Here is a 124,830-nt window from a genome sequence, read left to right as displayed (position 1 = left end):
ATGGGCCAAAGGCCCTCTTTCTGTCCTGTAAAACTGATCTTAACTGAATGTTCAATGTCTTGCAAATCTATGTTGTTCTAAAACAATGAGATGAAAATTTTCTCTCTGGGTGGTTGTACTGGTCCTACATGTGGTCACAATCCAGTTCCCAGTGGGTCTGGTTCACAGCATTAGGTGACCAAATTCAACATTGCAGCTCTTTCTCAGAGGCCAGTATGATGGTGTGGAAAATGGAAACTGTTGCAATGATAGGATGGTGGTCTGCTGCTAGGAAAGATTAGAGGGAGCTCTAATTTGTATCCAACTCATTTTTATTTCTAATCATAGAATCCCTACATTGCAGAAGGTGGCCATTCGGCCATCGCGTCTGTATTGACCACCTTACCTAAGCCCAATCCCCTGCCCTATCCCTCTAACCCTACCTAACCGTTGGACACTAAGGAGCAATTTAGCATAGCCAATCCACCTAACTACATCTTTGGACAGAGGAAACCCACGCAGGCATGGGGAAAATATGCAAACTCCATACTGACAGTAAGCCAAGGCCGGAATCAAACCCGGGTCCCTGGCCCAGTGAGTCAGCAGTGATAACCATTGTGCCACCATGCCGCCCTCTTGATTGGTGCTAGCAGTAAATGAAAAAAAGTGATTGTAATCTGACTTTGTTTTCTTTAGCATTGGGATTACAATTCTTTTGAACTGAACATCTGGGGCTACACAATATTTACAATAAAATCTCACAGCAACACTTACAAAGAGCCAGTTATTGCAGCAAGTGAAACGATCTCTGAAGGCGATGGAACCACTGGTACAATGTGATTTTGTTCCTCTCCGTTCTTCTGCCTAAGGCATAGTGATAGCAAGGTGGCAATTATTTGTCCCAAGTGCATGCTTCACTTCTGATTTTGAAATCAAAGGTGGCCAAGCAAGGGAGACGTTGGATGAATAGATGGGTAGCTAAAGGAAGAGGGGATTGAAATTAGTGAAGTGAGGGCTGGTATTGGGAGGGATAGTTATCATTTTGATATTGCAGTGATGGAGAAATGATAACGACAGGAATGTACAAGCTGAAGTGTGATATGAGAGTGAAGTATTGGCAGTTTTGCAAATTGGAGGAGGGAAGGAGTTTTGGTCCGGTAATTCCCCACATAATTGTTATGCTTGACTTCCGGTGGCGTTCGCGAACGGAGCGGCCGCGTTAAGGAGAAGCTCCCGCCGGTCCGCGATATCGCGGTCTTTTTTGGGGGGGGTTCCCTGCTGGTTTTTTTTTTTTTTTTTTTTTAATTAAACTTCTCCGGGGTCGGCCCTGCCTCCCTCTCCCTGTTAAAGCGTCAAAGCTCCGTTTCACCGAGCAGGAGGGTTGGAACGGCGGGAGACGAGAGACTGGTCCCGGTGGGTTCGGCGGAGCGGGGATCGCGACTTTGTTACCTAAGAAATGAGCTGAAGGGCTCAAAGAGAACGGAGAGAAGAAAAAAAATTCTCTCCTGAAAATTTGAAAGGAGCAGCGAGGGCTGAGCCAAATGGAGGCCCAGGCGGCAGGCCCGAAGCCAGGGCGTGACATGTCTTACATCAGATAGCTCCTGCCTAGAATGTGGTAAGAAGACTGAAGCCTGGTCCCAGGGGAATTCAGGAGGAATACAAAAAAGAAGAGAAAGAAGTTATAAAAAAAATTTGGTACGTATTTTTTCCCCTTTTGAAGGAAGGAAAAAAATCTTTTGTTTTTTTCTATTTAAAAAAAAAAAAGAGAGATTGAAGAAGGAAGGGGATTGAAAAAGGAAAAATAAGCCGTTAAAGGATGCGAAAAGCAGCGTCGAGAAAGGGAGGAAACGCGGGTTCGCCGTTGAATGAGAGGACGAGCAAAAGTGCTGACAAGATGCCGGGCCGCACAACTTACGGTGGAGAAGATGACCGAGGCGATGGCGGTGGAGCTTGAAAAGCAATTTGCGAGGCACATGGAGGTTTTGAGGAAGGAGACGGTGGTCGCATTGAAGTCATTGGTGGAGGAGGCAATTGCCCCGGTGACAGTAGCTGGGGCAAAAACAGCGGCCGAGGTGAGAGAGCAGGGCAAGAAGATGAAGGAAGTAGAGGAGGCCGTGTCGCAACACAGCGACCAGCTCACCTCGATGGGGACGAGCTGCGGGGGGTAGTGGAGGTCAACAGAGGACTCCGAGCAAAGCTCGAGGACTTGGAGAACCGCTCGAGGCGGCACAATCTGAGAATTGTGGGCTTGTCTGAAGGGACAGAGGATCCAAGGCCAACAGAATGCTTTGCTACGTTGGCGGAGCTGATGGGGGAGGGTGAGAACCCCTCCCGGTCCGAGCTGGACCGAGCTCATCGATCATTAAGGCCGAAGCCCAAAGTGAATGAGCCGCCAAGTGCAGTAATTATCTGCTTCCCTAAGTACTGCATGAAGGAGAAGTTGTTAAACTGGGCGAAGCAGAAGCGCGAGGTTCAGTGGGATGGTGCTGGAGTTCGGATCTACCAGGACTTGACGGTGGAGTTGGCAAAAAGACGAGCAGTGTTCGGGTGAGTGAAGGCGGCACTGTGCAAAAAGGGGGTGCGATTTGGTATGGTATACCCAGCGAAGCTGAGGGTGAGGTATGATGCCAAAGACTTTTATTTCAAGACAGCGGAGGCGGCTGAGGCGTTCGTGAGGGCAGAAGGCTTGGGACAGACATGAGGAGCGGAGCTGGAAGAGAGACGACTGTGATTGGAGAGCTGGAAAATGTATAAATGCTATAACTTTCTTTTTACTGACTAGTATTATAATTTACTTCTCTTCACATTGTTAGAGTTCAAGTTATTGGTTGGGTTGATTGGCATTCTGTGTTGCGACGGTTATATCTTAGTTTAGTGAATTGTATGGGTTGGATTGTTTTTGTTTTTTCTTTGGGACTGGGAGGTGGGAGGTGATGGTATATCTTGGCGGGGGGGGGGAGCCACCCGCGCTAGTTAACTAAAGTCGGCTAATGAATGGAGGTGAGGTGAGAGGAGGGCTTCAGATGTTGGAGCCTGGTTAGCAGGTTTTGATGGGCCTATGAGGTGAGCGAGGCGGGGGGGGGGGGGGGGATTGATGCTGGGAGATGTTTTTTCGAGAGAAATGTAGGGGGGGTGGGTTCGATGTTAATAATGGACAGGGGCTTATTTTGGGCTTTGTATGGGCGAATAAAACCCCGCGGGTGAAGAAAATGTTGGAGCGCAGTCGGGGGAGGGTGGGTTGGCGCTGCCGAACTTCTGCAACTACTACTGGGTGGCGAATATAGTGATGATTAGGAAGTGGGTAATGGGGGAGGGGTCATGCAAAGGCACCAGTTTGGGAGCACTGGTAATGGCACCTCTGCCGTTCTCGCTGGCCCGGTACTCCACTAGCCCGGTGGTGGTGGCTACATTGAGGGTCTGGGGGCAATGGAGAAGGTATAAGAAGGTGGAGGGTGCGTCAGTCTGGACCCCGATGTGCAACAACCACAGGTTCGCGCCGGGTACGATAGATGGTGGGTTTCGAAGTTGGCAGAGAGCAGGAATTAGACTGATGGGAGATTTATTCATAGACGCGAGTTTTTCCAGTCTGAAGGCGATGGAGGATAAGTTCAAGCTGCTGCCGGGGAATGGTTTCAGATATTTACAAGTCTGGGACTTTCTGAGGAAACAGGTGTTGGCTTTCCCGTTGATCCTGCCACGGGGGATACAGGACAGAGTAGTATCTGGTACCTGGGTTGGGGAGGGGAAAGTGTTGGATATCTATCAGGAGTTGTTGGACGTGGAGGAGACCTGGTGGAGGAACTGAAGGGCAAGTGGGAGAAGGAGCTAGGTGGGGAGTTAGAGGCCGGTCTGTGGGTGGACGCCTTAAAAGATAGATGTGCAAGGTGTGCGGGAAGCCCAGCAAACCATGTCCATATGTTTTGGGCATGCCCGAAGCTTGGAGGATTCTGGCAGGGGTTTGCCAAGGCAATGTCCAAGGTGCTAGGTACGTGGGTGGTGCCGAGTCCAGAGATAGCGATCTTTGGAGTGTAGAAGACCTGGGAGTGAAAGAGGCCAACGTTTTGGCCTTTGCCTCCCTGGTAGCCCGGAGACGGATCCTTTTAATGTAGAGGAACTCTAAACCCCCGAGTGTGGAGACTTGGGTCAGTGACATGGCTGTGTTTCTCAAGCTGGAGAAAATAAATTTTGCCTTGAGGGGTGCCGGTCAATGCTGGGGTTCTCTCTGGGGTGGCAGCCGTTCGTCAACTTTCTTGGGGAAAATTAAAATGTCAGCAGAAGCAGCATTCTGGAGGGGGGGGCGGGTAGGTGCAATATGGTTAAGGGATGTACTGAAGGGGTTGGGTGGGACATGTCTAGTTTGCCATGTTTGTTATTTTGTTGTTATAAAAGTTTTGCAAATGCTTCAATAAAATGTTTTTAAAAAATAAAATAAAATAATGGATAGGGGCGGGTCAGGCTCATGGGGCAGGGCCCGGTGGTATGATGTTTGTGGATAAGAAGGGTGGGGGGGGGGGGTGTGAGAGACCCCCAGTTAGGATAGACACGTGGAACGTGAGGGGGTTAGGAGGTCTGGTCAAGAGGTCAAGGGTGCTTGTGCATCTTAAAAGTTATAAGCCGATGTAGCAATGCTGCAGGAGACTCACTTGAGGGTGAAGGACAAGGTGAGACTTAAAAAGGGCTGGGTTAGTCAGGTGTTTCACTGGATTTGACGGAAGGGCTCAAGGGGTAGCGGTAATGGTCAGCAAAAGAGTACGCTTCCAGATGCAGAAGGTGGTGGCAGATCAGGGGGGTAGATATGTGATTGTGACAGGGGCGCTGGAAGGTTGGTTAGTGGCACTGTTAAGTGTATACGGCCCCAATTGGGACGATGTGGGATTTGCAAAGAAGGTGTTTGGGGCCATCCCCGGCTTGGACACACACAAACTGATAGTTGGGGGGGGGGGACTGGAACTTGGTGCAGGAGCCACGGTTGGACAGGTCACGGCAGCGCTCGCTGGTCCCATCCGGGGGGGGGGGGGGGGGGGGGGGGGGGGCGAAGGTGTTGGCTGGGCTAATGGTGGAAATGGGAGGGGTGGAGCCTTGGAGGTTTCTGCACCCGAGGGAACGGGAGTACTTGTTTTTCTCAGCAGTCCATAAGGTATATTCGCGGATCGTCTTTTTCGTGGTGGGGAAGGCTTTGCTGGCTGGGGTTAAGGGGTCGGAATACTCGGCAATTGCAGTATCAGATCACGCTCCGCATTGGCTGGATATGGTGCTGGAGAAGGGGGTAGCGCAGAGGCCGGGGTGGAAATTAGATGTGGGACTTTTGGAGGACCAAGTGTTCTGTGACAAAATTGAAAAGGTAATTAAGGAATATGTAGGTTTCAACTGTACAGATGAGGTGTCGAAGGTAGTTGTCGGGAGGCTCTAAAGGGGGTGGTGAGGGGGGAGGTGATTTTGTTTTAAGACCAGGGTGGACAAAGAGGAGAGGTTGGAGCAGCAGAGGGTAATAGATGAGATGTTGGAGGTAGATGGGAGTTATGCAGAAGATGGGGACCCAGCAAAGTTGGAAAAGAGGAAAGAACTACAGGCGAGCTTTGACCGACTACATACAAGGAAGGTGGTGCGCCAACTGAGACGCGCAAGTGATGCAGTTTATGAACATGGAGATATGTTAGCAGGTGAGCTCCGGAGGGAAGCAGCGGCAAGGGAAATTGTGCAGGTGAGGGATAGGGCAGGGAAGTTGGTGGTGGCTCCGAATCTGATGAACAAGGTTTTTGAGGAATTTTATGAGAGGTTGTACAAGTCAGAGCCACCTGAGGGAGACCATGAGATGCAGGAATTTCTAGATGGGTTGGAATACCTGAGGTGGGAGACAGGGCTAGAAGGAGCGATAATGGAGCAGGAGATAAAAGATGTGATTGGGAGGATGCAGTCGGGGGAGGTGGCAGGGCCAGATGGGTTTCCGGTGGAATATTATAAAAAATTCAAGGATAAGCTGGCACCCCTGATGGTGGAGATGTTTGCAGAGGCGAAAGGGAAGGGGCTGTTTCCACAAACTTTGGGGGAGGCATCGATTTCCCTGTTGATAAAAAAAGATAAGGATCCGACGGAGTGTGGGTCGTATAGGCCCATAACGCTTCTGATTGTGGATGCAAAAGTATTGGTGAGGGTACTGGCGGGTAAGCTGTAGGAGTGCCTCCCGAAGGTGATAGGTTCAGACGGGGTTCGTGAGAGGGAGACCGCTCTTTTCAAACATTAGAAGGGTATTGAATGTCGTTATGGCACCGGCAGAGGGGAAGGAAACAGAGGTGGTTGTGGCACTGGACGCTGAGAAGGCGTTTGGCCGGGTAGAATGGGGGTTTTTGATGGCAGTTCTGGAGCGGTTTGGGATTGGACCAAGATTTTTGAACTGGGTAAAGCTACTATATAAGGCGCCGAGGGCGAGTGTCCGCACAAACAATATCAGCTCGAAATACTGTTCTCTCCACCGTGGGACTAGGCAGGGATGTCCTGTGTCCTACCGATTTTCCTGCCAAAGGCTTTTTTCAGAGAGACTGAGGGAAGGATTACGTCGTTCATAGTGGGGGGAAGGTGGGCAGAGTTAGAAAGGTGCTGCTAAGGAGGGGAAGGCCTTTGATCCCTTCCAGTGGTGCCTTCTCCTCTTCCAAAATAGCCCCGTAACCCGCCGACACTACCCCATTCTCCAGTCCCCCTGTCGTCAGCACCTCCTCCAAATGTGGAGGGGGTTTGGATCTTCCGAACCTGATGTATTACTACTGGGCGGCGAAGGTGCGGAGCTGGGTCAGAGGGGTTGATTCCCAGTGGCTCAGAATGGGGGAAGAGTTTGTGCAAGGGGTCAGGATTGAAAGCACGAGCAACAGCGCTGCTCCCGATTGCCCCGGGGAAATACTCAGGGAGTCCGGCAATAATAGCTTCATTGAGAATTTGGAGGCAGTTTCGCCAACACTTCGGGTTGGGGGCAGGGTCAAGGGAAATGCTAATTCAGGGGAACCACAGATTTGAGCCAGGGAGGTGGGATGGAAATTTTCAGAAATGGGAGGATTAAGACACTAAAAGATTTGTTTCTTCGGGGTCGGTTTGCAGGACTGAAGGAACTGGAAGCGAAGTATGGGCTGGAGCAGGGGGAATTGTTTAGATACATGCAGGTTCGAGATTTTGCCAGAAAGGAGATACAGGACTTCTCGGTGGAGCCGGCCTCCACATTGCTGGAGGAGGTGCTGACGACCGGTGGACTGGAGAAGAGGGTAGTGTCATCGGTTTACGGGGCTATTTTGGAAGAGGAGAAGGCACCACTGGAAGGGATCAAAGCAAAGTGGGAGGAAGAGTTGGGAGAGGATATGGAGGAGTGGTTCTGGTGTGAGGTGCTCCGGAGAGTGAATGCCTCCACCTCGTGCACGAGGTTGGAGCTGATACAGCTGAAGGTGATATACAGAGCACACCTCACGAGGGCGAGGATGAGCCGATTCTTTGAAGGAGTAGAAGATGTGTGTCAACTTTGTGGGGGGGACCCCGCTAATCACGTTCATATGTTTTGGTCCTGTCCAAAGCTAGAGGATTACTGGAAGGAGGTTTTTAGGGTAATTTCTAAAGTGATGCACGTGAAATTGGACCCAGGCCCCCAGGAGGCCATATTCGGGGTTTCGGACCAGCCAGGGTTGGAAATGGGTGCGGAGGCAGATGTTGTAGCCTTCGCCTCAATGATCGCCCGAAGGCAGATCCTGATGGTTGGAGAGCAACCTCTCCACCCTGTGCCCTGGTGTGGCGGGGGGGACCTGTTGGAATTCTTGACTCTTGAGAAGGTTAAGTTTGAACTGAGGGGAAGGATGTGGAGGGGTTCTACAATTCATGGGAATTATTCATTAAGCACTTTCAAGAACTGGATAATATCGGACATTAGTTGGGTGGGTGGTTGGGGGAAGGGGGGCGGTGTGTGTTAATGGCGACTATGTGTGATTCCTAATTCCTTTTTGTCATTTGTGTATGTGAACATGCAGGCTAATGTTTGGGGTTTGGTGGGAAGATGGGATCGTTGTTATTGATATGGGGATTGACATATTTGTTACTGATTATTGTTTATTGTTGGTGGGTGTAAATTTGGGAGAAAATGTGAAAAAGGGGGAGAATAAAAAATATTTATTTTAAAAAAAATAATAATTGTTATGCTTGGCTGCCTGCCGGGCTGGGAGTACTCCAGATCTGTTAAGGGAACTGCTACTGTTAGTGGGAGTATGGTGTGTGGAGTGGGGTTGCTGGGGGTGGTCCCATTCCTGACCCTGGATGTTGGGTTGGGGCTCCAATGATAACGAAAGGATAAATTTGTAAGGGGGCCATGAGGAAGCATTCCTGTTTTGGCTGGCCCACACTAGTGCTGTGAAAAGCCCTTCCCCATTTCCCAAAGCTGTTCCTATCTCCCTTCAGTTGCCAGGCCTCCCAAGGTCTGAGAAACCCAGCTGTCAGTTATACCTGTAAAACAGGTTAAATGCGGTGCTCACAGCCTCATATCTCAATTTCCAATCTGCCTCCTGAGAGTAGGTTTGCTCCCTGCCTCTTAAAACCAGGTGAGGGCAGGTTTGCATTGGGTTTGATGATTTTTAAATGTTACACTTCAGCCAAGTCGCACCCGACAGTTTTTAGTGTTGACCCCAACGTGCCTGAACACGCCTCACTACATTGAGAATTTTGATGGATAAAAACTTTGCAATTTTGGGAGGCACACATTTCCATGCTTGGAATTTGAGGGGTCAGATTATGTGAGTATTTATGGTGGCAATATCTTTGCTGGGGAAGAGAGCAAGTTATACGAGTCCATGACTTATTTCTCTTTCAATTGTGTGATCAGTTGTATTGATCAGGTAATCGACCCTGCTGCTTTATGACAGGCTAATATTTTGGAGACTGAACCAGTTGAGAACTGCCGCTGATGTTTTTTTGTCCTTTCCTTTCTTTGGGGAAACACCCAGTCTCGGGTCAGCATTTTTGCCACAGTAGAGAACTGAGAATTGAAACTCATTGCGCAAGGAATTCTCGATCAGTCTCAGGCCACTCAGGTGTGTGGTTAGAAGGTGGCCTATTTTCTAACTGGTTGGGGTAAAGCTGCAATATGGAGGTTTTTCCAATGTGCTCATATTGAAACCGGGTGCATGTGCTGATCCATCAGCTCAATTCGGACTCTATGCTAAGTTGCTCAGCATTTACAAGATCAAACTGGCAGGTCATCAAACCGACTCTTAAAAATTTGCCTACGGCTTTGCTGCTTAACTATAGACATTGCAAAATCAAGTTACCATAGGAACATAACAGAGAATATGGTTTGAAAATGGGGATTGAATTCTATCTGTGCTTGCTGATTTAATTATCCCCTACCCATTAACTCCAGTTCACCTGAAGCCTACATTTGGTCATGAGTCCCTGATTGCAATGTCACGGGACGTGGACTACTTATTATAGCTACTTAAATAGATCGGACAGAATGCAGTTGTCATTTTTAAACAAAATCTCAGCCTGCCCATGGTTTACTTCCGACTGCTCAATGTACTGTTGAAATCTTATGGTGCTGTATTTACCTGCTGTGTGCTATTCTAGCAAGACTTCTGGCCTATTTTTTTTTCTTGACTTCACAATTGCTCACTTACTAACAGACAGATAACAGCTATTTGCATCACGAAATGTGTTATTGTCACACCATTGGAAATGTTGCAGCCAGAAGGTTGTGTGTTATTTTTTTCTTTAAATCACTGTGGAAATCTTGGTCAGTTGATTGTAAGGTGTTATCTTTGATTTCAGAATAAACCATCCAGTTCTTGGTTCAGATTATGTAGAGTTTACAGCACATAAACAGTCCAACCTGCCGAAAAAACAGATAATGCTGGAAAAACCCAGCAGATCTGGCAGCATCTGTGGAGAGAGAACATTTCGAGTCCAACATGATTCTTCCCCAGGGCGTTCTGCCGAACTGACGTATATTAGTATTCATGCTTCACCTAATCCTCATTCATCTCACCCTATCAGCCTTCCTCGTGTGTTTGTTTAGCTTCCCTTGAAAGGCATCTATGGTTAACTACTGTGGCAGTGATTTCCACACTCTGACCACTTTATGGGCAAAGAAAATAGGAACAGGAGTTGGTCATTTAGGCCCTCGTTTATTGCGACCCAACCAAATATATAAAAAATTTTGATTAGCAAAATTCGGTCAAGCACAGATTTTAATTTTACAGCTGATCTAACAGCAAGTGCCATTCGCAGAAGAGTTCCATCCTCTGACCATTTGTGTGGAGATGTTTTTCATCATTTCACTCCTGAAAGATCTGACTAATTTTTTGGTGTTCGACTCCTCGACCAAATAAATAGAGGTTGTTAAAATGATGAAAATGTTTGATTGGGTTGATATGAAGGAAATGTTTCTGCATATGGGGGAGATCAAACTCGACGCTGTAAATAGTTTCCCCTATGTACCTAACTGCTCCTCTTAGCATCATGTAAACATTGATCAAATTACTCCTTGACTGTCTAAATTTCAGGGAATAAAGACATTGTTTGTACTTTAGCGTATGGAGACCAGGTATCATTCTGGTAAGTCTGTGTTGCATTCCATCGAAGACCCTTGCATTCCATCGAAGGCCAAGATATCCTTCCTAAGGCCTGATGCCTAAAACCACTGATCGTATTCTAGGTATGATCTAACCAGGACTTTGTACAGCTGAAGCATGAATTCTATCGCCTTGTTTTTTTTAAATTAATTCATGGGATCACGAGCTAGGCAAGCATTTATTGTCCATTCTTAATTGCTCCCGAGAAAGTGGTGGTGAGCTGCCTCCTTGAGCCACTGCAGTCCATGTGGTGTAGGTATAAGCACAGTTAGGGAGGGAGTTCCAGGATTTTGACCCAGTAGCAATGAATGAACGGCGATATATTTCCAAGTCGGGATGGTGAATGGTTTGGAAGAGAATTTCCAGGTGATGGTGTTCCCATGTGTCTGCTGCCCTTGTGCTTCGCGGTGGTAATGGTCATGGTTTGGAAGGCACTGCCTAAGGAGCCTTGGTGAGTTCCTGCAGTGCTTCTTGTAGATGGTTACACGGCTGCCATTCTATGTTGGTGGTGGAGAGAGTGAATATTTGTGGAAGGGGTAACAATCAAGTGAGCTGCTTTGTCCTGGATGGTGTCAAGCTTTTTGAAAGATATTGGAGCTGCACTTATCCAGGTAAGGGACGAGTATTCCATCACACTCCTGACTTGTGCCTTGTAAATTGTGGACAAACTGGGGAGTCAGGAGGTGAGTTTCTCACCACAGGATTCCTAGCCTCTGACCTGCTCTGGTAGCCACAGTATTTAAGTGCCTACTCCAGTTGAGTTTCTGGCCAATGGTAACCCCCCCAGGATATAGCTAGGGGGGGATTCAGCGATGGTAAACCATTTGAATCTCATGGGGGCGATGGTTAGATTCACTCCTGTTGGAGATGGTCAGTGCCTGGCACTTGTGTGGTGTGAATGTTACTTGCCATCTGTCAGCCAAAGTCTGGATATTGTCCAGATCTTGTTGCATTTGGAATTGGATGATCTCAGTACATGAGCAGTTGCAAATGGTGCTGAATATTGTGCGGTCATCAGAAAACATCCCCATCTGACTACTTATGATGAAGGGAAGGTCATCGATGAAGCAGCTGAAGATGGTTGTACCTAGGACACTACCCTGAGGAATTCCTTCAGTGATGTCCTGGAATTGATTAACTTCCAATAACCACCAGTTTCTAGATATAAAGATCAGAATTCCTTTAGTCTTTTTGCTTATTTCATCTACTTATAAAATCATAGAATCATAAAATTTACAGTGCAGAAGGACGCCATTGGCCCATCGGGTCCTTGGAAAGAGCACCACCCAAGCCCATACATCCACCCTATCCCCGGAACCCAGTAACCCCACCTAACCTTTTGGCCACTAAGTGACAATTTAACATGACCAATCCACCTAACCTGAACATCTTTGGACTGTGGGAGGAAACCGGAGCACCTGGAGGAAACCCACGCAGACAGGGGGAGAAAGTACAAACTCCACACAGACAGTCACCCGAGGCTGGAATTGAACCCAGGACCCTGGAGCTGTGAGGCAGCAGTGCTAACCATTATGCCGCCCTTGTACTTGTCTATGACAATCCAATGACCTATGTACCTGGACTCCCAAGTGCCTTTCAACTTCCAACTTCTCACCATTTAGAAAACATCTGTATTTTGTCCCTTTTTTCCGAAACTCTTTATTGGATTTGTTAGTAATGATCTAATCTATATGGACTCCTATCAGGTGACTCTCTCAATCTATTTTCTGGGGAAAGAGGCCCAGCATGTTCTGTCATCCTGATAGGCACAATCTTTCAGTTCTGATATCAGGCTGGCAGAGCAATGCATTGTTCGCTGGGGTTGGAATTTGATTCAAATAAATTAATGAAGGGCATGATTCAGCCACCGCATTGCATGCGGGTGGTCAGGGACAGGGTGGTACCCTGGCACTCCCCCTGGCACCCAGACATCTTGGCACTGGCACCCTGGCAGAACTCTTCAAATTATTACAGAAATGTTTTTTAAAATACATTAAGGTTATCAAGTGTAATCATATGGAAAGTAACTTCTGTACCTGGATTTGTAAATTTCTGAAGGCAAAATTGCAAGTGAACAAGAGAAATACTAACAGTTGGCGTTTTTGTGGGCCTGTGCTTGGTTCTACGTTCTGTTTGGATGTGTTGGGGGTGGGGGGGGGGGGGGCGGCAGTTGTAGAATAGTTGGTTCACCTCCATAGGTATAATAACTATTTGGAAATGTGAGCAATTTACTTTTGAATTCTGCAATGTGCCCTATGTGGTTTTTTTTTCTTCCTCTCAACTCTTCGAGAATCTGGGGGAATTTGTGCTGGTGTATAATACCTCCATCGCCAAAGAGCCGATCCTGCACATACAAAACTTCATCACAATTTCCAACAGTTACTAGATAATGTTCAGAAACCCAGGTTGGTTTTTCTGTCTTTTTCTTTCATTCCCCACCACATTCCTCCTTCCCCGTGACTGACCCTTTCTCCCCCTACAATTTATGGACACCCTCACAATCGAGGCTGAAATCCAGCTCCTCGGCACAAGCCTCGGCCACAGCTTGTTAGGTATTTAGCCGCCATGGCATCTGAAAAGAAAAAAAGACATTACACTTCTCATGACCTCAGGATTTCCAAAATTGCTTCACAGGTATTAAAGTACTTTTGAAGTAGCAGATTCGCATGTAGCAAGCTCCCAAAAGCCTCAATATGTTAATGATTAGATCAGCCATTTCATGTAATACTGATTGAGGATAAATATTGGCCAGGAATAACTCCCCTGGTTTTCTTCAATAAAGTAGCATGTTTTTTTTTACATCGATATACCCTCAATTCACCGAGAGGCAGAGCGAGCGAGTGAACACTAGGCTTTATTAGTCATAAACTTGCCTAGCCAGAGTCGGTTGTACAGATGAATGCCGCCTACAGGCGGCCGGTCTATATCTGGCCCCGGTGAGGGCGGAGCCAGAGGCTCAGCCCACCGGGGTTACAGTACAGTACCTGGAAGCAGCTTGTATTACCACTTCCAGGTCGTAGGTCATAGGTTACAGTATCATGCATGCATTCGGTGAATAAATTCACCACATTCACCCCTGTTAAAAAATCAAGTCCAGCGGGGGTGACGTGGGGTCATTACATATTCAGTCTATCTGGAGGCTGGATAGTTCGATTCGACCTCCTCAGCTCTGGCGCTGCGGCGGGCATGGTTTTTGCTGGTGGTGACTCCAGGGGCGTTGTGGCTGGAGCTTGAGCCTCAGTCCGGTGTGTCGGAGATGGTTGGGATGTGTGGGTAGGCAGGGGGGTGATGGGTGGCGGCAGTGTCGGCGCGGGACAATACAGGAGACCCAGGGGAGCGTACGGGGCGCTGGGGGTGGCGGCGGGGAGGGGAGCGCGTTGTTGGGGAACCAGCTGCCGCCAGGTCCCGTAGGGCGACCGTATCTTGCCGTCCGCCCTGGTACGCGATGTAGGCGTACTGGGGGTTGGCGTGGAGCAGCTGGACCCTCTCGACCAGGGAGTCGGTCTTATGGCTCCTCATGTGCCTCCGGAGAAGGACAGGCCCCGGAGTTGTTAGCCAAGATGGCAGTGAGACCCCGGAGATGGACTTCCTGGGCAAGATCAACAAACGATCATGAGGGGTCTCATTCGTGGCTGTGCAGAGGAGTGATCTGATGCAGTGGAGGGTATCGGAGAGGACCAGGTGACATATAGTCTAGACCTGAGGGCCAGAAGAACGGCCTTCTATACCGTCGCGTTCTCCCTCTCCATCTGCCCGTTTCCCTACGGGTTATAGCTCGTAGTCCTGCTCGAGGCGATGCCTTTGCTGAGCAGGTACTGACGTAGCTCATCGCTCATGAACTCTGGCTAGACAAGTTCATGATTAATAAATTGATATACCTTCAATTCACCGAGAGGCAGAGAGAGTGAGTGAACATTACGCTTTATTAGTCATAAACTTGCCTAGCCAGAGTCGGTTGTACAGATGAATGCCGCCCACAGACGGCAGGTCTATATATGGCCCCGGTGAGGCCGGAGCCAGAGGCGGAGTCCATCGGGGTTACAGTACAGTACCTGGAAGCAGCTCGTATTACCACTTCCTGGTCGTAGGTCATAGGTTACAGTACCATGCATGCATTAGGTGAATACATTCACCACATACATCTATCTAAGAGAGCAGATTGGGCCTAAGTATGATGTTTCATTTGAGAGATGGCACCTCGAGCAGCATACCCCAGCTTCAGTACTGCACTGGAATGTCTACCGAGATTCAAGTCCTGGAATGGGCCATGAACCCACAACTTCGAACTCAGAGGGAAGAGCACCATTCACTGAGCCATGACTGACACTCTACATTTGGGGGAATGGGGTAACCTGAATCTTGGGTGTCCATGGGACTCCCCTAGCAGCGAGCTGAGGTGAAAGATACTAACTGTCTCACTGATCGTGCTTGTGATTGGTAATTCTTTTAAAAAATTAGAGTACCCAATTCATTTTTTTTCCTTTAAAGGGGCAATTTAGCATGTTCAATCCACCTACCTTGCACATATTTGGGTTGTGGGGGCGAAACCCACGCAAACACGGGGAGAATGTGCAAACTCCACACGGACAGTGACCCAGAGCCGGGATCGAACCTGGGACCTCGGCGCCGTGCGACTGCAGTCTAACCACTGAGCCACCGTGCTGCCCATGTGATTGGTAAATTGGCAAATGGAGAATCATGGTGTTGGAACATGAGGTACATATTGCTCCATCATGCATCTGTAATTCAGTGTGCTGCCCAGTACAATGGTGGAGAGACACAAAGCAGAGAGGAATCAGTCAGTTGGACATTTTATTTGAGGTCAGTGGTGTCTCTACATAACAACAGCTTTATATTTATGTAGCACCTTTGAAAACAAAACGTTTTTTTTGGGTGGCAGTCTCTGCCTGGGAGACAGTGTTGGTGGTGGGGGGGGGCAGTCTCTGTCTGGCAGGCAGTGTTGGGCGGGGGGGGGGGTGGCAGTCTCTGTCTGGGAGGCAGTGTTGGGGGGGCAGTCTCTGTCTGGGAGGCAGTGTTGGGTGGGGGGGGGGCAGTCTCTGTCTGGGAGGCAGTGTTGGGAGGGCAGTCTCTGCCTGGGAGACAGTGTTGGGGGGGGCAGTCTCTGTCTGGGAGACAGTGTTGGGGGGGGCAGTCTCTGTCTGGCAGGCAGTGTTGGGCGGGGGGGGGGTTGCAGTCTCTGTCTGGGAGGCAGTGTTGGGGGGGGCAGTCTCTGTCTGGAAGGCAGTGTTGGGGAGGGGGCAGTCTCTGTCTGGGAGGCAGTGTTGGGGGGGGAGGTGGCAGTCTCTGTCTGGGAGGCAGTGTTTGGGGGGGGCAGTCTCTGTCTGGGAGGCAGTGTTGGGGGGGAGGTGGCAGTCTCTGTCTGGGAGGCAGTGTTGGGGGGGCAGTCTCTGTCTGGGAGGCAGTGTTGGGTGGGGGGGGGGGCAGTCTCTGTCTGGGAGGCAGTGTTGGGAGGGCAGTCTCTGCCTGGGAGACAGTGTTGGGGGGGGCAGTCTCTGTCTGGGAGACAGTGTTGGGGGGGGCAGTCTCTGTCTGGCAGGCAGTGTTGGGCGGGGGGGGGGGTGGCAGTCTCTGTCTGGGAGGCAGTGTTGGGGGGGGCAGTCTCTGTCTGGAAGGCAGTGTTGGGGAGGGGGCAGTCTCTGTCTGGGAGGCAGTGTTGGGGGGGAGGTGGCAGTCTCTGTCTGGGAGGCAGTGTTTGGGGGGGGCAGTCTCTGTCTGGGAGGCAGTGTTGGGGGGGAGGTGGCAGTCTCTGTCTGGGAGGCAGTGTTGGGGGGGCAGTCTCTGTCTGGGAGGCAGTGTTGGGGGGGCGTCTCTGTCTGGGAGGCAGTGTTGGGGGGGCAGTCTCTGTCTGGGAGGCAGTGTTGGGAGGGCAGTCTCTGTCTGGCAGGCAGTGTTGGGGGGGTGGCAGTCTCTGTCTGTGAGACAGTGTTGGGGGGGAGCTGGCAGTCTCTGTCTGGGAGGCAGTGTTGGGGGGGGGTGGCAGTCTCTGTCTGTGAGACAGTGTTGGGGGGGTGGCAGTCTCTGACTGTGAGACAGTGTTGGGGGGGGAGGTGGCAGTCTCGGTCTGGGAGGCAGTGTTGGGGGGGCAGTCTCTGTCTGGGAGGCAGTGTTGGGGGGGGGGCAGTCTCTGTCTGGGAGGCAGTGTTGGGGGGGGCAGTCTCTGTCTGGGAGGCAGTGTTTGGGGTGGTGGCAGTCTCTGTCTGGGAGGCAGTGTTGGGGGGGGCAGTCTCTGTCTGCGAGGCAGTGTTGGGGGGGCAGTCTCTGCCTGGGAGGCAGTGTTGGGGGGTGGCAGTCTCTGTCTGTGAGACAGTGTTGGGGGGGGGAGGTGGCAGTCTCTGCCTGGGAGGCAGTGTTGGGGGGGGGGCGTCTCTGTCTGGGAGGCAGTGTTGGGGGGGCGTCTCTGTCTGGGAGGCAGTGTTGGGGGGGCAGTCTCTGTCTGGGAGGCAGTGTTGGGGGGGGCGTCTCTGTCTGGGAGGCAGTGTTGGAGGGGGGGCAGTCTCTGTCTGGGAGGCAGTGTTTGGGGTGGTGGCAGTCTCTGTCTGGGAGGCAGTGTTGGGGGGGGGGCAGTCTCTGTCTGCGAGGCAGTGTTGGGGGGGGGCAGTCTCTGCCTGGGAGGCAGTGTTGGGGGGGGCAGTCTCTGCCTGGGAGGCAGTGTTGGGGGGGGGGGGGGGGGGCGTCTCTGTCTGGCAGGCAGTGTTGGGGGGGGGGCGTCTCTGTCTGGGAGGCAATGTTGGGGGTGTGGCAGTTTCTGTCTGGGAGGCAGTGTTGAGGGGGCGTCTCTGTCTGGGAGGCAGTGTTGGGGGGGGGGCCGTCTCTGTCTGGGAGGCAATGTTGGGGGGGGGGTGGCAGTCTCTGTCTGGGAGGCAGTGTTGGGGAGGGGCAGTCTCTGTCTGGGAGGCAGTGTTGGGGGGGGGGCGTCTCTGTCTGGGAGGCAGTGTTGGGGGCGTCAGTCTCTGTCTGGGAGGCAGCGTTGGGGAAGGACAGTCTCTGTCTGGGGGGCAGTGTTGGGGGGGGCAGTCTCTGCCTGCGAGGCAGTGTTGTGGGGGGCAGTCTCTGTCTGGGAGGCAGTGTTGGGGGCGAAGTATCTGTCTGGGAGGCAGTGTTGGGGGGCAGTATCTGCCTGGGAGGCAGTGTTGGGGGCGTCAGTCTCTGTCTGGGAGGCAGTGTTGGGGGGGAAGTATCTGTCTGGGAGGCAGCGTTGGGGAAGGGCAGTCTCTGTCTGGGAGGCAGTGTTGGGGGGGCAGTCACTGCCTGCGAGGCAGTGTTGGGGGGGGCAGTCTCTGCCTGCGAGGCAGTGTTGGGGGGTGCGTCTCTGTCTGGGAGGCAGTGTTGGGGGGGTGGCAGTATCTGTCTGGGAGGCAGTGTTGGGGGGTGGCAGTCTCTGTCTGGGAGGCAGTGTTGGGGGGGCAGTCTCTGTCTGGGAGGCAGTGTTGGGGGCGTCAGTCTCTGTCTGGGAGGCAGTGTTGGGGGGCAGTCTCTGTCTGGAGGCAGTGTTGGGGGGGCAGTCTCTGCCTGGGAGGCAGTGTTGGGGGGGGGGGTAGTCTCTGTCTGGGAGGCAGTGTTGGGGGAGGGGGCAGTCTCTGTCTGGAAGGCAGTGTTGGGGAGGGGGCAGTCTCTGTCTGGGAGGCAGTGTTGGGGGGGGTAGTCTCTGTCTGGGAGGCAGTGTTGGGGGGGGGGGGAGTCTCTGCCTGGGAGGCAATGTTGGGGGAGGGGGCAGTCTCTGTCTGGGAGGCTGTGTTGGGGGGGGCAGTCTCTGCCTGGGAGGCAGTGTTGGGGGAGGGGGTAGTCTCTGTCTGGGAGGCAGTGTTGGGGGGGGGGGCAGTCTCTGTCTGGGAGGCAGTGTTGGGGGGGGGCAGTCTCTGCCTGGGAGGCAGTGTTGGGGGGGGGCAGTCTCTGCCTGGGAGGCAGTGTTGGGGGAGGGGGCAGTCTCTATCTGGGAGGCAGTGTTGGGGGGGCAGTCTTTGCCTGGGAGGCAGTGTTGGGGGGGGGGGGGCGCAGTCTCTGCCTGGGAGGCAGTGTTGGGGGGGGCAGTCTCTGCCTGGGAGGCAGTGTTGGGGGCGGGGGTGGTCTCTATCTGGGAGGCAGTGTTGGGGGAGGGGGGCAGTCTCTGTCTGGGAGGCAGTGTTGGGGAGGGGGCAGTCTCTGTCTGGGAGGCAGTGTTGGGGGAGGGGGCAGTCTCTGATGGGGAGGCAGCGTTGGGGGCGGGGGAGCCCAGGACAATTGCAACTGGCAAACCTGTCTCAATGTTCCCAGCCAGCACTCTGAATATCATAGAAAAACTGACCACTGGATAATATATTTCCGTAAAATATATAGGAACATACCTTTAATGGATTGTTGTGACTGAGGCAATTCCAGAGGATGTTCAGACTGTCTCCACTTATTGCATCTCACCATATTTATTGGGCAGCATGGTGGCACAGTGGTTAGCACAGTTGATTCACAGCGCCAGGGTCCCAGGTTGAATTCCCGGCATGGGTCACTGTCTGTGCGGAGTCTGCACGTCCTCCCGTGTCTGCGTGGGTTTCCTCCAGGAGCTCCGGTTTCCTCCCACAGTCCAAAGATGTGCAGGTTAGGTGGATTGGCCATGATAAATTGCCCTTAATGCCCCCAAAAGAGGTGAGTTGGGTTACTGGGTTACGGAGATAAGGTGGGGGTGGGGTGGGGGGGGGGGGGGGGGGGGGCGGTGAGCTTAAGTTGTGTGCTCTTTCTAAGAGCCGGTGCAGACTGGATGGGCTGAATGGCCTCCTTCTGCACAAATTCTATGAATGGATATAGACTTCATCATCCAAGGTCCAATCTTCAGCTTTTTCAACCTCAATCTCCGAGTGTTAAGTATAGCTTGATGTGCCTCATGTTTGATACCGCTAGGGGCAGCACGGGTGGCGCAGTGGGTTAGCACTGCAGCCTCACGGCGCCGAGGTCCCTGGTTCGATCCTGGCTCTGGGTTACTGTCCGTGTGGAGTTTGCACATTCTCCCCGTGTTTGCGTGGGTTTCGCCCCCACAACCCAAAAGATGTGCAGTGTAGGTGGATTGGCCACGCTAAATTGTCCCTTATTTGTAAAAAATTAATTGGGTACTCTAAATTTATTTTTTAAAATGTTTGATACCGCTGGAGGAATAGACAGCATCTTAGCTGAGTAAGTGATAAACTTGAAACCTCAACCTTCTAACTCAGAGGTGAAGCCTGTTACTAACTGATCCACAACTAATAGTATCAGCATACAAACTCTGTCCTACAGCATGGGATTTTCCCAGTTTTTTGTCTTTGTGGAATGTTTAAATGTATGGCGTGGCCACACACAAAAAAGTTAAATCCTCTTTCTCATTCATTTTCCATTTGTCTTAAAGTGCTGGCATTAAAAGGAGTTTGGGATTCTGATTTAGGATGTATCGCCATTTTGCGAAGAGACTTTTGTAAATGTCCATGAACTTTAAATAGGACAAGCTTGAAAATAAGGAGAAAATGTATTCCCAGTGGCAGAAACCAGAGGATACAGATTTAAAATAATTGGCAAAATGAAAGATCTAGGGGGAGATGAGGAGGTTTTTTTAAAAAACGCAGTCAGCTGGTATGATCTGGAATGCACCGCCTGAATGGGCAGTGGAAACGGAATCAGTGATAATTTTCACAAGTCAATTAGATATATTTTTGAAAAGGAGCATTGCAGGGGTCAGGAGGAAAGGAATTGTGACTAATTAGACGGCTCTTTCACAGGTAACATCCTATGTCGTGAGCCTGTTGAATTAAATGCCAATTGGTTTGAAATTACTGTCAATATAAAACATTGGCTTTGGCCGTGCTGGGCGGTGGCTTCTTGCTTGAGTTCACCAACCGTGGATACATAAAGGAACAAAGGAACTCACGATGTAACTTGAAGTACTTTATTTCTATCACCAGAGGGAGCCATTACTCCAACTTTCTGCTGTGTGTTAAATTTGCCTCTGATCTGAGGCAGCATTAGCAATCTACATCTTCTGGTGGTGCATAGATCCAACCAAACACTATCGGTGGGGGAGCGTTATCATAAATAACATCAACTTGAACTTTAGGTCGATATATGTACATCTATCTATACAGGGACAGGCAAGTCTGAAAGCCCACCTCCTCCATTCCGTGCCTGTCCATTATCTTTGGTGATGAGCTCTGATCTCATTCTACCAGTCCTCAGAAGACGAGCATTATTTCCCCTTCACCTAGCATATTGTCTTAACATTGAAATGTTCGCCATACCCAGCAATCTACCTTGGTCAAAATGCTGGAATGGAAAGGGATTTTATTCTCTGTGTGATCGGGGTGTTTTGAAGGTGACAGAGGCAGATCTAATGACAAAATGTGCATAAGGCATCACAGATCCAGCTAAAGGATGGGTCTGTAAGGTCTGGCTCACGTTTTCTTCTATTAGCAAAGCAGCGATGAGCCAAAGTTCTGTCCCCTTTCCAATTCAGCTGCTCCTCGCCATCACTGGCCTTGTCCACTCACAACCACCCTGGCCACTCTCGCTGCTAAATCCAGTCACTGTTCATCCAGTTCCCCGAGATTGCCCGCTCCGTCCCGGTGTGCACGCCCTCCAGGCCCCTCCAACTGCAATGCCTCTCTCTGCCCAGTACACCTTCGTCCCCTCTTTCACTGGGCCATCGAGGACCTCCCACTCCTTCAAAATAGCCCCCCCCTCCCCCCCCCCCCCCCCCCCCCGGCTCTTCAAAATTAACTTTCTCCCTTTCAGGCGCAGCAGTTCATCAATTGACCCCCCGGAGATTCCAGCGAGCTCACTGGGTAAGAACTCTTGCCTGAGCCAGCAGGTTGTACAGGGTGCAAGTTCAGCAGTGTCTTTCGACATGTGTTCCTGACCACAGGACTTCCCAACACGTTTTACAGGCTTTCAGATCGGCAGTGATATGGGAAATGTGACAGTCAGTTTGCCGACAGCAAACTCCCCACACACAAAACAAAAAACCGCAATGTAAAAATGAGCAGAGAACGTGTTGCAGGCACGATGTGAGAGCGCTTTGGGCGCCCTCAGAAAACACGAGCAAATCTCGGAAACTATTACACTTAGCACTGAGCTCGTGGGCTTGAACTGTCGCTGTCAATGGGAGACAAGGTGGACTTCATGGACGGACCTATTTGGAAAAGAATAAGATGTGTGGGGTGGGGTTGATGGAGGTTGGGGGGAGGACACTGCAAAGTGATGAACTTTTAGTACAGGATTGTTTGAGACTGGGCGACGGAGAAGAAATTACACTTTGTATTGGAGTGGGCAGCTTTTGCCCAACCTGATCCAGCATTTCAAAGTTGCCCAATGTACAGGATTTTACCTTTGGAGATATTTGGGGACGTGTGTGTGGAAGGGGGGGGGGGGTATGAGGGTGAGTCCTTCCCTTTCCAACTGATTGAGAAACGCAAGAATTATCCGGAGGGAAGAAGAGAGCCCGGGACACTAGAGAAAGCAAAAATGGCTTATGTTTATTGTGTGGGGTTTTTGTTTTAAAGTTGGCTTTTGTTTTTTGTTATTTTTGCACAATGAGCGCGGTTATCGCCCGCTTTTGTTTTAGAAAGTCACTCATACTGCAGGCTGTCTCCGCCGTTGTCCTGGCGATGGGCAGTGAGGCCACAGGGAGCTCCTTCACTCTGTGCACAGCCGCCCAAGTTCGCAAGAAACTTTTTGTTTTAAAACCTCCCCCTTCTAGTCAATGGCGGTGGAAGGATATTTCTATTGTTTTGTTTAAGTGCCAGACTCCACGCCATTTCTGACCAAAGTCTTGCGGGGTGGAGGGTGAGGCTCCGGAGAAGTGGGTTTAAGGAAAAGCAGCTCGGAGGACACCGCGGAATTGGACTAGACAGCTGGAACTTTGCAAAGGTAAGACGGAGAGAGTCTGCAGACCCGGGTTAAACCTCCTCAGGTCCGGGGGTGGGGGGATGCATCGGGTGGTCTTCATCCCCCCTCCCCCCAGTCACCTCGATCAAAGCCACAGCGTCCGTCCATGGATTTGCATTTGCCCCCACCCCCATCGCCAAGTGAATCTAGCTGCTAATGTTATCCCTCCGCCCTCAAGTCTCCCTCCCTCCCACTGCAGATACCGTGGAGTCGCTTTTAATATTTCACGTTAAGCCGTGCATTCCAACAGCGCATGAATCGTTCATTTTTACACTTTAGATGTCTAAACTTGAACTGTGAGGCTCCCTTGCTGCTGGCAAGAGGGAGACGAAGGGGGTGGGGGGGGCTGCCTGGGATGTGGAAAGATTCACAGACAATTTGCAATAGGGATAACTACAGGGTCTGTGTCCATTTCATGCTTTATGAAATATCTCATTGTTATTCGTTGCAAGGAGGAGCTCAAGACGGGCTTGCAATTGGCCTCAGTTCCCGGGTCCAGGGCTGAGCTGGCACGTGCTGGAGAGGGTATGGGCAGGTCAAACCCGGACAGGGCTGTGCTGCCCCGCTGCTGGAACAGACTAGTCAATGTCCAGTCCCACAGAGGAAAGGGTCAGCGAGAGAAATGCAGAACCATATCCCAACGCCAGGCAGCACCTGCGGGACAAGAGGCCACATTTGTGGACTGAGCCGAGATTCTCTGGGATTTAGCAGAATGAGAGGCGATCTCGGTGAATTCGCGACCGCAGAAGGCTGTGGAAGCTCAATCGTTGGGATTGTTCAAGGCAGAAATAGGTAGACTGTTGGCGATTCATGACATCAAGGGATAATGGGGCAGCAAGGTGGCACAGTGGACCTAGGTAGGGTGTTCTTTCGGGGTGTTGGTGCAGACTCGATGGGCTGAATGGCCTCTTTTGGAACTAGGATTTCTATGGTGTACAGAAAGATGATCAGCCATGATCTGTCTGAATGAGCTTGAAGGGCCGAATGTCCTACTCCTGCACCTAGTTCCTATGAAATGTGGAAGCTCAACAGGGTAGATGTAGAGCAGGGTGGCATGGTGGTGCAGTGGGTTAGCACTGCGGCCTCATGGTTTGATCCCGGCTCTGGGTCACTGTCCATGTGGAGTTTGCACATTCACCCCGTGCCTGCGTGGGTTTCGCCCCCACAATCCAAAGATGTGCAGGTTAGGGCAGCACGGTGGCGCAGTGGGTTAGCACTGCGGCCTCACGGCGCAGAGGTCCCAGATTTGATCCCGGCTCTGGGTCACTGTCCGTGTGGAGTTTGCACATTCTCCCCGTGTTTGCGAGAGTTTCGCCCTCGCAACCCAAAAATGTGCAAGCTAGGTGGATTGGCCATGCTAAATTGCCCCTTAATTGGAAAAAAATAATTGGGTACTCTTAAAAAAAAAATTTAAAGAATAAAACAGGGGTTGATGTTGAGAGGTTTGTGCCCCTGGCTGAAGGTCCAGAATTAGGGGTCATAGTCTCAGGGCAGATTTTTTTATGGGTTGCTAGGTCAACATTTTTATTGTCCCTCGAGACCATCGGTTGACCATTTAAGTCTGAGATGAGAAGAAATGCTTTCACTCAGAGCGTTGGGAATCTTTGCAGTTCTCCAGTCCAGGGCTATGGAGTATATTCCAAACTGAGATTTTGGAATCAGATAATATGGGGACAAGACAGGGACGTCAACCTCAATCCTGCTGAACTTGAGGGGCGGTGTGATCCTGCTCCTATTTCTTATGTTTTTTAGTAAGAGAAGCTCCCTGATGCCATTGCTACAGTATTAAGGTGATGTTGGTCATGCTTTAACCCCATGCTGTTCTTGTCTCCACACATTGCTGCCTTTTTCAGACACTGGATACAAAGATCAGCAGTCAGAGTGCATCACAGGGTAGCATTGATTTTTGACATCATATCACTTTAATTGACCTGTGGCTCTTGCTTACATAAGCCTCTGCCTGTTATCGAGTATTTTTACTAGTGCTCTCTGAGAGATTAAAAAAAGGGCTCCTTCCCATTGAGTTGAAGGGGTGGAGTTTAAGCTTCAATTGTTGCCTTGTGGAAGAACCTTAGGGCAGCACGGTAGCATTTTGGATAGCACAATTGCTTCACAGCTCCAGGGTCCCAGGTTCGATTCCGGCTTGGGTCACTGTCTGTGCGGAGTCTGCACATCCTCCCCGTGTGTGAGTGGGTTTCCTCCGGGTGCTCCGGTTTCCTCCCACAGTCCAAAGATGTGCAGGTTAGGTGTATTGGCCATGATAAATTGCCCTTCGTGTCCAAAATTGCCCTTCGTGTTGGGTGGGGTTACTGGGTTATGGGGATAGGGTGGAGGTGTTGACCTTGGGTGGGGTGCTCTTTCCAAGAGCCGGTGCAGACTCGATGGGCCGAATAGCCTTCTTCTGCACTGTAAATTCTACGATAATCTATGTAGAAAGCTGAGTTCAGATTCCATCTGCTGTACTATGTTCAGTTCTGGGCAACCCACCTCAGGAAATATATATTGATCTTGGAGGGAATGCAGTGCAGATTCACCAGAATGATAGCAGAGGGTTTAATTATGGGGGCAAGTTGCACAGACAGGCATGTGTTCCCTTAAATTTCGAAGATTAAAGGGTGATCTAATTAACATGATTAAATGAGATGACAGGTAGATAGGGAGAAGCTATTTCACCTCAGTCAGAAAATCGGGAGCAAGTGGCCATAACCTTGAAATTAACTAGGCTGTTCAGGGGTGATGTCAGGAAGAACTTATACATAGGAAAGATAGTAGAAATTTGGAACATTCTCCCTGTGAAAAAAAACCCTTGAGGCTAGAGATCAGTTTAAAATTTCAAAACTGGAATTGATGACTTTTTGTTAAAGAAAAAAATTACTGAGGCAAGGCAAGATGGAGTTACGGTCAGCCATGGCTGGGTGGCTGAGCAGGTTTAGCGGACTGAATGGCCTCCTCACATTCCTATTGTCTATGTTAGCTCATCTCATCCAGGACATTGCTGGGTAAGGCTGGGTGCAAACTCTTCGAGGTCACTTGCGTCTAATTGCGTAGCGAAATCATTGAAGAAGTTTGCCTTGTCTATCTGTGGAACTTTACCCCAACAAAGCTCAACACCCTTCAAGGAAAGAAAGGGAAAATGATAAGGTGAAGGAAAACGATCAAAGGACATCAGTAATGAGTCATCTGCTCCCAGTTTCAATGCAAATAGATTGTAATTTTCTTTATGTTCTTGGTGAGTCCAATTTAGAGTAACCTTTTTAAAAATTCATTTGCTGGATGTGCGCATCGCTGTCTACTAACATTTATTGCTCATCCCTAGTTGCCCTTGAGAAGGTGGTGGTGAGCTGCCTTTTTGAACAGTTGCAATCCCTGAGGTGTAGGTACACCCACAGTGTTAATCACTTGCAGGATTATATATAGTAAGAAGTCTTACAACACCAGGTTAAAGTCCAACAGGTTTGTTTCAAACACTAGCTTTCGGAGTGAGGAAGGAGCAGCGCTCCGAAAGCTAGTGTTTGAAACAAACCTGTTGGACTTTAACCTGGTGTTGTAAGACTTCTTACTGTGCTCACCCCAGTCCAACGCCGGCATCTCCACATCAGGATTATATATGTTTTGCCTTTTTGGGACTGGTATTTGCACTTAACTTGATATCCGTATGAAATAATTTGGTTTACATAGAATGCACAACAGAAAAAGAGACAGTTTGGTTCAACTGGTTCATGCTTGTATTCACCCTCCATACTTGCATCTCCCTGCAATTGCATAATATTGGCAACTAGTCATCGAGTGTGTCTCTATCGGTCCAATGGAATGCCGCTTAAGTAGTAATATCAGGTTGTCACTCACTTATGCTTCCATTGATTCCTGATACAGTTGTGTTCCAATACAGGGCATCTTCCCAAACTCAGGCCTTGCACAACCAATACATAAGCAACATAGATGCACGTTAAATTACAAGATGCAACCTGAGTTTTTATTAGTCTCTCTTATAGTGCATAGTTTATGAGGTTCTTGCAAGCTTTTGACTTCTGAAGTCACAGTTTAAACCTGGCCTGGACTGATGATATGCATATCCTTCCTGTCACAAAGACTGTCTTGTTACATAATATCACCCACCTTTGACTCTAACCCAGTCTATCCGCTGTTGGAAGTTTTTTATTCATCCATTTGCCACCTGAAATGAGAAGTGCCTTAACTCGCTGTACAAATAAGGTCAGATCCAATCTGGAGTATTCTGGGCACCAATTTTTAGGAAGGACGTCATGGCCTTGGACGTTTACCAGAATGATACCACTGAAGAAGGAGTTCATTAGATGGAGAGGTCAGAGAAGCTGGAATTGTTCTCGTCAAAGCAGAAAAGATTAAATGGATACTTAATAGAGATATTCAAAACCATGAAGGCTTCGAATAGTGCAAGTGGAGAGCCAATTTCCTTGAGCAAATCGGTTAGTAACCAGAGATCATAGATTTTTGCCAGAAGAAGTAGAGGGGAAAATGAGGAGAAACATCTTCACACAGAGGAGTCTAACAATCTGGAATGCACTTCCTGAAAGTGTATTGGGGAAGCAGAGTCCACAACAACCTTCAGTTGAAGGGAGCTCATTTTCAGGGTTTGGTGGAAAAGTTGAGGAATGGGACTAATTGCTCAGCTCTATCAAAGAGCTAGAATAGAATAGAATAGATTTCATAGAATTTACCTGGACCAGGTTTGGTGAGCAAAACAAACTGTTCAATAATAATACATTTTAATAAATGTTATCGGTAGTGCACTTGTTCAATGTTGATTTCTAGCTTCTGTTCCATTGGTTGTTGAAGTATATATCGATATAAAAGAAAAAAGGGCTTGCATTTATATTATGTCTTTTCTGACTTCAGGGTATCCCAAAGTGCATCACAGCCAATTAACTAATTTTGAAGTGCTGTCCTGATGCACCTCGGAAACTTGCAGGCTATTTTCATTCAGCAAGCTCCCAGAAAGCTGTTAATGATCTGTTAATCTGTTTCAGTGATGTTAGTTGAGAGACAACTATTTGGTTCCAGTAGACAGTACCTTGTTGCTGCATGATGTTAAATAAATGTCAATCTCTTTAACTTTATTGCATGATTAATTTTGCCTTTGTCTTGTTGTATTACAGATTCCGCCTGCTCTGCGCATGGAGAGAAAGTGCACAAGTGTAACCGATGGGACAAGAGTAGGTCTATTTATTTGTGTTATTGCAAAATGTGTTTGGTTTACAATATTTTGAAAATAATTGGAATAATACCTAATGTATAGTCTCTGACCATGGAGCAAGTTCTATTTTATTTGGATTGTGGTGTGTAAATGCCCAATCCTTGTAATGATATTTCATTCGCCTGTGGGGAGTATTGATATAAATGCAAGTGTTGCACTCACCTGTTAACATGGTTGAAGTGTTTCCATTAGCTGCCATGGTCCAGCAGGCTCAACTATGTTTCTATGTTTCCAAAATGATCCATTACAGAATGAGTATCATTTCCCTTGTAGAGACAACAGGTTCATCATCAACATTCAGGAGAGAAAGAGTGGTCCCATCAATACTCTATAGTATAGCTCTCAATAGTCTGTAAACAGAAAGTGCCTCCTCAGTAGCCTGTAACCAACAAGTGTCCCTTCACCCTATGTGACAACAAATGTCCTCCTTCAATGCCCTGTTAGCAGCAAATGCCCCCTCAGAACCAAATGAAAAGAATATCTTGTCCATCATTGCTCCTTAACAAGTGGTTAGCGCTGCTGTCTCACAGTACCAGGGAACTGGGTTCAATTCCGGCCTTGGGTGACTGTGTGGAGTTTGCACTTCCTCCATATGTCTGCGTGAAATTCCTCCGGGAGTTCCGGTTTCCTCCCACAGTCCAACGATGTGCAGGTTAGGTGGATTGGCCTTGACAAAATTGCCCCTTAGTGTCCAGGGACATGCAGACTAGGTTTCTGGAATAGGGAAGGATTGGCTGGGGAGTTGGCCTAGGTAGAGTATTCGTTCGGAGAGTCGGTGCAGAGTGATGCAGCATTTCCACTCCTGATGCAATCAATCCTCTCCCTGGCCCCACAATAAGTGTCTACGTGACAGGTGGGAATAGGACTGAGCTTGCCAAAGATGTTCTCTATGTGCGAATAGCATCCAAGTTTAAGACGGACACCAACAGCATAATTTCAAGCAAGGAGGGTGACTGATTTGAGTGAGGTCCAAAGAGCCCTTGTACCCATAGAACCAGAGTGCAGAATGAATCGGCACCTTCAGGAAAGAAGAGGCAGTGGGAGAATTGCAGAGAACAATTGTCAATGATAACTCCCCTTTAAACCCTCTTGTTACACATTGGTTGAAAAAAGTAAAAGGAACAAGAAAAAATCAAAATAAAAGTGGAAATTGCTGGAACATATCTGCCAGCAACTGAAACTGAAAAGAGAAGCTGATGTTTCTCATCAGAACTCATGAAGATTTTTTTTTAAAGTAATGCCTGACTCATTCAATCCCGACTATGGGTCACTGTCTGTGTGGAGTTTACACATTCTCCCCATGTCGTCATGGATTTCACCCTCACAGCTCAAAAATGTGCAGTGTAGGTGGATTGGCCATGCTAAATTGCCCTTAATTGGAAAAAATTAACTGGGTACTCTAAATTGATTTTTTTTAAGTGTTCAGTTTTTTGAATACTTTGGGCATCGCTGGCAAGGTCAAAATGTATTGTCCGTTGCTAGTTGCTCTTTTGAAGGTGCTGGCAGGGCCTTCAACCAATGCAGTCTGTGTGGGGAGGGTGTGTGAGGGGGCTGGGGGGAGGGTGCGTGGGGAGTGTGTTACTAGACTAAGGGCGACACGGTGACACAATGGTTAGCACTGCTACCTCACAGCGCCAGGGACCTGGGGTTCGATTGCGACCTTGGATGGCTGTCTCTGTGGAGTTCACACTTTCTCCCTGTGTCTGCGTGTGTTTCCTCCGGGTGCTCTGGTTTCCTCTCACAGTCCAAAGATGTGCAGGTTATTTTGGGTTGCGGAGATAGGGCGGGGGAGTGGTCCTAGGTAAGATGCTCTGTCGGAGGATCGGTACAGATTTGATGGGCCAATGTCCTTCTCCTGCACTCTGGAGGGTAGTGTGGATTCTATGGCAATCATATTGTATTTCAGATTAGAGTCACATTTGGTCGGAATGGTTAACGTTTCCTTCCCTAAAGGACATTCGTGAACAAATTGGATTTTATTGCAATTTGATTACCACCTCATGGCCACTCTTACTGAAACTAGATTTTATTTTAACTTACCTTGATTAAAATAAAACAACTCAGGTTCCCAAACTGCCACAGTAGGATTTAAACTCACATTTTCTGGATTATTGGACTGCTGGAATACTTGACTAACCAGATGAAGGTTCCATTACTCTACCCTGTGTCTCTGCTTTCAATTGACTGCAGAGGGACATGAACATGGTAGTGTATCTCAAGCTTGTTCCTTTCCCTTTTAAACCCTTGCCATTTGCCATTTGTGTATTCAGCAGCTGAGGCCCCGAACTGTGAAATCCTCTCGATAAACTTCCTCATTTCTTTACCTCTTTTTCATCCTCAAAGACACTCCTGATACCAATGTCTCTTGACCAAGCTTTTAACCATCAGCGCCAAACTATCTCCTCCCCATTTAGCTCGCTGTTCAAATATCGTTTGATACTGCTCCTGAAAGGTGTCTTGGGGTGTTTTACGACATTAAGGCTCTATGTACATGAAGGTTGTTATTGCCAAGCAGGCACACAACAGGAATGTGGAATGGGAGGCACCAAGGTCCCAGGTTCGATCCCGGCTCTGGGTCACTGCCCGTGTGGAGTTTACACATTCTCCCGTGTTTGCGTGGGTTTTGCCCCCACAACCCAAAGATGTGCAGGGTAAGTAGATTAGCCACACTAAATTGCCACTTAATTGGAAAAAATGAATTGGGTAATTTATATTTATTATAAAAAAAGGAATGTGGAATAATATTGTGATGGGAGAGTGTGATTGGAGTGTAATGAGAGTGAGGTGGGAGTGTAATGAGTGTGGTGGGAGTGTAATGAGTGTGATGGGAGTGTAATGAGTGTAATGGGAGTGTGATGGGAGTGTAATGAGTGTAATGGGAGTGCATTGGGAGTGTGATGGGAGAGTGTGATGAGAGTGTGATGAGAGTGTGTTGGGAGAGTGCAATGGGAGAGTGTGATGGGAGTGTGTTGGTAGTGTGAAGGGAGTGTGTTGGTAGTGTGATGGGAGAGTATGATGGGAGAGTGTAATGGGAGTGTGATGATAGTGTGATGGGAGAGTGTGATGGGAGTGCGATGGGAGAGTGTGATGGGAGTGTATTGGGAGTGTAATGGGAGAGTGCAATGGGAGAGTGTGATGGGAGAGTGATGGGAGTGTGTTGGTAGTGTGATGGGAGAGTGTGATGGGAGTGTATTGGGAGTGTAATGGGAGAGTGCAATGGGAGAGAGTGATGGGAGTGTGTTGGTAGTGTGATGGGTGAGTGTGATGGGAGTGTAATGGGAGTGTGATGGGAGAGTGTGATGGAAGTGTGTTGGGAGAGTGTGATGGGAGTGTAATGAGAGTGTATTGGCAGTGTAATGGGAGAGTGCAATGGGAGAGTGTGATGAGAGTGTGATGAGAGTGTGATGGGAGTGTAATGAGTGTAATGGGAGTGCATTGGGAGTGTGATGGGAGAGTGTGATGAGAGTGTGTTGGGAGAGTGCAATGGGAGAGTGTGATGGGAGTGTGATGGGAGTGTGATGGGAGAGTGTGATGGGAGTGTGATGGGAGTGTGTTGGTAGTGTGATGGGAGTGTGTGATGGGAGAGTGTGATGGGAGTGTGATGATAGTGTGATGGGAGTGTGTGATGGGAGTGCGATGGGAGAGTGTGATGGGAGTGTATTGGGAGTGTAATGGGAGAGTGCAATGGGAGAGTGTGATGGGAGAGTGATGGGAGAGTGATGGGAGTGTGTTGGTAGTGTGATGGGAGTGTATTGGGAGTGTAATGGGAGAGTGCAATGGGAGAGTGCAATGGGAGAGTGTGATGGGAGAGTGATGGGAGTGTGTTGGTAGTGTGATGGGTGAGTGTGATGGGAGTGTAATGGGAGTGTGATGGGAGAGTGTGATGGGAGTGTATTGGGAGTGTAATGGGAGAGTGTGATGGAAGTGTGTTGGGAGAGTGTGATGGGAGTGTAATGAGAGTGTATTGGCAGTGTGATGGGAGTGTGTTGGGAGAGTGTGATGGGAGTATAATGGGAGGGTGATGGGAGAGTGTGATGGGAGTGTAATGGGAGTGTGATGGGAGTGTGTGATGGGAGTGTGTGATGGGAGAGTGTGATGGGAGTGTAATGGGAGTGTGAAGGGAGTGCGTGATGGGAGTGTGTGATGGGAGAGTGTGAGAGTGTGATGGGAGTGTGTGATGGGAGAGTGTGTGGGTGTGATGGGAGTGTGTTGGGAGTGTAATGAGAGTGTATTGGCAGTGTGATGGGAGAGTGTGATGGGAGAGTGTGATGGGAGAGTGTGATGGGAGTGTGATGGGAGCGTGTGATGGGAGAGTGTGATGGGAGAGTGTGATGGGAGTGTGTGATGGGAGTGTGTGATGGGAGTGTGTGATGGGAGAGTGTAAGAGTGTGATGGGAGTGTGTGATGGGAGAGTGTGGGAGTGTGTTGGGAGTGTAATGAGAGTGTATTGGCAGTGTGATGGGAGTGTGTGATGGGAGTGTGTGATGGGAGAGTGTGATGGGAGTGTGTTGGGAGAGTGTGATGGGAGAGTGTGATGGGAGTGTAATGGGAGAGTGCAATGGGAGAGTGTGATGGGAGTGTGTTGGGAGAGTGTGATGGGAGTGTAATGAGAATGTGTTGGCAGTGTGATGGGAGAGTGTGATGGGAGAGTGTGATGGGAGAGTGTGATGGGAGTGTGATGGGAGTGTGTTGGGAGTGTGTTGGGAGAGTGTAATGTGAGTGTGTTGGCAGTGTGATGGGAGAATGTGATGGGAGTGTGTTGGGAGAGTGTAATGTGAGTGTGTTGGCAGTGAGATGGGAGTGTGTGATGGGAGAGTGTAAGAGTGTGATGGGAGTGTGATGGGAGTGTAATGAGAATGTGTTGGCAGTGTGATGGGAGAGTGTGATGGGAGAGTGTGATGGGAGAGTGTGATGGGAGTGTGATGGGAGTGTGTTGGGAGTGTGTTGGGAGAGTGTGATGGGAGTGTGTTGGCAGTGTGATGGGAGAATGTGATGGGAGAGTGTGATGGGAGAGTGTGATGGGAGTGTGATGGGAGTGTGATGGGAGTGTGTTGGGAGAGTGTAATGTGAGTGTGTTGGCAGTGTGATGGGAGAGTGTGATGGGAGAGTATGAGAGTGTGATGGGAGTGTATTGGGAGTGTAATGGGAGAGTGTGATGGAAGTGTGTTGGGAGAGTGTGATGGGAGTGTAATGAGAGTGTATTGGCAGTGTGATGGGAGTGTGTTGGGAGAGTGTGATGGGAGTGTAATGAGAGTGTATTGGCAGTGTGATAGGAGTGTGATGGGAGTGTGTTGGTAGTGTGATGGGAGTTTGTTGGTAGTGTGATGGGAGAGTGTGATGGGAGTGTGTGATGGGAGTGTGATGGGAGTGTGTGATGGGAGAGTGTGATGGGAGTATGATGGGAGAGTGTGATGGGAGAGTGTGATGGGAGCGTGTGATGGGAGAGTGTGATGGGAGAGTGTGATGGGAGAGTGTGATGGGAGAGTGTGATGGGAGAGTGTATTGGGAGTGTAATGGGAGAGTGCAATGGGGGAGTGTGATGGGAGTGTGTGATGGGAGAGTGTGAGAGTGTGATGGGAGTGTGTGATGGGAGAGTGTGATGGGAGTGTGTGATGGGAGAGTGGGAGTGTGTTGGGAGTGTAATGAGTGTGTATTGGTAGTGTGATGGGAGAGTGTGATGGGAGAGTGTGATGGGAGTGTGTGACGAGAGAGTGTGAGAGTGTGATGGGAGTGTGATGGGAGTGTGTTGGCAGTGTGATGGGAGAGTGTGATGGGAGTGTGGTGATAGTGTGATGGGAGAGTGTGATGGGAGTGCGATGGGAGAGTGTGATGGGAGTGTATTGGGAGTGTAATGGGAGAGTGCAATGGGAGAGTGTGTTGGGAGAGTGATGGGAGTGTGTTGGTAGTGTGATGGGAGAGTATGATGGGAGTGTATTGGGAGTGTAATGGGAGAGTGCAATGGGAGAGTGTGATGGGAGAGTGATGGGAGTGTGTTGGTAGTGTGATGGGTGAGTGTGATGGGTGAGTGTGATGGGAGTGTAATGGGAGTGTGATGGGAGAGTGTGATGGGAGTGTATTGGGAGTGTGTGATGGAAGTGTGTTGGGAGAGTGTGATGGGAGTGTAATGAGAGTGTATTGGCAGTGTGATGGGAGTGTGTTGGGAGAGTGTGATGGGAGTGTAATGAGAGTGTATTGGCAGTGTGATGGGAGTGTGATGGGAGTGTGTTGGTAATGTGATGGGAGAGTGTGATGGGAGTATAATGGGAGGGTGATGGGAGAGCGTGATGGGAGAGCGTGATGGGAGAGTGTGATGGGAGTGTAATGGGAGTGTGATGGGAGTGTGTGATGGGAGAGTGTGAGAGTGTGATGGGAGTTTCTGATGGGAGAGTGTGTGGGTGTGATGGGAGTGTGTTGGGAGTGTAATGAGAGTGTATTGGCAGTGTGATGGGAGAGTGTGATGGGAGTGTGTTGGGAGAGTGTGATGGGAGAGTGTGATGGGAGTGTAACGGGAGAGTGCAATGGGAGAGTGTGATGGGAGTGTGTGATGGGAGAGTGTAAGAGTGTGATGGGAGTGTGTGATGGGAGTGTGTGATGGGAGCGTGTGATGGGAGAGTGTGGGAGTGTGATGGGAGTGTGTTGGGAGTGTAATGAGAGTGTATTGGCAGTGTGATGGGAGAGTGTGATGGGAGTGTGTTGGGAGAGTGTGATGGGAGAGTGTGATGGGAGTGTAACGGGAGAGTGCAATGCGAGAGTGTGATGGGAGTGTGTTGGGAGAGTGTGATGGGAGTGTAATGAGAGTGTGTTGGCAGTGTGTTGGGAGAGTGTGATGGGAGTGTGTTGGCAGAGTGTGATGGGAGAATGTGATGGGAGTGTGATGGGAGTGTAATGAGAGTGTATTGGCAGTGTGATGGGAGAGTGTGATATGGGAGTGTGATGGGAGAGTATGAGAGTGTGATGGGAGTGTATTGGGAGTGTAATGGGAGAGTGTGATGGGAGTTTGTTGGGAGAGTGTGATGGGAGTGTAATGAGAGTGTATTGGCAGTGTGATGGGAGTGTGTTGGGAGAGGGTGATGGGAGTGTAATGAGAGTGTATTGGCAATGTGATGGGAGTGTGTTGGTAGTGTGATGGGAGTGTGTTGGTAGTGTGATGGGAGAGTGTGATGGGAGTGTGATGGGAGTGTGATGGGAGTGTGATGGGAGAGTGTGATGGGAGAGTGTGATGGGAGAGTGTGATGGGAGAGTGTGATGGGAGAGTGTGATGGGAGAGTGTGATGGGAGAGCGTGATGGGAAAGTGTGATGGGAGTGTATTGGCAGTGTGATGGGAGAGTGTGATGGGAGCGTGTGATGGGAGAGTGTGATGGGAGTGTATTGGGAGTGTAATGGGAGAGTGTAATGGGAGAGTGCAATGGGGGAGTGTGATGGGAGTGTGATGGGAGTGTGATAGGAGTGTGTGATGGGAGAGTGTGAGAGTGTGATGGGAGCGTGTGATGGGAGAGTGTGGGAGTGTGATGGGAGTGTGTTGGGAGTGTAATGAGAGTGTATTGGCAGTGTGATGGGAGAGTGTGATGGGAGTGTGCAATGGGGGAGTGTGATGGGAGTGTGATGGGAGTGTGATGGGAGTGTGATAGGAGTGTGTGATGGGAGAGTGTGAGAGTGTGATGGGAGCGTGTGATGGGAGAGTGTGGGATTGTGATGGGAGTGTGTTGGGAGTGTAATGAGAGTGTATTGGCAGTGTGATGGGAGAGTGTGATGGGAGTGTGTGACGGGAGAGTGTGAGAGTGTGATGGGTGTGTGTGATGGGAGAGTCGGAGTGTGTTGGTTGTGTAATGAGTGTGTATTGGCAGTGTGATGGGAGAGTGTGATGGGAGTGTGATGGGAGAGTGTGATGGGAGAGTGTGATGGGAGAGTGTGATGGGAGAGTGTGATGGGAGAGTGTGATGGGAGAGTGTGATGGGAGAGCGTGATGGGAAAGTGTGATGGGAGTGTATTGGCAGTGTGATGGGAGAGTGTGATGGGAGCGTGTGATGGGAGCGTGTGATGGGAGAGTGTGATGGGAGTGTATTGGGAGTGTAATGGGAGAGTGTAATGGGAGAGTGCAATGGGGGAGTGTGATGGGAGTGTGATAGGAGTGTGTGATGGGAGAGTGTGAGAGTGTGATGGGAGCGTGTGATGGGAGAGTGTGGGAGTGTGATGGGAGTGTGTTGGGAGTGTAATGAGAGTGTATTGGCAGTGTGATGGGAGAGTGTGATGGGAGTGTGTGACGGGAGAGTGTGAGAGTGTGATGGGTGTGTGTGATGGGAGAGTCGGAGTGTGTTGGTTGTGTAATGAGTGTGTATTGGCAGTGTGATGGGAGAGTGTGATGGGAGTGTGATGGGAGAGTGTGATGGGAGAGTGTGATGGGAGAGTGTGATGGGAGAGCGTGATGGGAGAGTGTGATGGGAGAGTGTGATGGGAGTGTGATGGGAGAGTGTGATGGGAGAGTGTGATGGGAGAGTGTGATGGGAGAGTGTGATGGGAGAGTGTGATGGGAGAGTGTGATGGGAGAGTGTGATGGGAGAGTATGATGGGAGAGTATGATGGGAGAGTGTGATGGGAGAGTGTGATGGGAGCGTGTGATGGGAGAGTGTGATGGGAGCGTGTGATGGGAGAGTGTGATGGGAGAGTGTGATGGGAGTGTGATAGGAGTGTGTGATGGGAGAGTGTGATGGGAGTGTGTGATGGGAAAGTGTGATGGGAGTGTGATGGGAGCGTGTGATGGGAGCGTGTGATGGGAGAGTGTGATGGGAAAGTGTGATGGGAGTGTATTGGGAGTGTAATGGGAGAGTGTAATGGGAGAGTGCAATGGGGGAGTGTGATGGGAGTGTGATAGGAGTGTGTGATGGGAGAGTGTGAGAGTGTGATGGGAGTGTGTGATGGGAGAGTGTGGGAGTGTGATGGGAGTGTGTTGGGAGTGTAATGAGAGTGTATTGGCAGTGTGATGGGAGAGTGTGATGGGAGAGTGTGATGGGAGAGTGTGATGGGATTGTAATGGGAGAGTGTGATGGGAGTGTGTTGGGAGAGTGTGATGGGAGTGTGTGACGGGAGAGTGTGAGAGTGTGATGGGTGTGTGTGATGGGAGAGTCGGAGTGTGTTGGTTGTGTAATGAGTGTGTATTGGCAGTGTGATGGGAGAGTGTGATGGGAGTGTGTGATGGGAGTGTATTGGCAGTGTGATGGGAGAGTGTGAGTGTGATGGGAGAGTGTGATGGGAGTGTATTGGCAGTGTGATGGGAGAGTGTGATGGGAGTGTGTGACGGGAGAGTGTGAGAGTGTGATGGGTGTGTGTGATGGGAGTGTGTGATGGGAGAGTGATGGGAGAGTGTGGGAGTGTGATGGGAGTGTGTTGGGAGTGTATTGGCAGTGTGATGGGAGAGTGTGATGGGAGAGTGTGAGGAGAGTGTGATGGGAGTGTAATGGGAGAGTGTGATGGGAGTGTGTTGGGAGAGTGTGATGGGAGTGTAATGAGAGTGTGTTGGCAGTGTGATGGGAGAGTGTGATGGGAGAGTGTGAAGGGAGAGTGTGATGGGAGTGTAATGGGAGAGTGTGATGGGAGTGTGTTGGGAGAGTGTGATGGGAGTGTAATGAGAGTGTGTTGGCAGTGTGATGGGAGAGTGTGATGGGAGTGTGTGATGGGAGAGTGTGGGAGTGTGTTGGGAGTGTAATGAGAGTGTATTGGCAGTGTGATGGGAGAGTGTGATGGGAGAGTGTGAGGAGAGTGTGATGGCAGTGTAATGGGAGAGTGTGATGGGAGTGTGTTGGGAGAGTGTGATGGGAGTGTAATGAGAGTGTGTTGGCAGTGTGATGGGAGAGTGTGATGGGAGAGTGTGAAGGGAGAGTGTGATGGGAGTGTAATGGGAGAGTGTGATGGGAGTGTGTTGGGAGAGTGTGATGGGAGTGTAATGAGAGTGTGTTGGCAGTGTGATGGGAGAGTGTGATGGGAGTGTGTGATGGGAGTGTGATATGGGAGTGTGATGGGAGAGTGTGATGGGAGAGTGTGAAGGGAGAGTGTGATGGGAGTGTATTGGGAGTGTATTGGCAGTGTGATGGGAGTGTGATGGGAGAGTGTGATATGGGAGTGTGACGGGAGTGGGTGATGGGAGAGTGTGAGAGTGTGATGGGAGAGTGTGATGGGAGTGTGTGATGGGAGTGTATTGGGAGTGTGATGGGAGTGTATTGGCAGTGTGATGGGAGAGTGTGATATGGGAGTGTGTGATGGGAATGTATTGGCAGTGTGATGGGAGTGTATTGGGAGTGTGATGGGAGTGTATTGGCAGTGTGATGGGAGAGTGTGATGGGAGAGTGTGATATGGGAGTGTGTGATGGGAGAGTGTGAGAGTGTGATGGGAGAGTGTGATGGGAGAGTGTGAGAGTGTGATGGGAGAGTGTGATATGGGAGTGTGATGGGAGAGTGTGATGGGAGAGTGTGAGAGTGTGATGGGAGACTGTGATTTGGGAGTGTGTGATGGGAGAGTGTGAGTGTGATGGGAGAGTGTGATGGGAGTGTATTGGCAGTGTGATGAGAGAGTGTGATATGGGAGTGTGTGATGGGAGAGTGTGAGAGTGTGATGGGAGAGTGTGATTTGGGAGTGTGTGATGGGAGAGTGTGAGTGTGATGGGAGAGTGTGATGGGAGTGTATTGGCAGTGTGATGGGAGAGTGTGATGGGAGTGTGTGACGGGAGAGTGTGAGAGTGTGATGGGTGTGTGTGATGGGAGAGTCGGAGTGTGTTGGTTGTGTAATGAGTGTGTATTGGCAGTGTGATGGGAGAGTGTGATGGGAGTGTGATGGGAGAGTGTGATGGGAGAGTGTGATGGGAGTGTGTGACGGGAGAGTGTGAGAGTGTGATGGGTGTGTGTGATGGGAGAGTCGGAGTGTGTTGGTTGTGTAATGAGTGTGTATTGGCAGTGTGATGGGAGAGTGTGATGGGAGTGTGATGGGAGAGTGTGATGGGAGAGTGTGATGGGAGAGTGTGATGGGAGAGTGTGATGGGAGAGTGTGATGGGAAAGTGTGATGGGAGTGTGATGGGAGCGTGTGATGGGAGAGTGTGATGGGAAAGTGTGATGGGAGTGTATTGGGAGTGTAATGGGAGAGTGTAATGGGAGAGTGTAATGGGAGAGTGTGATGGGAGAGTGTGATGGGAGTGTGATGGGAGTGTGATGGGAGAGTGTGATGGGAGAGCGTGATGGGAGAGTGTGATGGGAGAGTGTGATGGGAGAGTGTGATGGGAGAGTGTGATGGGAGTGTGATGGGAGTGTGTGATGGGAGAGTGTGATGGGAGCGTGTGATGGGAGAGTGTGATGGGAGAGTGTGATGGGAGAGTGTGATGGGAGAGTGTGATGGGAGAGTGTGATGGGAGAGTGTGATGGGAAAGTGTGATGGGAGTGTGATGGGAGCGTGTGATGGGAGCGTGTGATGGGAGAGTGTGATGGGAGAGTGTGATGGGAGAGCGTGATGGGAGAGTGTGATGGGAGAGTGTGATGGGAGAGTGTGATGGGAGTGTGATGGGAGAGTGTGATGGGAAAGTGTGATGGGAGTGTGATGGGAGCGTGTGATGGGAGAGTGCAATGGGAGAGTGTAATGGGAGAGTGCAATGGGGGAGTGTGATGGGAGAGTGTGATGGGAAAGTGTGATGGGAGTGTATTGGGAGTGTAATGGGAGAGTGTAATGGGAGAGTGTAATGGGAGAGTGTGATGGGAGAGTGTGATGGGAGTGTGATGGGAGTGTGATGGGAGAGTGTGATGGGAGAGCGTGATGGGAGAGTGTGATGGGAGAGTGTGATGGGAGAGTGTGATGGGAGAGTGTGATGGGAGAGTGTGATGGGAGCGTGTGATGGGAGAGTGTGATGGGAGAGTGTGATGGGAGAGTGTGATGGGAGAGTGTGATGGGAGAGTGTGATGGGAGAGTGTGATGGGAAAGTGTGATGGGAGTGTGATGGGAGCGTCTGATGGGAGCGTGTGATGGGAGAGTGTGATGGGAGAGTGTGATGGGAGAGTGTGATGGGAGAGCGTGATGGGAGAGTGTGATGGGAGAGTGTGATGGGAGAGTGTGATGGGAGTGTGATGGGAGAGTGTGATGGGAAAGTGTGATGGGAGTGTGATGGGAGCGTGTGATGGGAGAGTGCAATGGGAGAGTGTAATGGGAGAGTGCAATGGGGGAGTGTGATGGGAGTGTGATAGGAGTGTGTGATGGGAGAGTGTGAGAGTGTGATGGGAGTGTGTGATGGGAGAGTGTGGGAGTGTGATGGGAGTGTGTTGGGAGTGTAATGAGAGTGTATTGGCAGTGTGATGGGAGAGTGTGATGGGAGAGTGTGAGGAGAGTGTGATGGGAGTGTAATGGGAGAGTGTGATGGGAGTGTGTTGGGAGAGTGTGATGGGAGTGTAATGAGAGTGTGTTGGCAGTGTGATGGGAGAGTGTGATGGGAGAGTGTGAAGGGAGAGTGTGATGGGAGTGTAATGGGAGAGTGTTGGCAGTGTGATGGGAGTGTGATGGGAGAGTGTGATATGGGAGTGTGACGGGAGTGGGTGATGGGAGAGTGTGAGAGTGTGATGGGAGAGTGTGATGGGAGTGTATTGGGAGTGTGATGGGAGTGTATTGGCAGTGTGATGGGAGAGTGTGATGGGAGAGTGTGATATGGGAGTGTGTGATGGGAGAGTGTGAGAGTGTGATGGGAGAGTGTGATGGGAGAGTGTGAGAGTGTGATGGGAGACTGTGATTTGGGAGTGTGTGATGGGAGAGTGTGAGTGTGATGGGAGAGTGTGATGGGAGTGTATTGGCAGTGTGATGAGAGAGTGTGATATGGGAGTGTGTGATGGGAGAGTGTGAGAGTGTGATGGGAGAGTGTGATATGGGAGTGTGTGATGGGAGAGTGTGAGAGTGTGATGGGAGAGTGTGAGGAGAGTGTGATGGGAGTGTGTTGGGAGAGTGTGATGGGAGTGTGATGGGAGAGTGTGATATGGGAGTGTGACGGGAGTGGGTGATGGGAGAGTGTGAGAGTGTGATGGGAGAGTGTGATGGGAGTGTATTGGGAGTGTGATGGGAGTGTATTGGCAGTGTGATGGGAGAGTGTGATATGGGAGTGTGTGATGGGAATGTATTGGCAGTGTGATGGGAGTGTATTGGCAGTGTGATGGGAGTGTATTGGCAGTGTGATGGGAGAGTGTGATGGGAGAGTGTGATATGGGAGTGTGTGATGGGAGAGTGTGAGAGTGTGATGGGAGTGTGATGGGAGTGTGTGATGGGAGAGTGTGAGAGTGTGATGGGAGTGTGATGGGAGAGTGTGAGGAGAGTGTGATGGGAGTGTGTTGGGAGAGTGTGATGGGAGTGTGATGGGAGAGTGTGATATGGGAGTGTGACGGGAGTGGGTGATGGGAGAGTGTGAGAGTGTGATGGGAGAGTGTGATGGGAGTGTATTGGGAGTGTGATGGGAGTGTATTGGCAGTGTGATGGGAGAGTGTGATATGGGAGTGTGTGATGGGAATGTATTGGCAGTGTGATGGGAGTGTATTGGCAGTGTGATGGGAGTGTATTGGCAGTGTGATGGGAGAGTGTGATGGGAGAGTGTGATATGGGAGTGTGTGATGGGAGAGTGTGAGAGTGTGATGGGAGTGTGATGGGAGTGTGTGATGGGAGAGTGTGAGAGTGTGATGGGAGAGTGTGATGGGAGAGTGTGAGAGTGTGATGGGAGACTGTGATTTGGGAGTGTGTGATAGGAGAGTGTGAGTGTGATGGGAGAGTGTGATGGGAGTGTATTGGCAGTGTGATGAGAGAGTGTGATATGGGAGTGTGTGATGGGAGAGTGTGAGAGTGTGATGGGAGAGTGTGATATGGGAGTGTGTGATGGGAGAGTGTGAGAGTGTGATGGGAGAGTGTGATGGGAGAGTGTGAGAGTGTGATGGGAGACTGTGATTTGGGAGTGTGTGATGGGAGAGTGTGAGTGTGATGGGAGAGTGTGATGGGAGTGTATTGGCAGTGTGATGGGAGAGTGTGATATGGGAGTGTGTGATGGGAGAGTGTGAGAGTGTGATGGGAGAGTGTGATTTGGGAGTGTGTGATGGGAGAGTGTGAGTGTGATGGGAGAGTGTGATGGGAGTGTATTGGCAGTGTGATGGGAGAGTGTGATATGGGAGTGTGTGATGGGAGAGTGTGAGAGTGTGATGGGAGAGTGTGATTTGGGAGTGTGTGATGGGAGAGTGTGAGTGTGATGGGAGTGTATTGGCAGTGTGATGAGAGAGTGTGATGGGAGTGTAATGGGAGTGTTGTGCCATAAGGTTCCTGGTCTCAAATAGGGTCCCTTCTTAAGATCACAACATCTGTTTGTTGTAAAAAGACACGGCAAAGCGGGATTAACTGCCACGGGGCTAGCAGCGCTATGATGGGCCGAATGGCTTTCTCCTGTGGTTTTCCGTTCCATAGTTGTCCCCATGATGTCCTTGTGTGACAAGATGAAAACGAATGCAATCAGTTAGTCACTCACACCCTCTAGAGCCCCGCAAGGTGCATAGAAATGGTGCTTTCGCCACAAAACAGGCCAATGTGAAAGGAAGGATTATTGATCACGTATTGTTCATATACTCTGCACGGCGACGGTATATATTTTAATTAACTGCGGCCCAAACGCAGCTGCTTTTGATGCGATTCTGGATTTAACCCGATCCCACGGGACATGCCCCCCACCCGGGGAAGATGAGCAGAAATGCGCTCCATCAAACCCCAGGACACATCCGCCCTTATAAATATGGATCACCCGCCGCGGCGCATGGAGCTTTGAAAGGAAATTGCGAAAACGTCTGGCGTTTCTTGTCTGCACCTGTTTCTGTGTATGCATAAAATAACAGCCATGCTTCACTTTTTTTCTTTGACCTGAATGGTGTCGAATAAAACATGAATCTGGAGGGGAGATATGAGGGCGAAAGAGAGCGGTCCTCCCCCCCCCCCGCCCCCGGATTGATGGATTTGCAAATGTTTCAAAAATAAACCAGTCAGATAGTCTCAATGTGTAAACCCATTTTGACGGCCCGGATTCCTCCGAGAGCCCGCCCTGCCGCTGGCCCCATACATTAGTGCATTTATTCGCCCAGTTCCTGGTGCAAACTCACAGCATGAGAGAAGAGAACTGAAGTGGACACATAGCTCAATTACACGCGCTGCCCTTTTTGGCTTCCGAAGGCCTTTACTAGAAAATTCTTGACTATTCCGTTAATCTGGGCAAAATCAAGTTACTTTACACACCGAGATGTGTCGAATGCACAGAAGCAGCCAGTAAAGGAAAGCAGCAGAATGTATAGAGTGGTTCTCATTGTTTTTTAATTAGCATTTTCTCTGTACATAACATAAATTTCAGTGAAACGCTGTTCGTGGCTGGAGATAATTGGGCCAGCCCCATTCTGAAGTCACACATTTCATCCTAACTTTTATATTTCCCTTTTAAATCTGGCTGCCCTGTTCACTCCTGGAAAGGCGACATTCTGGGATGGTATCATCCCACCAGTGCCTCCACTGGCAGGCACGGGTAATTGCAACGTGACACGTTTCCAGTTCCCATTGTAAATGTCAACATTCGAATTTGCAAACGGTGGGGTGGGGAGCGGGGGTATGGTGGGGGTGGCTGTGTGGTAGGTGTGGGTGTGGTGGGGAGGGGGTGTGGGGGAGGGCGTGGTGGGAATGGGGCAGAGGGTGGTGGGGAGGGGGTGTATTGGGGGTGGGGGAGGGGGTGTGGGGTGTGGTGGGGATATGGTGGGTGTGGGGTGTGGTGGGGGATGGTGGGTGTGGTGGGGGGGTTGATAGGGGTGGGGAAGGTTGTGTTGGGGCTGTGGGAGGGTGTGTTGGGGGTGTGGGGGTTGGTGGGGCTGGGGGAGGGGGTGGGAGGGCTGTGGTGGGGGTGTGGTGGGACTGGGGGAGAGTGTGTGTTGGGGAGGGGGGTGGTGGGGAGGGGGTGGTGTGGTGGGGGAGGGGTGGGGAGGGGGTGGGGGGGATGTTTGGGTGTTGTGGTAGTTGGGGGGACCTCCACGAGCTGTTCAATGTAACACTCGGGTTGATAGATTTCATGCTGAGTTCAGGCTGTGGGGGGTCTGCACTAAGTGGAGTTGGGAGTGGGACCTGCCGTGACCTTCCTTGGTGTGGCTGAACAGGCTTGGGGCCCTGGAGAAACTCTCCCTCTGTCTGTTCCCCAGCTCCTGTGGTTGAACTGAACAGAACTCATCTCTGCTGAAATCCAAAAGCAATTACCCCTCAATAACTTAGTCTAGACCTCTCACCCACCAACCCTCCTCCGCGTAATGATAACAGAAAATGACCACAAGAAAAGCAAACTGTTGCCCCCAGCTCTCGCCTTCCTCCGGCAGCCTGGGTACAAATGGGACTGTGCAGACACACACACAATGTTCTGTGATTAGAATCGAAAACCAGGACCCCACACGAGTTGCTGAATTGATGTTTCCTCCTCCTGCCGCTTGTTTCAATCCCCATTCTGGTTCTATCCCCCCCCCCCTCCCCCCCCCCCCCCCCCCCCCGCTTCGCCCCACTCCCCACATCTGTTCAATCCCCTGTCTGTAAAACCCTGAATAAAGATTATGGGATTCCCGTCGTTTCCAGCTGGGCTGGTGAGCCGAGCAGTTCGGCGTTCGAGGGGTTAGGGTATCTTGTCGATTTGAAGGGTTGTTTGTAAACCCCCTTTTCTGTCTGTCTCTCTCAGGCTGAGCTGGTGGCAGGAACGTTCCCTCCGAGGGGAAGTCTGGATAGGTGGAGAAGGAGAGAGGGGCGCCCCCTGCACCCAGGGTCTCCGCTTGAGGGGCACAAGCGGTGCCAGGCAAGAGAAACAAAAGGCAAAGTTATTGCCCCAAACACACCGGTCAGTAGACAGAGGGAACTGAAATATATACAGCCTGGGGTGGGGGGGGGGGGGAAGGGGGGAACACGGGGGGGGGGCGAGATCCAGATGTGTTTGCAAAATGCTTTGGGGTGCGAATGAATATGGATGGCTCAGAGTCCCGAGAACGACACCAGATCATTTGAAATTCCGCTAACAGAACGACATGGAACTAGCTGCAGAATTCAAACATGACTTTAAATGCAGTAAGGGCCCGTGCGGCCTCCTCTCCTCCCAGGAGAGTCGATTGGCGGAGTGGGTCTACCTGCAAAGGCAGCTCGGATGCGGGCGCACTGGCGTGTCCAACCGGGAGCGTGTGTGAGCGGCGCTGCTTTCGGCGGCAACTCCATTCAGTGAAATGTTTGCAGACGGGGGGGGGGGGGGGGGGGCTACGGCCGGTGCAGTGTTAGTGGGGGCCATAAACATGACAAAGTCAGGAACAAATCCAGCAGGGAATTCAGGAGAGGCGTTTGGTTCTCACTGCCTGACAGGGTGGTGGAGGCGGCACCCTCGCAACTTTGAAGCAGTATTTAGCGAGGCAATTGAGACTCCCATTGCACACCGAGTGGCAAATGGGGATAGAATAATTCGGTGTTGGTCGGCGCGGACGCGATGGGCCGAGGGGCCTCTTTCCCTGCTGTCAAACTCTCAGTCTGTGTGAATGTGAGTGGTTGGGGTGAAGGGCAAGCTGAATAACCAGAAGCGCACAGAGCTCTTTGACCGGGCGAGGAGGCAGCGGGTGGGAGGAGGATTGTGTGGAGCCCAAACACTCGCATGGACCTGTTGGGCCGAATGGCCTGTTTTTATTTTGAAAACGCACCCCCCCCCCCAACCCCCCAACCCGGAAGCAATGAGAATTGAACTTTTAACTCTTCAATTGCCCGATTACACCGCGCTCTGTAAATGGAATTTTACAATGTCGAGTTAGGCCGGCACTGGAGTTAGAGGAATCGAGTTGGTGTTTGGGCTAGCTCAGTGGGCTGGCCGGCTGGTTCGCCATTCAGAGTTGGGGGTAATGGTAGGGTTGGGATTAATGATGCGGCTGAGGATAGTGAATGGGTGGGGGGTTAGTAACGAGAGTAGGGTTAGTGTGAGTGATGGTGCTGGGGGAGGAGATGGGGTTGACGTAATGGTTGGATTTAGGCTATTGGCCCAATGGTTGGATTCAGTTTACTGGTGACAGTAGGGATGTTAACTGGATTGTGAGCGACTGGCCTGTAGTTACTGATGGATTGGGGTTAGGAGGAAACGGAGCCATGAGACCAGGATAAAGAGATAAGGGTTACATTTGAGGTATAATGTTAAAATAATAAAAATCCCAATCAAGGCAAATAACCAATCTCCGAATAGACCCGGGATTATCATAGAATTTACAGTGCAGAAGGAGGCCAATCGGCCCATCGAGTCTGCACCGGCTCTTGGAAAGAGCACCCTACCCAAGGTCAACACCTCCACCCTATCCCCATAACCCAGTAACCCCACCCAATTTGCTTCATTTCCTTATCTGTGTTCCCTTTAGTAAAGCCTCTCTCAATTCAGGTTTATTATTGCAACGAAAAGCGAGGGAAATCCATTGGTTTTGAGTTAAAGCTCCAATTGCGCCGCGGTGTCGAGATTAAAACCCTTCAATCGGATTATTCACGCGCAAAACCTCCGCCTGTAATTTGTCCTTGAAGACACTGCGGAACGATGCTAGCAATCTCGAAAACGATTTACGCCTTGCGCCCGGCGCCTGTCTAAACTTTCTTCAAAACACAATTTAACATTAACAGGGAAACTTTTTATGTACGGGTCAGTCTCCACGTAAATACTTTTTTTTTAAAAATCACATTAAAACCTGGTTCGATGCTAACTTCCGCCTCGTTCTCCAATTCACTCGCTGAAGCGATAACCTGGGCCCGGGACATCCTCATTCGCGGTTGAATTTATCCTGAAGCTGTAAACAGTCCATCCATAAATCGGGATATGGTATGTCTACATTAATCGCACGTACAAACAAAAATATATAAATACATTTAGTGTCATTGAAGTGACAAGGTTTCTGAGGACATGGAACTTCCAGCCCCGCCACCCGTGCCCTCTGCCTGTCCCGGGACATCCTTTCCCGTGTCTGAGCGAAGCGTGGGTCGCTTTGTGCCCGCTGTCCAAAGATTCTCGTTGTGTGTGAGAACACTAGCACCAGGTTTACTTTCAAAACCCACCTATCTCTGTGAGTAAAACACTCACAACTATTTCTGGCCAATCTACAATGGGAGGCGGAAATGGTCCCCATGTTAAATTGTCCATTTTCGTTTCGGTTATTATTTTTCAAAATTAATTTACTGGATGTGGGCGTCGCTGATTAGGCCAACATTTGTTGCCCGTCCCACTGGTCAAGCCAGTGTGCGCGGGGGGTGGGTAACAATAAGTACAAATATCTTTAAAACTCAACGGGCGACCAGGGCTTTGCGCTATCTTATTGGCGTATTATACTTTGCATTGACAACAACTTGTTTTTATTCGGGGGGCCTCTAACTTCATGAACCATTCCAATTAACGACTTCATAGTTAAAACTTAAAATATTATTGCTAATACATTTCAAATAATTTTCCTAATCCACAATGTTGTGATGAGGTAGAGCGAATCTCTCCGTGACCTTGGGCTACGCATGTACCAATTAACCAATAACTGAACTCAGAATGTGAAGTTGTCAGTATTTCAGCAGCCGACTGTGTGTGTACTTGTGTCTGATTGACTGAGCGAGTGTGTGTATGTGTGTATGTATTATTGTGTGACAATGTGTATGCGTGACGGTGTGTGTGATTGACTGAGTGAGTTAGTGTATTTGTGTGTCTGATTGACTGTGCGTGTGTGTATCTGTGTGTGTATGTGTGACTTGTGTATGTGTGACTGATTGAGCGAGTGTGTGTATCTGTGTTTGTGACTGTGTGACTGAGTGTGTGTTTAATTGACTGAGTGAGTGTGTGTACCTGTGTGTATTCGTGAATGTGTGTGTGTCTGATTGACTGTGTGTATATGTGACTGTGTGTCTGACTGAGAGTGTGTGCATCTCTGTGTGTATGTCTGATTGACTTAGTGAGCGTGTGTATCTGTGTGTGCGTGCGTGTAAGACTGTGCCTGGGAGTCTGAATGGCTGAATTAATGTATGTGTATGCTTCACTGAGTGTATAAAGTTGTGGGTGTGCGTGTGAGTAACTGAATACATGTACGTGCGCATGTCTGACTGGGTGTATGTTTGTCGGAGTGACTGTGTGAGATCGTGTGTGTGGCAGTGTATGTGTGTGCGAGATACTGTGTGTGCGAGATACTGTGTGTGACTGTGTGTGCGAGACTGTGTGTGTGAGACTGTGTGAGATACTGTGTGTGACTATGTGTGCGAGACTGTGTGTGAGATACTGTGTGTATGTGCGAGACTGTGTGTGAGATACTGTGTGACTGTGTGTGAGATACTGTGTGTGACTGACTGAGTGACTGAGTTTATATGTGTGTGAGACTGTGTGTGTATTTATATATTACATATGTGTGTGCCATTGATATGCCTCCATCTGTACCCGAACCCTGAATAAATCTCAAACGCAAGGGAACAAAATAATTTTGATGGGACTCAGCTGCCGGATATATTCCTGGTTTAATATATCCAAGACATAAAACCCACAAAACATAATCCGCATACACAAGAACCCGATTTTCAGGTTAATTATCTGTATTGCTGTCCTGTCTAACTAAATCCTCGCTGACCAGGGGAGGAGATTTGGTGTACATTAATAATGATCTCTGAAAATGTATGTAATTCAAATAGAGATGTTACATGGGTAAATGTCTTCTGCTCCTAAAATTCCTGGCCAGATCCCGGTTGGGTCTGGGGGAAGATTTCCCACTACCGGCCTTGTGCCCACCATCCCGGGATCAAAGCATTGCCCGGTTCCCTTCCCAGAAAGCAGCCTGGACACAGTTAGGCACCGACTGTCACACTCTATGTTGTAAATATCACACAGACGAAGGCTAGCACCTGAGCATCGGGGTTCTGTTCCGCGGTGTGCTGCCAGAGGTACATCCTGGTGAGTGTGTTGGGGGGCACTCGACATCAAGATACAAAAAGGTTTGCAAACCATACAGAAACCGCATCAATTAATATGATTACAAGTTCATCGAGGGCACTGGGTATGTATCAACAATGCGTTGCTCTCCGTGCTATACATGTACCACCACATTTAACAGCCCCTCTATTCTAGAAAGATGCAAAATAGATGTGACAAGCAGTATTGTACATAGAATGTTCTTACCAGGCCACGCGGTTTGCAGTTGTTTTAACAGAATAATGCATTATTCCCAGATAGCTTATTTTCGATTCCTCCCTTGGCATTCACCGCGTGCCTTAATTGTATAATATGAAATCAAGGTGCGCTGTGAACACGCAGAGTGTGAACCGAATTCTCCCTTTCTCCTACTCCATCCCCCGGGCACAGCTCTCTTTCCGCCACTTCTTCTGGCTCCGTTTTCATTGCGCCGTTTGTTACCTGTTTTTGTTTTGCGAATAACCTTCCGTCTCACCTCACTGGAAGCGCCTCTGCTACTCTGGGATGGCTCATTGCGGTCCGCTGCTGGCGAGAGGAATTTCGGTCTTTATCATATTTGTTTTTTTGTGGGGGTTATTGCCGCCGCCCCTCCCGGGTGCAGCACTTTTCAGCTCAGGCGGAAGGAGAGCTATATTGTGGTTCCTTGTTCTCCCGTTCGTCTCTGTGTCTCTCTCTTTAAAAGGAGGACGTTGAAAGTAGGACAGTGTCCCAGGTGGCTGCGGGGTCCATCTGGTCTTTTAGAATCCGCAAAATCCTAGAGAGAGAGACAGACAGAGAGACAGAGACAGACGGAGAGACAGACAGAGAGAGAGACACAGACAGACAGACAGAGAGAGACAGTCAGAGAGGCAGGGAGAGAGAGACAGGCAGAGAGACAGACAGAGAGAGAGACAGACAGAGAGAGAGACAGACGGAGAGAGAGACAGACAGACAGATAGAGAGACAGACAGAGAGACAGACAGAGGGACAGACAGAGACAGACGGACAGACAAACAGACAGATAGAGAGGTAGACAGAAAAGAGACAGACAGAAACACAGACACACACAAACACATACAGACACACAGACTAAACAAAAGACACTGCCTGGCCGCTGCCTCTGTCCGTTAGGTCCAGGAAATGCGACCGCTCAAACTGCGGCCGATATTCATCTCAATCTCCGCTTCAAAGGTTCACCTGACAACAGCACCATCCTCACTTAACGTCCCCACCAAATGCACCCCTACCCCCTCCCTCCCCTCCCCAAATCGATAACAAGTCATCCCGAGGAAGGGGCTATTTCTCATTTTGCCATTCGTGGTTGGTGGAAAATGTGGATCTGGAGAGTATTTGTTTTGGGGAGCCGGTGGGGGGTTCTGCTTATGGGACTCCGGCGGAGAACTTTGTGACTTGAGCCTCCGTTGCGCTTGTCCGCTGTAGAGTGGGGGAGTGGAGCGCTCACACTGCAATCTCACTGCAGCTTTCTCCTCGCCTCAGGACCACAGCTGCTGGGATCAGACTCTACCCCCAAAAGATTATTGGGCGTTCCTGACGTCAGCACCAATGCTGTCTCTTGCAGGGCCGGTCTAACCCAACACTGTTTCCTCTCTATCCTGGGACTGCGGCTGCCGCAGAACGAATGTTAACTGAATGACACTAAATAAGACTCGGTTTTTTTTTAATAAGAAAGAAGGCGCCTTTGAAAGCCGACTGCAACTAATTTCTCATCAGATAGACAATGCTCAACCAGTGTGATCGCTTCTCATCCCATAATTGTTCTGATACCAACCCACCCCCGGGAAGAGTCAAATATTGTCAGGAATATTGTCAGCAGGACAAGAGAAAAATTGGGTCCTGCCGAACAAATAGATCTGACTGATATTTATGACTAAACTGTTTAGAGATTTGTCCATTTGGTATACAGTCCTCTATATTTGGTTAAATGGGGCGAGGGAGCATATTAATAGTAATACATATATGTGTTTATAGGTATGTACAATATAGCTGTATCTCTTTTCCTGCGGGATTTCTATCCAATTATGTGGTCCGTTCTACTTATTCCCGTCCAGTTGGTGTATATTTTCAGGGTTGTTCGCCGACCCCTGAACGAGACATAACTGATGTATTTCATTGTTTATAGTTTGACTGCACGATCCGAGAATAACATTTTCATTTGCAAATTTTAACCAGGATTAAAAGATTTTAGACAAGGATTTAAACAGAAACGATCATCCCGAATCCTCCGACTAAGCAATTAATAGGGCCAAATCCCTGCGGCTACAGATTGCGTCTGTTCCCTCGCTAACATATGCATGCATGTATGGGGACCTATGTATTTACGTGTGTGGTGTGTATGTATTTGTGTGCATGCACTTGTGTGTGTGTGTGCATGTATGTGTGTTTCTGTGTGTGCCTGTGTGTATTTGTGTTTATTTGTGTTTGTTTATGTTTTTGTGTGTATATGTGTGTATATATGTGTGTGTGCATTTATGTGTGGGTGTATTCGTGTATGTGTTTCTGTGTATTTATGTGTGTGTGTTTGTTGTGCGTATTTCTGTGTGTGTATTTGTGTGCGCGTACTCCTGTGTGTGTGTATTTGTATCTGTGTGTGTTTGTGTGTGTATATTTCTCTGTGTCTGTATTTGTGTGTGTGTGTCTTTATGCGTGTGTCTTTATTTGTGTGTGTATTTGTGTGTGTGTATTTGTGTGCATGTATATTTGTGTGCATGTGTATGTATTTGTGTGTGTGTGTATTTGTGTGTGTATTTGTGTGCGTGTGTATTTGTGTGTGTATTTGTGTGTGTGTACTCCTGTGTGTGTGTATTTGTATCTGTGTGTTTGTGTGTGTATATTTCTCTGTCTGTATTTGTGCGTGTGTGTACATATGTGTGTGTGTACATATGTGTGTGTGTACATATGTGTGTGTGTATGTATGTGTGTGTGTATTTGTGTGTGTGTGTGTATTTGTGTGTGTGTATTTATGTGCGTGTGTGTATTTGTGTGTGCGTGTGTGTGTGTATTTGTGTGTGTGTGTGTATTTGTGTGCGTGTGTGTATTTGTGTGTGTGTGTGTATTTGTGTGCGTGTGTGTATTTGTGTGTGTGTGTGTATTTGTGTGTGTGTGCACTATCAGGCATATAGACTTATAGCAAAGTGTCAGGATGTTGATTGATTGGAATCAGAATGGACTTGACGCCAATTATTTTTACAAATTAACCATCTATTCAGCGGCCCTCTGAGAGTTTAGAAAGCAGAGGAAGCCGGAATCGATATATACAATTAATTTCTCTAACTGTATTCTGAGGCTGAAGAGAGACATCCATCATTTCGACTGGATTATCAAATGTATCATATCCCCACTCCTTTTAGTCTTGAATGCATAATCCCGTGAAGGGCCAGATTACTCGGGAGCTGTTGGATTTTATTGGGGGTAGAGTCCAAATGAGATGTTTGATGCGCTCTCCGTGGTACTGAGTCTCATTGCTCACTGAGTATAGAGCGTATTGCCTTGTATTAAAACTCTCCCTTCAACTTCAGAGGTTATGGGCCAAAATCATTAGCGGGGTCATTTGAAAGCAAAACATAGAACAATGATAACATCACGTCCTCAAGAGCATCGAAAGATGGATAATAGATATCGGCCGTGCAAAGCTCACGTCGCCCAAAATTAACTTTAAAAATACTTAATTAGGTTATTGATGAAAGATATATATGGCATTGAGCAACGGCAACAGATCTAAAATGGAAAGACAGCAAAACCAAGCAGAATATTCCCGACAGGAACTCTACATTTTCAATCTGAGCTCCTGAAGCGAGGAGTGTTCCTCACAGCCACTACCCCGCAACGCCAAAGACATTTCACAAGCATAGAGTGTTTAAACTATACCGATGAAGGCCGGGTTAAATATTCCTTGAAGACACTGAACTATTGACTGACCTCTCGCCCCTCCAACTTGCATGCGATCGACTGAATGCCCAGCCAGCCACTCAGCTCCAAGCGCAGCCCCTTCAGATTTGCGATGGTGATGGGCTGAAGACTGTACCCAGAGCTGCCGGCCACAGTCACAACGGCAAAGCGGCAAGCTCTTTCAGAGGAGCAAGCAACTCTCAACAACTGATAGCATTGCAAGGCTGACCTCTTCCTGCTCCGGGATGTCAGCGCGAGCAGCAGCAGGCAGCGATATTCCGCTGCATCAAATACTAATGTTTATTCTGACTTGTGTTCCTCTATCTCGACATCTCCCTGGTCCCGGTCCAGAAAAGATAGCAGAGGGATTAGCGAGACCGGGTTGTTGCGGGTCACGGCAATAGGGCGGCCTCTGTGAATTATTTCTCTCTCTCTCTCTCTCCCTCCCCACTGCGCTTTTGTGCCTCTTTTTATTCTCTCGCCTGCTCCCACCACCTGCATTAACTGATGCTCTGAACTCGGGTCAGAAGTCTGATGTGTGTGTGAGAGACGGGAGGGGGTGTTCATGGTTGGGTGGTTGAGGGGCTCTTTTCATTGCTGGAAGAGAGGGGAGTTGTTGAGACAAGACTAATAATTGCAGTCAGCTGCCTGGCGTGTGCCCTCCACTAAATCTGACACCGGACACCAGATTGTCCAATTCGGGGCAGTTACACATCCCGAACCCGCCCCATCTCCCAAAATGTGCCCACTGCCGTTTGTCTGGCGGGGGCAAGAATGACACAAAATGTGCCCATCCCGTTGGCAGGACAAGGGGGGTGGGGGGGCATCACCTACAGATCCCAGCTAGAGCGCCGCACGCTCCAACCCAACACTGGACGGGATTTACTTTATTGGCGCAAGATCATTCAAATAAGGATTCAATCACCAAACCACATTGAATATTTCTCCTACCGATACGTTCAGGGAAAATAGGGAGATCCATGCGCAAAATCAGAGGGACAAATTAAAACGAAGCGCAAATCGTTTGGACACGATCGTATCTCGATGTCATTTGCAATTCGTTCCATTTGATATTACACAGTTACATCGAAAGATTTCAATATTTAAATGCCATACTCGTCCGCGCCTTCTATATTAATTTATAATCAGCAGAATTATTGGAGAATCAATGTTTCTCCTCAGGTGCAAATTCCATATGAACCGAAAACTGGGATCATTTAGGAGAATATTTAAGTGGTAACAATGCAGCGCTTACTTCTCAATAATGAGATTCACTTACATGATTGCAGGGTGCGGGAGGAACGACTTTTAAAAAAAAACATTTAAATGTAACCATTGCAATTAAAACGCATCGAAATAGCAGGCTTCAGATTCTGTGCAAATTCTGCTGAACAGTTTTAAAACAATTTCGAATATGACAATTGATTTTTTTTAAAACAACAGGATTTGGTATTTTGAGCCGAGGAAATAAAAGGGTCTGAAAACTCGGCTGGAAAGCAACATTTGTCAGCAAGAATGTGTCCCCCCCTCCCCTCCTCCCCCCATGTTAATACACGACCTTGTTTAGTCAGGGAAAGTAAAACCTTACCACTGGATTTAAAACACAATCAAAGTTTAAATGATCAACTTTGCCCTGTGGCAGTGGATAGATTCGGCTCAGGGGCCAATGGAATTGAATAGAGGTCAAAGTTAGCATTTCTTAAAAATAACTCTTTTTTAAACAATCGGACACTGAGAAGGTTTTCCCCTCTCAATTGTCCCTCTGCTCAGGAAACCTCGCTATTTACGGCTTTAAAAACGAAACTTTCCGATATAACAGAGCAATGAGATGAGCAATTGGAAGCTGACAAAAGGCACATCGATCTGTTTGGAATGGTAATCCGCTCCCACTGCCACAGAGATGCTCATTCCCTGCAGGTTGCGTCGCACGTTTTAACCTTTGAAAGAGAATATAGAAAATTAAAGCAAACACACACACACAAACACACAAACACACACGTTCAACCCCAAATCTCCCAACCTTGTGCTATAAGCTGCCCCTCGTTAAGATATTTTTTTTCTGGTGCAAACTGATTAAATCCGCACCGAAACGTTTTGATTTTTGTGAGGTGATGTGATGTCTGATTTCCGTAGTGGGAAGGGCTGGGGTGAATTGATTAGATTATGAGAAATCCTAACAGTTTCGCTTTTGGATAGTCATGTAATGCAGATGATAGAGAGAGAGAGAAATCCACCCATAGAATCAGAAGGATTCGCTATCGATCCCAGAGTTTAACGTTTATACATTTAATAGACTTACATTACTTACGACCAGGGCCTGTGGCAAACGACACGACATTCTTCCAGTGCAGGAGACATCATTTGGATTATTATTGTTAAAGCTACTATTTTAATGATTGGACTGTATCTCAGTGGCGCAATGCATGGGCTCCGATGATGTAGTCCAATGATTTCGTTTATTAAAACAATAAATAGATATGGGCACCTCAAACAGCTTTTTAACACAGTTTTGGGGGGAGCCAGGATGGGAGCTGTGAGGAACCGATTCCACACAGAACAAAGGGGTTTGGGGTTGAGAGGCAGAGAGGGGCTTCTGGGATGGGAGATGATTAAAGAAGGCGAGCTCATAACCTCAGTTTCCTTTTTGGTTTTCTCTCGCTCCCCAGAGGTGGGGTGAGGGGGCTGTGCATTTATAATTCTCCTTCCTCGCACAATACACCAGCTTTACGTTTCAAACTGCTGCTGGGTTCACCGACAGAACAAAAATTCCATTAGATTCCGGGCACCTCACCTGGCTCACGATTCGGTTTGCCGGATAGTTGAATTGAGAGGGACCGATGGAAACAGAATTACAAACGCAAATCGTTATTAGATTCTAACCCCTCACTGTGGGTTTCAGCGCAAATGTTAGGAAGTGGAATGAATTGGGCTGGAGCAATAGTTATACGGACTGCAGAGGAATTCTACAGATACCATCGTTAAATACGAAGGAGAAATATTCTCGGGAATCCGAAATTTACAACTAGCCCGGCTCCTGCATCCATTATTATCTCCAAACGTCCCTTCATCCGGGAAATACTACACATGGTGGAGTGGGGGGCGTAAACCTCTTGCAAGATTGCAATTCTGTCCAATGTTAGTGGTAGGGCTGTGTCCTATTGACCGGGTGAGATAAAGTCTTCGCATTAAAGCTATGCAGCAGGCAATTCTGACCCAACAACAGGGAGAACTGCATCGCTTGTTGTGCATCAAAGCACCGGGTTTAGAGACAGTGCCGAGACATTCCGTGTCCAACTCCCCAAATCCACTGTGTTCATGTCAGCAGAGTTTTAGACACCAGAAAGGGAACCCAGGATGCTTTGATTTTGGATTTAGGTTTCACAAAGTCCACAGATATTTTAACGCCGCCGCGCCGCCGCCCCCCCCCCCCCCCCCGAGATTCTCGTTTGTATGAAAGCCCGCCATCTCTTATTGATCTGCCTGGGTCATGGATCTGTTCAGCCTACTCCTCCTCCTTCCCCCCCCCCCCCCCCCCATTTCCCCCATTTCCTTTCTGATTTGCCCAGCTGCTTTAATGATCCGTGTCCCAGATCTGGATTGTTTATTTCTTAGGAGGTCTTTACACTTGAGAGCAGACCAAATCCAGGCGTCCAGATAAATGGCCTGGAAAAAGGGATGGGATGTTCTGCTTGTGGGTTTAGATGTAAAGGATAGGGTAGATACTGGCGGGGAGCAGAAACTGGTATGTACCAATCGGGTCGAATAGTCTAATATATATGTAGTATGCGATTTTATGGATACTGGGAAATGGCCTGTCAGGAAACAGTTTCTACATTCCATCATTCCACTGCTCCATGAAAATCAGAAAATTCCTTCAGAATATTGTTCCCATCTTCAGTTTTCTCCCCTCCCCACCTGATGATGCTGACTGTTGCTGAGTACTGGCGCGGCCAATAGACAGCCATCTCTCCTGCCTCGCCAAGGGCCCATTCTTCGTTTCAAAATCAGGTCAGTGGGTATAGATAGGTTATTCAACTACAGGAAGCACTGCGGCACAGCAAAACGCCAACATGCACACACAATGCACTCGCCAAACACGGAATAACATAATTATCAAAGCTAGGAATTTTAGTCTATTTCCCCCTTCCCTAGTCTGGTGCTGAGAGTGGTGCATGTTATCCTAGGCTTCCTAATGATCGTTACCTTTATCTGAAACTTAGATTTTCTTTTATTAGAAGGGGCTTTGCCTTTCATTAACAATTTTATCGCAACTTTCTTGGTAGTTACTTCTCATTTACACAATCTACAGGGACTGTCATTAAGGTGAACATTTTGGTGAGCCTCTTGTAAGATGGTCAAGAAGGGTGAAGCTATAATGTGAGGTGGTGCACTTTGGAAGGAATAATACGGCAACACAACATTATCTTTTGTATAATGCTGCAACATCAACTAATAATCATACAGTGCCTTTAACATTGTCGGGCAGCATGGTGGCACAGTGGTTAGCACTGCTGCCTCACGGGGCTGAGGTCCCAGGTTCGATCCCAGCTCTGGGTCACTGTCCGTGTGGAGTTTGCACATTCTCCCCGTGTTTGCATAGGTTTCACCCCCACAAACCAAAGATGTGCAGGGTAGGTCGATTAGCCATGCTAAAATTACCCCTTAATTAGAAAAAATTGATTGGGTACTCCAAATTTATATTTAACGAAAAATTGAGTACTGGACAGGGTTACATTGACGTTCTGTGTAAGTTGTGCAATGACGTAACAGGCAAATGGGTGCAATAATGTGATGTGCAAGTGGTGTAATAATGAAGTCTGCAAATCATGTAATGAAGTAATGTGCAAGTGGCTGCAATAATATAAGGTGGAAGTGGTCCATTGATGCAATGGACAATTGATGCAATGATGTAATCTGCAATAGTATAGTGTGCAAATAGTCAATAACATAATATACAAGTGGATGCAATGATATAATGTGCAAGTTGAGCAGTGACATAAGGCAGTATGGGGTTGTGATACTGGACCAGCAATGCATCAAGAAGGGGGCGAAGCTATAATTAAATGAAAATCGCTTATTGTCACAAGTAGGCTTCAAATGAAGTTACTGAGACAAGCACCTAGTCGCCACATTCCGGCGCCTGTTCGGGGAGGCTGGTACAGGAATTGAACCATGCTGCTGGCCTGCCTTGGTCTGCTTTAAAAACCAGCTATTTAGCCCAGTGTGCTAAACCAGCCCCAGAATATAGTGCGCGGTGGCGCACTTTGGAAGGAGTAACATGGCAAGGGAGCACTCAATGAATGGCAAGACACTAAGAAGCTCAGAGGGATCTTTGGGTGCTTGTCTACAGATGCCTGAAAGTGGCAGGGCAGATGAGTAAGGTAGTTAAGAAGACATATGGAGGGCTGCACGGTGGCGCAGTGGCAGCACTGCAGTCTCACGGCGCCGAGGTCCCAGGTTCGATCCCAGCTCTGGGATAGAGGGATAGAGGTCCAGTGATTTCATTAGTTTAATTCAGATTTCACAGTTTTGTTAGTGAAACAGTGTGCCCCGTGCCATGGATTCAACAACAGCTTGCATTTATGTGGTTGCTGCCTTTAATGTAATAAAATGCCCTAAATGTACTTCACAGCAGTGATTATAAAATAAAATTTGACAGGGCAGCATGGTAGTGCAGTGGCTAGCACTGCTGCCTCATGGAGCTGAGGACCCGGGCTAAATTCTGGCCCCGGGTCACTGTCCGTGTGGAGTTTGCACATTCTCCCTGTGTCTGCATGGGTTTCACCCCCACAACCCAAGGATGTGTAGGGTAGATGGATTGGCCACGTTAAATTGTCCCTTAATTGGAATTTCTTTTAAAAATCAAACAAAATTTGGCATTGAGCAGTGTAAGGAAAGATTAGGACAGCTGACCAAATGTTTGCCCAAAGTGTTCGCTTTTCAGAAATATCCAAAAGGGGGAGAGAGAGTGATTGGGAGTTGGAGAGAATTTGGACGCAATTATCAGAGCTTTGTGCCCAAGCATAGAACAAGATGGCAGAGACTCAGCAGAGGCTGGAATTAAAGAAGCACAGGGGTCTGGGTGGGTTGTAGATCCAAATGAATTTACAGAGATAGGGGCTGCAAACCCATGGAGGGATTTGAGAACAAGGACAAGAATTTGAAAAACGGAGGCATTGTTGGACCAGGAGCTGCTATAGGTAAGTGAGCACCGGCATGTGAATGGAACTTGCTGTGAGCTGGGATATGGTATAGCCAGCAGAGTTTTGGATGTGAGCATTGTCATTCGTTAACCCTTGTATTGTTTACAGTAAATAATTTCAATGAGAGGGTGTGCAATTAACTCTTGGCTTCCTTTGTTGGGTGAGACATCAAAATCTTCTGCCAATCCCAAATGCAACCTCCCCCTTAGAGAAAAGGGTGCCTTTCTTTATTGAGCCCAACTTACATCTGTTACATGCAATGGATCTCTAATTAAATCAATCACTTCACCGTCAGACACGCAGCCAATACATGAATCAATTCATTTTGAAGACAGTAATAATGAGAGCAATAAAAACAGAAAATGGTGGAAACATTCGGCAGGGCTGACAGCATCTGTGGAAAGAGGAACAGTTACTGCTTCATGTCCATATATATGACTCTTCTTCAGAGCCCCGCAGATTCCAGGTGTTAACTCTGTTTCTCTCAGGGCAGCACGGTGGCGCAGTGGTTAGCATTGCTGTCTCACGGCGCCGAGGTCCCAGGTTTGATCCCGGCTCTGGGTCATTGTCCGTGTGGAGTTTGCACATTCTCCCCATGTTTGCGTGGGTTTCGCCCCCACAACCCAAAGATGTGCAGGGCAGATGGATTGGCCATGCTAAATTGCACCTAGAATCATAGAATCATAGAAGTTTACAGCATGGAAACAGGCCCTTCGGCCCAACCAGTCCATGCCGCCCAGTTTTTACCATTAAGCAAGTCCCAGTTGCCCGCACTTAGCCCATAACCCTTTTTTTATAGGAACAAAGAACCTTAATTGGGAACGAAAATGAATTGGGTACTCTAAATTTTAAAAAAAACTCTGTTTCGCTATTTGTTTTCAATTCAGATTTCAAACATCTGCAGTATTTTGCTTTTACAATAACGAGAAATCACTTTTGAAATAACAAAATCCATAACAATTCATACTTGGGAATTATTTTTTAAAATTGCATTTCTATGGTGTCTTTTGCACAAAATGCCTTACAGCCAACAAAGTACTTTTGGAGTGTAGTCACTCCACACTCAGAGACAGTGGCACAGTTGTATTGTCCCTGGATTAGTAATCCAGCAACCCAGGCTAATGTTCTGAGGACCCGGGTTTGAATCCCACCATGGCGGAAATTTGAATTCAGCAGAAATCTGGATTGATGTCTAATGATGATCACAAAATAATTGTTGGTTGTCCCAAGAAACTCATTGGTTCAATAATATCCTTTAGGGAAGGAATTTCTGATGTCCTTACATGTGACTCCAGACCCACATCAATGTGGTTGACTTTTAAATGCCCTGAGGGCAATGCTTGCATCCCGTGAACAAATTGGCTGATGTACGGAATGCAGGTGCACCTCCACAAACCGCCATGTGATAATGGCCGGATAATTTGTTTCCAATGATGTTGTTTGAGAAATAAAATATCTTCTCCCAATGATGCCGCAGGATATTTGATGTTTGCCTGAGAGGGCAGACAAAATACAACACATCTGCACTGGAGTGTACGCCTCACATTTTATACTGAAGCCTCTGGAGTCAGACTTGAACCCGCCTTCTGACATAGAGGCGAAAAGCACTACCCTTGGAGCTAGCCCCAAAATGTATGAAGAATGTTACTTCTATAATCGCTTCTTTTAAACGTTTTTCCAATATAAATACCTGCATCCAAATTGATGGCTGTGTAAATTTGTCACATTGTACTGCACCTGCCTCTCACCCACTGGTGGGCACTACATTGCCACTGCTGGTGATTGGGTGTAATAACAGACAGTTTCATCATAATTGTGGTCATGCAAACATGCACAGGCGTTGTGTGGGAAAGACAAGCTGGTCTATTTATCCCATCCCCTCCAGTTCTGGTGCCTTACTCGGGGCCATCATGTCTCCTCTAAGAGGTGAAAGAACAAAAATGCATGCCAATTAGAGAGAAAAAGGCAATCAAACCTAGACTAAGAATTCCTATTGACCATGACTTACATTATTTGGTGCATAGCATTATTGAGGTGTGACCTCCACCCCAGCCAGAAACAGATCCATCTGTCACAGTGAATGAGCATTCATCTCACAAGCCAAAACCTTGTTCCAAATAACTGCGATTCTCTGGAAAAAGCAGAACCGCCCAACATCTAACCTAGTTTTTCCCCTGCGTCATTTATACGCATGACCTCCCCAGTCTATCAAATTGACATAATTTGACACTGTGCATTCAGTTTAGTCCCTTCATTATTTTATCGCCTCTAATCAAATCATATCCTAGTCTGTCTTTTTCTAAAATTTGTAGACCCAGTTCTTCAAACCTAACTGGATAACAAAGGATTTATTTAATTGAAAATTTTTCTTGTGATTCTCAATTTTGCATTCAAGCCTCAATATCGCAAAGTATTTGAAATTAAAATATATAAGTAAAAGTAGAATGCGCTGTGTGTGTGGAGTTTGCACATTCTCCCCGTGCTTGCGTGGGTTTCGCCCCCACAACCTAAAGATGTGCAGGGTAGGTGGATTGGCCACGCTAAATTGCCCCTTAATTGAAAAAAATGAATTGGGTACACAAAATTTATTTTTTAAAAGTAGAATGCGAATTTTAACACTCAAAAACAGCTGATTTGGGATGAGGTCAGATGTTAAATCTTAAAATTGGAAAATTGATTTACCTCCAACCCATTCAATTCTAGATTCAATGGAGGCAGAATGGAACAACCAAACTGTTCCGAGGGGGTGGTTTGGCAATTTAAATATTTTAATGAGGATGGAAGTCTCTGGTTTAACAGTGGCTAGTTGGGTTTCTCATGCATCAGCAAATCCAGCAGTTGAATGGAACAATAACCACATGAGAAGAAGGATTATAGCACTGATCATGGGTCAGGAGGAGCAGGAGTTCTTCCCAGACCCCACCCCAAACTCCTCTACCTCCCCACCCCCAGACCACCTGTACAAAAATCATTTGGGTCAGGGACCTGACCCACAGGGATGGGAGATTAGACCTGTCCCCGAATCAAGCCCATCCTGTATCAGGGATCCGACCCCTCCCCCAGCATCCTGGATCAGAACTGCCTGCTCCAGAGTACTCCTTTCCTCATTGAAAGCCAAGCTTGTCGATCACACTGATTTGGGATTAAAACCTGGCAGAATGCTGGGGAATCATTGCCCAAAACTCTGCCCCTGTTAATATCTAGGTGACCTGATGGGATCTGAATGATGCTTGCTAGCCCCAGTTCAATTATTCCCTCACTGGTGTTGACTCCTTGTGTTCAATGCTGTCAGAGATCAACTAGTAGAAGTAGATAATTGAATTACATCTGACCTGCTATCAGAGGACAATATTAGTCTAAAAGCTTAATTTATTTGATCGCTCCCCTTTGGATCAATGACTGTCATCTGTAATTTGCTAACAACATTATTCTAAAACCGGAAAAGAAAAAAGATCATTTGCCTGCTTCAGAATGATATTGTTGTAAATTAGTGACAAAGGATTTCAGTTCCTTTCACCGATGGAGTGTTTTTTTCCCCAAATAATTTTTTGCTTCGTGTGGAACACACATTTCAAATCCCACCTTCTGCAATATCCTTTAAATTAACATTCACTTTGCCCTCCTCATTGATCTGGTATTGGTACTATCAGTCCCAGAAAGAAGTGTAGATGATGATCATGGTGAAAGCACCATCTCTGCAAAGCTGTATTTGCTTTTATATTTCACTCCCTTATTTAACTTAAACATTCACTTGCTTCACCATTAGTGTATTGTTGTTCCAGTGTGCATAACTATAAGATGCACTGCAGTAACCTTCAGAGCACCTCCAAAACCTGTAACCTCCACCACCCAGAAGGACAAGGGCTGCAAGGGCACCACCGTATTTCCATGTTCCCCTCCAAAATATCCTCCATCCCGACTTGGACATATACCTCTGTATCGCCACTGGATCAAATTTATGGAACTTCCTACCTACCAGCATTGTGGGAGTTCCTTCATTGCAAGTCCTGTAGCAGTTTATGAAGAAGGCTCACTGCCACCTTCCCAAGAGCAACTAGCTCATTGCAATAAATGTGAGCCTTGCTAATGATACCTATATCCTCAGAATGAATTTTTTTAAAAATTCAGATACTCATTATTTCACAGCTTCTCTTTTTTTTAAGGCAAGGCCAGCTGTCAACTTGAATATTGCAAAATCCAATAAACAATTTTGCACATTCTCCCCATGTTTGCGTGGATCTCACCCCCACAACCCAAAGACGTGCAGGCTAGGTGGATTGGCCAAGCTAAATTGCCCCTTAATTGGAAAAACAAATGGGTACTCTAAATGTATTTTAAAAACCAACAATGAGATAAATAACCAGTGTTTCTTTTGACATTGCTGGTAGAGGAGTAAATTTTGATCAGCACAAGTCCGTCCCCCACTACAAATGAGGCCGTGGTATATTTTGCATCTAGCCCAACTGGCAGAAGGAGTCCTCAGGACCACATCACATCTGAAATACAGCCCCTTTGACTCTGCAGCACTTCCCAAGTACTGCACTGAAACATCAGCCTAGACTACATACTTAACGTTTTTAAATAAGGTTTAAACCCACACCCCTCTGCCTCAGAACCGAGTACTGCTGCTGAGCCAAGGTGACCCTTAAAATAGCTCCAAAGTTGAATTCATTAACTTCTAAATCCTGTGCATTTATAATCAGGCCAAAGGCTGCAACCCCTAGCTGTGAAGTCGCATCAGGAGAGGATCTATGATGAAGGAGCTGTTGCCAGGAAAGGGTAGTCTCATGTCTCATGACAGGTTTGATAGTTTATTAAAACAGTTTATTTTAATGGAGCACTTATTAACCACTGTATGTTCGATATATAATGTTTTTGTGTTCTGCTCCCAACATTTGAAGAGTTTCCACCTTTATAAAGAGTATCATTGTATTACATACTTACCTTAAAAGCAGTGTTGATTCATATATGTGGTCACATTAATTGCAGGTACAATTAATAAGCATTCCATTTTTATTTTACTGGTTTTGTAAATATGAATAGTAGAGGTTATGGGGTTTTGTATCAGTTAAGCCCTCAGAAAATTGGTTTAAAGGATTTTCCACTATTTCCTGTAAAACACTGTTTTGTTATTCATTCATAAATTATGGGTATTGCTTACAAAGCCAGCATTTATTATCCATCCCTAATGGTCCTCTACCTTGAGAGGGTGGTGCTGATCCTCCTCCTTGAACTGTTGTAGTCAGTATGATGAAGGTTACTTTGTCATAGTGGTTTAGTACAACTGAGTGACTTGCTAGGTATTTCAGAGGGCAGATGCAGATAACTATTTTGCTGCGGCTTTGTCAGACTGGGAAAGGTAATAAGTTGTTCTTGGCCATATCTCAGTTAACAACACAGAAGGACACACACTGCCACATTACTAACGTGGTCTCTGCAGCATTCTGTCAGATATTTAGGTCATTGCTTAGTATGGAACCTACATATTGTGGAATTTGATCATAATTAACTCACTGACAGTGTTTCATATTTTTCAGTGTATACCCTTGTAGCCACTTGGGTTGGCCAACTCCCGACGTAAAATGGAGAACAGCAAAGGCTGCAGGGAAATTCAGCCAACACAGGCAGAAACTAGCAGGCGCAAGTTACTGTGTATTAAACTCTGCAAAAGCCCAGACAGCATCGATACAAGCAGCCATCTGCATAATAATGTAGCGGCCATCTACATACTAGTGCGCAATCCCCGGGAACAATCAAAACATTTGGGATAAACAAAGCTAAGCCAGACTCCCCGGCGCCAGCAGGAGCCAACACAAAAGAGGTTAACGGACACCTCAATACCGCCCGTCGATCAGAGAACTGCTCCAGTAATTGGAGAAATCGAACCAAGCGATTGTAACAAAGTCCAATCACTTGGAACCAGGTACAGGGTCCGCCCCGAAAGGCGGGAAGCCCCTGGGGACTATAAAGTTAAGCCCCAAGTTCAAATCGTCCTTCTTGACAGGGTCACTCAGCAACGCGAACCAACCCTTGAGAGTGAACTGTCCAAGCTGCCGCATCACTGAAGTAAGTCTCAAGTCGACGCTCGCTACTTGAACCTCGTGGCGGTATCATAAAGATACCTGGCAAAGGTTATAAAACAGAGCCAATTGAACCAACCAAAAGTTAGCAACATATTACTGATGACATGTGACGGGACCCGATCTAGAACTGGCTTAACCACTCCGGGAGAACCCAAAAATTTGAATTAGAGAACCAATTGGGAACAAAAAAACACAAGTGTTCAAGCAGTTCTGATCAATCCTCATAATTCGGAAGTGTGTGTATGCATACGTAACTAACAGGGCGATAAGGTAATACTGATTGATTTTTGTTGCGAAAAAACTGTCGGAAGTTTGTATTCCGGAAAATAGCGAAAGCCATACCCGTAATTACAGCACCGCCTTAGTCCCCCTTGTTCCAAATTTAAAGAAGCATTCAGATAGGAAAGATGGCAATGCAGGCAATGCAACGCCTCATGAACCCAGAAGAATTTGTGGTCGCAGCGACCAGCAGCAGTAGAGTGGGACAATGTCCCGTATGGGAAGAAGAAAGCAGGAAGTACCTCAAAGGGAAAGGATGGCCCCTTTGGAGCGAATTCTGTGAAAATGAGGAAACAGGTCCTGGGAGTATAGGCCATACTTGGTGGGAGAACCTGAGCGAGATTCACAAGAAGAGCTTAGGAAAAGCTCGCAAGCCGATGGCAATCGTGTACTGCTTGGCACAATTGCGAGGGACAGAGGAGGCCGTTAGGATGCTCCGGAAAGAGGTAGAAGGCGTACATCGAATGAGCAAGGTCGATGTCAATGAGGTAGAAAGAGAGAACTTAGAGTTGAGGGGGAAGTTGGCAGCAAAAGACGGAGAGGTAGATGATGCCAAGTGGGCACACCAGTCTTGTCTGGCGCACTTAAGCAGCTTCCAGTCCCAGTACGAAAAGGCCTATCAAGACACGCAACGTGCAGTCCTGGTACGAGAGGAAACCGAGAAGCAGGTAGAAGCATTGCAGAGGCAGTGTAGTGACCTGAAGGCAGCGTTAAGAGCACTCCATGCTGCCACCACGGAGCAAAGACAAAGCTCACTAGACCACGCAAAGTGCCGGAAGCAGATTGCAGAGCTGCAATCACTGCTTTCAGTCCACAAAGGATTCCAGGAAACCTTTGGAGCAAAGTTAGATGAGGAAGACGGCCCTGATTGGGAAGAGTTAAATGAGACCGCGCAGGGAAAGCCCCAAAAGAGGAAAGCGCCCCAACCCCCCACAGAGCAGATAGTTCAGGCTCCAATGAACCCAGTAACCACCCACCGCACAGCCACATCGGACGACACGGAATTTCTGTACACCACCCCCTTAACAGTGACCCAATTACGGGACGCGTGCGAGAAAATCACACCGTTCCTCCCCACCTCAGACCCCCACCACTTCTTTGCCAGTGTAAAGCAGCAGGTGACCATGTACGGTCTGGATGAGCGAGAGCACGTGAAGCTCACAGTTTTGAGTTTGGACCCTTCGGTCGTAGCAGCCCTTCCCGACCCACAGAATGTAGGAGGAGGCACCCTTGCAGAAATGCATACCGCAATCCTAGACGCAATCGGGTATAACCGGGGTGACCCCGTAGATGGCCTCAATAAGTGCAGGCAAAAGAAAACCGAGCATCCCACAGCTTTTGCTGGATGCCTGTGGATCCACTTTGCAGCAGTTTTCGGAGACTTAGACCGCGCCCATTTGTCCCCAGACAACATGGCCAAATGGACCCGCACCCTTATCTCCCATGCCACAGAAACAGGACAAAAAGCGTGCGCTAATTATGACCCCTCAGAGGAGGCTCATAATGAGAAATGGGTCATAAAAAGATTGTCCCGTGTCTGGGAGTAGTCTGTACAAAACAAATCCGCAGTTAAAAATCCCGAAGAACAGCAGGCAGAAGCAGACATACACGCAGTTAAGGCACATCAGAACCCCGCATGGGTAAACAAAGGAAAGAACAGCCCCCCACAGAAACCACCGGAATGTTACAATTGCGGACAATTAGGACATTACGCACGAGAATGTCAAGCCCCCCGAAACAGCAACGGAATCAGCCCACAAATGCCCCCCGAACCAGCAACGACACCAACAGCCCCGACCCCCCACCCAGGGAACCATACCCAAGGGAACAATGCACCAGAGAGCCTGCTCTACCTTATGTGCCCCAGGGGTCATGTTACAACTGTGGGCAGCCAGGACACTTCGCCCGAGATTGCAGAAGACCCCCAACAGCTAGACTAGCCCCCAGATATGCAAGAGAACACCACCCACAGCAGCTACAATGTCCCAGCTGCCCCATGCAAACTGTGAGTGCTTACCCACCACTTCTCATGGCAGCGATACCTCACCAAGGCCACTTCATTTTTGTTTCGCTCCTCCTTCCTCTCTTCTTCGGTTAGGCTGCACTCCCTCCGTATGCTAGTTACACCCCAGTCCAAATGTGATTTACGATGTCCTGTATTCTGATGGAACCTGCAGCATGTTTGATGTTGTTTGTACTTGTACTGTTAAATGCTGTATGTTAGACCGGAATTTTTTTTTCCACGCCCCCACGCCACCACCCTTCTGACGCCCACTGGCAGTCAGAGAAACTAGTTTGGCCAGACGCTCGTTCAGAGGAACTAGTTTGTCCCGGACGCTAGTTCAGAGGAACTAGTTTGTCCGCAGAGACTTGTTAATGTCCCAGACGCCAGTTCAGAGGAACTCGTCTGTTGACAGAAACACAGACCCCCGTTCGTAACTGCCCTTCTGGTTCGAAGGTAGAACCAATACAGCAACTCCCCACGATGACTACATTTCTTGCTCGTTCTTGTCGGTTGCTCAGGCAGTGGAGAAACTGCATTGGGACCCGCCCTGCCTGGGAACCCCCCTCTGGTCAGCTACGCTCGGGTAGGGCACACACGGCATTAGTCGCCGTCCTACCCGGGGACTCCATCCAAATCGTACCCGTCGCGGCTCATACGCATCTCATTTTGGCAAGTTTTGTTCAAAAAGTTTTGTTTTGTTTTCAGGTAACCCTTAGGTTGCCAACGATATACTATTTACATCCTCAAACATTTGGATGGTAAATTGCACAGTCTGCGAGACGGCTCGCATTGGTTCATTATTTGTAAGTGTGTCTTGTCTTGAAATTCGGTTTTTGAAAAAAAATGAGGGAGTCACACATAGTGACCAATTATAAAGGGAGTAATTGGCACTAAAGGACAGACATGCTAACACACGAGATATTAAACCAAGATAGTAACAGACATTATGCTTGATCCCACAGAACTCCAGAAGCTCCAGGACCAGACCAGAGAAGAGAAAAGAAGAGAAGAAAAGAGAAGTGAAAGAAGAAGAACCATGAGGACATCCTCCGCGTGGCTCATCGCCCGAATGGACATTTGGTTGCGCGTGAACGCGAACCCCCTGACCTCAACTCCCCCAGCTGTTAATGATTCACTTATCCACAGTACCCAGAGCCCAGTCACAAGCGACACCACACCATCTTGGTGTGACAGGTTTATAACCTGGTACTCCCTGTCCTACTGGATAGAAGCCCTTCTAGTATTGGCGATACTCTGCTGCATCGTGCAGACTATTCGTCTGAGAAAATGGCGAAGGAGAGCCTACCGCGCTCGTACCCCGGTATATAGGATAAGATCCCCTATTTTCGGATATGACCAGACCCCCAATCCCCGCAATCTATAATAAAGAGCATTCGTTTGCGATTTGTTGTAAATAAACAAATGTTCATGAGCAGTTGTACAATCCTGAGCTTGACTGCCAAGCCAGAAAATGTGTATAATACTGCTATGATTTTGTTTGTATGGGTTAGGAAGTTAGTGTGATGAAATGTTTGAGTGAGTGTAGTTTATTAAGGATAGTTAGAGGCTCCGATTTTCTTGTTTTGTAATGCATGTCCCTGTTTGACAGAGCGCCCCTCAGAATTATCAGTTAAACATTTTTGCATAGTTATGGTCAGTGTAGAGGCCATAGAAGAGTGCTCGCTGGGTCAGGGAATGAAAAATAACGCAGTTATGTGATCCTTCATGCTTCGCGTTAGGATCACAAGGAGGGAGTGTAGCCACCTGGGTTGGCCAACTCCCGACGTAAAATGGAGAACAGCAAAGGCTGCAGGGAAATTCAGCCAACACAGGCAGAAACTAGCAGGCGCAAGTTACTGTGTATTAAACTCTGCAAAAGCCCGGACAGCATTGATACAAGCAGCGATCTGCATAATAATGTAGCAGCCATCTACATACTGATGCGCGATCCCCGGCAACAATCAAAACATTTGGGATAAACAAAGCTAAGCCAGACTCCCCGGCGCCAGCAGGAGCCAACACAAAAGAGGTTAACGGACACCTCAAGACCGCCCATCGAGACTTCCGGTTGCGGCTATGCAGACCTAAGTCACATATTCGGCAGCTCCCACTTGGAACGGACTTTTGGGCTCTTTACAGGGCCCCCAATGGATGTTTTTTGGCATTTCCCGGTGTGGGAAGAAGACTGCCACATTCCCCCGACAGTGTCCCCCAGGAATGGTATGTCTCTTGGTTACCAGACCCAGCAGAAACAGTAAAAGATTTGGCTGGAACTGCAGGAATAGCCAAAAGCCTCTTCCAGCATGCAGGCGGGGGAAGGGCAAGCTTAAAGGCTTCAAGCTGACTTGAGGGCTTTTACTCAAGGTGAATTCTAGCAGCAGAGGGAACAACTGTGAAAAGATCTCACCAAGGCCATTGAAGAAGCGGGGACGAGGCTTCCGGTGGCGGCCATGGAGGAGTAGGTCACGCATTCGGCAGCTCCCGTCTGGAACGGACTCTCAGACCTTTTTCAGGAGTTTCCACAGACGTTCTGGGGCAGATTGGTGAAGCGAACACTGCCAAAAGGATTCCCTCTCGAGACTTCCGGTTGCGGCTATGTGGAGCTAAGTCGCACATTCGGTGGCTCCCGCAAAAACGGACTTTTGGGCTCTTCAGGGCCCCCAACGGCACTTTTTCGACGTTTCCCGGTGTGGGAAGGAGTTAATAACAGCTCCCCGTCAGTATAGAACATAGAACGATACAGCGCAGTACAGGCCCTTCGGCCCACGACGTTGCACCGAAACAAAAGCCATCTAACCTACATTATGCCATTATCATCCATATGCTTATCCAATAAACTTTTAAATGCCCTCAATGTTGGCGAGTTCACTACTGTTGCAGGTAGGGCATTCCACGGCCTCACCACTCTTTGCGTAAAGAACCTACCTCTGACCTCTGTCCTATATCTATTACCCCTCAGTTTAAAGCTATGTCCCCTCGTGCCAGCCATTTCCATCCGCGGGAGAAGGCTCTCACTGTCCACCCTATCTAACCCCCTGATCATTTTGTATGCCTCTATTAAGTCTCCTCTTAACCTTCTTCTCTCCAACGAAAACAACCTCAAGTCCATCAGCCTTTCCTCATAAGATTTTCCCTCCATACCAGGCAACATCCTGGTAAATCTCCTCTGCACCCGCTCCAAAGCCTCCACGTCCTTCCTATAATGCGGTGTCCAGAACTGTACGCAATACTCCAAATGCGGCCGTACCAGAGTTTTGTACAGCTGCAACATGACCTCCTGACTCCGGAACTCAATCCCTCTACCAATAAAGGCCAACACTCCATAGGACCTCTTCACAACCCTATCAACCTGGGTGGCAACTTTCAGGGATCTATGTACATGGACACCTAGATCCCTCTGCTCATCCACACTTCCAAGAACTTTACCATTAGCCAAATATTCCGCATTCCTGTTATTCCTTCCAAAGTGAATCACCTCACACTTCTCTACATTAAACTCCATTTGCCACCTCTCAGCCCAGCTCTGCAGCTTATCTATGTCCCTCTGTAACCTGCTACATCCTTCCACACTGTCGACAACACCACCGACTTTAGTGTCATCTGCAAATTTACTCACCCACCCTTCTGCGCCTTCCTCTAGGTCATTGATAAAAATGACAAACAGCAACGGCCCCAGAACAGATCCTTGTGGTACGCCACTTGTAACTGAACTCCATTCTGAACATTTCCCATCAACCACCACCCTCTGTCTTCTTTCAGCTAGCCAATTTCTGATCCACATCTCTAAATCACCCTCAATCCCCAGCCTCCGTATTTTCTGCAACAGCCTACCGTGGGGAACCTTATCAAACACTTTACTGAAATCCATATACACCACATCAACTGCTCTACCCTCGTCTACCTGTTCAGTCACCTTCTCAAAGAACTCGATAAGGTTTGTGAGGCATGACCTACCCTTCACAAAGCCATGCTAACTATCCCTGATCATATTATTCCTATCTAGATGATTATAAATCTTGTCTCTTATAATCCCCTCCAAGACTTTACCCACTACAGACGTGTGGCTCACCGGTCTATAGTTGCCGGGGTTGTCTCTGCTCCCCTTTTTGAACAAAGGGACCACATTTGCTATCCTCCAGTCCTCTGGCACTATTCCTGTAGCCAATGATGACATAAAAATCAAAGCCAAAGGTCCAGCAATCTCTTCCCTGGCCTCCCAGAGAATCCTAGGATAAATCCCATCAGGCCCCGGGGACTTATCTATTTTCAGCCTGTCCAGAATTGCCAACACCTCTTCCCTACGTACCTCAATGCCATCTATTCTAATAGCCTGGGTCTCAGCATTCTCCTCCACAACATTATCTTTTTCCTGAGTGAATACTGATGAAAAATATTCATTTAGTATCTCGCCTATCTCTTCAGACTCCACACACAACTTCCCATCCCTGTCCTTGACTGGTCCTACTCTTACCCTAGTCATTCGCTTATTCCTGACATACCTATAGAAAGCTTTTGGGTTTTCCTTGATCCTACCTGCCAAATACTTCTCATGTCCCCTCCTTGCCCGTCTTAGCTCTCTCTTTAGATCCTTCCTCGCTACCTTGTAACTATCCATCGCCCCAACTGAAACTTCACACCTCATCTTCACATAGGCCTCCTTCTTCCTCTTAACAAGAGATTCCACTTCTTTGGTAAACCACGGTTCCCTCGCTCTACGCCTTCCTCCCTGCCTGACCGGTACGTACTTATCAAGAACACGCAGTAGCTGATCCTTGAACAAGCTTCACTTATCCAGTGTGCCCAACACTTGCAGCCTACTTCTCCAACCTATCCCCCCCAAGTCAAGTCTAATGGCATCATAATTGCCCTTCCCCCAGCTATAACTCTTGCCCTGCGGGGTATACTTATCCCTTTCCATCACTAACGTAAACTTCATCGAAATGTGCTCTCCTACCTCCAAATCCAACACCTGGCCTGGTTCATTACCCAAAACCAAACCCAACGTAGCCTCGCCTCTTGTTGGCCTGTCAACATATTGTGTCAGGAAACCCTCCTGCACACACTGTACAAAAAACGACCCATCTAATGTACTCGAACTATATCTTTTCCAGTCAATATTTGGAAAGTTAAAGTCTCCCATAATAACTACCCTGTTACTTTCGCTCTTATCCAGGATCATCCTCGCCATCCTTTCCTCTACATCCCTAGAACTATTTGGAGGCCTATAGAAAACTCCCAACAGAGTGACCTCTCCTTTCATGTTTCTAACCTCAGCCCATACTACCTCGGAAGATGAGTCCCCATCTAGCATCCTCTCCGCCACCGTAATACTGCTCTTGACTAGCAGCGCCACACCTCCCCCTCTTTTGCCTCCTTCTCTGAGCTTACAAAAACACCTAAACCCCGGAACCTGCAACATCCATTCCTGTCCCTGCTCTATCCATGTCTCCGAAATGGCCACAACATCGAAGTCCCAGGTACCAACCCATGCTGCCAGTTCCCCAACCTTATTTCGTATACTCCTGGCATTGAAGTAGACACACTTCAAACCACCTACCTAAACACTGTCCCCCTCCTGCGACGTCAAATCTGTGCTCCTGACCTCTATACTCTCATTCTCTCGTACCCTAAAACTACAATCCAGGTTCCCATGCCCCTGCTGCATTAGTTTAAACCCCCCTAAAAGCACTAACAAATCTCCCCCCCAGGATATTTGTGCCCCTCAGGTTCAGATGTAGACCATCCTGTCTGTAGAGGTCCCACCTTCCCCAGTTATCCAGAAATCTGAATCCCTCCCGCCTGCACCATCCCTGTAGCCACGTGTTTAATTGCTCTCTCTCCCTATTCCTCATCTCATTATCACGTGGCACGGGCAACAACCCAGAGATAACAACTCTGTTTGTTCTAGTTCTGAGCTTCCATCCTAGCTCCCTGAAAGCCTGCCTGACATCCTTGTCCCCTTTCCTACCTATGTCATTAGTGCCAATGTGGACCACGATTTGGGGCTGCTCCCCCTCCCCCTTAAGGACCCGGAAAACACGATCCGAGACATCACGTACCCTTGCACCTGGGAGGCAACATACCAAACGTGAGTCTCTCACGCTCCCACAAAATCTCCTATCTGTGCCCCTGACTATCGAGTCCCCAATTACTAATGCTCTGCTCCTCTCCCCCCTTCCCTTCTGAGCAACAGGGACAGACTCCGTGCCAGAGGCCCGTACCCCATGGCTTACCCCTGGTAAGTCGTCCCCCCCACAAGTATCCAAAGCGGTATACTTGTTTCTCAGGTATATGGCTTTAACTAGGAGCAGGGCAACAAAAAAGGTGCTGGTGGATCCGAAGAAGGGAGGGAAGAAGGACAAAATGGTGGCGGGCAGAGACCAGGCAGCGTGGAGGCAGTGGGCGGAGGAGCAACAGGAGGGTATCCAGCGTTGCCTCAGAGAGGTTAAAACAGACCATCTAGAGCCGATGAAGGCTTCTATTGATAAGCTGCTGGAGACACAGACGGCCCAGGGGGTGGCGATCCGAGAGGCTCGACAAAAGATCTCTGACAATGAGGCCGAGATCTTAGGCCTGGCGGTAAAGGTGGAGGCGCACGAGGCGCTCCACAAGAAATGGCAGGAGCGGTTCGAGGAGATGGAGAATCGGTCGAGGCGGAAGAATCTGCGGATTCTGGGCATCCCGGAGGGGCTGGAGGGGCCAGATGTGGGGGCCTATGTGGTCACCATGTTGAACTCGCTGATGGGAGTGGGGGCCTTCCAGGGGCCCCTGGAGCTGGAAGGGGCCCATAGAGTGTTGGCGAGGAGGCCCAAGGCTAACAAGCCTCCGCGGGCGGTGCTGGTGCGGTTCCATCGGTTCGTCGATCGGGAGTGTGTGCTCAGGTGGGCCAAGAAGGAGAGAAGCAGCAGGTGGGAGAACGCGGAGGTTCGGATATATCAGGACTGGAGTGCGGAGGTGGCGAAGAGGAGGGCCGGGTACAATCGAGCGAAGGCGGTGCTGCACAGGAAGGGGTGAAGTTTGGCATGTTGCAGCCGGCGCGACTGTGGGTTACCTACAAGGACCGGCACCATTATTTTGAGTCTCCGGAGGAGGCGTGGGCCTTTGTTCAGGCCGAGAAGCTGGACACAGACTGAGGGTCGGGATGGGCGATTGGGGACTGCGGTGGATATGTTATGCCTATTTTTTGTTCGGGGGGGGGCCTTTGCATTGTTTTGGGTTTCTTTTTCTCTGTGTTTTTCTCTTTCGGGTTGGGGAGGGTGGATGGGCCGGGTTGGGCACTGTTTTGGTTGGTGGCGGGGCCTGGTAGGTGGAGAGCGTGGGCTTTTTTCCCGCGCCGAAGACTGGGGGGGGGGGGGGGCGGGACCGGGGCGGGCAAGCGAGGATTGTTTCCCGCGCTTAGAACGGAGTGGGGAGGGGAAGAGCCTGTGGATGGGGAGCGGGAGAGGAGGGTGTGCCACACAATGGGAGAAGTCGAAGGGGAGGCAGAAGTGGCCGGGGTCAGCAGGAGTCAGCTGACTTGCGGAAGTGCAATGGGGGGAGTAAACCAGCTAGGATGGGTCCTAGCCGGTGGGGGGGGGGGGGGGGGGGGATCGAGTTGCTGCTTCTAAGGTCAAGGAGGAGCTGGAGCGAGTGGGGGGGGGGGTCGAGACGGGGGTATGCCGCTGTGGGGTGCGGGCGCGTGGCTGGCCGAGGAGGGGTCATGGCTAGTCGGCGGGGGAGGGGGGGTAGCCCCCGATCCGGCTGATAACCTGGAATGTAAGGGGACTGAATGGGCCGGTTAAGCGGGCCCGCGTGTTCGCGCACCTGAAGGGGCTCAAGGCGGATGTGGTTATGCTCCAGGAGACACACCTGAAGGTGGCAGACTAGGTAAGACTGAGGAAAGAGTGGGTAGGTCAGGTGTTTCACTCGGGGCTAGATGCCAAAAATCGAGGGGTGGCGATCTTGGTGGGAAAGAAGGTGTCATTCGAGGCGTCGAGCATTGTGGCAGATAATGGCGGTAGGTACATAATGGTAAGTGGTAAGTTGCAGGGAGCGAGGGTGGTACTGGTCAATGTGTATGCTCCGAACTGGGACGGTGCGGGTTTTATGCGGCGTATGTTGGGTCGGATCCCAGACTTGGAAGTGGGGGGCCTGATAATGGGGGGGGGACTTTAACACGGTGTTGGATCCGGCACTGGATCGCTCCAGGTCTCGGACAGGTAGGAAGCCGGCGGTGGCTAGAGTGCTGAGGGGGTTTATGGACCAAATGGGAGGGGTGGACCCTTGGAGATTTGCAAGGCCGGGGGCTAGGGAATTTTCATTCTTCTCACATGTCCATATGGCTTATTCTCGAATCGACTTTTTCATTTTGAGTAGGGCGCTGATAGCGAGAGTAGAGGATACCGAGTATTCGGCAATAGCCATTTCGGACCACGCCCCGCATTGGGTGGACTTGGCGATGGGGGAGGAGAGGGACCAGCGCCCGATGTGGCACTTGGAGGTGGGGCTGTTGGCGGAGGAGGAGGTGAGCGAGCGGGTCCGAGGAAGTATAGAGAGGTACTTGGAGACCAACGACAACGGGGAGGTACGAGTGGGGATGGTATGGGAGGCACTGAAGGCGGTGGTGAGGGGAGAGCTGATCTCCATTAGGGCCCACAAGGAGCGGAGGGAGCGGGGGGGGAGAGGGAGAGACTGGTGGGAGAGATGGTGAGGGTAGACAGGAGGTATGCGGAAGAGCCTGAGGAAGGATTGTTGAGGAAAAGGCGCAGCCTCCAGGCCAAATTCAAACTGGTGACCACCAGGAAGGCGGAGGTGCAGTGGAGGAAGGCCCAGGGGGCGGTCTATGAGTATGGGGAAAAGGCAAGCCGGATGCTGGCGCATCAGCTTCGGAAGCGGGACTCAGCTAGGGCGATCGGGGGAGTTAAGGACAGGGGAGGGAGCGTGGTGCGGAGTGGGGTTGGCGTCAATGGGGTCTTCAGGGACTTCTACGAGGAATTGTATCGATCCGAGCCCCCACGGGAGGAGGGAGGGATGGGCCATTTCCTGGACCAATTGAGGTTTCCAAAGGTGGAAGAGGGACTGGTGGTGGGACTGGGGGCCCTGATTGGGCTGGAGGAGCTGATCAAAGGGATAGGAAGCATGCAGGCGGGGAAGGCACCGGGGCCGGACGGTTTCCCGGTCGAGTTCTATAAAAAATATATGGACCTGTTGGGCCCGTTGCTAGTTAGGACCTTTAATGAGGCAAGGGAGGGGGGGGCTTTACCCCTGACGATGTCCCGGGCACTGATCTCCTTGATCCTGAAGCGGGACAAGGATCCCCTACAATGTGGGTTTTAAAGACCGATTTCCTTGCTAAATGTAGATGCCAAGGTGCTGGCGAAGGTCTTAGCCACGAGGATTGAGGATTGTGTGCCGCAGATCATCCATGAAGACTAGACGGGGTTTGTGAAGGGGAGACAGTTGAACGCGAATGTGCGGAGGCTTTTGAACGTTATCATGATGCCGGCGAGGGAGGGGGAGGCGGAGATAGTGGTGGCGATGGACGCTGAGAAAGCCTTTGATAGGGTAGAGTGGGGGTACCTGTGGGAGGTGCTGAAGAGGTTCGGATTGGGGAGAGGGTTTGTCAGGTGGGTTAGGCTGTTGTATGAGGTCCCGATGGCGAGTGTGGCCACAAATAGGAGGAGGTCCGAGTACTTTCGGTTGCACCGAGGGACGAGACAGGGGTGTCCCCTGTCCCCACTGCTCTGCGCACTGGTGATTTAACCCCTGGCTATGGCACTGAGAGAGTCGAGGAACTGGAGGGTGTTGGTGCGGGGTGGGGAGGAGCATAGGGTGTCGCTTTATGCGGACGACCTGCTGCTGTATGTGGCGGAACCGGTGGGAGGAATGCCAGAGGTAATGAGGATCCTTAGGAATTCGGGGACTTTTCGGGGTACAAGCTCAATATGGGGAAGAGCGAGCAGTTCGTAGTTCAGCTAGGGGACCAGGAGAGGGGGATTGGCGAGCTCCCACTAAAAAGGGCGGAGAGGAGCTTCAGATATTTGGGGGTCAAGGTGGCCAGGAGCTGGGGGGCCCTGCATAGGCTTAACTTTACAAGGCTGGTGGAGCAAATGGAGGAAGAGTTCAAGAGGTGGGACGCGTTGCCGCTGTCGTTGGTGGGTAGGGTGCAGTCAACCAAAATGACGGTGCTCCCAAGGTTTTTGTTCCTGTTCCAGTGCCTCCCCGTGTTTATCCCCAAGGCTTTGTTCAGGCGGGTTAACAGGAGTATAATGGGGTTTGTGTAGGCGCGAGGGACTCCGAGGGTGAGAAGGGTGTTCCTGGAGCGGAGTAGAGATAGGGGGGGGCTGGCGCTGCCCACCCTCTGTGGGTACTACTGGGCCGCCAATGCGACGATGGTGCGCAAGTGGGTGATGGAGGGGGAGGGGGCTGCATGGAAGAGGCTGGAGACGGCGTCCTGTGTGGGTACGGGTCTGGTGGCGCTGGCAACGGTGCCTCTGCCGCTACCTCCAAGTAGGTATACCACAAGCCCGGTGGGGGCAGTGGAGGCGGCATAGGCAGGAAGTTGGGACCTCGGCGTGGACCCCATTATGGGGGAACCACCGGTTCGCCCCAGGAAGAAGAGGTGGAGGGTTTTCAGGGTGGCACAGGGCAGGGATACGAAAGTTGGGGGACCTGTTTGTGGACGGGAAGTTCGCGAGCTTGGGTGAGCTGGAGGAGAAGTACAGGCTCCCCCCCGGGAACACCTTCAGGTACTTACAGGTAAAGGCGTTTGCCAGACGGCAGGTGGTGGAATTCCCGCGGCTACTGCCACACACAGTACAGGACAGGGTGCTCTCGGGGGGGTGGGTGGGAGTGAGGAAGATCTCGGAAACTTACCAGGAGATGCAGGAGGAGGAGGCCTCGGTGGTGGAGTTGAAAGGTAAGTGGGAGGAGGAGTTGGGAGAGGAGATCGAAGAGGGGACGTGGGCAGTTGCCCTAGGGAGGGTGAACTCTTCCTTTTCGTGCGTGAGGCTCAGCCTCATACAGTTTAAGGTGCTGCACAGGGCACACATGACCGGGACAAGGATGAGCCGGTTCTTTGGGGGTTAGGACAGGTGTGTTAGGTGCTCAGGGAGCCCAGCAAATCACACCCATATGTTCTGGGCATGCCCAGCACTGGAGGAATTTTGGAAGGGCGTAGCGAGGACGGTGTCGAGGGTGGTAGGATCCAGGGTCAGACTGGGCTGGAGGCTCGCAATATTTGGGGTGGCAGAGGAGCCGGGAGTGCAGGAGGCGAAAGAGGCCGGAATTCTGGCCTTTGCGTCCCTGGTAGCCCGGCGAAGGATTCTCCTTCAGTGGAAAGATACGAGGCCCCCAAGCGTGGAATCCTGGATCAACGATATGGCGGGGTTTATTAAATTGGAGAGGGTGAAATTTGCCTTGAGAGGGTCGGTACAAGGGTTCTTTAGGCGGTGGCAACCGTTCTTAGACTTTCTGGCAGAATGATAGACATTGGTCAATGGCAGCAGCAGCTCGGGGGGGGGGGGGTTTACTTCATTTTTGTTTATGTTATTTACACTGGAGGGTCTGAGGGGGTGTATACACCTGTTGGGTTAAGTCGGGGTGTTAATATTAATTTATTATTTATGTACAGGGGGGAGGGGTTTGGGGGGTTGTTTTTTTTAGATTGTGTTTTGTACTTAACCCTGTTGGGTTCTTTTTTCTTTCTCATTTTGTTATTGATATTTTATGAAAACCTTTAATAAAAATTATTTGAAAAAAAAAGACCACCCATTGATCAGGGAACCGCTCCAGTAATTGGAGAAATCGAACCAAGCGATTGGAACAAAGTCCAATCACTTGGGAGCAGGTACAGGGTCCGCCCCGAAAGGCGGGAAGCCCCTGGGGACTATAAAGTTAAGCCCCCAAGTTCAAATCGTCCTTTTTGACAGGGTCACTTAGCAACGCGAACCAACCCTTGAGAGTGAACTGTCCAAGCTGACGCATCACTGAAGTAAGTCTCAAGTCGACGTTCGCTACGAGATAGGCGCTTCTAGCCACCAGTCCATACCGGCTTTGAATCCCGCAGTTTCAGAATCCGAACGAAAGGCCATTTGTTCCCCTGACCTGGTGGGCCAGTCCGAAGCTAAGTATAGGCCTGTTAGTTGTAGAAGTAGCTTAGAAGTAGAATTTATGCATGAGTAGCGATTTACTGTGTATAATAAATGTGCTTTGATTTGAATCTTACTAACTGGTGTGTTGAGTTATTGATCATAACTTGAACCTCGTGGCGGTATCATAAAGATACCTGGCGACTCGAGAGCAAAGGTTATAAAACAGAGCAATTGAACCAACCAAAAGTTAGCATCACCCTCTGCAAGATTCTCAGCACTTCATTCATAAGGTATGTTTGCTAAAACAGTTATTTGAGGATACACATTGTGAAGTGTCCTAAATTGCCTTATGGGTCATTTCCATACACTACTGGACTGTTATTATGAAACATGTTTTTAAAAAGAGCCCAATACTAAAGCAAAATATTTTGAACTTAAAGGACCCTTTTGAGAATACAGTGATGATATTACTTACTGCGATCTTACTTAACCATTAGAAACATGGGAAACGGAAGAGGGCATTCAGCTGCTTGAATCTGTTCCTCTATTCATTCAGATCACAGCTGGTCTGTAGCTCAAATTCATCCATATAGTTTGATGCCCTTACCTCACAAAAGTCTATCACACTCAGTCTTAAAAGTTTCAATTGGCTCCCAGCATCCATAGCATTTAGAGGAAACCTGTTCTAGATTTCTAGCACCCTCTGTGTGTAAAAATGTTTTCTAATTTCACTTTTAATTTGAGGATTATGCCATTTACTTCAGGACTCCTGGCATCTATTTACCCAGTGAAATCGTCTGAGAATTTTAGTGCTGCGATTTAGTTGGGGAAAGGGATCATGAGAGAGCAGATGTGGAGAATCAAAGGGAAACAGTAAGAAAATAGAGCAGGATAGCAATTTACATAATGATGATCCGAGCGCGGCACGAAGGGACAGAGCATACAAATTTAAGAGTTCACCAGCAGATAAAGCCGGAGATTACAAAACTGATAAAAAGACAGACTTAAAGACTTTGGGCGTCATTCTCCGAAACCCCAGCGGGTCGGAGAATGGCCGTTGGCCGCCGTGAATCCCGCCCCCGCCAGTTGCCGAAGTCTCCGAAGGGAGAAAAGTCGGCGGGGCGTTAATGGCGCCGCAGAGTCGGAGAATGACACGGGTGGGTGCAAGGCAGCCGATTTTGGGCCTGCCGATATTCTCCCGTCCGGATGGGCCGAAGTCCCGTCGACGTGATGACGGGTCACGTCGACGTAAATCAAACCTCCTTTTAATCGGTGTCAACCTGTGCTCCAGGTTTACGCCGACCAGCGTGGAGGTGAGTGACGGCCTGGGTGGTTGGCCGCTGGGCAGGCGATGGCGTGGCCGCAGTCTGAATGTGTGGGGAGAGGTGTGTGTAGGGTTGTGTGTGTGTGTGTGCGGCGGGGGGGGGTGGTTAGAGTGGTCTGGGCTCGGGGGAGTGCCGGGAGCAGGATGGGGGGGGGGGGTCCGTGCCGGGGAGGAGGATGGGGTCCGTGCCGGGGAGGGGGATGTGGGAGGGTGGGGGATCCGTGCCGGGGAGGAGGATGGGGTCCGTGCCGGGGAGGGGGATTGGGGGGGGGGGTCCGTGCCGGGGAGGAGGATGTGGTCCGTGCCGGGGAGGGGGATGGGGGGGGTCCGTGCCGGGGAGGAGGATGGGAGGCCCGTGCCGGGGAGGAGGATCGGGGGGTCCGTGCCGGGGAGGAGGATGGGGGGGGGGGGTCCGCCGGGTAGGAGGATGGGGGGGCCCGTGCCGGGGAGGAGGATGGGGGGGTCCGTGCCGGGGAGGAGGATGGGGGGTCCGTGCCGGGGAGGAGGATGGGGGGCCCGTGCCGGGAAGGAGGATGGGGGGGGTGGGGTCCGTGCCGGGGAGGAGGATGGGGGGCCCGTGCCGGGGAGGAGGATGGGGGGGTCCGTGCTGGGGAGGAGGATGGGGGGCCCGTGCCGGGGAGGAGGATGGGGGGGCCCGTGCCGGGGAGGAGGATGGGGGGGTCCGTGCCGGGGAGGAGGATGGGGGGTCTGTGCCGGGGAGGAGGATGGGGGGGGTGGGGTGCGTGCCGTGGAGGAGGATGGGGGGCCCGTGCCGGGGAGGAGGATGGGGGGGTCCGTGCCGGGGAGGAGGATGGGGGGTCCGTGCTGGGGAGGAGGATGGGGGGTCCGTGCTGGGGAGGAGGATGGGGGGCCCGTGCCGGGGAGGAGGATGGGGGGTCCGTGCCGGGGAGGAGAATGGGGGGGGTCTGTGCTGGGTAGGAGGATGGGGGGTCCGTGATGGGGAGGAGGATGGGGGGTCCGTGCTGGGGAGGAGGATGGGGGGTCCGTGCCGGGGAGGAGGATGGGGGGTCCGTGCTGGGGAGGAGGATGGGGGGTCCGTGCCGGGGAGGAGGATGGGGGGTCCGTGCCGGGGAGGGGGATGGGGGACCCGTGCCGGGGAGGAGGATTGGGGGTCCGTGCTGGGGAGGAGGATGGGGGGGTCCGTGCCGGGGAGGAGGATGGGGGGTCCGTGCCGGGGAGGAGGATGGGGGGCCCGTGCCGGGGAGGAGGATGGGGGGTCCGTGCCGGGGAGGAGGATGGGGGGCCCGTGCCGGGGAGGGGGATGGGGGGTCCGTGCCGGGGAGGAGGATGGGGGGGTCCGTGCCGGGGAGGGGGGGTGCGAGGGCAAGTGAGTTGGTCCACCTGGCCAGGTGCCAGCCTCCAACAGTTGGACCCATGCGGTCCATGCCACCTGGCTGGGGGGAGGAGGGGCTATGGGCAATGATGACATGTCGTCGTTCCCCCACCCCCCCCAACCAGGCCGTCATGTTTTCCGATCATCCAGCGATGTTGGCCGTCACGGCAGCAGCTGCTAATGTCTATGTTGCCCTGGATGAGGAGGAGGAGGAGGAGCGTGCCTGAGAGGCGGCGCAGGCTGCCGCAGAGGGGCAGGCGGCAGTCACCCAGGCTGGAGGGACACCTGACCGACAGGACGAGGAGGGGAAGGAGGATGTCGCGGCCCCATGGCAACGGAGGCACCCGAGGGCGCCCCGTGTGTACCGGCCCCGGCAGTCATACCAGGACCTCACGGACCGGGAATGCAGGAGAAGACTCCGGATGAGGCGGGAAACCGTGGCACACATCTGCCACCTGCTGGCACACCTGTCACCGCGTGGCACTGGCTGGGGACACCCTCTCCCCGTGTCCGTCAAGGTCACGGTGGCCCTGAACTTTTATGCAATGGGGTCATTCCGGGCATAGAGTGGGGACCTGTCCGGCATATCGCAGACATCGGTGCATCGGTGCATCCGGGCAGTGACAGACGCCCTATATGCCATGGCACACCGCTACATCCACTTCCCTGTGGACCGGGCCAGCCAAGATGCCCGGGCCGTGGGCTTCTCTGCCTTGGCCGGGTTCCCCATGGTCCAGGGCGCGATTGATGGGATGCACGTCGCCGTGCGGCCACCTGCAGATAACAGGGCCGTGTTCACCAATAGGAAGGGGACCTATTCAATGAACATACAGGTGGTCTGCGACCACCGCATGATGATCCTGCACGTCTGTGCCCGTTACCCGGGCAGTGTACACGACTCATACGTGTTGTCGCGGTCATCCATCACCGGCATGTACGAGGGACGCCATCCCCAGCTGAGGGGCTGGTTGCTGGGCGACAGGGGCTACCCATTGCGATCGTGGCTGATGACGCCTATACGGAGGCCACGCAATGAGGCAGAGAACCGCTACAATGATGCCCATGTAGCGACAAGGGGAGTGATAGAGAGGTGCTTTGGCATGCTGAAGATACGTTTCAGATGCCTGGACCTCTTTGGGGGCGCCCTCCAGTATCGGTCAGATAGGGTCGGCCGCATCATTGTGGTGTGCTGCGTCCTGCACAACATAGCCCAGCAGAGCGGTGATGTGCCGCAGGCAGAGGAGGACGGAGTGGAGGAGCAGCAGGAAGAGGCGCAGCCCTCCCCAGATGAGGGGGATGGGGGCAATGGTCAGGGCAGACGGGCTAGACACAGGCGGGTGGCTGTCCACCGTTACCAGCTGGCCCAGCGGGCACGGGACAGGCTGTTAGCCGCCCGCTTCACTGACTAGATGGGCGTGGGAATCAGGTAGTATGGCCACAGACCGCACACCATGACAACAGCTGACCACCCACACCCCCCACCCATCCACCCACCCAGCACCCTCACCCCCCTCCCCAACCCCACCCACCCCACCCGCATGCACACCACCACCCCCATTGCCGATCCACCTGCGGCACAACGGCCGGGCTCACACAGTTGCCGGTGGACGCGTGTCTATTGCAGACCATGGAGGATGATGACAACCCGCCCTGCGATGAGCTCCTGGCTCCACATCATTGGACTATGTCTGACCCATGGCCACAGTACCACCATCCACCCGGACCATCCCTGCATGCGGCTGTGACACTGCAGCGCATGGTCCTGTCCTCTGCCCGGGGGGATGTTGATGGCGGCCCAGGGGGAAGGGGCAGACTCGCCTGGGGCTGAGGTAAGACCACCCCTCACACACACACACTTGCGCTCAACGTACATGACACCCCCGCACGCTTTGGACAGAGCACAAAGGCAGCTTCTGTAGGTGTAACATTGGCTTTAATAACCGAAGGAGTTCATGCACGTGCCCTAGCCCCTAAAACTCATCTGTGCCCTGCACCCGTGCCAACTTACTCAGTGTCTAATTGTTTGGCCTTACGGGCCCTTTGACTATGTCTACGTGGTTCCCCAGACGGTACAGCAGAACTGGAGGTGGACTCCTGTGATTCCTGCCCTCTGACACGGGATCCCTTTGGCGGCCGTTTCCTGGGGCGTCCTGGCCTAGATGGGCCAGGCTGCGGCCCGGGCGACTGGGATGGCGAGCTGCCAGCCTGTCCTGCCCGTTGCCCACCCGATGCACCTGGGACGGAAGGAGGGGGAGTCCGAGGTGTCGCGGTGTTCCGGGACCTTCCCTACAGGGGGACCTGGGACGGACCACAGCACCTCCTCCTCCCTCGGGGTGCCCGATGGCCCCCAGGCCTCTACATGGGTGGGGGATGCGAACGGACTGGCCATCCGACGCCTCCCCGACATCTGGCGCTGCCAGTCCTGGAGGCCCGTGCTGGTACCGCAGGGGTCTGCAGGCTTGCAGCCATGGAGCTCAGGGAATTGGCAAACCCTCTCTGTGACTGTGCGACGCCGTCTCGCACATGGCCAGTGGCGCCGATGCCCTCAGCGATGGCCTGCAGAGACTGGGCTGTGGCCTGCTGAGACTGGGCTATGGCCTGCTGAGACTGGGCCATGGCCTGTTGAGATTGGGCTATGGCGTTGAGCACCTCTGCCATCTGGCGCTGGTACTGGCCCGAAAACAGGAATAAATAATTGGGATGTTTAAGAAAGGTACTGGAATAATCATGGGTGACTTTAATCTACATGTAAATCAGACTGACAAACATAGCCTGGAAAATGAGTTCATGGATTACATGTGGAGCAATTTCTTTGAGCAGCACATTCTAGAGAAACCAGGGAGCAGGCTATTCTAGATCTGGTAATGTGCAGCGTGTCAAGGTGAATCAATAACCTCACGGTAAAGAAGCCTCAAAGCAACAATGATCATAACATGTTCGAATGTGTCATGTCCTCGGTGAACATTCAGATTGAAGAGAAGTATGGGCACAAGACCAGTGTTTGAATAAATGTAACTATAAGAGCATGAAAGCAGAGATGGCTAACGGGAGACTAATCTACAAGGTAGGACAATAAATAGAGATGAAGTGGCAGACCTTCAGGATATATTTATTAGCTCTCAGCAAATATGTATCCCAGTGAGAAAGAAAGGCCTTGAGAAGGATGTATCATCCATGGTTAAATAAGGAAGTTGAATATTATATAAAATTGGAAGAAACACTCAAATCTGCAAAGGTTAGTGGTATGCCAGAGGATTGAACATATTTAAGAATCAGCAAAAAATGATTTTAAAAGTGAGAGATTAGAGTGTGAGAGAAAGCTAGCTAGTAATATAAAAGCAGATTGTAACTGCTTCTACAAGTAGGGTTGGTCTTCTAGAGCATGAGTCTAGGTCATGGCAAACAAGGGAATAGTGGAGGCATTGAACATATGTTTTGTGTCTGTTTTCATTGTCGAAGACTTCCCAAAAAATAACTGAAAATCAAGGGGTGAAAGAGAGGAGGAACCTAAAACAACTCGTCATGAAAAGGTGTTGGGAAAACTGTTAGACCTAACAGTTTAAACTAAAGACTGACAAGTCCCCAGGACCACACATCTGCATTCTAGGGTTTTAAAAGAAGTGGATGCTGAAATAGTAGAAGCATTCATTGTAATCTTCCAAGATTGATTAGATTCTGGAAGGGTCCCGGTGGATTGGGAAATAGCAAAATAACACTTTTATTCAAAAAAGGAAAAAGACAGAAAGAAGGAACTATAGGCCATTTAGCCTAACATCTGTCATGGGGAAATTGCCAGAATCTGTTTATATAGAGGTTATAGTAGGATGCTCAGCAAATCATAATATGATCAGGTACTGTCAACGTGGCTTTGTGAAAGGGAAATCTTGTTTAACTAATTGATTAGATTGTTTGAAGACGTAACATGTAAGGTGAACAAAGGGGAACCTGTAGCTGTTGTGCACTTAGATTTCTGAAAGGCATTTGATACATTGCCACATCGAAGGCTACTGCGTAAGGGTAGCATTGTGGTTAGCACAATTGCTTCACAGCTCCAGGGTCCCAGGTTCAATTCCGGCTGGGTCACTGTCTGTGCGGAGTCTGCACATCCTCCCCGTGTGTGCGTGGGTTTCCTCCGGGTGCTCCGGTTTCCTCCCACAGTCCCAAAATGTGCAGGTTAGGTGGATTGGCCATGCTAAATTGCCCTTAGTGTCCAAAATTGCCCTTAGTTCTGGGTGGGGTTACTGGGTTATGGGGATAGGGTGGAGGTGTGGACTTGGATGGGTTCTCTTTCCAAGAGCCGGTGCAGACTCGATGGGCTAAATGGCCTCCTTCTGCGCTGTAAATTCTATGTAATCTATGTAAGATGTGGGGCGGGATTCTCTGATCCTGAGGCTAAGAGTTGACGCCATCGTAAACGCCGTCGCGTTTCCCGACAGCGTCAACATGGCCTCAGGAGCAGCGATTCTGACCCATACAGGGGGCCAGCACGGCATTGGAGCGACCCACGCCGCTCCAGCTGCCGACCCCGGCATCAGATGGGCGCCGCGGGTCTGCGCATGCACAGTGGGACCGACGTGATTGACGCGCATGCACGGTGGCTCCCTTCTCCACACCGGCCCCAACGCAACATGGCATAGGGCCACAGACGTCGGCGTAGAACTAAAGAGACCCCCAGCCCGAGAGGCCGGCCCGCTGATCGGTAGACCCCGATCGCAGGCCAGGCCTTAGTGGAGGTACCCCCCCCTCAAGGTCGGACCCCCCTCCAACCCCCCACCAGGCCACCCCCGGATCATTCACGCCGAGGTCCCGCCGGGTAAGACCAGGTTAGAACGGCGCTGGCGGGACTCGGGTTTTTTTGTACGGCCGCTTGGCCCATCCCGGGCCGAGAATCACCGGCGGGCGGCCACGTAGAGTGGCCCCCGATCGGCAGCTCACTGGCGCCAATGGCATTGATTTTCCGCTCTCCTGAGAATTGCGTCCCGGCGTCAGAGCAACATGTCGGGATTCACGCGGTCCCCCGGCCATTCTCTGACCGGGCGCGGGCTCGGAGAATCCCGCCCCGGTGTGGGGTGGGGACTGGATAGATATTAGCAAGGAGAAAGATTGGTTAGTTAACTAACATAAAATAGAGAGTAGGGTCATTTTCAGATTGGCAAGCTGTAACTAGTAGACTCCCACAGTGATCAGTACTGGGACTGCAATTATTTATAATTGTGTCAGTGACTTGGATGTCGGGACTGAATATATGGTAGCTAAATTTGCCGATCATACCAAAGTAAGTTATCAAGTAGAGTTCGAGTGTCTGCAATGAGATATAGATAATTTAGGGGAGTGAGCCAAAATTTGGCAGATGGAATATAATGTGGGGAAATGCAAACTTATCCACTTTGGCAGGAAGAATAGAAATGCTGTATATTACTTATATGGTGAGAGATTGCAGAACTTGGGGAACAGAGGGATCTAGGTGTCTTGGTACATGAATCACAAAAAGTTAGTCTGCAGATACAGCAAGTGATTAGGAAGGGAAATGCAAGGGGAATGTAAAATGAAATTAGAGAAGATTTATTGCAGTTGTAGAGGACCTTGGTAAGACCACATCTGGAGTACTGGCAAACAGTCTTGGTCCCTGTGGTGAACACCACTAGTGGTATATTATATGTATTACGGCACTGCACGTATATTAGAGGTACAATGGTAAATCCCTGCCTGGTGGCTTCGCCCAGCAGGCGGTGTATAAAAGTGTGTGCTCTCCTGCGCTGCTCCCATTCTGGTTCCAGCTACTGGAGGCACAACATCTTGTTCAATAAAGCCTCGATTGTTTCACCATTCTCGTCTCGTGGTAATTGACGGTACATCAATTTATTGAACAAGATTTTTAAACAATGGATCTCCTCATCAAGCCTGATCGCCTGCAGCTGTGCCCTGAAGCAGCCAGCGCCATGTCCACCTTCGACCACTGGCTAGCCCGCTTCGAAGGCTACCTCAGAGCAGCCGCTGAAGAACCCTCGGACTCGCAGAAGCTCTAAGTCCTCTATTCACGGGTGAGCCCTGACATTTCTCCCCTCATCCGGGATGCGCCCGCCTACTCCGAAGCGATGACGCTCCTGAAGGGACATTACGTTCGACCGGGGAATCAAGTGTATGCTAGGCACTTCCTGGCCACGAGACAGCAACTCCCCGGGGAGACCCTGGACAATTTCCTGCGTGCCCTGCAGATCCTAGGTAGGAACTGTGACTGCCAGGCAGTTTCGGCAGTCCAGCACACTAAACTTTTAATTGGAGACGCTTACGTCACGGGCATGAAGTCTGGGTACGTCTGCCAGCGGCTATTGGAAGGGGGTACGCTCGATCTTGCGGGGACTAGGCAGCTCGCTAATTCGTTAGAAGTGGCCTCCCCTAACGTTCAGTCCTACGCCCCCGACCGCGCGGCACCCTCATGGGCATCGTGGGCCCCACCAGCTGCCGACTCCAGATCACCGCAAGCCTGCACCCCGTGGCAGCCAGCCAACTCTGGGGGGCCCCCAAGTGTTATTTTTGCAGACAAAACAAACACCCCAGGCAGCGCTGCCCGGCGCGGTGCGCGACCTGCAACGGGTGTGGGAAGAAATGACACTTAGTTTCTGTTTGTCAGGCCATGTCGGTCGCCGCTGTTTCCAGGCCCGACATTTCTACACCCCCCACGTGCGACCCAGCCATCTTCCCCTCCGCAAGCCACGTGCGGCCCGTGGGAGCCGCCATCTTCCCCACCGCAAGCCACGTGCGGCCCGTGGGCGGCGCCATCTTTGATGCCGCCCGCCATGGGCGCCACGTGGGCACCTCCATCTTCAGCACTATTTTGGACCGTGCTTCAGGACCTCTGCTCGTCTGACCGTTCGTCGCCTACTGTTACCTCCGCCACCACTGATCAGCCCGGGACCTCCCAGCATCTTCCGCAGCTCGCCTCTATCACCCTGGATCAGTCTTGGCCCCGCAACCTCGTGACCGCTACGACGATGGTGAAGATCAATGGGCACGAGACAACCTGCCTCTTTGACTCCGGGAGCACAGAGAGCTTCATCCACCCCACTATGGTAAAGCGCTGCTCCCTCCCGGTACATCCCGTCAACAAGAAAATTTCCCTGGCCTCCGGATCTCATTCCGTTGAAATTCGGGGTACTGTATCGCGGCCCTCACTGTCCAGGGCGTGGAGTTCAGCAACTTCCGGCTCTATGTCCTCCCCCACCTCTGCACTGCCCTGTTACTCGGCCTGGATTTTCAGTGCCATCTCCAAAGCCTGACTTTAAAATTAGGCGGACCCCTCCACCCCCTCACCGTCTGCGGCCTCACGACCCTTAAGGTCGATCCACCTTCCCTGTTTGCGAACCTCACCCCGGACTGCAAACCCGTCGCCACTAGGAGCAGACGTACAGTGCCCAGGACAGGACCTTCATCAGGTAGGAGGTCCAACGGCTTCTGTGGAAGGGGGTCATTGAGGCCAACAACAGCCCCTGGAGAGCTCAAGTAGTGGCAGTGAAGACTGGGGAGAAGCACAGGATGGTCATTGACTACAGTCAGACCATCAATTGGTACACACAGCTCGACGCGTACCCCCTCCCACGCATATCTGACATGGTCGATCAGATTGCACAGTATCGAGTCTTTTCCACAGTAGACTTGAAGTCCGCCTACCACCAGCTCCCCATCCGCCTGGAGGACCGCCAATACACTGCGTTGGAAGCAGATGGCCGCCTCTATCACTTCCTTAGGGTTCCCTTCGGCGTCACTAATGGGGTCTCGGTCTTCCAGCGAGAGATGGACCTAATGGTTGACCAGTACGGACTGCGGGCCACCTTCCCGTACCTAGATAACGTCACCATCAGCGGCCACGATCAGCAGGACCATGACGCAAACCTCCAAAAATTCCTCCATACCGCCAAACTCCTTAACCTTACATACAATAAGGGGAAATGCGTGTTCCGCACCAACTGCTGAGCCATCCTTGGCTACGGAGTGGAAAATGGAGTCCTAGGACCTGACCCCGACCGCATGCGCCCCCTCCTGGAACTCCCTCTCCCCCAAGGCCCTGAAACGATGCCTGGGGTTTTTCTCCTATTACGCCCAGTGGGTCCCTAATTATGCGTACAAGGCCCGCCCACTCATTCAGTCCACAGTTTTTCCTCTGACGGCTGAGGCCCGCCAGGCCTTCAACAGCATCAGGGCGGACATCGCCACGGCCATGATGTACGCGGTTGACGAGTCCCTCCCCTTTCAGGTGGAGAGCGATGCTTCGGACGTAGCTCTGGTCGCCACCCTCAACCGGGTGGGCAGACCCGTGGCCTTCTTCTCCCGCACCCTCCATGCCTCCGAAATTCAGCACTCCTCTGTCGAAAAGGAGGCCCAAGCCATTGTGGAAGCTGTGCGACATTGGAGGCATTACCTGGCCGGCAGGAGATTCACTCTCCTCACTGACCAACGGTCGGTTGCCTTTAAGTTTAATAATACACAGCGGGGCAAGATCAAAAACGACAAGATCTTGAGGTGGAGAATCGAGCTCTCCACCTATAACTATGAGATCTTGTATCGCCCGGGGAAGCTCAACGAACCCCCGATGCCCTATCCCACGGTACATGTGCCAGCGCACAAGTGGACCGACTCTGGGCTCTCCACTATGACCTCTGCCACCTGGAGGTCACCCGGTTCTTCCATTTTGTCAAGGCCCGCAACCTGCCCTACTCCATTGAGGAGGTCAGGACCGTCACCAGAGACTGCCAAGTCTGCGCAGAGTGCAAGCCGCACTTCTACCGGCCAGATCGAGCGCAGCTGGTGAAGGACTCCCGCCCTTTTGAATGCCACAGCGTGGACTTCAAAGGGCCCCTCCCCTGCACCGACCGCAACGCGTACTTCCTGAACGTGATTGACGAGTACTCCCGGTTCCCTTTCGCCATCCCATGCCCCGACATGACTTCTGCCACGGTAATCAAAGCCCTGCACAGCATCTTCACTCTATTTGGTTTCCCCACCTGTATCCACAGCGATCGGGGATCCTCTTTCATGAGCGTTGAGCTGCGTCAGTTCCTGCTCAGCAAGGGCATCGCCTCGAGCAGGACAATCAGCTACAACCCCCGGGGAAATGGGCAGGTGGAGAGAGAGAACGGGACGGTCTGGAAGGGCGTCCTGCTGGCCCTGCGGTCTAAAAATCTCCCGGTCTCCCGCTGGCAGGAGGTCCTCCCCGACGCGCTCCACTACATCCGATCGCTCCTCTGCACCGCGACTAATGAGACCCCTCACGAACGTGTGTTTGCCTTCCCCAGGAAGTCCACCTCCGGGGTCTCGCTCCCAACATGGCTGACAGTTCCTGGACCCGTCCCCTCCGGAAGCATGTGCGGAGCCATAAATCAGACCCCTTGGTCGAGAAGGTCCACCTCCACATGCAAACCCGCAGTACGCCTACGTAGCACACCCCGACGGGCGCCAAGGCACAGTCTCCCTCCGGGACCTGGCACCCGTTGGGTCCTCATCCACGACTCTCAACCTGACACCGCCTCCCCCCCCCGATTGCCTCATTCACCCCTGCGCCACTCATCCTCCCTCCAGCGAAACTCACCACAGCCCCCACCCCAGCAGGATCCGTCCTTCCACTGGATCCACTCCGGGGTGACGAAGACGAGGACAACACGCTCCCGGAGTCACAGGTGACCATGTCGCACGCCCACATTACCACCAGGACTGAGGTGATCGCTGAGGAGGGTCAAGGCCCCTGACAGATTTAATTTGTAATGTTTCCACCACCCAGTCCGGACTCTTTTTGTAACAGGGGGTGAATGTAGTGAACAACACTTGTGGTGTATTATATGTATTACGGCACTGCACGTATATTAGAGGTACGATGGTAAATCCCTGCCAGCTGGCTCGGCCCAGCAGGCAGCGTATAAAAGTGTGTGCTCTCCTGAGCTGCAGCCAGTCTGGTTCCAGCTACAGGAGGCACAACATCTTGTTCAATAAAGCCTCGATTATTCCACCATTCTCGTCTCATGGTGATTGACGGTACATCAGCCTCCTTATTTTAAAAGGATATAACTGCGTTAGCAGCAGGTCAGAGAAGGTGCACTTGAATCAGTCCCTTTTTTGAAAATGTATTTTATTACAAACATGCATAAAAACAGGTTACAGCTAGCAAACACCCCAGAAAACATGCTTCCCTACAATCAACTACACAGTCTGTACAGCTTTTTCCCCTTTTTCAACCCCCTCCCCGCGACGAACAGCCCCTCAAATACGGTCACAAACATCCCCAACTTTCCTCAAACCCCCTTGAAGAGCCCCTTAACTCATACTTTATCTTCTCTAACCGCAGGAAGTCATACAGGTCACCCAACCAAGCCGCTACCCCCAGTGGCGATGCCGACCGCCACTCCAGCAAAATTTGCCGCTGTGCAATCAGAGAGGCGAAGGCCAAGACATCGGCCTTCCTCCTCTCCATGAGGTCCGGCTTCTCTGAAACCCCAAATATCGCCACCAAAGGGTCCGGGTCCACCTCCTCCTCCACTATCCTGGCTAAGACCGCGAACACTCCCGCCCAGAATCTTCCCAATTTTCCGCAAACCCAAAACATGTGCGCGTGATTCGCTGGCCCCCGCCCACACCTCTCACACTCATCTGCTACCCCCTGAAAGAACCCACTCATTCTTGCCCGAGTCATATGCAGCCTGTGCACCACCTTAAACTGTATCAGGCTCATCCTTGCACAAGAGGAGGTCCCGTTTACCCTTCGCAGTGCCTCACTCCATGCTCCCCAATTGATCTCCCCTCCCAACTCCGCTATCCATTTCTCCTTGATCTTCACCACCTGCTCGCCTCCCTGCTCCCCCATCCACTTGTATATATTCCCAATTCTTCCCTCCCCTTCCATATCCGGAAGCAGCAGTCGCTCCAGCAGGGTGTATTCCATCAATTTAGGGAACCCCTTCCAGACCAGCAAAGTCCCTAACCTGTAGATACCTAAACTCACTACCCCTCAGCAGCTCTGCCCTCTCCCTTAGCTCCTCCAGACTGACAAACCCTTCCTCCAAATACAGATCCCATACCTTGGCCAGCCCCACTTCCCTCCACCTCCTGTATACACTATCCATCCCCCAGCTCAAACTCATGATTGAGCTGGGCCTGATGGGATCTACCCCAGAATACTGAAGGAGGCTAGAGAGGAAATTGCTGAGGCCTTGACAGAAATCTTTGGATCCTCACTGTCTTCAGGTGATGTCCCGGAGGACTGAGAATAGCCAATGTTGTTCCTCTGTTTAAGAAGGGTAGCAAGGATAATCCAGGGAACTACAGGCCGGTGAGCCTTACATCAGTGGTAGGGAAATTACTGGAGAGAATTCTTCGAGACAGGATCTACTCCCATTTGCAAGCAAATGGACTTATTAGTGAGAGGCAGCATGGTTTTGTGAAGGGGAGGTTGTGTCTCACTAACTTGATAGAGTTTCTCGAAGAGGTCACAAAGATGATTGATGCAGGTGGGGCAGTGGATGTTGTCTATATGGACTTCAGTAAGGCCTTTGACAAGGTCCCTCATGGTAGACTAGTACAAAAGGTGAAGTCACATGGGATCAGGGGTGAGCTGGCAAGGTGGATACAGAACTGGCTAGGTCATAGAAGGCAGAGAGTAGCAATGGAAGGATGCTTTTCTAATTGGAGGGCTGTGGCTAGTGGTGTTCTGCAGGGATCAGTGCTGGGACCTTTGCTGTTTGTAGTATACATAAATGGTTTGGAGGAAAATGTAACTGGTCTGATTAGTAAATTTGCAGACGTCACAAAGGTTGGTGTAATTGCGGATAGCGATGAGGACTGTCAGAGGATACAGCAGGATTTAGATTGTTTGGAGACTTGAGTGGAGAGATGGCAGATGGAGTTTAATCCGGACAAATGTGAGGTAATGCATTTTGAAAGGTCTAATGCAGGTAGGGAATATACAGCGAATGGTAGAACCCTCAAGAGTATTGAAAGTCAGAGAGATCTAGGTGTACAGGTCCACAGGTCACTGAAGGGCAACACAGGTGGAGAAGGTAGTCAAGAAGGCATACGGCATGCTTGCCTTCATTGGCCGGGGCATTGAGTATAAGAATTGGCAAGTCATGTTGCAGCTGTATAGAACCTTAGTTAGGCCACACACGGAGTATAGTGTTCAATTTTGGTCGCCACACTACCAGAAGGATGTGGAGGCTTTAGAGAGGGTGCAGAAGAGATTTACCAGAATGTTGCCTGGTATAGGGGAAGTCATGAGGAGCGGTTGAATAAACTCGTTTTTTTCTCACTGGAACGACGGAGGTTGAGGGGCGACCTGATAGAGGTCTACAAAATTATGAGGGGCATAGACAGAGTGGATAGTCAGAGGCTTTTCCCCAGGGTAGAGGGGTCAATTACTAGTGGGCATAGGTTTAAGGTGCGAGGGGCAAGGTTTAGAGTAGATGTATGAGGCAAGTATTTTTACACAGAGGGTAGTGGGTGCCTGGAACACGCTGCCGGAGGAGGTGGTGGAAGCAGGGCCGACAGTGACATTTAAGGGGCATCTTGACAAATACATGAATAGGATGGGAATAGAGGGATACGGACCCAGGAAGTGTAGAAGATTGTAGTTTAGTCGGGCAGCGTGGTCGGCACGGGCTTGGAGGGCTGAAGGGCCTGTTCCTTTGCTGTACTTTTCTTTGTTCTTTGTTCTTTGTTCTTTATTCGCGCACAGCGGCGTTAGCACTAACATTCCTTCCACCCTAAAATGCCTCCTCAACTGATTCCATATCTTCACTGTGGACTGCACCTCTGGGCTCCTTGAATACCTACTCGGAGCCATTGGCAACACTGCCATCACCATAGCCCTCAAACTAGACCCCTTACAAGATTCCTCCATCCTACCCCACCTTTCCCTTCTCCTTCCCACCACCGCCCCACCTTGTCCACATTCGCCGCCCAATAAGAATGAAGCAAGTTCGGCAATGCCAAACCCCCCCTGCTGCGACTGTCTCTGTAGCAGGGTCCTCCCCACCCTTGCACCTTCCCCGCCCATACAAAATCAGAAATAACCATGTCCGGATCCGAAAATCATAGAATCATAGAATTTACAGTGCAGAAGGAGGCCATTTGGCCCATCGAGTCTGCACCGGCTCTTGGAAAGAGCACCCTACCCAAGCCCATACCCCCACCCTATCCCCATAATCCAGTAACCCCACCCAACACTAATGGCAATTTTGGACACCAAGGGCAATTTATCATGGCCAATCCACCTAACCTGCACATCTTTGGACTGTGGGACAAAACCAGAGTACCCGGAGGAAACCCACGCACACACGGGGAGAAGGTGCAGACTCCGCACAGACAGCGACCCAAGCCGGGAATCGAACCTGGGACCCTGGAGCTGTGAAGCAATTGTGCTAACCACTATGCTACCGTAAAGAGGCCTTTGGTACAAAGATCGGGAGAGCTTGAAAGATAAACAAGAACCTTGGCAGAATATTCATTTTCACCACTTGGACCCTCCCTGCCAACGTTAAAGTGGAGTGTATCCCATCTCTTAAGATCCTCCATGGCCTCCTCCACCAGCTTCGTTAAGTTCCACTTCTGGAGCCCCGTCCATTCCCTCGCTACTTGAGTCCCCAAATATGAAACCTTATCCCTCGCTACCGTAAATGGCATCCCCCCTAAATTAGCCCGCTGTGCCAGCTCATTCACTGGGAATACCTCGCTTTTCCCTACATTCAGCTTGTACCCAGAGAACCCTCCAAACCGCCCCAGCAGGCCCATAATCCTTCCCATACTCTCGAACGGATCCAAAACATACAGCAAGAGGTCATCGGCATAGAGCGACACCCGATGCTCCCCCTGTCCTCTCATAATCCACCGCCACTCTGCCGACCCCCTGAGAGCCATCGCCAATGGCTCTATGACCAGCGCAAAGAGTAGCGGTGACAGCGGGCATCCTTGCCTCGTACCCCTGTGTAAGTCAAAGCTTTGTGAGCTCATATCATTCGTCCTCACCCTCGCCCTTGGTGCCACATACAGCAACTGCACCCGTGCCACAAATCTCGGCCCAAACCCAAACCTTCCCAAAACCTCGAACAAGTACTTCCACTCCACCCGATCAAATGCCTTCTCTGCGTCCATGGACACCACTACCCCGGTACCAGAGCCCCCGACGGATTCATCACCACATTCAACAGCTGTCTTATATTACTCTTGAGCTGCCTGCCCTTCGCGAATTCTGATTGATCTTCTGCCACCACCCCGGGCACACACTCCTCCATCCTGCCCGCCAACACTTAGCCAATACTTTCACATCCGTGTTGAATAGTGATATGGGCCTATATGACCCACATTCCACCGGATCCTTCCCCTTTTTTGGAATTAGTGTGATTACTGCCTGCGCCACCGTCTCCGACAACTCCCCCTTCTCCAGTGCTGCATTAATTGCCCCCAACAGATATGGTGCCAGATCCGCTGCAAATTCCTTATAGAATTCCGCCGGGTACCCATCCAGCCCAGGAGCCTTCCCCGACTTCATACCCCTGATACTATCCAGCACCTCCCTCAGCCCCACGGGCTCCTCCAACGCCTGCCTCTTTGTTTCCTCCACCTGGGGAAATTGCAGCTCGTCCAGAAATCGCCCCTTGCCCCCCTCCTCTCCCCTGGATCCACCTCATAAAGTCCCTGGTAATACTCTCTAAACGCCTCATTTATCTTCACTGGCTCTGACACCACATCCCCAGCCCCAGTCCATAGCTTCAATATTTCCCTGGATGCAGCCTGCCTCCGCAGCTGGTGCGCCAGCATGCGGCTCGCCTTCTCCCCGTAATCATATTGCACCCCCCTTGCCCTACGCAGTTGCCCTACCACCCTCCCTGTTGTCAGCCTGTCTGCCCCAGCAACTTTTCCTCTTCGCCAATCGCTCCACAGTGGGAACCCTCGGATATTCCCTGTCCACCTCCACGATCTTGCTCACGAGACGGTCATGTTCCTCCCTCCTTTCTCTATCCGCACGGGCCTTATACAAAATAATTTTCCCCTGGACCCCAGCCTTCAGTACTTCCCAGAAAATGGCCGCCGACACCTCCCCATTCTGATTCAACTCCACATACTCCTTAATTGCCGCCCGCACCTTATCACAGAAACCTCCATCCGCCAACAACCCTGAGTCAAACCTCCACCCCGGCCTCTGCTCTCGTCCCAATCTAAACCGAATCGCCAGCCACTGGGGCACTTGGTCCGAGTTAACAATCCCTGAATACTCTGACCCCTCCACCCCAACCAAAATCTCCCGACTCACTACAAAGTAATCAATCCTCGAATACATGTTATGGACGTGTGAAAAGAAGGAATACTCCTTTCCCCTGAGTTCTGAAAGCGCCATGGGTCCACCATACCCATCCTCTCCATAAACCCCCCCCAGCTCCCTCGCCATTCGTACCTTACCCATCGACCTGGGGCTCGACCTATCCACCCTCAGCTCCAGGACACAGTTAAAATCTCCTCCCATGATCAACTGGTGCGTGGCCAAATCCGGGATCGCTGCCAGCAACCCCCTCATAAAACCCACATCATCCTAATTTGGGGCATACACATTTACCAACACCACCGGTGCCCCTTCCAATACCCCACTCACAATCACATATCTCCCACCCGGATCCCTCACCTCCTTCGCACTCACAAATCCCATTTCTTTGCTCATTAAAATTGCCACACCCCTCAATTTTGAATCAAACCCTGAGTGAAAAACCTGCCTGACCCACCCGTTCCTTAACCTAACCTGGTCCTTCACAGGGAGGTGCGTCTCCTGCAGAAAGACCACCCCCACTTTCAAGCTCCTGAGCGTGCGTGAACACCCGCGACCTTTTAACTGGCCCATTCAGTCCCTGGACGTTCCAAGTTTCCAGCCTTACTGGCGGCTTGTTCCTCCAATCCCCTCTACCCTCTGTCATCTTTCCCACTTAACTTCCGCCCCTTTAGTTCCGCCCTGTACCTAGCCCACCCCAAATGGCCCTTTTCCCGCCCATGACCATGTCATCTCTCATCCCCTGCCATGTCGCAACAACTCCCCCCCCCCCTTTCCCCCTCCCTGTTCCCGGCCACCCCTCTCGGCCTTCTCCTCCACCACTTCACCTCAGTCCACCATCATAACCTTCTAGTGCAGCAGCCTCTACCCAAAGGCACTTACCAATTACCTCCTCCTCTCCCCCCCCCCCCCCCCCCCCACTCCTCAGCTCAAGGAGAAAGACTCCCTGTTGACCTTACCCTCCCCCACCCAAACAAGACTTCTCCTGAACTCCAGGCAGCCTTCTCCAAAAGCAAACAAACAAATGTTAAACATAAACAGTCCCAGTAAACAGGAGGTGAGGGGGGGGGGGGGGGGGGGGGGGCGAGAACATCCTTCCCCTCATAAACCATTCACCCCTCACAATCCCAACAGTACGCTTGAATCATTCCTGGGATGAAGGGCTTACCTTGTGATGAAGTGTTGAACCTGTTAATAATAATCTTTATTATTGTCACAAGTAGGCTTACATTAACACTGCAATGAAGTTACTGCGAAAATCACCTTGTCGCCACATTCCGGCGCCTGTTTGGGTACACAGAGGGAGAATTCAGAATGTCAAATTCACATAACAAGCACGTCTTTCGGGACTTGTGGGAGGAAACCGGAGCACCCGGAAGAAACCCACGCAGAAACAGGGAGAACGTGCAGACTCCGCACAGACAGTGACCCAAGCCGGGAATTGAACCCAGGTCCCTGGCGCTGTGAAGCAACAGTGCTAACCACTGGTCTACCATGTCGGCCCATTGAGCCTAAACCCATTAACATTTAGAGGAATGAGAGATGATCTTATTGAAATATATAAGACCCTGAGAGGACTTGATAGGGTGGAAACCAGGAGGATGTTTCCTCTTGTGAGGGGCAATTAGAACTAGAGCACGCAGTTTAAGAATAAAAGATCATGGCAGCACAGTGGCGCAGTGGGTTTGCCCTGCTGCCTCACGGCGCCAAAGTTCCAGGTTTGATCCCGGCTCTGGGTCACTGTCCAGTGTGGAGTTTGCACATTCACCCCGTGTTTGCGTAAGCTTCGCCCCCATAATGTGCAGGCTAGGTGGATTGGCCACGCAAAATTGCCCCTTAATTGGAAAAAATGAATTGGGTACACAAAATTTATAAGAATAAAAGATCTCCCTTTAGGATGGAGGTGAGGAGAACATTTTGTTATCAGAGGGTCATTAGTGTGTGGAATTATCTTCCTCAGAAAGCAGTATATACTAGGTCACTGATTCATTCAACGCTAAGCTAGATGGATTTTTGATAGACATGGGAGTCAGGCGTTATGAGGGGCGGATAGGAAAGTAGAGTTGAGACCACCATTAGATCAGCCATGATCTTATTGAAGCAGGCTCGAAGGTCCAAATGGACTGTTCATACTCCTAAGTCCTGTGTTCCTATGATTGGGTCCATAAGACCATAAGACTATAAGACGTCAGAGCAGAATTGGGCCACTCGGCCCATCGAGTCTGCTCCGCCATTCAATCATGGCTGATATTTTCTCATCCCCATTCTCCTGCCTTCTCCCCATAACCTCTGATCCCCTTATTAATCATGAACCTATCTATCTCTGTCTTAAAGACACTCAGTGAATTGGCCTCCACAGCCTTCTGCGGCAAAGAGTTGCACAGATTCACCACCCTCTGGCTGAAGAAATTCCTCCTCATCTCTGTTTTAAAGGATCGTCCCTTTAGTCTGAGATGGTGTCCTCTGGTTCTAGTTTTTCCTACAAGTGGAAACATCCTCTCCACGTCCACTCTATCCAGGCCTCGCAGTATCTTGTAAGTTTCAATAAGATCCCCGCTCATCCTTCTAAACTCCAACGAGTACAGACCAAGAGTCCTCAAACGTCCCTCATACTTCATTCCAGGGATCATTCTTGTGAACCTCCTCTGGACCCTTTCCAAGGCCAGCACATCCTTCCTTAGATACGGGGCCCAAAACGGCTCACAATACTCCAAATGGAGTCTGACCAGAGCCTTATACACCCTCAGAAGCACATCCCTGGTCTTGTATTCTAGCCCTCTTGACATGAATGCTAACATTGCATTTGTCTTCTTAACTGCCGACTGAATCTGCACATTAACCTTAAGAGAATCGTGAACAAGGACACCCAAGTCCCTTTGTGCTTCTGATTTCCGAAGCATTTCCCCATTTAGAAAATAGTCTATGCCTAAATTCCTCCTTCCAAAGTGCATAACCTCACACTTTTCCACATTGTATTTCATTTGCCACTTCATTGGCCACTCTCCTAGCTTGTCCAAGTGTTGCTCTTTTTTAACCTTAGTCTATTTGCTCTGTTTACGTCACCTTTGCTCATGAGTCGCCAGGTATCTTTATGATACCGCCACGTGGTTCAAATTCAGGTTATGATTAATAATACAGCACACCGCTTAGTAAGGATTAAAACGGTCATTTATTATATACAACAAGCAATATTAATACCCTAATACTACTTTCTATATAATAAACCTATCACTACTGGCCAATACTTAACTTAGGAAGAGCCCACCAGGTCAGGGAAACGAATGGCTTGTCCAATCAAATCTGGCCCGCGGGATTCAAAAGGCTGCTACAGGTCGGTGGCTAGATGTCTCTACCGGATAGCGAGCGTTGGATTCAAACTTACTGTTACCGGTGGCTGGTCTTGCGAAGGTCTCGAGCAGGCGAAGATGAGAGAGAGAGAGATCTGAACTTGGACCTTCACTTTTATAGGGCCCTCCTGGGGCGGCCCTTGACCCTGAGTCCCAAGTGATTGGATTCTGTCCCCAATCTCTGGGGTCGATGTGTCCAATGGTGAGGCGATTCCTCGATCGGGGGGTGGTCGCTCACCTGTCTTTGTTTCGGCCACTGCAGGCGCCGACAGGTCTGGCCCGGTATTCAATTGCTAATATGTTGCAATTGTTCCCGGGGATAGCCGATTTAACTGTGGATGTCTGAATAGATTGGCTGCAAACAGTCCTGAATGCAACTATGAATACCTGGGTTGATGGGCTGTTGATAGCCCTGAGTATCGATCTGGGCTACCTTCCCAGAGCCGAATATGCAAAACTGTCTGCAGCTGCCTGCTTGTGTCTTCTTGGCTGCTTTTCCCAGCAGTCTTTTGGGTTAGCCGTTTTAAACTGGGTTTTGGCCAGATTAATTGGAACGCAGCCATTTTACATGGCTACACAAGTCCTTCTGCAGCCCCCTTGCTTCCTCAATACAATCTGTCCGGCTTGGGTCACTGTCTGTGCGGAGTCTGCACATCCTCCCCGTGTGTGCGTGGGTTTCCTCCGGGTGCTCCGGTTTCCTCCCACAGTCCAAAGATGTGCAGGTTAGGTGGATTGGCCATGATAAATTGCCCTGTGTCCAAAATTGCCCTTAGTGTTGGGTGGGGTTACTGGGTTATGGGGATAGGGTGTAGGTGTTGACCTTGGGTAGGGTGCTCTTTCCAAGAGCCGGTGCAGACTCGATGGGCCGAAAGGCCTCCTTTTGCACTGTAAATTCTATGATAATCTATGAGATCTTTGTATCATCTTTGTATCATCTGCAAACTTAGCAACAGTGCCTACAGTACTTTCTTCCAGATCATTAATGTATATTTTGAAAAGTTGTGGTCCCAGCACAGACCCCTGAGGCACATTACTAGTCACCGGCTGCCATCCTGAAAAAGACCCCTTTATCCCCACTCTCTGCCTTCTGCCAGTTATCCAATCCTCTATCCATGCCAGGATTTTACCCTTAACACCATGGGCTTTTAACTTATTTAACTTATTGGCATCTTTGAATTTGTCTATATATATGTTTCTGGAACAGACCTCTTCATTCACCTGAGGAAGGAGCAGCGCTCCGAAAGCTAGTGACATCGAAACAAACCTGTTGGACTTTAACCTGGTGTTGTAAGACTTCGTACTGTGCTCACCCCAGTCCAACGGCGGCATCTCCACATAACAACTTATTTAACAGTCTAGTATGCGGCAACTTGTCAAAGGCCTTCTGGAAATCTAAATAAATCACGTCCACTGATTCTCCTTTGTCTATCTTGCTTGTTACCTCCTCAAAGAACTCTAAGAGATTTGTCAGACACGACCTCCCTTTGACAAAGCCGTGCTGTCTCAGTCCTATTTTACCATATACTTCCAAGTGCTTTGCGATCTCATCTTTAATAACTGACTCTAAAATCTTACCAATGACCGAAGTCAGGTTAACCGGCCTGTAATTTCCCGTCTTCTGCCTCCCTCCCTTCTTAAACAGTGGTGTTACATTAGCCACTTCCAGTCCTCGTGACCCTTCCTGCCTCCAGTGATTCCTGAAAGATCATCACTAATGCCTCCATAATTTCCTCAGCTCTCTCTTTTAGAACCCTGGAGTGTAGTCCATCCGGTACAGGTGAGTTATCCATCTTCAGAACTTTCAGGTTCCCCAGAACCTTCTCCTTATTAATGGTCACTGCACTCTTCAATGGCACCCTTCAATTGTCTGAACTCAAGGGAATGCAAGCCAAGTTTATGCAACCTGTCTTAGTAATTTAATTCTTTAAACACTGGAACCTTTCTGGTGAATTTGTGCAATGCACTTTCCAAAGCCAGTACACCTTAACTGAGAATTTTCCTTTACAGTTGAGTCTTTGAGAATGCCACCTTAGTGCTGCCCACCACCTCAGTAACAGTTTTACCTGCAAGCTTTGCTGGTCACTAATATTAATCTGTGATTCTAATGGCTTCTGTCTATTGCAATCACCATCTACAGATGTGAGTTATGCTCAGTTTGTGTAGAATCTTGGAATAATACAGCCAGAAGGAAGCCATTTGGCCCACCGTGGCTAAGGTCACTCTTTGAAAGAACCATACAATTCGTTCCACCTTCTCCATCTCTCTACAAATTTTTCTATTCAAGTATCTATCCAAATCCATTCTGAAAGTTAATGAATCTGTTTCCATCTCCCTTTCAGGCATTCCAGATCATAACAATTTGCTGCAATTAAAAAAAGGATTCACATCTCCCCTCTGGTTCTTTCCCTCATTACCTTAAATCTGTGTCCTGTGGTTACTGAGTCTTCCTGTCACAGAAAACAGCTTCTATCTATCTGCTCTACAAAAATCCCTTTTAATGGGCAGCACGGTGGCGCCAGTGGTTAGCACGGTTGCCTCATGGCACTGAGGTCCTAGGATCGATCCCGTCTCTGGGTCACTGTCCGTGTGGAGTTTGCACATTCTCCCCGTGTTTGCGTGGGTTTCGCCCCCACAACTCAAAAGATGTGCAGGGTAAGTGGATTGGCCATGCTAAATTGCCCCTTAATTGTAAAAAATGAATTGGTACTCTAAATTTATAGTTTAAAAAAAATCCCTTTTAATTTTAAACATCTCTATTCAGTTTCCCCACAACGTCTCTGCTCCAAGGAGAATAACCTCAGCTTCCCCACATAATTGAAGTACTACGTCCTTGCTATCATTCAGGTAGCACTGAGTCAGTAGATTGTGGGTTCAAGTCTCACTTTGGCATGTGGGCATGCAGTTCGGGCTGAGGCTTCAGTGTTACACTGAGGAAGCATTGGAAGTGCTGTCTTTTCGATGAGGTGTTGAGTCCCTGCTTATTTTCGTTTGGCTTACAATTCAAAGAAGGGCAGTGCCCTGATGCAGCAGAAGCAGATGGTCTGGTCCCTCATTCTGTTTATGGGATACTGAGCACTGTGTTTATCTACAAAGCAGCATTAACCACACTTGAAAAATAATCCATTGCTTGTAAAATGCATTGGCCCAATAATTATAATTACCAAAAATAATTAGGCCGATCTCATCATTATAAATCCTCTATCCCTCGGTGAAATTGTTTACTTCCTAGCTTTTAGATCCAGGAATAGTTTATTTTGGGTGTACTTCCAATGGGTTTGAGGTTTTTTTACCTTAAGATTGCATTATTGTTTATTTTGTACCAGAAACAAATGCAGCTGAAGACTGCAGTCCATCTGTAACCATGGATGCTTGTGTGTGAATATCTGCAACAATGCCCTTTAAAAGAGATGTAGCTGGACTTTTATAGGCTTTCTGACTCGGGTGAACTTTGTAATTGGTCCAAAGGCATCAGTGACTACCCTTCAAAACTATTTCATTGGCTGTAAAGTGCTTTTGAACAGCTATATAAATCTAATTTATTTATTCTGTATCATGGAGCAAATTATCATAAAACAAAATCTGTTTCTGACTCGGGTTTAAATATATTTACAGCTACAAAATGTAAACATTTTGGTCCAAAAGTAATCGTCTGTGACTCTTCTTCTTTCTGGTAATTGAGAGGCAGCGCAGTTATCTCTGCACTTGGGGTTAGTGGTAGGATAGAGTTGCCAACTCTGTTTGGATGTATTCCTGGAGGTTTCATCACATGACCTCAAATTGCCCAGCCCCCACACTCCCACTATTGGTTATTCAACATAGTGTCCCATCTTCCCACAGCCAATTAGAAAGTGAACAGACCTTCATTACCTGACTGGGTGGTTCTTAACTTTAGCCAAATGGCTTTTTCTCATCTTAAATGCTGTTTATAATTAAAAGCAACAGTGTCTTAAAAATTGAGAAAAATATTAATGATGTGATGATATTTCTCCAGGATTGCCCTGGAAATCAATTTTTGGAAGCTCCAGGATAATCCTGGAGGGCTGGCAACTTTACATTAAGACGGCGGCGCCCGTGCAATGGCACGGAACTCACAAGCTATTCATGTGTCCTGAGTCGATCCAGTTCCCAAGCTGAACCTTTGCACAGGGCCTAGAAGAGAAATGTCACCCTTGACTGCACCATCTCCACCAAGGAATTAACTGCTCTCTCCTTTTACAAGCTCACTTTGCTATTTCCTGCAACTTGCTTCTATTATGTATGAACCACAGGAATCTCCATGAAAGATTAAAACCATTGCTCAATCATTTTCTGTCATTTTTAGGAAACACAGATAGTTGAGTAAGTTGTATTTGTATTTGTGGGTGTGAGGAATAAGCTATAGCTTTAAGTTTATTTGTGTATAAAGAAAGGGTGAACCTGAGTTTTAGTTTCACTTTAAAAACTTACCTGCATGTCTGTGGGGTTGTTTGTATAACCTGCATTTTTACCACCCTTGAAATGATTTAGGGAAGTGAAAACAAATGAGAGAAAACTGTGCTGTTACCAAGCAACATTGAGGCCACAGAGAAGTAGAATGCACTTTGAGGTCAGTTGGTGATTATGCTTTAAGGTGATAGGGGGAGTTTAAGTTTCTCTCCAGCTGGACATAGTAACAGATTGCTGAGGAAAATAAGTCTAAGAATCTAAGGTGAGTACAAGTAACAGTGAATGTTGAGTGAGTTCTGGATCTTGAGGGAGATATCAAGTTGTCAGCCCTCTACTGGAAGAGTGAACTGCAGGGAGCACGTCCAAAAGGAAAAAGAGACAGTTCCAAAAAGAACTTTAAGTTAAGTCAAAGGACAAAGATAGAGAGCCTGTGAAGTACCTTGGGACATTTTATTATCTTAAAGGCACTAAAAAAGTATTCGTTGTTTCTTCAGACCTTCTTTAAAACCTACCCTTTTTCTAAACTACGGTTTTGGCCACTCGTCCTAGTAAATGACTTGGTATCAAAGTTTGTTAATCGCTCCTATGAAGCACATGAGGGATTTTCATGATGTTAAAGGAGCTACGTAAATGCTAATGCTGTTTCTGTTTAGTCAGATTAATTGTGGTGGCCCCTGGACTGCGCCTTTAAATTCACACGTCAGAAGTAAACACTGCTCGATGGTTTTTGATTTTCTTTCACCTCCTGCTCACAGACAGTTATAGTTTCCAATAGTTATCCCCTCGAAAATCTTTTGGCTCGGCAAAGTGAGTGCGACACAAGTGAAAAAAGGCAGGGGGCAGGATTCTCCACGACGCCGGAATCGTGAAAAACAATTAGGCAGAGAATCGCAAGTGAGCCGAAAACCGTGGCCAGTGCCGGGCGCCCGACGCAATGCCATGCTCTGGTGCCTCAGCAGGGGCGTCAATGCATTCTACTCCACATGGACAGTAAACACTGTTGGCATATCATTGAGGGGCCCAACCCAGTATTCTCCAGGGCTTCTGTGATGCTCTGCCTCTGGAATTACCGATGACGAGTCCCATTAGTGGTTTTAAAAATCGGGAAACAGGTACCGTGGCTGCTGAGGAGAGAAAGGAGGTAGGACATGTTCCCAGAGGCGCGATCGTGGGCTGCTGGTCCTACCGCTGGCATAGCTGTCTGGGGAGGGGGAGCATCTGCTAAGGCCAGGGGGGTAAAGCAAGGGTGGCGGGGGGGGGTGGGGGGTGACACTGGGTGACCGGGGCCTCCTGGCATAGACCGCCATTGCCGCGGCCTGCAAGGCAGCTATCTTGTTGCACACCCCAGTGACCTCCCACTGTGGCCCATGGTTGCGCAGCGTGACATCAGCCGTATAGGTGACCATCAAGGTGACTGTCGCCCTGATCTTTTAAACCAAAGTGTCCTTCCAGGTACCAAGTGGGGATCTGTCTGGAATCTCACAGACCTCGGTGCACAAATGCATCCGTGCCATCACGGAGGCCCAAATGCTTGGTCGGCACAATATATCAAATTTAATGGGAACTGAGCCTACAAGGATGCTTGGGAAGTGAGGTTCGCCACTATCACCGAGATACCCCAAGTCCAGGGGGTGATCAATGGGATGTATGTCCCCTAAGAGCAACAGCCCATGACGGGCCGGTCTTCACAAACTGAAAGTGGTTCCACTCGATGAACGTGCAGCTGGTGTGTGACCATCAGTTGCACATCATGCACATCTGCACCTGTTACCGTGTGCACGATGCTTTCATCATGGCACAATCGACGATTCCCGACACCTTTGAGGCGCACCTCTGGGTGAGGGGTTGACTCCTGGGCGATAGGGGTATCTGCTAAGGTCATGGCTGATGACACCTATCCGGAGGCCACAGACCAATGTGGAGATCATGCTGTGACCAGGGGTGTGATTGAGCGATTGTTGAGCATCCTGAAGATGCAGTTCAGGTGCCTGGACTGCTCTGGAGGGACCCTCCAGTATAGCACTAGGATGATCCCCTACATCGTGGTGGCCTGCTGCGTCCTGCACAACATAGCACAGCAGAAGGGCGATGTGGTGGAGGAGGGTAAAGGATGCCAGGCCTTGTCTGATGAGGAATATGCAGAGGAGGGCCAGGTTGGGTAGGGCATGGGGTCTGGCAGGCACGGGAGGTCGCACAACGTGTGCTTCAGTGCCGGTGGGTACTGGATGCTTTAATCACCTCCAGGTCACCAATTAGGTGGCCTGGCCGATGCCACAAACATCTCATCCCGCCCCAACACCACCCCCTCCATCAATTGACCACTCCGTCCCATGACCTCCCATCTTACACTACCCCCTGCCCCTCTGCAACCCGCTCCATGATTCCTATATGCCTCACTATTGGGCATGGATCCTGAGTTGGCAGTAACAGCGGGTCTGGTCCATGGGATGGGGGAATGATGATGACCCGCTCAACGACAAGCTCTGAAGCTCCGCATCGTTTGACAATGTCTGACTCCTGCCCATGATAGCACTTTTCACCAACCACCATGTGAGCTGGCTATTCCATCTCAGGATCCACCGAACCTTGGGGTGGCGGAGGTGTGGATGGGCTGTGGGGACGGTGGGTTGGGCGAGAGGGATGGGGAGCAGCAGGATACTGGGCATTGGGGCGATGTGGGGAGTCTGACCTGGGGGCCCTGACCTGGACCACCTCCACCATCCACTCATCTTCCCCCCCCCCCTCCTCCCCCTCCCCACACCCCCTTTACAGTCAGCCCAGCCCATCCCTTACACCCTTCTAAAAGAGCACTGAGGCAGATGGGAATTTTTGTGCACAGGTATTTACTTTGAACACAACAGGTGAACATCACTATAAAGGTTTGTACCCTACGTGCCCGTCCACGTTGCACCCATGCCAACTTAATTGGCATCTAACTATCTGGCCTTACGGGCCGTAACACTACATCTAGGTGGATCTCCAGGCGATACATCAGGAGTGGAAGTGGCGTTACAATTGCTGCCCTGTAACATGGGTCCATTTTGGCAGCTGTCCACTGAAGCGACTGTGCCTGGATGTGCCCGGCGGTTGATTGGGTGTCCCAGGTGGAATAATGCCACCCTGTTCCACCCGCTGCCCACTAGATGCGCGAGAGACAGGAGAGGAGAGTTTCCAATAGTTTCCCCAACACTGAGGTCAGACTGAATGGCCTGTAGTTTCCCTTCCTCCCTTCTTGAATAACGGTACCACATTAGCTATCACCAGTCCTCCGCCACCTCTCCTGTGGCCAGTGAGGGATTAAAAATTATTGCCGGTGCCCCTGCTATTGCCTCAGGGGCTGTGGTCTTCTGGCACCCCCCCTGCGGAAGTGACCGGCACACGCACCTCCTCCTCTCCCAGGGTGCCCGATGGCCCTCGGGTTACTCTGCGGGACGGGGTTGTGACCAGAGCAAACCCCTGGTGCTCTCCCACCACCTGGCACCGCCAGTCCTGGCGACCCTCTCTCGTCACAACCTGGGTCTCCATGCTCGTGGCCGTGGAGCACAAGGACTGGGCTCCCTCCATTTGGGACTGTGCCACATCACTCAGTGACTGTGCCATCTCCCTCCGGGACTGGCACAGGTCAGCAGGCGCCTGGGCAATGCCGATGACACTTTCAGCCACAACCCATTGTGTCTGGGCCAAGCTCTTGAGCGTCACTGCAATGTCCAAGTGGCCCTGGTACATAGCTGCCTGTAAGAGGGCGGCCCTGTCGTGTGCCTCAGCCACCACCCGCACAGAGTGCACCAGGCCTTGGACATCCTGGCCCATGGCCGATACCTTCGCCTTCAAGTCTTCCACCGCGGACACCATCCGTGTGGTGTTGGCCTGGGTGGCACGTATGGTCGGCACCACCTCTGTCCTCGCACGTGATTGGACTCCTCCAACTGAACCTGCAAGCACTGGATGGTTGCTGACAGCCCCACCTGTGGCCCCTGGCTCTGTATCTGCATCTCCAATAGCGTTGGGACCGCTCTTTCCAGAAGCCTGAGAATCATTTGGACAGCAGCTAGTTCCTCATGTTGGGCTGCCCTCCGACCGTCTGCCTCAGGGGTTCCTAGCTCCACGTGATGTCCCACAGCACGTGTGTGGTGCGCACTAGATAGTGCCCCAGGAGCCTCGTCACTAAAATGCCCAACCGAGGTTCGTGTCTCTGGGAAAGTGGAGGGTGACGGGAAGTCAGTGTCGTTCCGGGACTGGTGCTCCGGGGTGTCTCAGGCTGGCGTTTGGGGGTTTGCGTCACTGTCTATTGCCTCCTCATCCCTGGAATCTGCTTGGAATTTGGGTCAGGGGTGGGGGGTGCCAGAAATGCCCGCCTCGTCTCCAGGTGATCTTCCAATGACGCATGATTGGATCGCGGGTTGGGGTGACAGACTTTCCAACTGGGTTCACAGGATATCATTGAGGGGCAGATTTACAACTCTGGAATGCTGAGGTTAATTCCATTCTCTGTTACACGTTGACCCAGCTAAAATGACCTAATTGGACACACCGGAGTATCAATGGAATTGCGACAATGCTGAGGAGACCAAGACAATGACCTTCTGCTCTATAAACACAGGATTACACCCTGTGTTTCATGTTACTGGTAATTCATTCAATAAAAGCTTGACATGTGCGAATTCTGGTGGGGGGTTTTCGCCAAAATGTTTGACCATCTCTTTCAGAAATGAATCATTTCCAGCATCTGCAGTTTTTATTTCAACCTTATGTGAATTTACACACAGGGAATCATGGGGTTTTGATATTTTGATCTGCAGATGAGCAACGCTCTGTGCCAGGAGCACCTGTCCTGTGCAATGGGTAAGCTGTGTAATAACATGCAGAGGGTATTACCGATATATAAAAGAAAGTGCTGGAAAGACTTAGCAGGTCTGGCAGCACTTATAGCGAGGAAAATAGCGAATGATTCAAATTCAACATGTCTCTTTGGAAGGGTGGCACGGTGGAGCAGTGGTTAGCACTGCTGCCTCATAGTGCTGAGGACCCAGGTTCGATCCCAGCCCCGGGTCTCTGTCCATGTGGGGTTTGCGCATTCTTCCCGTGTTTGTGTGGGTCTCACCCCCACAACCCAAAAAGATGTGCAGGGCAGGTGAATTGGCCACGCTAAATTGTCCCTTAATTGGAAAAAAATATTTGGATGCTCTAAATTTTTTTCTAAAGACTCTTCTTTGGAAATAAGAGCAATATCAGACTCAGAGCATTAGCTCTTGTTTCTCTCTCCAGAGATGCTGCCAGAACTACTGAGGTTTTCCAGCACTTTCTGTTTTTAATCTCACATCTCCAGCATCTGCAATATTGTGCTTTTATTTTGAGGGGTTTTCCTATGTTTTGTTTAAAAAAAGAATGAGTTGAATGTATATTGTAAGGGTCCTTCCTGCTCCTTCTTGTTTATTCCTTGTTTATTCCCGTATTTCCCTTTCTTTTATTTTGCTGATACATTTTTGATCCATGGATGCTTAATGGACCTGTTTAATGTTTAAGGGAAAACAGCGGGCTTTAATTCAAACAAGCGGATTCCAGAAGCTGTGCTGTTTTAGACTGGTGATTGGAGATTGTCTGGCCTCATTGATGACCCTGACCAGGATTGATGTGGCTGGTAGCCAATGAAAGGGTCCAAAAGACTGTGACCTGCCCGATAACAGGTAGTGATTCGATCTGATCCCACTGGAATGTTCTCAGCGGCAGGACGTTCTATTTTGGCTTCACTTTTGATTTTGCAACTGGGATGGAGGCTTCAAATTACTTTGTTCCCAAAAGATCCAGATAAACTATCTTCATAAGGCTAGTGTGAGGACCCTCGCTCTCCACTAAGTCTGGGCACCATTCTCTTGGAACTGCAAAGGTGCGATGTCAAACCATGAGCTGAAGGCAAAGTTTGATATGAGATAACGTGTCTCAAGAAAGAAAGAGGCCTGGAAATTAACCACAAACTGAAAGCATAGGCTGATGTGAAGCCAAGCGACCTCTGCAGGAAAAGCTGTAATATATTTCTAAACTACAGCAAAGATTCTTAGCGACTGCAAACAAGAGGCTTTTACCATCCAGCATGCCTTGAGGAAAACCTGCTATAGAACCACCATTGGCAGCAAAAACTCTTTATCTTTTGACCTTCATTCTTATTATTTTTACCCTTCCCCTCCCCTCTGTATCTGTCTGTCTGTCTTGGTTAAGTCACTTGTGTTGTGACTCCGGGGCACATGGGGCTGGAATTGACTGCACACTTGTCTAGGATGGTGTAACAATCCACAAAGTTCCAAAGGTGATTTACAACCAATGAAGCAAATGCAGCAACCAATTTGCACCCAGCAAGGTGATCATGAGTTGATAATCTGTTTTACTGATGTTGTTCAGGGGAATATTGGCCAAGACACTTGGAAAAATTTCAGGATGGAGCCAGGGGATCTTTTGCATCCATTTCAGATTTAGCATTCCATTCAAAAGGAAGCCATTCGAAGAATGCCCCAGTACTCCACTCGGAGTGCCAGCCTGGATTATGTGCTCCAGTCTTTGGAGTTGGGAAACCCCTGCCTCACTGGCAAACACTGGACCACAGCTGACACCTAATTAATGTTGCTAATCTGTTTAAATTAAATGTGCTCAAGATTTTGCTGAAACACTGAATCCAGATATTTCACTTGAATGGTTAACTAATTCACGAAAGTAGGACACAGGCAAATGTCTGTCCCCAAGTGTTTTCTGGTTTTAGATCAAACATAAACAGGTATTAAAAATCTGGTAACATCCCTCGGCACACTCAACTATAACAGCCACGAGTAACCTGCAGGTTTATGTAAAATAAGTGGCTGACTCTGACTGTTGATTCAATTTCCATCTTGGGAAAATTAAAGGGCAGAATTAACCAATGTAAATGTTTAAAGGGGAGGAGGAATGTTTTTAATGTAACTCATTAAATGCAGCCAGCTGGACTCCACTGCGTATTGGTTTGAGGCAATTATTCAGTCTACACATCTTTTTTAGATCTTATTTGTTTTATTTTAAAAGAAAATCAGAGTGCTTATGTTCCAGTAGCCCAAGAAGAAAACAGGAAACCTGCATATCTACCTTGCTGAACCCCCATATCAACAGCACTGAACCCCATATCGACAGTGCTGATCCCCCATATCTACAGTGCTGAACCCTCATATCAACAGCACTGAACCCCATATCGACAGTGCTGATCCCCCATATCTACAGTGCTGAACCCTCATATCAACAGCACTGAACCCCATAACGACAGTGCTGATCCCCCATATCTACAGTGCTGAACCCTCATATCAACAGCACTGAACCCCATAACGACAGTGCTGAACCCCCATATCTACAGCACTGAACACCATATCGACAGTGCTGATCCCCCATATCTACAGTGCTGAACCCTCATATCAACAGCACTGAACCCCATATCGACAGTGTTGAACCCCCATATCTACAGCACTGAACCCCATATCGACAGTGCTGATCCCCCATATCTACAGTGCTGAACCCTCATATCAACAGCACTGAACCCCATATCGACAGTGCTGAACCCCCATATCTACAGCACTGAACGCCATATCGACAGTGCTGATCCCCCATATCTACAGTGCTGAACCCTCATATCAACAGCACTGAACCCCATATCGACAGTGCTGATCCCCCATATCTACAGTGCTGAACCCTCATATCAACAGCACTGAACCCCATAACGACAGTGCTGAACCCCCATATCTACAGCACTGAACACCATATCGACAGTGCTGATCCCCCATATCTACAGTGCTGAACCCTCATATCAACAGCACTGAACCCCATATCGACAGTGTTGAACCCCCATATCTACAGCACTGAACCCCATATCGACAGTGCTGATCCCCCATATCTACAGTGCTGAACCCTCATATCAACAGCACTGAACCCCATATCGACAGTGCTGAACCCCCATATCTACAGCACTGAACCCCATATCGACAGTGCTGATCCCCCATATCTACAGTGCTGAACCCTCATATCAACAGCACTGAACCCCATATCGACAGTGCTGAACCCCCATATCTACAGCACTGAACCCCATATCGACAGTGCTGAACCCCCATATCTACAAAGCTGAACCTCCATATCTACAGCACTGAACCCCATATCGACAGTGCTGATCCCCCATATCTACAGAACTGAACCTCCATATCTACAGCACTGAACCCCATATCGACAGTGCTGATCCCCCATATCTACAGTGCTGAACCCTCATATCAACAGCACTGAACCCCATATCGACAGTGCTGAACCCTCATATCTACAGTGCTGAACCCTCATATCAACAGCACTGAACCCCATATCGACAGTGCTGAACCCTCATATCTACAGCACTGAACCCCATATCGACAGTGCTGAACCCTCATATCTACAAAGCTGAACCTCCATATCTACAACACTGAACCCCATATCTACAGAGCTGAACCTCCATATCTACAATGTTGATCCCCCATATCTATAGTGCTGAACCCCCATACCTACAGAGCTGAACCGCCATATCTACAGCGCTGTACCTCCATATCTAAAGTGTGGTCCCCCATATCTACAGCGCTGGACCCCCATATCTATGGCACAGAACCCTATACCTACAGCACTGAACCCCATATCTACAGTGCTGAATCCCCATACCTATGGTGCTGAATCCCCATATCTACAGTGCTGGATGCCAATGTCCACAGCCCATAATCCCAATATCTACAGTGCTGAATCCCTATATCTACAATGCTGGACCCCCATATCTACAACACTGAACCTTCAATCTACAGAGCTGAATCCCTATACCTACAGCTCTAAACCCCCTTATCTGCAACGCTGGACCTCCATATCTACAGTGCTGAGGTGCAATATCTACAGTGCTAGATGCCCATGTCTACAGTGCTGGATGCCCATACCTACAGTACTGGATGCCTATATCTACAGTGCTGGGCCCCCATATCTACAGTGCTGGATCTGCATATCTATAGTGCAGAACCCCCTGCTCGTTCTCCCCGTGTCTGCGTGGGTTTCCTCCGGGTGCTCCCGTTTCCTCCCACAAGTCCCGAAAGACATGCTGTTAGGTAATTTGGACATTCTGAATTCTCCCTCAGTGTACACGAACAAGCGGAATGTGGCGCCTAGGGGCTTTCCACAGTAACTTCATTGCAGTGTTATCGTATGCCTACTTGTGACAATAAAGATTATTATTATATCTACAGCACTGAACTCCAATATCCACAGCACAGAAACCCCATATCTACAGTGCTGGCTGTCCATATTTACAGCAGTGAATCCCCATATCTGCAGCACTGAACCTGCATATCCACAGCGTTGAACCTCCATATCTACAGTGCTGGATTCCCATATCTACACTGCAGGATGCCCATATTTACAGGCCTGAACCCCTATATCTACAATACTGAACTCCCATATCTACAGCACTGAACCACCATATCTACAGCACTGAACCCCCATATCTACAGTGCTGGATTCCCATATCTACACTGCAGGATGCCCATATTTACAGCACTGAACCCCTATATCTACAACACTGAACTCCCATATCTACAATGCTGGATCCCCATATCTACAGTGCTGGATCCACATATCTACAGCACTGCACCACCATATCTGTAGCACTGAACCCCCATATCTACAGCACTGAACCTCCATATCTACAGCACTGAACCCCCATATCTGCAACACTGAACTCCCATATCTACAGTGCTGGATGCCCATATCAACAGCACTGAACCCCCATATATAAAGCACTGAACCACCATATCTACAGCACTGGACCTCCATATCTGCAGCACTGAACCACCATATCTACAGCACTGAACCACCATGTTTACAGCACTGAACCTCCATATCTATAGTGCTGGATGCCCTTATCTACAGTGCTGGATGCCCATATTTACAGCACTGAACCCCCATATCTACAGTGCTGGATGCCCATATATGCAGCGCTGGATGCTCTTATCTATATTAATGAACCCCCATATTTACAGCCCTGGATACCCATATCTACAGTGCTGCACCACATACCTAAAGCACTGAACCCCCATATCTACAGCATTGGACTCCAAATACACAGCATTAAATCCCCATATCTACACCACTGAACACCCATATCCAGAGCACTGAACCTTGCATATCTACATCACCGAACCTCCCATATCTACAGCACTGAACCACCATATCTACAGCACTAAACCCCCATACCTACAGCATTAAACACCCATATCTACAGCACCAAACCCTCATATCTACAGCACTGAACCTTTATATCTACAGTACTGATCTCCCATACCTAGTGCACTGAAACCCCATATCTAAAGCACTGACTCGCCTATCCCCAGCACTAAGCCCCCATATCTACAGCCCTGAACCGCCATATCTACATCACTGAACCCCCATATCTACAGCCCTGAACCGCCATATCTACATCACTGAACCCCCATATCTACAGCCCTGAACCGCCATATCTACATCACTGAACCCCCATATCTACAGCCCTGAACCGCCATATCTACATCACTGAACCACCATATCTACATCACTGAACCACCATATCTACAGCACTGAACCACCATGTTTACAGCACGGCCCCCATATCTACAGTAGTGAACCCCCCTTGCCTACAGCACTGAACCCCCAAATCTACAGCACTGAGTGTGTATAATTACAGCACTGACTCTTCATAACTACAGCACTGATTCTGCACAACTACAGCACTGAATCTGCATAACTGCAGCATGTCAAGTATGTGGGTGTTCGGTCTCACCCTCACAACCCAAAGATGTGCAGGTTAGGTGGATTGGCCATACTAAATTGCCCCTTAATTGGAAAAAAAGAATTGGGTACTCTATTTTTAAAAAAAAGAATGTGGGGGTTCCACAGGTACTTTCATGGGCAAGCAGAGAATCAAGCATGTACCAACATTGTGTTACAACACCCTGTGCTCGTGCATGGTCAATTCCAGCCCCACTTGACCTGGAGTCGCAACACAAGTGAAATTGGATCTTCCTTTTAAATAACTGAGGACCTTGGCTGAATCCAATAAACTGTAGTCATCAGGTTTGTGAATTTAACACAAAAACCTTTTATCATGTACAGATTTTATTAAACTGACAGAAAAATGTAACTAACTATCTAATACCCCTTCCTAACCCCACCTTTCTAACTCCCCCCATTCTCTGTGCACACACACACAGCCAAACAACGCAGAGGAAAAAAGGTGGTTGAGAGGTAAAGAAAATATCATTAAAAATAAAAGGATTAAGGATCTTTGATGCACTGGGATGGATTCCAGTTAATGCCTTTCTGGAGTTCAAGCTTTGTTTTGGTATTTCTTCCTTCTAAGCTTGAGTTGATTTTCTTTGGCTATGCTGTCCACTTTCTCTGTAGATTCAGGATTAGTTCAAGTTTACAGCAAAGATGTGACAGGCATTTGGAACAATAAAGCAGTTCTTTACTTCAGCAGCAGGAGAGAGCTTCCTTTCACTTCCAAGTTCAAAATACTTCCAGTTCTCTCAAAAAGCATCATGCAGGAACCAATTACTGACTGTTGTCAGACAGAACACTGTCCCTGGCCAACCCACCGGTTGCCAACCACCAATCGACCCAACTTCCTCCAAAATCGATTTTCCCGACGCCAATGAGTTGGTTTCTCCTCGCCAAAATTGAAAACCTGGGAACACAACGTCCTGACAAGCAGGCTGCGTCAACTTGAGTGCTCTGCTTAAAGCCACATTCAGGATGTAATAAAACAAGTTAATAAAAGAAAATAAAAGAAAATGAGTCCAAAGGTAATAAAGAAGAAGGACTCTTAAAATAGGCTGAGAGGAGATTACTCAGAGAAGCCGGCTGTGTAATCTTTAGGAGAAGAAAAATCCTAATTAGCATATGCGTGATATGCTGGTCTTGCACATTGCTTTAAAAGTGACCTTTTTTCCTGAACCTTTTCAGCAAAAAATAGTTAACAATCCTAAAATGTGATAACCACCTTACCCTGTCTTCTATAAGGTTCCAAAATACTGCAAATACAATGAATGGCATTGAACCTTTGAGCTTTGACAAAGGGTCATCTGCATTCGAAACATTAGCTCTTTTCTCTCCCTACGGGTGCTGCCAGACCTGCTGAGATTTTCCAGCATTTTCTCTTTGGTTGGACATTGTACCTTGCTGCTTCTTGTTATGTAGGTGAAAGCAACAGTGGTCAGTGTAAAAAGAGCAATGCAGAATTGACATCTTTTCATATCTTTCGCAATGGTTATTTCCAGGGAGTCAAATCAGCTGGGGTGCCGAACTGGCCTGTTACTCACAATGGCACAACTGGCCTGTTTTCCACACGGTGAGGTTCATGGCGGAATTTCAGCCAGGGCAATGAAAAAAGCTGCATGGTCTTCAGTGTTAATCTTAACAAAGGAAATTGCAATTGGACATCTCTTCCAAAGAGTGAAACATCCAACCATGAGTATAGCCTCAGTGCTGCACTGAAATCTCACACTACATTTGAGACAGACCAGAAGCGTTTAGATGAGCACTTGCAATGCCCTAGCATACAAGGCTACAGATCAAGTAGGAAACAGGAAAGGAGAGGTCACCCTGTTGGGAGTTTTTTATAGGCCTCCTAATAGTTCTAGGGATGTAGAGGAAAGGATGGCGAAGATGATTCTGGATAAGAGCGAAAGTAACAGGGTAGTTATTATGGGAGACTTTAACTTTCCAAGTATTGACTGGAAAAGATATAGTTCGAGTACAATAGATGGGTCGTTTTTTGTACAGTGTGTGCAGGAGGGTTTCCTGAAACAATATGTTGACAGGCCAACAAGAGGCGAGGCCACGTTGGATTTGGTTTTGGGTAATGAACCAGGCCAGGTGTTGGATTTGGAGGTAGGAGAGCACTTTGGGGACAGTGACCACAATTCGGTGACGTTTACGTTAATGATGGAAAGGGATAAGTATACACCGCAGGGCAAGAGTTATAGCTGGGGGAAGGGCAATTATGATGCCATTAGACGTGACTTGGGGGGGATAAGGTGGAGAAGTAGGCTGCAAGTGTTGGGCACACTGGATAAGTGGGGCTTGTTCAAGGATCAGCTACTGCGTGTTCTTGATAAGTATGTACCGGTCAGGCAGGGAGGAAGGCGTCGAGCGAGGGAACCGTGGTTTACCAAGGAAGTGGAATCTCTTGTTCAGCGGAAGAAGGAGGCCTATGTGAAGATGAGGTGTGAAGTTTCAGTTGGGGCGATGGATAGTTACAAGGTAGCGAGGAAGGATCTAAAGAGAGAGCTAAGACGAGCAAGGAGGGGACATGAGAAGTATTTGGCAGGAAGGATCAAGGAAAACCCAAAAGCTTTCTATAGGTATGTCAGGAATAAGCAAATGACTAGGGAAAGAGTAGGACCAGTCAAGGACAGGGATGGGAAATTGTGTGTGGAGTCTGAAGAGATAGGCGAGATACTGAATGAATATTTTTCGTCAGTATTCACTCAGGAAAAAGATAATGTTGTGGAGGAGAATGCTGAGCCCCAGGCTAATAGAATAGATGGCATTGAGGTACGTAGGGAAGAGGTGTTGGCAATTCTGGACAGGCTTAAAATAGATAAGTCCCCGGGACCTGATGGGATTTATCCTAGGATTCTCTGGGAGGCCAGGGGAGAGATTGTTGGACATTTGGCTTTGATTTTTATGTCATCATTGGCTACAGGAATAGTGCCAGAGGACTGGAGGACAGCAAATGTGGTCCCTTTGTTCAAAAAGGGGAGCAGAGACAACCCCGGCAACTATAGACCGGTGAGCCTCACGTCTGTAGTGGGTAAAGTCTTGGAGGGGATTATAAGAGACAAGGTTTATAATCATCTAGAAAGGAATAATATGATCAGGGATAGTCAGCATGGCTTTGTGAAGGGTAGGTCATGCCTCACAAACCTTATTGAGTTCTTTGAGAAGGTGACTGAACAGGTAGATGAGGGTAGAGCAGTTGATGTGGTGTATATGGATTTCAGCAAAGCGTTTGATAAGGTTCCCCACGGTAGGCTATTGCAGAAAATACGGAGGCTGGGGATTGAGGGTGATTTAGAGATGTGGATCAGAAATTGGCTAGCTGAAAGAAGACAGAGGGTGGTGGTTGATGGGAAATGTTCAGAATGGAGTACAGTTACAAGTGGCGTACCACAAGGATCTGTTCTGGGGCCGTTGCTGTTTGTCATTTTTATCAATGACCTAGAGGAAGGCGCAGAAGGGTGGGTGAGTAAATTTGCAGACGATACTAAAGTCGGTGGTGTTGTCGATAGTGTGGAAGGATGTAGCAGGTTACAGAGGGATATAGATAAGCTGCAGAGCTGGGCTGAGAGGTGGCAAATGGAGTTTAATGTAGAGAAGTGTGAGGTGATTCACTTTGGAAGGAATAACAGGAATGCGGAATATTTGGCTAATGGTAAAGTTCTTGAAAGTGTGGATGAGCAGAGGGATCTAGGTGTCCATGTACATAGATCCCTGAAAGTTGCCACCCAGGTTGATAAGGTTGTGAAGAAGGCCTATGGAGTGTTGGCCTTTATTGGTAGAGGGATTGAGTTCCGGAGTCGGGAGGTCATGTTGCAGCTGTACAGAACTCTGGTACGGCCGCATTTGGAGTATTGCGTACAGTTCTGGTCACCGCATTATAGGAAGGACGTGGAGGCTTTGGAGCGGGTGCAGAGGAGATTTACCAGGATGTTGCCTGGTATGGAGGGAAAATCTTATGAGGAAAGGCTGATGGACTTGAGGTTGTTTTCGTTGGAGAGAAGAAGGTTAAGAGGAGACTTAATAGAGGCATACAAAATGATCAGGGGGTTGGATAGGGTGGACAGTGAGCGTCTTCTCCCGCGGATGGAAATGGCTGGCACGAGGGGACATAACTTTAAACTGAGGGGTAATAGATATAGGACAGAGGTCAGAGGTAGGTTCTTTACGCAGAGTAGTGAGGCCGTGGAATGCCCTACCTGCTACAGTAGTGAACTCGTCAACACTGAGGGCATTTAAAAGTTTATTGGATAAACATATGGATGATAATGGCATAGTGTAGGTTAGATGGCTTTTGTTTCGGTGCAACATCGTGGGCCGAAGGGCCTGTACTGCGCTGTATTGTTCTATGTTCTATGTTCTATGTTCTATGTTCTAAGTACTGAAAAATGGGATTAGAATAGATAGATGCTTCATGGCCAGCACAGACATGGTGAGCCGAAGGGCCTTTTTATGTGCTATAAAACTCAATGGGTGCGATCTAATGGGGGAATAGTGGAGTTGTTCATGGCACTTCTAGTGTCAGGAAGGACCCCACTATCGAATGGCACTTGGGCCTCAGTGGGGAATGCCCCGCCGAGGCCGCACTGAGTCACATTTCCTGCACTGAGGAGCTCCGGTTTTAAATGGCGCCCCGATCTCTCGGCCCCAGATGCGACCTCCGGACCGCCCTCAAGCACAAATTCACCTGTGGGGGGTCCTCAAGCACCCCCCCCCCACACCACACTTCTTACGGCCAGGGTACTCCCAGGCCCGATCCTCGGCAAGGGCAAAATGCCACCTCAGCAACCTGGCACTGCCAGCCTGGAACCTGCATTGCCCCTACCAACCTAGCAGTGTCACGCACCAAGGTGGCAACAGCAATGCCAGGGTGCTATCCTGTCCAGAAGCTGACCTTCCAGGGGCCTCCGAACACCTGGGCAACCTCCCCCAGCAAGTGCCGTTCCGCCTGGTCCCCGTTTGTGGTGACCAGTGCCAAACGGCACTCGGCTGGGGCCTCCTCGACGAGGCCGATAGATCCTGGAGTCTGATTTGACGTTGACATGGTTAATTGAACTGTCAAGCTCACTTAACTATGTAAGTATGGATCTCGTCCACTGTGGGTGAGATCCAGATCACGCGTCTCGCTAGATCTCATTGGGATCTCATGGTAAGTAACAACCGTTGGGAATCCCGGAAGAGGCCTTTTGCGGAATTTACCGGCCACCACCTGTCCCCGATTCAGGCGGGACATGGCTGGTATCTCACACCCTATGACTCTATGGGGGTGACTTGAAACCCTCTCTCACCATCCATGAGAAAATCAGCACGGCCTCAAATTCCAGAGTGAAGCGAAAAGCTTTATTCTCTCTGGTGTGATTGGCTTTTGGAGGGGGGGGGGGGTAAACTCCCCCTCACCAGTGGAGTAGTGCAAATCATGCTGCACGGGTCCTCTGAACCTCATTTCAATACATTAGCATGTCAAGAGGGAGCACAGTCTCCAGACCTTCACCCCTCACAGAATATTCATCAGGCACCAGCATGACATTCACGCCAGCATCATTTACAACAGCTCTACATAAACGTGAACCTGGCAGTTTCACCTACGAGAAGGAGATTGGAGGTGAGTGCTCAGGCAACCATGTCTCCCCAATCTCTTCACTACTCAGGGTGCATTGGAGAGGACGCTAGAGACTCAGATAAGTTTAACCGGGGACTGGATGTCAGTCACTCATTCCCGGCGGGGAGGGGTTTCTAGCAGGCCTTACCTTCCATTCACTTTGGGGCACCTCTTGTTTAAGGGGGTCTGGAGGCTGGCATGCAGGCATCACTTCCTGTTTCCTCCTTGCTGGGCTTCTGCTCCAATCACGACTGAAGGAGTGTCCGTCCTTATTGGAAGCTGGAAAATAGGTGGCAGGAGGTGAATACTGAGAATCACCACTGGGGGGCAACTGTAAGGTTGCCCCCATGAGAGAGTCAACTGCAAGGGCAGAGCGGGTAACTCAAGAATGGCTTGCTTCTCTGCCTCAAGGGAAATGAAGACCCTCTCACTTGGGGAAGCACAACTGAACTGAGTACAAACTCACAGTCAGGACAACTCTGCTTATCAAGAGGTCCAGCTCTGTTGACTGCCAATTGTACGCCATACGAGGGGACTTCTATCTCAGTATTAGTATGATGCCAGTGGTAGGTTTATGTGATGGCGCCAAATACCATTGGGCAGGGCGCTAAAGCCATTGGCTGGACTCTGCAAGAGAATGATGATGACTTGCCTTGAGGACAGAGGGATGCTCCTCACATCCTTAGCGATATGTCTGATTCCTGCATGGTAGAGAACTGAACGGGTACTGCCAAGGAATGGGCTTATTATGAGGTTCAGGGATATGCTCTCATCTGCTTCTGTCCCCTTCGATGTCAGGGGTCCTGGTGTGTTTCTGCTGCGAATGCAGCTTCTCAGCACTTTGTCAGCCTGTGGCACCCTCATCACGGGGGAAGAGTGGCTGCTATGACAGGTCGAGCGTTGATGCCGGGTGCTGGGAGGGGAGGGGGGTGCTGTCAGCAGCTGCGCGTCTTCAATGAGTCATCAGTGTGGGAGGTGGGAGTGACATAACGCTGCCACTCACGCACTGCACAGGGACGAAGCACCAAGTGCGAATGGGGGGTTGCGGATCTTGGGCCCATGAAATGACTGGGTGGAGGATCTGGTGGTGAACAAAGTGAAATTTATTACAAGTGCCATATTACACTGATGCCCTATCTAAACCAGTGCTTGTGATCACCCGTGTCCACTAGCTTCCACTTTCCTACTCTTCCTCACTCTCATACCATGTCTAGGTGTACCCCAGGGTTCACAGCTCAGGTTGAGGTGGGCTGCTGCCTTTCATACTCTGATGCCTGAGATTATTTTGGCGGGTTCCCCTTCGGGGCCTCGATCACTGGTGTTGTAGTGTTGCCCTTCTCAGTGTGTGGGTTTGGAGGTGTGTCGCTCACGGGGAGAGTAATGGGCTGGGCACCACCGAGTCCCCTGGGTGGAGGGCCCCAGGCCATGCTCCTTCCAATCCTCCGGAGACCCCGGTGCTGCTCCATGGGCTAGAGGGCAGCTGGAGTGAGAGCCAGAAGTCCCGCCATTCTCTGACACTGACACTCGTGGATTCTCACCTGTGCTACACCATGCAGATGAAGCCCTCAGCCATGGAACAGGCATCCCCCACCATGGAGTACAAGTCCTGCACTAAGATCTCCACTGAGGATGCCACCCTTACAGTGTTGGCCTCAGTGCATCTGAGTGTTGGCACCATCTCCTCGGACAGAATGTGATTGGACTTCTCCAGTTGGCCTTACAGTCTGAGGAGAGATGCTGCCATCCCTTCCTGACTCTGTCTTTGTAGTTCCATCAGCTCGAGGACGACCGGACCCAGGGACACATCATCGACCAGGGGCTCAGCAAAGTCCTCGGCTCTGGCATCACTCCGAGTGCTGGATCCCTGGGATGTCCCTGCCTCCGCCTACTGTAGATCATCATCTGTGAGGTGCTCAGCAGTGAGTGACCCAGAAGCCTATCTACTAGTCATTCCCACTGAGTTGTGAATATTCATGCTGATGGAGGGTGCGTGTGACAGCTGTTATGGGCCAGGGTTTAGAGAACCCCAAAGTGTATCATGGAGTTCACCAGACCCACAACTTTTAATAGATTGTGGTATGGGGAGCACACGACCCACTCTACAGGTGTGGCACAGCAGAAATGAAAAGATTTTTTTAAAGCAAAATAATGTTTATTCTATGAACTCAAGTTAACCTTTTTAGAACATACAGTGAGCATCTTAGCAACCATCAATTCAAATATAACCCCCAAAGAATACAACACTAAGTAATCCTTAATAACTTCCCAAACAACATCCAGAAGACAAAAGAAACATCTTTTAACAGAAGCACATCAGGTTAAAGTCACTACTGAGAACATTTATAATTCTGAATTCACCAAATGATCAAGAGATAGTCTTTTCATGGCAGAGAGACCAACAGTACACCTGCTTTGCCTGGCTTCAGCTCCAACACTGAAAATGAAAATAAAACACACCCTGCAACAAACAGCCTAAAACGAAAGTAAAAAGCTGACAGACAGCCCAGCTCCACCTACTCTCTGACATCACTGCAGTAATAAACACCCATTTCTTAAAGGTACTCTCACTACAGATCCTTATATATACACCCATTTACAAACACCCATTTCTTAAAGGTACTCTCACATGACACTGCTGTGACGCCCTCTTCGAGAGTGAAATCGGAGAAGTCTCCCTCCGAGTTGCTCTGCTCTGGATCTTCCTGGGGGCATGAGGATGATCCGGGCTGGTCGACTCTTTGCCCTGCAAAGGAAGAGAGGTGACACTAGCACATCATGGGAAATTAATGATGCAACGTGTTTATTCACGTGAGGTTTTAGCTTTGACTGGGTGTCCTGAGCATTCTCACTTTTCCTCACTGCCCCCACTTCACCATCAGCACAGGCACAGTCAGGCTCCTCCCCAGCCAGTTCAAGAACTCTCTCCTCGTGAAGGGTCAGGTTCCTGAGCACCCGCATGACTCCAGGTAGCTGTGCCATCACACGCCGATTGTGCTCCAGTTTGTCCAGTGCAGACACAGTCAGGGAGATTGCCGGCAGCATTATGATGACTTGGATTGGCATGCATGGGACTGGAGTGGGAGCAGGGATGTGAGGTGCAAACGTGAGATTGGCGGGAGCTGGGGGGCACCATAAAGGTGGTGGGCACCATAGGGTTGAGAGGGCACCATGGGGCATGGTAGAGGAAGAGGACAATCCGTGAGATCAATGACTGAGAGATCACCTTGGAGGTGAGGGGGTGGGTGAGAGGGTGCAGTGAGATACAGGTGGTGGCAGACCTACCCTGGTCTTGCAAAGAACGTCATTCATCTTCCTGCACTGTCGTCCCGGCCTTTTATGGAGAGAGCTGCCACTGACAAAGATAGCTGCCTCCCAGGAGGGGGTGGGGATCCTGCTGGTGGGCCGACTCCTGGATTGTGGGTAGAGTACACCCTGCCTCTGCTGCACCCCATCAAGTAGTCTGGTC

General features: G+C 49.7%; 1 long non-coding RNA gene across 2 annotated transcripts; it reads left to right on the top strand.

Annotated features, from left to right (window-relative positions):
* The first annotated feature begins 21,728 nt into the window (after positions 1-21,728).
* Positions 21,729-112,123, top strand: LOC140415074 (uncharacterized). Of its 2 annotated transcripts, XR_011944200.1 has the most exons (4): positions 21,729-22,448; positions 27,602-27,658; positions 44,429-44,584; positions 110,474-112,123. It is a non-coding gene; the product is annotated as an uncharacterized lncRNA (long non-coding RNA). The 2 variants fall into 2 exon arrangements; XR_011944206.1 differs by lacking the exons at positions 44,429-44,584; positions 110,474-112,123 and adding an exon at positions 68,097-70,561.
* Positions 112,124-124,830: the final 12,707 nt, after the last annotated feature.

The sequence above is a fragment of the Scyliorhinus torazame genome, chromosome 1 (genome assembly GCF_047496885.1).
Source record: "Scyliorhinus torazame isolate Kashiwa2021f chromosome 1, sScyTor2.1, whole genome shotgun sequence".
NCBI classification, from domain to species: Eukaryota; Metazoa; Chordata; class Chondrichthyes; order Carcharhiniformes; family Scyliorhinidae; genus Scyliorhinus; species Scyliorhinus torazame.
This window is presented reverse-complemented; position numbering and strand designations above follow the sequence as displayed.